The 144,179-nt window shown below is 42.0% G+C and overlaps 4 protein-coding genes and 3 long non-coding RNA genes across 10 annotated transcripts; 5 read left to right on the forward strand and 2 right to left on the reverse strand.

Moving 5' to 3' along the window:
* The first annotated feature begins 7,826 nt into the window (after window positions 1–7,826).
* LOC307037728 lies at window positions 7,827–10,296 on the forward strand. Of its 2 annotated transcripts, none has more exons than XR_013807774.1 (7): window positions 7,827–7,893; window positions 8,678–8,738; window positions 8,819–8,868; window positions 9,378–9,422; window positions 9,540–9,590; window positions 9,699–9,756; window positions 9,843–10,296. It is a non-coding gene; the product is annotated as an uncharacterized lncRNA (long non-coding RNA). The 2 variants fall into 2 exon arrangements; XR_013807775.1 differs by lacking the exon at window positions 7,827–7,893 and adding an exon at window positions 8,131–8,299.
* A 21,143-nt stretch (window positions 10,297–31,439) lies between these two features.
* On the forward strand, window positions 31,440–67,334 carry LOC307035772. The gene is made up of 2 exons (XR_013807179.1): window positions 31,440–32,627; window positions 65,901–67,334. It is a non-coding gene; the product is annotated as an uncharacterized lncRNA (long non-coding RNA).
* A 3,239-nt stretch (window positions 67,335–70,573) lies between these two features.
* Window positions 70,574–72,542, forward strand: LOC307038325 (E3 SUMO-protein ligase ZBED1-like). The gene is made up of 2 exons (XM_079679707.1): window positions 70,574–70,966; window positions 71,112–72,542. The coding sequence occupies exons 1-2, from the start codon at window positions 70,829–70,831 to the stop codon at window positions 72,237–72,239; spliced, it is 1,266 nt and encodes a 421-aa protein (XP_079535833.1). The 5' UTR covers window positions 70,574–70,828; the 3' UTR covers window positions 72,240–72,542.
* A 935-nt stretch (window positions 72,543–73,477) lies between these two features.
* LOC307038280 (uncharacterized protein) lies at window positions 73,478–74,627 on the forward strand (the record flags this gene model as incomplete). The annotated part of the gene is made up of 2 exons (XM_079679665.1): window positions 73,478–73,607; window positions 73,925–74,627. 2 exons carry the CDS (start codon window positions 73,478–73,480, stop codon window positions 74,527–74,529), a joined length of 735 nt encoding a protein of 244 aa, XP_079535791.1. The 3' UTR covers window positions 74,530–74,627.
* A 137-nt stretch (window positions 74,628–74,764) lies between these two features.
* On the reverse strand, window positions 74,765–76,594 carry LOC307038279 (uncharacterized protein). Its single transcript, XM_079679664.1, has 2 exons — window positions 76,136–76,594; window positions 74,765–75,880 (listed from the first exon to the last, which is right to left on the reverse strand). The coding sequence occupies exons 1-2, from the start codon at window positions 76,429–76,431 to the stop codon at window positions 74,965–74,967; spliced, it is 1,212 nt and encodes a 403-aa protein (XP_079535790.1). The 5' UTR covers window positions 76,432–76,594; the 3' UTR covers window positions 74,765–74,964.
* Window positions 76,595–98,713: 22,119 nt separating this feature from the next.
* On the forward strand, window positions 98,714–100,484 carry LOC307037243. The gene is made up of 2 exons (XR_013807635.1): window positions 98,714–100,116; window positions 100,337–100,484. It is a non-coding gene; the product is annotated as an uncharacterized lncRNA (long non-coding RNA).
* A 37,554-nt stretch (window positions 100,485–138,038) lies between these two features.
* LOC307035533 (uncharacterized protein) lies at window positions 138,039–144,134 on the reverse strand. 3 transcript variants are annotated; one of them, XM_079675004.1, is made up of 5 exons: window positions 142,901–144,134; window positions 142,592–142,771; window positions 142,278–142,486; window positions 140,435–142,184; window positions 138,039–140,329 (listed from the first exon to the last, which is right to left on the reverse strand). In XM_079675004.1, the coding sequence occupies exons 1-5, from the start codon at window positions 143,163–143,165 to the stop codon at window positions 138,105–138,107; spliced, it is 4,629 nt and encodes a 1,542-aa protein (XP_079531130.1). In that variant the 5' UTR covers window positions 143,166–144,134; the 3' UTR covers window positions 138,039–138,104. The 3 variants fall into 3 exon arrangements, with proteins under 3 accessions (XP_079531130.1, XP_079531129.1, XP_079531128.1); XM_079675003.1 differs by having other exon boundaries at window positions 142,278–142,513; XM_079675002.1 differs by having other exon boundaries at window positions 142,278–142,771.
* Between the last annotated feature and the right edge of the window lie 45 nt (window positions 144,135–144,179).

Consider the following 144,179-nt stretch of genomic DNA (forward strand, 5'->3'; position numbering starts at 1 on the left):
TACCCACTGTTGTGAGGTCTGCATCTGTCCATGCCACATAAAGGAATTCGGCCAGTGCTTCCTTATTTTTTCCGTCAGAGAGAAACTTCTTCTACTGGGTTGGAGTTCTCTGATCTGGGCTGAAGATTGTTATTAGTTGTGACCCTGTATCAGCTCTACGGGACCGTTCTAGGCTTTTGATGCTGATGGGTGGATACCGGTCAGTGACAAAATCAATGCGTGTACACTTGTGATGCAAAGCAAGTTGGAGTATGCTCTGCAGTATGGTCTCTGCAAGCTCTCCAAATGTTGCTGGTCTGGATCGCATGGCCTGCATGACTGCCATGCCATCAAAAAGAATGGCACCACCTATTGGAACTTTGTCAACCAAGCACTCTCCACCAGTGCTTAATTTGTAAATCATAAGGTACCGGAACGCAAAGTACATATGACAGCTCAGGGATGACGAGACGCGTACAGGTCCCGGAACGTATACAGAAAAGGTGCTGAAAACAACATGAAAATGTCCACTTGCAACGCTGTGGGACTTACAAGCCTCAATTTCAAATAATATCCATGGTATAAATGTTATGACGATAATTTATAATTTTTTAGGCTAGTACGCACAACATAGGCAAATGCCCACATCACCACAGGTGGGACTTCAGTATACAGCCAGCAATTAATTTCTCAACAGGTTTAACGTGTAAAAAATATATATATTAGGCCTATTCAAAGATTGGCACGGCGGCCTATTAATAGACAGTATGTTTGCTCACCATATTTAGTTGTTTAAAACACCCCACATCACGAGCATGTCCGGATTGTCCTCTATCTCTTTTTTTCTGCTTTTACTGCGTGTGTCTGTGGCAGTTCTGTGTCCTTTGGCCACCCAGGACCTCACGTACGGGACTGGATTGAATTTAGCCAGGGGGGGTCCAACAAGATTTAGGAAGAGTAAAGATAACATGGTGGATGTGAGCAAAGAGCTACGGTTGGGAGTGCAAATCAAGTTCATTTGAGAAAATCCGCGCTCACATTCAGCACTTGCAATGGGAATGCTGTTGACAGCAACAAGTAACTCCATCAGCTCATCGGGGGTGTCTTTACCATCTGAGTCTCTGTACGTTCTGTAGGCCCGTATGACTGCGTGCGGGTTGGCAATGTTGAAGCGCTGACACAGTGACTCGACCTCAGTCTCTCCATACAGCGCACCTGCGTCCTCGGGCCAGTATTGTGCGTAAAGCACCTTCAACTCCTCAATGAACTTGTTATATCCAGTTTTATCTGGCATCCGGCCTCCTTGAGATAACATACGGTCCTCCAAGTTCTTGGCCACAGTTAGAAAAAACTGCTTGGGGTCGAGTGATCTGTCGCTTGATTTTCCTCCATTCAGCGTGATGCCATGGAAAGAGTTTTCCTCAATTCCCCTTTGGCTCAGTTCAGTGTAGCGACCTGGCCGATCCGACATGGCCTCAAGTACCCTGATTTCCCGACAAATTGACTTGTGTGCTGAAATGATGGTAACGTCTCGTTTTTGAAGCTCGACTGAGAGCTCAGATAATTCTTGCAATGCATCGCACATTATGCCTAAATTCTTCACAAACGCATGCGAAGATAAGCGCATAGCAAGCCCACTGTATGTTTGCTTTGTGACACTGTTACGGGAGGGATCTTCTGATGCAGTTTTGAAATGCTTGTAAAGTGCTGGGTAGTTCTTCCACACTGCTTCAACGGTTCTAAAACTTGATGCCACCCATCTAGTGTCTAAAATACGACCTATTTTGCATAGCTGGACATCCAAGCTCTCAGCTGACTCTCTCAGCTCCATTCGATTTTTGTTAGATGTGCTATACAGTGCATATATCTTGTCCATCAATATTTTAAAGTGATTTATAGCACCCATCTCTTTCACTACGTCTGCGACTGCAAGCTCAAGCCTGTGGGCTGAGCAGTGCCACACAGTAATGTTGGGGAACATGGCCTGGAGCCGACTCGCCACTCCGCTTTTACGCCCTAACATAACCGAAGCACCATCACAAGTTACTCCAATGAGGGTCTTAGAGAGAAAATCCTGTGTCAAATGCAGGCGCTCCAGAGCAGACAACAGTTTGTGGACAATACCTTGAGCAGTTAGATCATCTAGCTCTACGAGTTCAGTAAAAATGTTTGTAGGCTTGTCCATATCGGGCAACTGAGCCCTAAGGTATATTATCAAGCAGCTCTTTTTGCTTAAACTGGTTGACTCATCCAGCATTACACTAATTTTGGGAGTGCACTGTACTATTTTTTCAAACAGTTTTCTTTTCATTTCTTCAGAAATATATTTCTGTATGTTTACACATGCAACATTGGAATGTAAAATTCTCCCCATATCGAGTCCATTTAATTCTTGGCAATCAATCTCCTGTTCGAAGCCATATGCGGGACGGTGGCGTTTAGCCTCCTTGTACGCCGTGCGAAATACGCGAGCTGTAGTGGCCATCTGTTCAGACTGACTATTAATTATAGACTGTCCTAAAGTGTCCACTTTTGCCTTTTCAAGAATGCTTGCTGCTGCTAGGTGAGCCTTGGTACGGGCATGTTCAAATACTTTTTTTCTGACTGCGCGTTGCTGTTTTATAATATCTGAAGCAGATGAGGTTACTGTGCATAAAACCCACTCTTTTGCAAGTTTAATCCCCGACGTCTTCTCTGCCCCCAAAGTCCCCACCGCCTTACACGTTGTGCAACCCAAACCTGATTTTCCCCTAAAAAGCCAGGGATAGTAAGTCTGCTTCACTTTTAGCTGAGCTTCTGTCCAAACAGTTGTGCATCCCATCCCTGACCTGTCGCTGGACGTCCCACACTCTTCTACGCTCAATGCGCTCTCCTCTCCTACTGAATCTTCCTGCTGTAAGCCAGCTGATGTCGCGGTTCCGCTCGCCTCTTGCTCCGGCTGTTGTACCGGGCTAGTTGATGCCAGGGTACCCACCCGTTGCTGTTGGTGGTCCACCTGGCTGACGGTAGCTGGCTCCTGTTCCGGCTGGCGGTGAACCTGACCCGCTGCTGCCACGGTGCCAGCCTCCTGCCCGGGCTTGGCTAGCTGGCGGTTAGCTAGCTGGCTAGCTGTTGCGGCGCTAACCTCCTCCTGGTTTTGACCATCAACATGACCGCTGCAGCTGCCCTCGTCGCTGCTTGTGGAGGCTTTTCTGACTCGTTTTGAAGTGTCTATTACCTCTTCCTTCTTTTTGAAGAAAGACAGTACATTTAACTGTCTTTTTGACATGCTTGCATTGAATCACCGTTTCTTCCTCTCTGCGACGTGCTCCTCATGTGGCGAATTTCAAAAGTGAAAGACGTTTGTCCGTTGGTCCAGCTTTTCAGTGCGTCAACACAGATCTCCGACTCTTTCAAATCTTAATCTTAATAAACGACATGAAATTCTTGGGATTTTTTCTGTAAATTAATATCTGCATATTTTATTTCATTTTAACCATTTTTTTTTTTTTTTTTTTGTGAGAGGTACCGGATCTGCCCAAATAGGTGCCGGACCACAGGGTGGCCAAAATGAAGAGGTGCCGGATCCTGTTCCGGCAGGATCCGGCTCAAATTAACCACTGCTCTCCACCTTTGCTCTCCAATAGATCCATGAGAGCTGATTTGTTTGTTTTGGCAAGTGAACCATCAGCACTTGCTGATGGATATGACACAGTTCCCAAGGAATATGACAGAATTTCCCTCATTTCAATTTTCCTGCTCTGGCCAAGGATGAGGAGCCTGGAAAATAACTTCTTGTCACTGACACTACGCAAAATCACTTCCTTGCCTGCTGCAGATTTTTTGGGGGGCTTTTTCTGATCACTGAGAGTCTTGAGTCTTTGCGATATTATGGGGGCAAATATGTCAACTGTTTTAGATAACAGTCTCTGCTCCATAAACTCCTTCACAGCATTTTCACCCTTTTCTGAGGCAACAAGCAAATCCTTTGTGATTTCTCCTGTTGCTACTCTTCCAGAGCTAAGACACACAATGCTGTGTTGGTGTACATCAAAAGGGTTGAGCATGGAATCAATAGTGTTCAATATTCTACTCACAGCCTTTGCATCAGCAGAGATGCGTGTCTTGTCCAGGTCTTTTCTTGTCCGTAGCTCAGGAGATATCCCTGCCATTGATTCACACTGTCTTGCTATCACGGCTCTTTCATGCTGTGACAGTATCCAGCGATACACTGCAGACCGATTCTGTGTGATCCCTGTCCAGCCACCTTTGGTCTTGGCATCTCTGTTAAGTGTTTGCTCAGTAGCCTGGTCGCAAGCAATGGAGGCAAATCCATGAACACTTTGTCGCTGGACAGTCCACTGGCCTTTCACATTCATGTCACTGTGGCAAGAGGAACGTGTGACAGGCAGATTAATCATTTCCAGCCAGTATGCAGGTAAATGTCGAGCGTAATTTACTCGATAGTAGGCAAAAAAACATGGCATCATTAACCGGACGGTTGACAGGTGAAGCTGCCAGTTTGATTCTCGCTTTGCTCTCACAAACAGGAGGAGTAGCTGCATCATGTCAATGTATGAGCTCCAGAAAGCAAATGTTGCATTCTCTGTACTCCTCCTCTGCACAAGGTCTGCATATTTCGAGCACATATTATCAAACCTCTGATCTGCACTCAAAACATCCATCAATCTGTCTGGAAAGGCACATTCCATCTCAGTGATGACATCCATGCACGCAGCTCTCTCTTAGGGTGGCAAGGAGTCCATGAAGGTGATAAACCGGATGCGCTGCAGACTCTCATATAGAAGTTTATGAGCCCTCATGCTGCGATTGTAGTGATGGCCATTTAGTACCCCATTGATGGATCCTGGGGCAACAACTTCAGATTCAATGAGGATATCTTGCAGTCCTGCATCTCCAAACCTTTTGCCTAGAATACTCAGGTAGGACATGCATGTATGGAATTCACCTAGTCTAATCACTAGACGCTTTGTAAACTCAAAATCCTTCCAGCGTATTTGCTTTGCTTTGGCATATAGCCTGGTCAAACACAAAAACTATATGATCCAGTTCTAGCTGGTCAGCAATCTGGACACTTCGCTTCAGGATAGTGTTGACTGTTGACATCTCTGTTGGTGAGGCTTCAATGACTGGAAGATAATACAATGCGGACTTCTGCAGATTGTTTTCATCCTGAAGCAGTGTATGGAACCCTGTCCAGCTTGGGATTGTACAACTATCCGTACATGTGGACTTCACTAAAGCATATGCCATTTCAGCTTGTGCAGCAAAGTGGGTGTCCATTCTGCATGTCGCTGACTGCACTGGTTGACACAAGTTCTGTGGCCCTTGCCTTTTGGACTGTTGGTAAGGTTATATAGGCATTGGGGGGGGGGGGGGGGGGGGCTATGAATGAGGTAACTCCCTTTCTCAGTGGCTGTCTAATTGCTGTGGACATAGGCTCGACGGGCAAACTCTGGAGCATAATTCCATTTGTATGGTGAGTAGTTCCACGACCCGATAGTGTCTCCTCAGCAAAGTCAATGTTATCCCACACAAGTGTTGTGGGTGTCCGCTTTGAGAATCCCTTCGGTATTTTGTCTCTGCCTTCTACTAGTGTCAGTTGGGCAAGGCTAGTGTCTAGACTCAAAACTGTGTCCCATGATGCACAATGTCCCAGTCTGTTAAGCAGTGATACAATGCGTGATGATCCTCCTCGTGATGACCTCCTCATCCTCTACCAACCACCCCGGTCCCTCAGATCCACCTCAGCCGGTTTGCTCTCAATCCCCAAGGACAAACTCCGGAGCTTCGGGGACAGAGCCTTCTCTGTGGCAGCCCCGAAGCTCTGGAACTCCCTCCCCTAAGACCTCCGTGAGTCTGATTCCCTCACCCTGTTCCAGTCCCTTCTCAAAACCAACCTCTTCAACTCTGCTTATCCTTAAACCCGCCCCTCCCCCCTCTTAACCAACATCCTCCTGACTGCTTTTCTGTTTTTGTTTTGTTTTTGTTTTTGTTTGTGTTTTTGTTCTGGTTTTGTTTGTCGACCTGACTCATAATGTAAAGCGTCTTTGGGTCTAGAAAAGCGCTATATAAATCCCATTTATTATTATTATTATGATCCAGTTTAATGTCGAACAGTTAAACCCAAAGCCAAGAACTTGGGTGTCTGCTTGCGGCCCTTGGAAGCAAGGTACACAATATCTTGACAAACAGACAACACTTTCAAATGTACGCCATCATCAATGTTGACATAATGATCCAGTGTTGACTCCTCAGTGGCACCTATAATCCAGCTGACCAGATTGTACAGATGTAGCGATTCTTTTCAGACAGTTTGAAACGCGAGGGCCGTGATTGGTACGTGATCTGCCCTCACTCAAGGGAAAACCTCCAGCTTGACTTGAGACCACCCCCGTGATAGATACATTTAATTATAATGAAGCCAGCTGCAATGGAACATTAATCCACCAGGGGGTGCAGTGGGGTTCCACACTGGAGCTCATGAGAAATAAAGTCAGATACTGTACGCTGGATGTACAGCAGAACTTTGTTAAGATCCATATGTCACGGATATCATAATACTGTGCTAAATAAGAGACATGTAATCATTTACAAAACATCACCATGTTGTTATTTAACTAAATAATTTTGTTATTCGAAAAAAACGAACGGGAGGAAATGCAGCCCGGCTCTCGATTTTTAATCCTAATTTAATCATTATCTTCACCACGATCATTTATGTTTATGTTCGCCGAATTGACATGAAATCACTGACACATATGAATATACTGTATTCAACTTCATTAAAACGTTATTAACGTGCCTAAACTCAGTAATTCACCAAAAATATGTATATTTTAATGGAGCTTTGTCGGTCGATCAGGATCCCAAAGTGTAGCGGAGGGATCCTCATCTGGATGAAGGGTGTTATTTTCTCCATAAAGAACAAGTCGCTGCAAATTATCCCGCTTATTACATGGCCACATTCTCAACAAAGTAACGACATCACTCCAAATATTAATTTAAATGCTTTTGTGGATTTAGAAAATGATTTTATTGATTTAAAAAATAGTTGTATGTATTGATTTAAATTGACATGCATCCGCAGAGAAAAATAGCCCGTTGTTACTGTTTGAACTAACGTAGCAACGGCAGGAACTGCTTCGATAGCGTTTTTGAGGAGCTTTTTGATTACAGATTTGAAAACATCGTTGCTTGCTTTAAAAGTAGCACAATTCATTATGTCAAACCTTGGAATGTATCTAGATATCCCTGCCCTAATGCCAAAGTAACTGGCAACTGAATATGTGTCGCCGTCTGATGTGTATGTCTGGACCCCGGCGTAAAAAGGAGGATTTCTGCCCGTTACTTCTCCGCTGTTTTCTTGTTGCTCTTGTCTTCTCAGTTAGAAAGCAAACTGCATGCACTTTGCTTTTCAGCCAAACTGTATACAGTTAAATCGAACGGACTTCTTTGTGCAGATGTGAGCGTCCTTAACAACGGTCAATAAATCCTTGACAGCGGTCTGTCTGTTCTGGATTAACAATGTGTCACGTGTTCTGAATTGACCAATCAGAATCGAGTATTCAACAAAGCCATGTAATAATGTTTTTTTAACGGACGTTGTCTGATTATATAATCATATGCCGGGCCGCTCGTGTCTGTTGATCTCCAGATTAACAGCAGCATGAGAATAACCTGCCGAAAGTGCCGATGCTCCATGGCGGAGGCTCCGCTAGAAATTGCCGGGATTTGCGTTTTCACCCCCTTAATGTCTGACCAATGGTTGAACAGCATTTCCGAGCACATGACTTGTGTTTAAAGTTTATAGTCCGTTTGAGTTTTGCCCGTGTGAACGCAAACCAAACTTTCTGAAAAATGAAACAATGTAACAAACTGTGGTCTGGTGCACACCAGAGAGTGGACTATTAGGTGTGAATAAGATTGAACCCAAAAAACTTTTGAAAAAAAACTTTTATCAGTCTTTTGCAGTGGACATTTGTCTCGAATGACTAATTTGCGTAGTCCAATCAAATGATACTGGAGGGTTAAGCCCGGGGGAGAAATGCTAATGCTAACGCTATATTAGCATCGGCGATCTGTTCTACTTAATGCTATCTGCACAAATGGTTGACATTAAACATTAAAAAGAGCAGGCAGTTCAGAGAGAATCAAAGGAAAGCAGACAGGCAGCTTTGCATGACATTCTTCTGGACGTGTTTCATTGTGTTGATTGTGAGGGTAGCCAATCAGTTTTTTGACAGTTGATGACGCGTTGCATCCTGTTTCCGGGATAGCAGTTCTGTTCTGTTAATCATAGCGTCAGAGTACGATGGAGGTAAGTGTGATATTAACAGATACTGAGGCCACAAGCTAGGGAGATTTTCTTTCTAGATCCCCTCCATGGCACTGGCTGGAGAGATGATAGTCGCACCAAACCATTCAGGTTTTTTGGGGCACAGTTACATCACATCCGGACAGTGGTAGTTCTGTTTTAGACCACTTGTCTATCTTTTTTTAATCTATGGCTCTGTTTTATTTGAACAGAACCATAGATGCCACTTGATAGCGGGGCTGTTCTGTTTTACCCCTTAATTACTTTTTTTTGGAAGTTCAAGTTTGTTCCTGTTCCAACAGTGTTCAAAGATTTTCGAGTACTTATAAAGTTGAATTAAATTGTACTAATTCTTAACTTTCACATGCATTGTGTTCACAGAAACCTTGCTCAGATCTTGTGCCCTGGGCCTTGGGCAAGTCTTGGTGTGGATGATGTCCAGGTAAGATTTGTTAAAATTATTCTACTGAAGAGTAAGATGTATTTGTCATTTTTGACACTTTTGACTCTTCACACTACAAGGCCTACCAAGACAAGGGTTCTCGAACAACTGTGGGGTGTTTGTTTTGATGGTAAGATACTGGATATACAGTATACATATAGTAGTCCTATTTTTCTGTTTATAATAATGTATACAAATGTATAATGCTTTCAACATGCTATACACTTCATTATTGCTCATAGTTCAATCAATCAATCATTCAATGTTTATTTATATAGCCCAATATCACAAATGTTACATTTGTCTCAGTGGACTTCACAGTTTGTACAGAATATCAGTATGACAATACGACACCCTCTGTCCTTAGACCCTCACATCGTACAAGGAAAAACTTCCAGAGAAAACCCCACAGTTTAAAGGGAAAAATGGGAGAAACCTCAGGGAGAGCAACAGAGGAGGGATCCCTCTCCCAGGACGGACAGACGTGCAATAGATGCCGTGTGTAAATTGAAAAGATAATACATTTGCAACATAGGTAGTCCAAATGTAGTTTGAGACATGCTGTGATTTATTTATATCCAAAACAACATTCACACCATAGCATCACAACAACCTAATATATATACTGTTTCTTTACAGTACGCATTTTACATAGTGGCAAGAGCCCAATTTGATTTCAATGAGGTATGTATAAATAAGGGTTTAATATTTCAGTTTTTCATTGATATCACTTGTGGATACAAGACTTTTTCAGGACATGTGTTGTTGACCCATCTGGTTGTGTGCTTTTTATATTCCAAGACAAACTAGGAACTGGTTGTGCCTAGATCTCCTCAAAAACGTTCCCATGCCGTATGTTTCTTTAATTTTACAATTTACATTTGCATTCTTGAAACTATTTGTAACCAGACTATATCATTTTTAAAGAATGTTTTTAATGTTTGTCTTTCATTCACCAAGGTCTGAACAAGAGAGGTCGCAAGACTGCAAGAGGCGACTGGAGGAAAAGGCAATGCAGGTAGAAGTTGTTGAATCACAAATGATAAAGTCTTGAACCAGTGTGAGTGTTAAACATTTAACCTCTCTTTGTCAAATATATTTCAGGATGAAGAGGTTGTGAGGTTCCACAAAAGAGGCAGGCCATAATTTGAAGGACGCTGGTAATTGAGATGGGGTCATGAGTGACCGCTGCTGGGGGGGAACTGTTACAATCAGCTGTATTAGGTTCACTAATGCCTCAAAATGTATTAGTTGTCACAATCTGTCTGTGTTTTATTTTGTCCTGTCTTGTCTGTTGCTTCCTGTCTCTGTGTTCATTAAAATTGAAAGTCCTGAATTCAAAGTGTTTCTTAAGTAAAAGAGTATAAGTATTATCAGCTAAATGTACTCGAAGTATCAAAAGTAGAAGTACAGTATGCGGAATGGCTCTGTTCACAGTATTATATTACCATTGATATTATCCTGTCAATTTGTCAATACGATGGCACTTTTTTAATATATTTTTAAAATACTGGTAGGAAATACAGTAATATATGATTTAATTTATATCACATGTTTTTTATCAGTAAAAAGTGAGTAAATTTACAATATTGCCTCAGAACTGCAGTGATTATATTGAAATTAAAAAGGTGTACGTTAAAAAACAAATGAAGGCCCTTTCTTGAAGTCATAACTGAAATAGTTGATGCAATTAACATGCAAATAGACATTAAAATATTATTTGAAGGCCGTTAATGTGTTCAATTTGAGTTTTACATTTTTTTAATGCCGTTGCCATGGCGACAGATCACTCGCCATCATCACAGACCTCAAGGTATCATTATATTACCGGTATCATTATATATATATATATATATATATATATTAATAATATAAGATATAATATGTTATTTAAGCAATAGCTCACGACAGGCCGTGGTATATGCTCATTATATCACAGCTAAGGGGCGTGGTTCGGCCCGACGCAAAGGTTTGATCCTGTGACCACTAACGGTCATAATTTCTCTGCTTTGTTTCAAGACCCGCATCAGAAAGCTTTTGAATGGTGGTACTTTTCCAGTTGGTCTACCTGCTCTTCACGTAGCTCTGCATGTCGTAGTTTAGGTGCTTTTTTTTTCTGGAGATAGGCACTGCTCAATCCGCTCCTCCATACTATAGTAAGGCCCCCCCGGAGGTCAAAGTTAATCTTAAATGTTTCCATTTTATACTTTGTAAATTTGTTTCGTAACGGAAGAAATTTAAATATATTTATAAAACTGACAAGTCAAATCAAGCAATCTGATTGGTCGATAGCGTTTTTGCGGACCTCTTTGATTACAGATTTGAAAACATTGTTGCTTGCTTTAAAAGTAGCACAATTCGTTATGTTAAACCTTCAAAAGTATCTAGATATCCCTGCCCTAATGCCAAAGGAACTGCACACTGAATATGTTTTTGCCGTTTGATGTCTATGTCTGGACCGATGCGTCAAAAAGGAGGGCTTCTGCCCCCTTACTTCTCCGCTGCTTTCTTGTTCCAGTATGAAAAGCAAACTGCAGGCAGTTTGCTGTTCATCACAGACCTCAAGGTATCATTATATTACCGGTATCATTATATATATATATATTAATAATATAAGATATAATATGTTATATATATATATATATTACTAAGGTTGAGAAGGAGGGGCTCCCGCCCACAGATATGTTACTTTTGTAAGTACACAACACGGGAGTCTGGATGTCACGTGCCTGAAAGGTTGAGCAGGAGGGGCGTCGAGGCTCTGCCCATGTTGAGCTCCCGCCCACGTTGAGGTATTGTGCACTGCATTGAGGGGCTTCTCTGTTGTTGTGAGAGTCTGCGAGACCAGAGATGTAGTTCATTAACCGTTTCACACAAAAAAACGTGTTACTTCACTGTTTTACGACACTTTTTTTTTTTTTTACTTGCAAAATTATCTTTTAAATTGACAAACATCATATGTGTAATTCGTGGCACAATTCAAACGGGTTCGAAAGATAATCTTTCTCTCTCCATTGACTTCAATACATAATTTTTCAGAAAATAAGGTCCCACGGAGCTCCCCCGGAAGGGGAGGGACTTCGCCACTCTATATGGTAGTTTTTCGTAGGAGGAGGTGTGGTAAATGACCCAAGTTCTGAGTGACATGAGGTCTTAACTTTGTCTAGGTTAATTCTTTTGTTTTCTGTTTTACAGAAGTTCATTTCTGAGAGATATAAATGCTATTTTCTCCCATGAAATCTTAAAATTAAAAGTGCCTCACAAAACAATGTGTGGCTTCAGCATCCACTGCTTGGGTTGGTACCCCCAGTTGGGAATTGGTTAAGTTAGATGCATTTGACTCCAATTATGCCTTTTGACTTTGATTTGAAAATCTTAGCGGTTTTATTTTTAGATAGGCGATGTTGAACAAATCAGTCCTTTACAGACCTGAAATCCAGGGCGTCTTTCACCAGACTTATACTCTCTTTTGGAGAAATGGAGAAATCACCTTTACTCGTATCTATTTTCAGCATCACGAAAAAAAGATGCAGTGATTATTATTAGTCATTGGTTTGATCCTCACAGAAAAGACCCTGTCGCCCCCTCCAAAAGAATAAATCTATGATAATGCAATTAATGTAAAATATTAAGTTACTGTGCTGTAACCTGGGCTAAAGTTAACAACGATTTTTCTTCAGTAATGTAATTGTATCATTAAGTTAGTCAAACAAATGTTGTGACTAAAACAAATCCCGACAAATATTAAGAAATAAAATAAAAACAAAGATGCATTGGATGCATAAATAATGTGTTTATTACCCCAAACTTATTTTAATGTTAATTTTTCAATGTTATGTATCTTGGGCCAAAGTTACTAAACAAATACAAAAATATTTGTAACAATCTCATTGAAACAAACTGTTACTATTATGTTATTTTTATGTGTAATGACCTTAAAGGAGAGGTGTCATGGCCATTTCCACTGATCATAATTCCATTGTTGAGGTATACTAAAATAGAAAAATACTGTAAAGTATGTGTATTCAGCAGTACTCACTTTCTCCACTAAACGGCTCGCTGCAGCTCACCCCCCCCCCCCCCCCCCCCCATTTACCATTTCCGATAGAGGTGAATTTAGTAGCGAAAATGACATGGAGTGATGCACACCGAAACCTACTGATTTTAACACTACAACTATAGACGTAGAGATATTATTATTGCTGAATATTGAATGAAGGTACAGTTTATTTGAATAAAGTTATTATTTACAGACGTGGGTAGCATGTGACAACATCCGGAACGACCGGAAACCAAACCAGCCGTGAAGTATTTTCTGTATTTTTTAGAGTATTGATTACAGCGTTTAGAATGTGTTAAATGAAAAGTGATGAAAGAGAATATGAGGAGAAGAGGCGTGTTTAAGTATATATTGAATGTACAATGTCAAAATCCTCTGTTATGTGCGATATCGGACATTGGTGAAAGGAGGGCGGAAGATTACGCCACAGCCGCCATTGAAGAGGAGGAGCAAAATGAGATATATAGAGGAGGTCTTCAGATCCGAGACACGGGAGCAGCGGACACACGTGCTGAGACTGAGTAGACGGAGATAGGAGTGAACGTTGAAGTGAACGTTGAAGTGAACGTTGAAGTGAGTGCGAGATTGAGAGCAGCTGGTGGAATGGCTTCTTTGAGTCCTGGAGAGGAGGATATGGAAAGTGCATCTGAAGGAGGATGGAATGAAGTAAGGAAAAAGACTTCAAGAAAGAAGATAGACATGTCAAGTGACAGTCTTAGTGAATCTGATTCACAGAATGAATTGAAGAAAGTAAAGAAAAGGATTGAGAATGAAGAGTGGAAAGTGATTGTGGAGTTTGGTGAGCAATCCGCAGCTAAGCTACATCCAGTGGCCCTGACTAAAGCAATTCACAAAGAAATTGGATCGATAAAACAAGCAAGATTTCTGAGCAAAGGACGGATGTTGGTTGAGTTGATTAATGCAAGACAACAGGAAAAGTTACTGAAAATGAAGACCCTGAATGAAGTTCGAATTAAATGCCATGTTCCTGGAGCAAATCGGAAAATACTTGGAGTTATCAGTGGAGTTCCCATAGAAATAGGCATAGAAGAACTCAAGAAGGAAATTAAAGGGGGGAAAGTGACTGTAGTAAAGCATCTTCCTACTAGGTACCAAGGTAAGATAGTGGATAGTTTGTCTGTTCTTCTTCAGTTTGAAGAAACAATGCAACAGAAGATAATGATCGATTGCATGAGCTTTCCAGTAAGAGAATTCATCCCTAAACCTCTGTGGTGCTTTAAGTGCCAAAGGTTTGGGCATGTGGCAGACAAGTGCAAAGCAACTAAGCCCAGGTGTCCAACATGTGCGGGGGAACATGAATATGGTAGTTGTACTGCAGGTGCTAAGGTGAAATGTTGTAACTGTGGTGGGGAACATAGTGCTGTGTATCAGGGCTGTGAAGTGCAGAAAAAGGCCAAGGAGGTGCAGATACAAAGTGCAAAATAAAGTCTCATATGCTGAAGCAACAGAAAAGGTTTCACTAAACATAGCTAGGAAATCCCAAGCAGCAGCAAGTATGTTCTCTTCAAAAGATTTTCCCAAACTCCCACAGGCAAAGGAAAGCCCCACAAAGTGTTCACATAAGTGTGTGATAGGAGAGGATGCATTGATTGTCAATAAGTACAAGTTTGTGGCCTTTATTGGAAAAGTGGTGAATGTTGCGTTACAACAGACAAAAAAGAGGTCAAGACTGAAAACAATAGTGGAGGCAGCAGGTGAATTTTTGGGGATAAAGGATATAACCGTTGAAATGATACATGAAATGCTAGCCACCAATAATGATGATTCACAGATTGAGTAGATGAATGGTTTTTCTCATTCTGCAATGGAATGCTAGAAGCCTTATTGCAAATGGACAAGAATTCAAGACCTATATATATCAGTTAAAAGAAAAACCAGACGTTATTTGTATTCAAGAAACATGGCTGACGACTCATTTGGACTTCATAATTGGGGGATATACTGCTATAAGACAAGATAGAAATGATGGCCAGGGAGGGGGATGTGCAATCTTTATCAGAGAAGTCATGTCTTATAGTAAGCTAACTTTTAAGAACAGTCATGATTTAGAAATAGTGGGTGTAGAAGTTTGGATTAATAAAAGGAAAATTAGTGTCCTGAATTTTTATAATCCATGTAATAAACTCAGAATAGAGGAATTAGACAGTCTCTGCCAAGGAAATGAAATAATATGGTGTGGTGATTTCAATGCACATAATACAATGTGGGGAGGGAGATCAACAGATTACAACGGACAGGTGGTGGAGGATTTAATGGAGGCAAAGGAATTAGTTTGTTTAAATAATGGGCAAGGTACAAGGATCAATTTTAGAGATGGAACAGAGTCTGCGATCGACCTAACTCTTGTAACAAGTGAATTAGCTTCTGGTAGCAGTTGGGAAGTATTGACAAATAACAGTATTGGGAGTGATCATCTTCTGATTATAATCAAGTTTGATATAAATCATGTGGTTGAGCTAGACGGTATCATGAGATGGACTTTTTCTAAAGCAAATTGGGAGATGTTTGCTAAATTGTGCGATAACGAATTGGATCAGATTGATATGGCAGAAGGTATTGATGAAATAAATGAGCAATTTACTTCAAATATAATTAAAAGCGCTAATCAAACTATTGGGAATAAAACTGGGAAACTTGGTAAATGTGTTAAGATGGTACCGTGGTGGAACAAAGACTGTAATGATGCAATCCGAAACAAAATCAGGCTGTTTGGAAAGCTAAGAAAGACACATTCATTACATAATTTATTAGAATATAAAAAGGCACAGGCTCAGGTAAGGAACATTGTTAAAAGAGCAAAAAGTGAGTGTTGGAGAGGATTCTGTTCAAGTATTGGGAGAACTACACCATTAGATAAAGTATGGGGAATGATTAAGAAGATGAGGGGAATAAGACATCAGAGTAACCTGCCAGTATTAGAGATTGGAGGGGAAGTTGCCACTGGTGCTTTGGAGAAGGCAGAAATTCTAGCTGAAAATTTTGTCAAAGTTCATTATTCGGAAAATTTGACAGAAGAAGGTAAGATCAGGAGGCAGGAAGTGTTAGACGAGCATCCTAATGTATATGAAGAAAGACATTCGTCGCAGAGTGTTGTAAATATACCTTTCTCTATTCAAGAGTTGAGAAGAGCATTAAGTAAGTGTAAAATGACTGCTCCTGGGAAAGATAATGTATGTTATATAATGTTGACCAAATTAAGTGATTTTGCATTAGGAAAGCTGCTGGAGATGTACAATAAGATCTGGGAGAAAGGGAAGCTGCCAATAATATGGAAAGAGTCAAGTCATTATTCCTATTAGGAAACCTGGGAAAGATCCAACCAGTCCAGGCAGTTATAGACCTATAGCTCTGACATCACACTTGTGTAAAGTTATGGAAAGAATGATAACAGAAAGGCTAACGTACTACATTGAGAAAAATGAACTAATGACTCCTTATCAGAGTGGGTTTAGAAGAGGGCGGAGTACTTTAGATCCACTGCTGTGCCTGGAGTCTGAAGTCAGGAAAGCCCAAGCGAACAAGGAGTGTGTTGTAGCTGTATTCTTTGATGTGGAAAAAGCTTACGATATGATGTGGAAGGAAGGATTATTAATAAAACTGGACATTATGGGTCTGGGAGGTAATGTATATAATTGGATTATGGATTTTTTGTTTGGCCGTGCCATCAGAGTCCGAGTTGGCAAGTCATATTCTCGAAGGCATGAAGTTGAAAATGGAACCCCGCAGGGGAGTGTCATCAGTCCTCTTTTATTTTCTATGATGATCAATGATATATATACACAAGTAGGATCTGATATTGGTAAGTCACTTTTTGCAGATGATGGAGCTATTTGGAAAAGGGGCAGAAATGTAAAATATATTGTAGCTAAGATTCAGGAAGCCATTAGGGAAATTGAAAGCTGGTCTCTGACATGGGGGTTTAGATTGTCGGTGGAAAAAACGGAAACTTTATTTTTTACGAGGAAAAGGATAGGTGAGGAGGTTAGGTTAAAACTTTATGGACAAGATCTAAAGAAAGTGAAGACATTTAAATTTCTGGGAATATGGTTGGACGAGAGAGTCACATGGAGTACTCACATTGATAAAGTCGTAGATAAATGTAAAAAGGTTTTAAATGTTATGAGGTGCTTGGCAGGCACTAAGTGGGGGGCTGATAAAGCTGCTTTGAGGAACGTATACACGGCCTTAATAAGATCAGCCATAGAATACGGACTAATAGTGTATGGGTCAGCTGCATACTTTTCTCTTCAAAAAATTAGATAGAGTCCAGGCACAAGCACTAAGGATATGCTGTGGGGCAGTAAGATCTACATCAGTGTCGGCACTTCAGGTAGAGGTCGGAGAAGTACCTATTTCTTTGAGGAGAAAGCAGTTAATTGTAAATTACTGGGCAAATCTACAGGGTCATAAAGATAATCACCCTACTAAACAAACTTTACAAACAAGTTGGGAAAGTAACAAAATAAAAAAAGAAAGTTTTTGTTTTTGTGTTTCGGAAATATGTAAGGAATTCAAAGTTAAGGAATGGAATATTAGTCCGACGGTGTTGTTATCAGCTGTTCCACCATGGTTGCTACCTCAACCTATAGTAGATTTATCACTATTGAAACGGGTACATTCAATGAAAAACAAATTCAATGTACAGGCTTATGTGAACACTGTTCTACATGAACAATATGGGCACTTTATAAAAATATTTACTGATGGATCCAAAAATCCAGAAAATGGTCTAACGAGTTGTGCATTTTATGTTCCTGAGTTAAAAGTCAAAGTGGGAAAGCGTACAAGTGATCACATTGCAGTATATACAGTAGAGGTGATGGCTATCTCTCTAGCACTTCAGTGGGTAGAGGAAATACAGCCAATGCGAGTGGTCATTTGCTCTGACTCCAGTGCAGCTCTGGAGAGTATAAACAACTTCTCTTCAGAATGTCGTCAGGATATTTTACATGAAATTTTACAAAGCATGTTTAGGTTAGTTCATCTGGGAATTGTTGTTCAATTTGTGTGGGTTCCAGTGCATGTGGGCATTAGAGGGAATGAAGTAGTGGATCAACTGGCAAAATGTGGTTTGAAAGCAAACCAGATTGATATTATGGTACCCATCAGTAGAGCAGAAGTCAAATCTTTTACTAAAGTTGTTATCAAGCAACAATGGCAAAAACTATGGGACAGTAACACCAAAGGAAGACATTTATATCAGATACAAAGGGAAGTAGGAACAGGAAGCACTTGGGGGAGTAGTAGAAGAGAGCAGAGCATCAACAGCAGGATACAATTGGGACACTCTGGACTAAACTCATCACTGCATCTGATTGGAAAACATCCAAATGGCAATTGTGATGGTTGCCAACAACCAGAGACAATACATCATGTATTTTTTAGCTGCCCGGACTATAACAGACAAAGATTCATTCTGAAAACTGCACTGGAACAACTCAACATCAAGGACATGGATTTCAAGGCAATATTTGAAAGTAAATCAAGAAATGAAGCAAACAAGCTGATCTTCAAATTCCTCAAAAGCACTGGTCTGAGGACAAGGATTTAGTATGAACATTTAATAACTAAACAGTAGGTGGCGATATATGCTCCAAGTGGAAGCGATTCGCCATTAAAGAAAAGAAGAAGAAGATATATAGAGAGGTGACGGAGCTTTGTGGGGTCTCTTCTGCTCGGCCGACCACTAGAGAGGAAGCTGCAGCTTTTCTCTCCTCACCTGAACAATGTCCTGCTTGTAACATACCCGCGCCTTTTTTAATTAAAGTACCCAATTGAACCTTTTCAGAGACTCCATTTAGTCTCCTTTTTAAAGCTTCTCTCCTGGACGGGAGAAAAACGAACACAGTTTACAATCTGGTGACCCTGTAGACGTGATCTCCGTTGAACCGGGAGAGACTACAGCCGGCTATTGGCCGGAGCCACTGGCATCCGTTTGACACACATGGAGCTCGTATCAATTTGGTAAGAAGAAACCTGTTATATCGAATTCTTCAATAGTTTATGCAGGACAATGTTAGGTCTGTGTGTTTGACGGTGGCCAGCGGATCCTGAAAATAGCTGTGCAATTAATGTTAAAACAAGCTAAATTGATAAACATCACAACACTGTTTTGTCACAAGCAGGTGAGTTCAATTTCTTTTGTTCTATTAACCCTGCATGTTATTAATTTGTGTGTGTTTTGTATTAAGGTGTGTGTACTCAGTTTAAGGCTGATCATACTTCTCATACTTCAAGGAGGTGTCTCTTCTTACGTTTTTAGGTTTTAAGGCCTATAACGTAAATGATTTAAGGTCATTAAACAGTTTAAGGCTGTTAGAATAAAAGAGACATCGCGAGTCAGTTTAAGGCTGAGGAAATTGAAGTGAGTGTTTGTCTAGCAACAGTTTAAGGCTGTTCTAAAAAAGTCCTTGTAATAGGCCTGAGTAAAGTTGAAGGCTTTATCAGTGTTTATTCTGTTCTATTTACAACCAGACATTGCGAGTGTATTACGACGAGAAATGCGACATTCGTGCGTTAGATCGACGATATTCTCCTGACTGTGTTTGATTAGCGTCTTACTTTGTCCCATTATAGCGTGACTTAATAAAAATGGATAAAACATAGTGACTCTAAGTCAAATATTACGTAATTCGGTTTAAGGCCTATAACGTAAAGGGTTTAAGGCTCATTTTTAATTGTAAAATACAAAGAAGTGTTATAATTTTAAACTAACAGTGTTGGGTTGTGTTGTACGCTCTAGATTACAATATATCTCACCAGTGACTCCTTATGCTACAGTAAATATCACCCCGTCATTATTCAAAACTCCCCTGTGAGAGCCAAGTGGTGAGTTGGAAAATCAGTTGCCATTTTGTTTTCACCACATATTGACAAACAGACACAGGGCAATCGCCATTTCGGGAATGCAAATTCAAAGCACTCGTTTGTTTGTTCTTATGCAGCTGGTTTCACTCTAACGAGGCATTTTCCTCACCCCCATCTTGTGAAGAACGAATCATACTTCTTGCCAGAGTTGGAACAAGAAGGCTGAATCAGGTTTTGGATATTAAAGGGAAGGATTGTTGTATTTTCAACAAAAAAAAAACTCCAAACTGAGTTTGAAGTATTTCTGCTGGCAAAAGTGTATTGGCGGATTTTTGAAGTAATTCTGCTGGCAAATGTGTTTTGGCGGTTTTTGAAATATTCCTCTTTGCAAATGTGTTTTGTCAGTTATGTGCTGTGTTGTTTAACCATAGTGTAATTTTCTTCCCATTTTAAGAAGGAAAATACCATTCTTCTTGTAAAAAGAAGTCAGTTTTGCAACAGCTATTCCCGAGTGGATTGAGCTGGAAATTACAACAGCGCAATCTTCTGGTAATACAGAATTATTACACAGATAAAGGGAACACCTCTTAGGGAAAGATACATTAACATTCTGAAGTTTAATTCTAAAGTGTATAAATAAACACAGGTATCGCCAGAATAGAATTGCAAAGTGGTTTCTAATTATAAGATGAGAAACTTTACATAAATAACATAACCTAGACTGTAGAATATTCAAACACCAATTTATTGAAGCTAACACAAGTTGTGACATTAGCTTAATTGCATACACTTCGGTATGCACTGTACACAGTAGATTTAGATGTTCACCAGATTTCTATTTTCATATTTCAAAGTCAAAACCATACACTGTACAATTTTTATTTTTAACATTATATTTTAATTTACTTTAAATATTTTACAAAAAACTTTAAAAAAAAAAAAATATATATATATAACATAAAAAATATTTAAAACTAAAAAAAAAAAAAAAAAACCTTGAGCAACTAAAAAAAAAAACAACCCAGATTTAAAGTTAAGTTCTGATGACATAGGATATTATTTATCAGGAACGAAGGTGCTAGTCGGAGGATTAGTGCTTTAATCTTTGATAACCTAATAATTTCATTCGAATAGGAAGAGAACATGCCACCAAAAGAAACTAAGTTGAGACCAGACGCAGAGCCAGGCTCAACTGCAGATATCAAGAGAAGGATAAAAATCAGATCAGATGCTACAACAGTTCTAAATCTTAGACAGAAGACATGGAACCAAATTGAGAAACTGTTGGAACAGTGGCAAATGAGAGGACTGTTTCCAGCTGATGATAAGCCTGGACCAACAGAAGCCCATGTAATAGCAGTGTTTGACTGTGAACATGAAGAACACCTACAACAGCAAAGCGCATGGGTGAAAGCTGACCAAAGGAAATCAAGAGTCATAGGTCTGTTACATCATCTAAAATATGTCAGTATTGGACCGGCAGACAACATGGATGTGTTCCAAGAAGCAGACCTGCCAATGAGGGAAGACATAGCAGGAATAACAGAAGCCGCTCCAGTTATCCAAACACCAAGGCAGTATCCAAGCCTGACTGAAGACTCTCCTCCCGGCACGCCAGAGATTCAGGTGCAGAATCAACAAAGAGGGGGAGGAGGTTTCCGAGGAAGACAAGGTGGCAGAGGAGGAGGACGTTTCCAAGGACATAATCGACCAACAGGACAAGGTTTCCAAGGTGGAGGATGCTCCATATTTGGTCAGTTCTCACATTGGGCCAGATATTGTCCGCAACACAGGATGCTGCAAGTACCAGAATATCTTCCCACACAATTTCGGCAACAGCAAACACCTGCATATCCTCCTACCCAAGTATAGCCGCAAGCACAGGTATACACAATGGAGAGGAGAGCCACGATCAAGACGAAGAACAGATGAAGGCTGCTACAAATGTGGTCAGCTGACACATTGGCCCAGAGTGTCCGCAGAACATTGCACCAAACAACGGCCCTCCATGCAGTTACCCCAGGGGAGGTTTCCATGACTACGACAGAGGAGTGGGGTCCCAGGGATGTCAAAGACGAACAGGATTTCCAAACATGAACCAAATGCCACTGACAGCCTGGTATCAACCACAACAATGAGGAACCTCACAGGGCCAGACCAACAGGTGATGCATCTTCAGCACAAGGGTATTTTGAAATCCAGCTACAGTACATTGAGCCATATCTGTCACCACAGGAGGGAGAGGTTTAATGTTTAATGTAAAACAAAATCGAGAGTAGAATATTTCATTTACATATAAAGCATCCACAGAATAGAACATTTAGCAGAGTATTTTTGTAATTATGAGAAGGAAAGAGATAACGAGTGATGTTGTTCCCCCACACAGAAAACTATTGTGTCCACATAGTGAAGGTCAAGACTAGGGGTTTCCACCCAAAATATGACGACGGGAACCTAGTACTCGCCCAAGAAGGAGAATCCTTACCAAGTCCTCCTGTTTACACCGACTGCAGTTCAAGGGGTGGCGAAACACCTGACGTGGAGCTGTTGAGACCTAAAAACGGAAACACCTTTCTGCTGTGGTGAAGTCTGACTACAAAGGGAGGTGTTCCAATAGGGTCACATGTCTCAAACCAGTGAAGAAGTCAACAAGAACCCAGCAGAACTAGAGAGTGACTGTTAGCGGGAGAACAGTGACGGAGCGACAGAGACTGGCCCAACATTTTCCAGCCAGTACATAGATAGACCCCGTCAGAAGACCAGGGCTGTGTTTAAAGGGGAACTTCATTTATTGTTAGTAGAAGTTTAGTTTTTAATCAAACAATTATGTGATTTATGGAGTCAGATTACATATTTCTCAAACACAATTTATAATCGGTCTGAAGTATCGGTTTTAAGGCATGAGCTGCAGATTAAATAACATAACACTGATTGAGAGCTTGGAGCAAGAAGTTGTAGGGTTTTTACAACAGTTTCAAGAATCAGTTTTTATTTATTTATTCTTGAGTAACTTTACTGATTCATAGTGTAGTGCGTAAGGCAATATTTCATTTTGAGTGAGGAGCACCAGCCCTTCATGCAGGTCACCCTCGGTGAGAATAGTTCATATTTTCCCTCCAGTTTGGAGAAATATTATTTTATCATATGTTAGTTCAGCAGTATCAACCAATCCTCTAATCCTAGAATTATTGAGACGCATTAGCGGAACCAGGGGTATTGTTTTTCGCAGCAACGATGATGCATAATACCAGGAGAAAAGCCATTATAGAAACAAGTAAACTATTTTTTGTGCTAATGGCAGATTTTTTGTGAATATGCATTTATACCATCAGAAAGCCATACATCATACGATATTTTTGTACGCCTTGTGGGTACACGGAGAAGTTGTATTTATTTAATGCAACGTTATGGGTTTTAAATGTCCTGTTCAGAATAGGGTAATCATTGCAATATTAATTGAGCATTTTATGCTCAAAGGAGGGAGTGTCATGATTATACAGATATGTTGATTTCAACGACGTTGTAGTTAATAAATAATAACATGTAGTTAACCATAGGTCTTATAACAACAAAAGGTATGCCGAAGCTAGGGCCTTCTCCAAGGAGGGAGTGGTCCAGTTTTAGACCTTGTTGGTTGGATGGGGAGTACAATATCAAGTAAGACATAGAGCCATTAGTTCACTGATAGAGAATGCCCACATCACTAACAATACTCCAGCTGTGTTTCAGAGACTTTCACTTATCCCCAGAACCAAAAGATCAGCTGAGCAACAAGAGGAGGAGTGAGAACTACTCGGCCCCAAACCAGAGGCGGTTATAATCAAGATGATTCACCACCCTATATGCACCCACTTGTATCAAATGATGAGATGGGTTTAAGTGATCGGGATATGTAAGTGATGGGGATTTACAGATTAGGGGAATCTTAAAATATACTGGATCCATGTTTTAGTCTGTACCAGAAACACCCCCTGTTAAGTTTATGAACAAACGACCAGTGACCGATCGGAGCACAATTATTGAAAATTATTACAGTAGAAATAGGCTACTAACCCACAAGTACAGCTTTGTACGTACAAACTCTATGAACAAGATTCCCCAGCAGATAGTGGCGACATTGCAGATATGTCCAGTCACAAAAGTTACTAAGGTTCTAAATAACAGTGAGATTGAATTGGGATGGAGATAAATATGGGGACGTTCTTTTATAGTGTGTGAAATATGTGGTGCTTGAAACATGTAGGTATTTAAATGTATAGAAGAAAATGGTTTCCTGAAAGAGTTAATTGGAGTAGACATGTTACAGTGGGTGAAAACAATGTTTAGGGATATGGTAAAATTATTAGAAGACATTAACTGGACTTGGATGACATTTAACATCTAAGAAAGATAGTATGATTAGGAAAATAGAGTGGGAAAGATTGGATTTATTGTACCTCAGTGTGTTAGAATTAAATATAGGTAATGCGTCCCGAGGTCTCTCTGTCTCTCTGTCTCTCTCTCTCTCTCTCTCCCCGCCTGTCAGACCGCTACGACCCCATCTTCCAAGCAGACAAAAGACCTCACCACAGGAGACTCCTCCTTCTCCATCGAACAGACAGAGAAGCAGAGCTGAACCAACAACTCCAACACTGCATCCAGAACCATCTCCACCTGAGGCATCCAGAACCAAAACAGGTGACATAAAAAGGCACACTTTCATCGGTCCCCCACAGGACATGAAGTTCCAAGCTGAGCCACGGTATTGGGCACAAGAGCAGAGTGTGGGACATGAGAGCGGAATACGCCCTCCATGCAACAAAGTAGAGACGGTAAAGGAGGAGATGAAATGCAAAGCAGTTGGGCCACTGAAAAGAGTTACAGCGGAAGGATCAAAGAGCGGATGGACTGAGGAGAAGTCGGACGGAGGAGAAGACAGGACGGAGGAGTTGGCATGGTCCGGCAGAACGTGAGGGGGTCGTGGCTTGACAACCAGAGGGGAGAGAAGGAAAACGGGAGTCAGTGAGTGTACACATAAACACACTTATTCACCAATGAGAACCAGTAAAGACAAATATTTATTAGCCATGAATTAATAAATTGGTACATTTATATTGTAAGAAAGAGGAAACTATTAAATAATTCTAAAAACACACTGAGGGTAGAACATATTATTCAATCTTTTCATCATATAAACAAATTATTCTTTAGTAGATTCTTATTCATGTGCGAATTTGGGGAAAATTGAATTTTTTACAGTATAGACCTACAGTTTAAAGGGATGGTTTTAGTAACCACTCTATAAAAGCAGACAAATCTTTATTTGTATGGAAAATGTTAAAGGTAGAGCTAGTACCAAGCCAAAGATAGTATTCCAATCTAAAGTATTGATTTCACCATTGTAGCATAGTTATTACCACAGGATAACTGTTAAGGTGGAAATAACATTTGTTTGTCGTCCAAGATGTAGAGTTTTAAAAAGACACTGGGCAAAGAGAGATTGCACATTTTAATTTAAAAAAAAACGAATATAATTGGGAGTAATACATGCGGGGCCTTGGATCACTCATTGTGATGGTGCATATTTTTGACAATAAATATCATTCAGGGAGAAGGGGTCGCTCGACCCACTCTGCAGATGTTTTAAAATCTTACTTGCAGCTTCAGAGGGAGCGCACGGCACCAGAGTATGAGTTTTAAAAGACAAGCGCCACCAGCTCCTAAAGGTCATCCATTCACCAGATGACCTGACATTTAGAGACGTTGTTTAAAGGAGAAACATATCTGCCATAAGTGAAAATTCCTGAATTGAACTACAAACCATTAATGAAATGACTTTTGTTTTTAAAATCCTTGTTAAAGGAGGGAGTAATTATCACATGCTCGGCACCCACGGTTCCACACACTGTTAAAGGGGTTAGCATAGTTATTTAAGTAGACCAGAATTTACGATAAATTAGTATAATGAGTTATTGATATTCCACTGGTTTTCACACCATTTCAGGGACTTTATCACATCATTAGAACAGACCACCCAAAGGTACTGGAGGAGGAACTTTTAAGTGATGAAATTCTATAACTGTTTTAACTGACCAAAATCTACTCCCAGAAATGACTGTCTAGAATGCCGTACCCCAGAGTAGGGGTTTTGGTGGTATCATGGAACTAAAACCTTGTACTCAGTCTTGCCACAGGATTGGACTGGGATCTGTGCACTAGCACAGCCAGTGATGTTTTTTATGTAGTTAATCAACGTGGCAAAACACCCCAAAGCCAGTAGGGCTAAGAGACCAGTCCCAGGGGGAGTTTAGGCTCCACAGGGTACAAGGATAACATAGGGACGCCCAGGGGAGGCCTAGATGTTGCATTCCATGTCCTAACGTACCGATTGATCACGACGGCCTCTTCTAGAGAACATATTACTTTCATACCTTAATGGTATGAAAGGAGTGAGGGTAAATTTCTCATGAAGAGACAGTCACAAATGCTAGCAGAACAGGACGACCCACCCCAATATACAGATGTTGATGACAATGATGAGTTAGTTTACGTGATATGGATGTTCAGAGATGAGATTATTCAATGAATGTTCAGCTGATGTGATTCTTTAAATGATATCATGTTAAGAAGTGAGCAAATTAAAATGGGAGTGAATCCATTTCTATTTACTTTGCACTATTCCAAGATAGTATATTTTATTTTTCAATTTACTTTACACCATCCAAGATATTTTATTTTATTCTTTATTATTTTATACTAGTCTAATATGGTAGATTTCATGCTTTATAAATCATTACTATTCTATAATGGTTTGTTTCTTTTCACTTTGTAAAAACAAGTGCCTTAACACTGAGCCTGGTATGAGAACGGTTTCTGTGAAAGGAGGGTGAAAGAAATGTTCTAATACCAAGCCATTGCTACTATTTCTGAAGAATGATATTGAATGTAAACACTAGAAGTTATGCACAAGAGAAAACGTTTATGTTTGAGCACAGTCAAAGTATTTTTTTTGTATTTTTGTAAAGTTAGAGCTATTGAACCATTCCATTTTGATTGTATGTTTGTAATATGAGTTATGTACTATGCAAAGTTCAGATGAAGAACTCATTGATTTCAGTATTAGATACACACCTTTTAGGTGTGTAAGGAGGGACTGTTAGAAATTAAAATCAATGTTTTGATGATATAATGTAGCTTAAACATGCCGTCAGTTTAAATGCTGTTTTATACTGAAAAAAAAGAAATTCTTGTGCACAACCAGTTGTTAAGCTCTCATTCTGAAAATCCTTCATCTCCAGTTAGCATTTAGCATGTGGCTAATTTACCATTTCCTATAGAGGTGAATTTAGTAGCGAAATGACATGGAGTGATGCACACCGAAACCTACTGATTTTAACACTACAACTATAGACGTAGAGATATTACTATTGCTGAATATTGAATGAAAGCACAGTTTATTTGAATAAAGTTATTATTTACAGACGTGGGTAGCATGTGACAACATCCGGAACGACCGGAAACCAAACCAGCCGTGAAGTATTTCTGTATTTTTTAGAGTATTGGTTACAGCGTTTAGAATGTGTTAAATGAAAAGTGATGAAAGAGAATATGAGGAGAAGAGGCGTGTTTAAGTATATATTGAATGTACAATGTCAAAATCCTCTGTTGTGTGCGATATCGGACATTGGTGAAAGGAGGGCGGAAGATTACGCCACAGCCGCCATTGAAGAGGAGGAGCAAAATGAGATATATAGAGGTGACGGAGCTTTTTGGGATCTCTTCTGCTCGGCCGACCACTAGAGAGGAAGCTGCAGCTTTTCTCTCCTCACCTGAACAATGTCCTGCTTGTAACATACCGTGCCTTTTTTAATTAAAGTACCCAATTGAACCTTTTCAGAGACTCCATTTAGTCTCCTTTTTAAAGCTTCTCTCCTGGACAGAAGAAAAACGAACACAGTTTACAGTACTTTAAAGAGCAACTTGCAGCTTTTTTTTTTACTACATTTATGCTTAACCTTGCCTGAAAATTACAATTAAAAATGTTAATGCAGGATTTGATATGTTTTACAAGACATAAGGCAGGGCTCGACATTAAGGACTGCCCGATGGCCCGGGGCCATCTAGTATTTAGCTCGGGCAATGAAGCCTCACCTACTGGTTGCCCGATCGGGCAATCTATTATGCCAGTATCATGCAGCTCGCGGATCCAGTAATGAGTGACCCAACAGTAAAACTAACCATATCTATAACTAGTTTAGGTAGTTTGAGAGGTAATTAAAACAGCTACGAGTGATATTCTAACCTGAAGTGTGTGTTTTGTCCGCTCACCGCTGCATGTGATCATGCAGAGCTGCGTGTCGACTCGTCAGCAGCAGCAGCTGATCTCTCTCTCCCGTCAGACGGTCAGATTAGACTTCACTCGCGTTTATGTCCATATCGATCAGATCCAGCTAGTTCTAGCTAATGATATGACTACCTGCCTATTAAAAGACACCTAAACAATAAGTGTCGCTATGCAACCGGGTGAGGCCACAAAGTATAGCGCAGCATTATGCATTTGTTTACATGCCCACCGGAGCCCCGAGGCATTACCAACAGATCAACGCACAATCAACCCAGACAGGACATCTCTTTCTCCACATTACGTGTTAGACATTAGAATTGATTATTATTGTCTGTCACATACTCTTTTTGTCTGTCACATAAGTGGCGCAACTGAAGCGGTATTGCGCTAAAGGGAAATTATTTTGACCGAAGAGATTTAGATTTGCCGGCTAACGGGAACTCCGACGTCACCATGTTGTGTGCTTCGCGGATGCGCTCGGCTCCTCTCGACTGCTGCTCGGTCAGCTTCCGGATGAGGAAGCATTCATTTGACCAATTTACAGTAGATAACATTACAAACATTTTTAACAGGGGCCATAATAGTGTAAATAATGTTTGTTTTGGCAGTTATAACTGAATGTAATGTTTTCTACTTTTTTACATCTGGGAAGGCATTTGCCTTCATCAGATGGAAAGTGTCTTGACCAACAACTTAAGTATTTGTTATAGCTATGCAGGGCATGCAAGCGAGTAAACAAACAAGTGAAATGAAGAATACAATTGAAATTGTACAATATAATATTGTGGTGGTTCATCTTATAATTCAGTCTAGAGAATGCACCAGACAGCATCTACAGTAAGACCTGGAAAAATCTAAATGTTCTAGGGGGAGGCCCCCCAAACCCTTCGTGCCATTTCGTCCACGCGCATTTTTCAGGGCAATCTCTATTGGGCTCAGGGCCATCTGTAAATTAGCTTAGATGGCCCACAGGGCCATCCCCCAAAATCCTTAATGTCATGCACTGCATAAGGGCAGGAATTCAGAGGAGAAGGAGCCATTTTGAGCTCTGATACTAAAAAACACTTTTTTTTAACGTCATACGTCAAACGCGTCATATTACGTCACATGGGGGAGTTAACTTAACCCAATCCGCGGTAGTAGTTTGTAGTTGGTTTGAGCGGTTGTGATTTAGTGAGCTGGTATTTTTTCGGTAATTTTACATTGCATTTCACCACTTGTAATCATGGTGAGCTTGTGTTTGTGCAGGTTGCACAAACTCAAGCCTGTCAGGGCATCGAGTCCAGTTTCTCTCACGTTCCTGGGTGCGTTGTCCACCTCCCTGCAGCACATACTCCGTCTCCACAGCTTTATCAAGAAACCGTATTACAATCTCTCTCCCCCCCTTCGCTGCTCTCTCTCTCTCCCCTTCGCTGCTCTCTTTCCCCTCCGGTACACGGTACTGTAAGACGTAGTGTGGCGTTACATTAGGTAACGCTGTGGTGGCTGTACTGCTCCAGCCGTCTCCTTTGTGTTTGTTTGTTTCCCCCTGTCTGTGTTGTTTGTTTGTTTCCCCCTGTCTGTGTTGTTTGTGTGGGCGTGGTGGCTGTCACTCCTGGCTCCCGGCTCAACCTCCACTCACCTGCTGCAATCAGCTGTGCACCCGCCCCGATTACACGCCTGCTTTCCATCAAACCATTTACAACGGCATATCAACGGAGGCTCCACAACCTTTCTCTGCCAGATCGTCAAGTATCAGCCGTATCTCGCGTCTCCCCTCCGGTCAGCACCGTAGTGTGGAGTTGCATTAGGTACCGCGACATACGGCTGATACTTGCGCATTAGTTTCTGTTATGGTTCAGTATCAACAGTCCTGCCAGTAACGTTACTATATTATCAATACTACTTTAGTTATAGCCTGATATATGATTGCTAACTTTACAATGTTCTGATGTGACTGACGTTATAGCTAACATGCTAACGCCGGTCACTCACCAAGACAGCTGCTCTGTTCTCCACTGGTTCTCCACACACCAAAGCTCCATTTCTCTCCGATGGCCGTTATTTTTTCTAATCCTTGGCTGCTTCTGGTCTATTGGACGCCTAGCAGGCTCATCATTATAATCATATGCATTTGATAAATATATTTTCAACCTCTTCTGTGTCAAAATTAGCATTGTGATCCATGTTTATTCATACGTTAGACCGGCCGCTCTCCCCCTTGTTTCCCCCATGTTACGTCACACGCGGGAGGTCACGTGCGGAGGCTTTTTTATGCGGAAGTGAAAATGTCTTACTAAAACGACGCCAGATGTCACTGTAGTGTATATTTCTGTATATTTTTGGGAAAATCTAGTGTATTCATCATTTTCCAAACATTTATTCACTGGTGTCTCTAACCTGCAAGTTGCTCTTCAAGGGTTTTGACTCTGCACATGTTTACATGCAGAAAAACCTTCATACTGTAACACACAAGGGGACGGGTAATAACCGGAAAAGCATGACATGCACCTTTAAACTAAAAATGATCAAATCTCCTCCTTCATGCATTAAATGCCCCCCCCCCCCAGTAAAATTAGTATAGAACTGCCACTGTTCTGGATCTATTTTGTCCTGTGACAGTGTTCCGCATTAACCTCTTAAATGGACAATTGCATATAAATAATATATGTAACATTGAACCATTTGTATTTTCTACATAATACCAATATTACACTGTAGTTACAGCCATATTAAACATTAAAACACCACTATTTCAGACAAGTGACACTGTAATTACAAGCCGTATTTCGCCCACATAACACCTATACACACATATGACACCCATTTTACACCTATATTACACCCCTTTTACTCTGTTATTACACCCATGTTACACCACTCTTATACCCATATTATGCTGATGTTACACGCATGTAACACCAATATTACAATTTTATTATACCCACTTCACACATAGACACTGCCTGTCAAATGACTGTATCCCCAAGGATACAGAAACCACGTCAGGGTTAAAATTGCTAACACACATGAATATCCTACTATTTACTAATTGAAGACTTTTCCGGCCATACATATGACATTTTTTATTTTATTTATAAAGAACTACTGCTTGGCTCCATATGGCAGTAGCCACATTTTGACATTCACAATTGACGCCTATGCCAGAAACATACATCAAAATTCAAATATAGGAGCGATGTTAAAGAGCTGAGCCAAGGAAAAACAAGCTGGCTGAGGGAGAGGGTGCAGACAGACTGTAAGTACAGTAGATTAAGTATCCTAGGCAAATAGGACAGTAATGTGACACACCCAGTGCTGGCAATAGAAAGAAAATAGATGCATGAGAAAGAAGAGTAAATCAAGCTCAGACCAGAATAGTCAATTGGAGAGAATGATTAAAAGTGACAGGATCACCATCCCCAACCTTTCTTGACACCCGCCCCACCTCCGATTCCTCCACCCTGTCCCTCTCACTCTCCCACTCTTCCGCTTTTACCCAGACAGCCCCCAGCAGCACTTGGGAGGCTATTTTTTGCCACGCTTCACTAAATAAGGCCGTGGAGCATGGCTATGGTGGCGTGCTGGTGTGGGTGTGGGCGTCCCTGCTTCGTACCTTGGTATAAAAACCCTGGGACGGGGGGGGTTTCCTCTGATCATGCTGAACCTCTCGCTCCCCTCTTTCAGTGTTCTAATTTGCCTCCTATTTTTGAAAAAGCCAATGCACAAACACTGTGAGCGGTATCAGTTGACCTTTTATCCCAGAACCTTTTTTAATGCGAACAACTTGATTTCTAATTTCTATTTTTTTTTCGAAGTCCTTCATTCTCTTTATGGAGGAATTGTTTTTGCCGACCGCTGGACAGCAAAACGGGAAAGTGACTGAGTGGAATATGGAGGCTTAAGGACGAGAAAGACAGGAAAGAATAAGAGATAATTGAAATAACTGTTAACAGATCCCCGTTGAAACGCCCCTTTTTACCCACCTTTCTTCCATTTTCTTGTTTTTATCCCACCTTTCCGACACCTAAACTTTGCACTTCCCTTCCTTCCGCCCATCATGCTTTTCCTTTCCTGTTTCCTTCCTTGCTTTCAGCACTCCTCCATTCCTCCTTTCCTTTCTTTTATTCTTCTATAAATTGAATCTGCTTTTTCCTTCTCAATTTTGTATTTCTCCGGTTTTCTCCACCCTCTTTACTCACTTCTTCCTTCCCTCCCTCCCTCCTTCCCTGTGTCCCTCTTCCCGATTTGTCCTTCACCTCTGTCAGCACTCAATATCTCACTCCATCTCCTTCTCGGGCGGTCCGATCAGCTGTCCTAACTTTACATGGCCTGGTGTGGTGCGGGGGGGGGCAGCCTGACGCATTTCAATGCCCCATCATCACTTCAAACTGCAACCTCTCACACAAAGCGCTGTGCCTTTTAAACTGCCCAATACTTTTGCTTTCCTTTCTACCTGCACAGGGATTTTTTCTTGTTTTTCTTCCCCGCCTCCTTTTTTTTACCCTATCCAGTAAGAGAGAGAGAGGCAAGTCCTGTGACCCTCTTCTCCTCTCTTTCACTCCTCCTCCTCTCCTCCTCTCCTCCTCTCCGCAACCTTAAACACTCCATCGCTGATTCAGCTCTCGGGAGGAGGGAGCCTGCAGCGCTGCTCACTCTGCGGGCCGCCGTCCCTCTGTGGACCACTACCTCCTCTACGGTAGGTGTCTCTGTGTGGGTTTAGATATTTGTAGAATTATTTCTGTGTGTGCTTACTCGCTGAATATGTGTGTGTCAGTGTCCCATTCACAAACTGCACAGTTTTTATTTTCCACCAGCTGCTTTGTTGGAAGTTACGGAGCTGGAGAGAGTCTTTTTATTTATTCATCACTGCACACACATTGTAAGAAATGTTGTAGCCAATGTTGGAACTGAAGCATCCCCACGCTATCGCATGAGGTTAAAGGTCAAGGGTTAACTCCGGAGACTTTCCTAATCAGCTGCTTTTGGCTGTACTGATATACACTGGAATTAATTTAGGATAATCATTTTAAGTATTTTATTATCTTTAAAACAATATGATAAAGGTTACATCTAATTAGTTTGCCAATTATTTTAATATTAAATGTGCATGTTGAATTTATTTAAATTTATAAATGAATGAAAATATAGTTGACGGAAAAAAAATGGTGTTTTAAAGTAATATATATTTCCCATTAACGAAGCATTTTTCTCACAAGTATTTCTGATGCAGCATACGGTCCGCAACACAAAAATATGGCAGCAGCAGAAATGCGTGGTGTTTAAGCATTACTATATTTGCCTCCAGGACAGCTGAGATTCATCAGCGGAAACACCATGAGCATGTTGTAATGTGCACCAGCGTTAAGCTCCCCGGGACCTGGGCTCTATCTTTAGACGGGACACACTCGAGATGTTCAAAGTAGAAGCCCGGATCTAAAAGTGTTGCGCACATGCTGCCATCCCTCTGTCTCTCTCCTGCTGCCTGGCTAGTTATACCCAGTTAGCAGATAACAGGGAGATCAGCGGCGCTCAGCTGCCCGTCAAGCGTCCCGAGCCTGACAGGAGTTGGGGGGTGTCTGGTGTCACGGCCCTGCAGGAGATAGTTGTCGCGGTTAAAGTAGACACGCAGCTGTTAGAAGGTGATATGTCTTTCTGTCTAGCAAGCAGTCCCACAGGGTGTGAGACTATGCTTTATATGGAGTTAACTTAACTCAATGAATGTTGAGAGTATGGAACAAGGTTTACGGGGCAAGAGGATTTATATTGTTATCTGTTTCTGACTGGTTTATTGGGATAAAAAATGCCTTTTGATACTGCACCCCATTGTCAGGATTACAGAAGTCATGGCAGATGTTGGTGAATTCCATCCACTTCCTGCGTCTATGGGCACATATATAACACACCGCCCTATCTGCAGATCTACAGCAGTGTCCCTGGAGAATTGTAATTCCTGCCCAGTGCCCGGAATATTGGGACGCTGGTGGCGCAGAGGCCGGACTGGATAGGCAGCTTAATTCTTTGAAATGTGTGTCGTGCCGGAATGAGTCTGCGTGTTGGTGGGGGGGCACGTGGCTGGTGATTTACAAAACCTTCCTTCCACCACTGGGAGAGAAAAGAGAGGAGGAATGAGGGAGAGGACAAGTGTGATTTATGGAAGAGACTTTTAGTTTAATTACTAGGCGGGCAGGCTGATGTGCACAGCCCCCATGGCACTACTTATTCTGTGGTAGGAACACAAATGGCTTCTGGGGGGTTACACAGAATGACATATTCATGTAGGGGTGCAGATGATACACTTGGGCAGATTGAGTGTTCAAAGTGCAGGACCAGGCACAAGAGCTGGGTTCTGTCGTGAGGAAAAGTGGAAATAATGTTCACATTCAGCTGCTTTTACAAATATACATTTTACACCTCACTGTGAAGACACACTACATTACACACTACACTACATACAACTATATCTCTTCATATTTACATTCCTTTTACTATATGTGTATATTTCGTGACTGCTGTCCACGCTTCTACGTTGCTCTAACTATTTTTATGTTATGTCAAAACACCATAGCAATTACTTTGGCGCAGTAACTAACATCGCAAAAAAAGGTGTCTGAAAATCAAGTATTGAGAATGTTGTGCTGTGTCAGCCTCTCTCATAGAGATTTGATTAGTCGTGATTGTCATTCAAGGTGAAAGGTTGAGCGCCAAAGACGAGACAAAGACTTCCTGATATTGCAGTTTGGCAACGCTTCCTGAAGCGGTGCATGCTGGGGCGTCTCCCACCCTATTCTTTTGCCACAAATCTCAGTTTATACGTCTCAAATGGCATCATCTTTGTGCCACCACACACTTGAAGGGATTTGGAAATTGGGACACAGTCTCGGCTGTTCAAACATAACTCACACTAACACACACACACACATCTGCACAAAGGCACACACACTCCCGATAACCCCGATGTGCTTCCTGCTGCACCCCCACAGGTTTCCTTAGATGCCTGACGTTAGCAATGGTTCAATTCATTAAAAGCGCGACTCAGCCTTTGTGCATTTGCCTATAAATTGGTATTGATCCGTGAGAGGACAGGGAGGACAGGGAAGGGGGGGGGACAGCTGAGGAGGGAGGTGTGTGTACGGGTGCTTGTCGATCAGGGACTGAGGCTAATGGGTGGGGGCAGGGGGTCTCAGGTGAATGGGGTTCACTCAAGCAACAAGGGCAATTGAACACACACACACACACACTGCACGCTGACATGCATTTACAGATTGTCAGATATGCACAGCAGCTTCACACATTGACATTCCTTCAGTGTGCTCTCCCTTTAAACCTGTCCCCGTGCTACGCGACATATGCTGTTCTACCCCCCCACCCTGCTCAGTGTGGGACTGTAAGTGTAGTTTGAGTGGAGGAAACGGAGGAGGAGAGAGAGGGAGTGTGTGAGCACAAGAGAGAGAGAGACAATGAGAGCACATACTATAAAGAGAGGAGTGGGCAGTCGGGGGAGACTGCATACAGGCATGGTAGCCTATAGACTGCATGGGACAGTGAGTGAGGGGGGGGGGGGTGAATGGTACAGAAAGAGGGAGATAGAGGGATGGCTCTCAGCGCGGAGGACGAGCTGCTGCACGCCGGAACAAAAGTTTTCAGTGTGAGGAAGGGGGGGGGAGGATGTAAGAGAGAGAGAGAGACTGCAGAGGGGGACACGCACTGAGGGAAGAGAGAGAAGCACTTCCTCATCCTCCTCTTCTTCTTCTTCTTTTACCTCTCCTTTTTCCCATTCTCTGTTTCTTCTCCGCTCTCTCCTTTCTCTTTGGTGCATCGGCCCAGCTGAAGCAGGGTAAGAGAGAGGGGGTGGGGGGGGGGGGTGCTTCTACGCAACATCTGCCTGTAGGTAAGTGCAACATCTCCCTCATTTCCCTTCAGCCCACCCCCCCCTCTCTTCACGCCACCACTGCAGCTGAACCTCTAGGTGTGACACTCAAGGGGAAATAAGTTTGTGTGTGTGTGTGTGTGTGTGTGTGTGTGTGTGTGTGTGTGTGTGTGTGTGTGTGTGTGTGTGTGTGTGTGTGTGTGTGTGTGTGTGTGTGTGTGTGTGTGTGTGTGTGTGTGTGTGTGTTTGTGTGTGAGTGAAACTGCTTCATAGTGTACAGTATGTCAATGAAAAGCGGACAGATGGGGGGGCACTGTATTTGTGATGTAGTGTTGCAGTATTTTAAACTATGTGTTCTTTTAGGAACATTTAATATAAATATAATACAATATTCTACATTTTTACAAGTGTCTTTGCTTCCTTTGTTTTTGATAGAGTGGTGAATAAATAACTCCTTGTGATATTTTGTATGTCTGATTTTGCGACATGATATGAGTTTCTGCGTATAAAATGGTTAGTTGTGTTTTTCTCAGTGGTGCAAACTGCTTAAATTGTGTGCTAGTCACAATCAAATCAGTGTTAAGAAAAGTCGTTTTAGCGTGATAACCATTTAAGTGTGTATTTGTGTACGCATAGTATGTGTTCATTACCCTATCTGAGTCAGTGGAGTCCGGGGGGGCCCAGGGGTGCCACGATCTGGGGGGGGGGGGGGCGTTCAGGGATCTGTGTGGATCCTGATTCAACATTTGTTACTCCCCGTTGAGTGGGTGTGGGGGAGAGGAGGAGCAGGAGGGAGGGGGAGGGGGGGGGGGCTGATGCGCCACCAAGGACAGTGGCCTGCTTGGGGGACATACTTCTTTATATGCCCATATGAACAAGAGCAACTATGGAATGTAAAGAAGTATGTATCCCAGGTTGGGAAAAAATACAGCGCTGCATCTGAACAAAACCAAACCATTTCCCACAGACTGAGACCTCCGCACAGGAAGTGATAAGAGAACATGTTCTGTGTGCTTCATTCTCCAGGAAGGATCCTGGGTATTCTATATTCACACACTGAAAAAACTGAACCATTCACTTTAATTAAATGTATTATGTTACTTGTTAGTTGAAAGCAATAATATGACGTTTAAATAATTAGTTTTAGGTTCAATTTAATAATATTGCTTTCAACGAACCTAATTCAATTCTGTGTTATTTGTTGACATAATACATTAAAGTCAACGTTTCAGTTTTTCAGTGCAGCCCGAGGGCATGCATGTACTTTTCAGGCCCTTCGTGGCCCAGTTGAGTTCGTTCCACTCGCTGCTGCAGAAGGATGCGTTCAGGGGAAAACTGAAGCTGTAGCTGCAACTCAGCAGTTTCCACCCGCCTGCCTCTTCTTATGCGTTTTATTGCGGGAAGGCAGTCGTGTTTCCCATACTATAACAGCGATAGTTTCAAGAAGAATTTCTGCTTACTTTGGAGCTCTTTTTTGTCATGCTTTTGAATTTGAATACTCAAATACACACCGAACAGATGGACAGCAGTTTCCAGTAAATGGTGCAGTGATTAAATGCTCGCTAATGGATAGTATGGTCCAAGAAAGAGTGGTCAGAAAGAGGAAGAGGCTGCCTGCAGGACTCTAACAGTGTGTTCTCACACACACACAGTGTGGATCTGAATGCTCCATATTTAAATAGTGGTTTTGTAAAGAAATTATATTTTGTATTATTAAGGATATCAAGTACAGTGGGAATATTGCTGTCTTTTGGGATTTACGAGATAGCTCAAAGTGACAGGAAAACTGAGGTGAAGGAAAGGAAATAACTTATGATGACGGTTCTGGTTCAAAGCCACAAATTCAGGCTACATGCTGAGCTGGCATATCATAGGTGCCATTTTTTCCATCAGTCCCGTGTGATAGTTTTTTTACCTCGGATCATGCATGTCAGTGTGCAGGAACAGTTACTAATCCAGTAGGCTTTGGGAGCGGGGACAACAACCGTGTGAGGTTTTACTCTATGTATTTTGGCCTACTTTGTATATAAATACTGTATGTGGCCTAGTTATGGTATACCTGTCCCTGTTTAGGTGATATTTGGGCTAGTCTCGGTGCAGTGATTTGGACCTGATCAGGTGCTCACCCTGCCTGTGCGGTACTGTCGGGCTAACGGGCTGCATGTGGATTACACCTCCTGACCATCTTCATTTACAAAGAGAAAGAAAATATGAACAGGGTATCGTGTAAAAGACCTATTACTGTTGTAAGAAAAACTGTTTAACATGAAACTACATGTGGCCAGTCATTGTTTCAAAGCTAATTAAGCATCAATATGACTCACAGTTCTAATCTTAGTTGTAGACCAGCGACCTAAACTGGATCAAAAAATGCACGCTTCAGCGTTGAACATATTCACAAAGCCCCCCCTAAAAAAAACGTGTTTGAGACTAAGTAGGCCTACGTGTGTGTGTGTGTGTGTGTGTGTGTGTGTGTGTGTGTGTGTGTGTGTGTGTGTGTGTGTGTGTGTGTGTGTGTGTGTGTGTGTGTGTGTGTGTGTGTGTGTGTGTGTGTGTGTTTTATGTTGGATGGATTTATTGCAGTGATTTGTAGGAACCAGAGGGAAAGGTTGTTGTACTGTGGGAGAATTCAAGAATTCAAAGATAGAAGGGCACAGTGCTGAGGGTGAGAAGGGGGGGGGGGGGCGAATGACAAAAGGGAAACGAGAGAGCAGCGCAGACCGAAGTGGGATCGGAGCGGAGGGAGTTGTGGCGAGTGAGCGTGTGAGATGAGGCGAGGCAAAAGAGGCAGAGAGAGAGGCTGGATTGATGATGGTGTTCAGGGCTGGTGTGTGTTTGGGGGGGGGGGGGGGGGGGGGGAACTGGGTGGATATTGTTTTGTCACTTTGCCTGTGTCAGCAGGTGGAAGCTCTCATCAGGACATGAAATATGCAACAATGCTGACTGCGGCACCATGCTGAGACAGAGTCGGACTACTGCGGGGCCCGCTAAAAGTAAACCCGCGCTAAACAGCCACACCCACACACACACACACACACACACACACACACACACACACACACACACACACACACACACACACACACACACACACACACACACACACACACACACACACACACACACACACACACACACACACACACACACACACACACACACACACACACACACACACACACACACACACACACACACACACACACACACACACACACACACACACACACACACACACACACACACACACACACACACACACCTCCAGATTCTTCGAAGGGCTGCCCTGACCCTGGGAGCTGGCGTTAAGGCAGAGCGGCTGGCTGCTTGACTTGTTCCCCATCTGAAAGCCCACACAAGGGCAAAACTAGTAATCCACAGCCCAGGGTGGGATTAGCAGTAGTTACATACAGATCCGCCATGTGGAACCCTGAACCAGAAAAAAAAATCTGAATGTGGAATTTAATGCAAACTCCACAGAACAGCTGACTGAAAGTGTGTGAGATTGAATGTTTGATTTACCACTCTGTCAACTACTGATAAAGGACAAGAGTCAGGATCAGGTTGGTGATTATTTGTGTTGCAAACATCTGTTGCAATGTGGACTCCGGCTTCTGTTTTATAGAGCTGAAACATTGTGGAAGCCGTATTTCCACTCCATCAGTGACCAACCTGAATCCTGCTTTAAAGTAAAGAAGCTTTATTCATTTCAATGGAACTGGTGTTTTGACGCAGAGCTAGATCCTACGCACTCCAACAAAACAACGCAAGGTCGTCCGCATAAAAATACAACCTGCCTCAATTTTGCTGCAACTCAATGTGACGTGATCTAGCAAGGTGCAGCCAATCTGATCAAACACATTCTAGGGCACGTTCCTGTTAGTCCAATCATCCCGACCTGAAATACGGTCTGAGTTTCACAATAGTGCAGGTTTTTTAGTCTTTACATTTTCTAAGCAACCTGCACTTTCAGGGTCATTTTCTCTATCTATCTATCAATACCATGACAGCCCAAAGACACGTTTTATTGCAGAGCTGATTCTCCAGTTAGCCGTAGATGGATGTGGGAATAACCCTAATACTCAGTTTGCATTTCACCTTTAATTAGACCTGGTTGTCAATTAGAAGAGGAAAGAAAAAGACACAAACATTTCTGTTTTTTTTTGTTATGTACTTTAGTCTAAACCCCGGAGCACCGTATGTGCGTCCAGCCACTCACATGTTAATATCTCCTGTATCTATAGTAGGGGTGTAACGGTATTCGTACCGAAATTATTCGGTATGGGCCCTTCGGTTCGGTATACGTGTGTACCGAAGTGTACCGAACGAATATAACATTACACGTAAAAAATAGAAAACGTGAACAACTTTTGGGAAGTAATCTCAGGTGCTGCGTCGCAGCATTCAGAGTAATTTGCTCACATTGGGTTCAACCATAGACTGTATATATTAATGGATGTAGTGTCCGTGACGTCACCCATAGGATTCTGCAGAGTTGCCGAGAAGCCCTGAGGCGGAGTCGGCCACTAACGGCTTGACAGCGACGTCAGAGTCTAATCCCGCCTGCTCCAAATAAGGGCAAAGAGGCGGAGCCGAGGCGGGACCTGCTGCCTCCGAACTGGAAGTAAACAGAGCTAGCTCAGGCTAAGACGCTAAACTAACATGAAATACATGCATACCAAGTTACTGCTAATAGTGTAGTTCCCCTATATCAGGGGTGGGGAACCTTTTTCCTCTCAAGGGCCATTTCAATTTTTTCAACATCCTCCGAGGGCCGTACAAATGATTGACCTCTGCTTAAAAATACTAAAATCACAGCCCATTCATTTAGCCTTTCTTTCATGCTGTGCAAAGAAAAAGCAACCTCTTAATCCAGATATTTTACCATGACTCGTGCATGCATGCATGTGCACGGTTGTGGCATTACCACCAAAACAGAAAGATATGGACACAAGATGTGTGCAAATGTATTTAGTTTCATGTGGACATGATTTAAGTGATGGGGGGACCCAATCTCCTCTAGGGGGGGGGTCCATTCTCCCCCGGGAAGATTTTTTTTAAATGTTGAAGTTAAAAGCATCAATCTGGTGCACTTTGAGAGCAACATTAAGAGATCTATGGATACACCTCTCAACACCCAGATGAAACACAACTGTAAGCAGATTTTCTTTTTCTTTATGAATATTTTACAAATCACTCCCCTTTTAAACTGTATTCTTGTTTATTAATAACAACTTTTCTTTACTGTCATATAGTATTTTATACCTGTTTACTTTATTCTCTTATTTTTTTATAACTATAATGATCATATAAAGATGTGCTTTTACCTCACTGGTTGTAGAAAAAGCTTATTATATTCGTTAGCATAGCTAGCTAACCAGATGCTCATAACAACAAAGTTATTGACTGCATGATCAGTATGACAGATGAACAGATCGCCACTGGGCTTTCAACTAAGACACAGCCACGCAAAAACTGCGGCATGTGTACGGCTCCTTATGGGTACTGCAATTTCTAGGGGTGGGCGGATCGATCCCAAAATATCGATACTTCCGATATTACGTTACGTTTCAAAATATCGATACTAGAGCAATAGGATCGATACTTTTATACTTTTTTTCCCCGTCTCCTCTACTCGTCAATTTCTTCAAAAAACTATGTGCAGACGAACACAAGTATATATGCTCTTTTCTTCTCTCTCCACTGCTGTCCTCCTCTCCTGGAGGCTCGCGCACGCGCAGCGCGCTCCCTGCCTGAACGCCGATTATCAAGCTGACTGACAGCAGCCAGCAGGGCAGGACAGCAGCAGCCAGCGACTCGCGAGTGCAACACACACACGCGCATGATGGCTGAGAGAAAGAGGACCGTTGTGTGGAGCAATTTCACAACTGGCAATTCAAATTTAGTGAACTGTGATGTGTGCAAGAAGACAGTTCACTACTCTGGCCACTTTGTATTGTTATTTTTCATGTTTGCACTTTAAATGTGCAAAAGTAAAACGTTTATTTGTCTATAAAAACTGTCCTGTCTTTATTCATGAAAATGAATTCAGATTTAGTCTATTTATGATTATTTCAGCTCAAAAATCATGTCATGCAGCTCTCCCCTATATGAAAGTACATAAGACGCGTTTCATTAGAAAAAAGTATCGGTATCGGTATCGGCGATACTGGCCCTGAAATACTTGGTATCGGATCGAATCCAGATTTTGTGATATCGCCCACCCCTAGCAATTTCTGAAGTGCCGGAGTGACTTCTGGTGCTCTCCGTCAGACGAGACATATACCATCTGCAAGAGAATTAGCTATATTTTGTTATTCTTAATGCTTGTCATTCACACGTTCAAAAAAGACGGACTCCACCGCCCGGACCTAACGGAGCCGCAGTGGCAGTGGCGGGCCGTGCATTTCACACCTAGGCCTTCAGTGATGTCCTACACAGTCCTACCTGAATTATTCCACCTCTTAATACCATCATTATGACGCCATGGCTCTAGAAACTATACATTTAGACAGAAACGCAGTATAACCGGGCGTTGCATCACCTTAACATAGTCAAGTACAACAGAGTTATATTAATATTTCCGAAGCATTTATAATCAATATATCCGCATTTACAATTAAGAGTGTTAAACTACCAGCTTTAAGATCGCTTGGATACGGTCAAAACTTAAAAATAAAAGGGGCTTTTAAGGCATTAGTCTACAAAGTTGTATTAAGTCCACCAAACCAAGTTTGTTCACTAAACAGCGCATTGTCGCACCCAAAGCAGTTTCATTTAAGAAACGTGACGATAAAGACACAAACTATTCACTGAAAATAAAAGAAAACAAACAAATAATTTGCATTTGTTCATGAGGATATATTTGCGACAGTGGTGAAAGTGTATTCCTAGAACTGAATGTCCACTTTGATAAAGGTTAAACCAAAACAATTCAACAAGTCTCCTTGAGTACTTTTACTGCACAGCTGAGCCAGTGCGCCACACACATCTCTATATCTCTTGCAGAAGCATCAAACATTTATTTTTTATATATTTGTCATTTTAATTACATATATATTAATTCGTTAATATTGATTTAATATTAACGACATAAAATGACAAAAATATATTAAAATAAAATAAAAAATAAAATGCTTTGTACTCACCAAAACAACTGATTATTTGAATACAAAATCCATCCTCCTTTCTTTCCTCAAGAAGACTTCAATGACTCTGTTGTACAGTTTATCTGTGCGTTTCAGTTCCACCAATAAGTCATTTTCTATAGACATGAAGGCTAATGATGAAAGCCTAGTCTGTCCAGTAGAATTTCTGGCATAAGTTTTAATTCGCTTTAAGGCCGAGAATGACCGCTCGACAGAAGCAGTGGACACAGGGATATTCACTGCCACACATGCCAATGTGTAAAGCTGCCCCATGCTCTCACTCAGATTTTTCTGCTTAAGGAAATCAAGGAGATCAGTGGGACTTTTCCCTTCAAAATCAGTCATGGCATACATTACAGTCAGTTCTGTTTTTAGCCGGGACAGATCGAACAGTGTTCCGTGACTCTGTTTTAATTTGGCTAAGGCTGTATGCGGGAATTTTTTCCGGTAGGTCTGAAAGTGCTGGGGGTCCAGGAGGGAGAGAAACATTAATTTTTCGTGGTCTTGAAACCTACTCCGTATCTGGCAAAGAATGTTGTCCAGAATATTGCTGTGGAGTTGTTGGTAGTATGCGCGAAGGTCTCCTTGTGCTGTACGTGGGCCTCTGCGTGCGCTCGGACCACTTGAGATGCGCGCTGTGTCCTCGTAGATCTGACGAAACTGGCACCTCTCTCGCTCAATTGTGTCACAAAACTCGTTCACCCTTGTCAGACAGAATTGTACATCCAATGTTTGTTTCTGTAGTATTCCAAAGAGCACATCTGAATGCTTAAAAATCCCATTGAATTTTTCAAGCAAAAAACAAAACTCAAAATCATCCAGACGTGCATTAAATCCATCAGCGCTAAGCATAGTATCCCCATCATACTCCTCATGATGTTCCAGTATGTGGTCAAACACCTCCTTTAGGGAAACTCTCTTCTCAAAGACTGCATTGACCAATCTCGATGTATATTGCCACCGCGTTGGTGCAACATTAGGAAGACGACGCTTGCAAATGTCATCCAGCAGTTGCGTGCGCTTAGGGGATCTGGAGAAAAATGCTGCAAGGCCATTGAGGCTGGCAAAAAAGACCTTGCATTCTTTAAGCTTTGAGGCCCCTTGAGTCAGTACTAAATTTAGTCGATGTGCATAGCAGTGAATGAATAAGGCCATAGGTGCCCTCTCCTTAACTTTAGCCTGCACCCCGTTTAGTCCAGATGCCATGACCGCTGCGCCATCATAACACTGTGCCACAACTTTATCCAGACTACATTCATATTCCTCCATGAAACGGAAAATAAGAGCGGCAATGTCATCAGCTCGCTTGCCGCTTGTAACATCTTCAAATCTGACAAACCGCTCCTTGACACCTGTGTCCGTCACATAACGCAGGACAAGTGCCAGTTGTGCTACATTACCCACGTCTGTCGTTTCGTCCACCATAACAGCGACAAAGGGTGCTTTTTTAATCTCCATTTTGATCTCTTCTCCCATCACTTCAGCAATAGCATAAATCAGGTCGTTTTGTATTTTGCCTGACGTCCCAGTAAACACTTTGTTTGTGGACAGGTGGTAATGCAAGTCTGTGTTGTTCTCAGCAAGCAAAGAAAGAAGCTCCACGTAGTTTCCTCTGTTTCTGGACTCGGCGCTTTCATCGTGTCCCCTAAATGAAAGTTCCTGTTTACCAAAAAACAGGACACAATCAATCAGTCTTTTCAATATTTCCCTATTTTTGTTCACCCTTTCGTTGTGGAGCTCCGTTTCCCGGCGCACTTGTTCGTTGAGCTGTAGATCCACTCGGGTGTCCCCAAAGGTTTTCAAAAGCACCATTGCTTGTAAGTGCCCAGCCGTGCTTTGGTGTCTCGTTGCTGCCTTGGTTAGACAACTCAAGTTTGCAAATCCAGTGTGGCTCCAAACACCAAATCGATCAGTTGCAAATAGCAGGCATTCCCAGTTCAATTTGCAGTGCCTCTCGGAGGCTGTGAGCCAGGGGTACCGCTCGTAGTTAGTGATTTGAAAGTGGCGGACAAACCCTTTCCCCCGCTGTGATAGGCTCGCTAGCGTCGGGGTTGGCCGTTCTCTTCTCACGATGTCTAGCTTTTCTTGAAAAGTTCGTCTTGAAAATGGCGTTGTAATATCTGCGACCAAATCGATCTCTTCTCCTCCTTCAGCCATTGTGGGTTGAAAAAAAACAGCTTGTAGAAATCTACACAAATTAGCTCGTTCAAATTCAAGTTCAGTTTGCTAGCTCTACATAGCTCTGCCTCTCAATAGTGCGTATCCAATCAAAAGACGTGCACGTGCTAACGTCATCGTACGCCTGCTAGCTGGCCCGTTGTCGCCAACTCAAAATCTGATTGGTTAACGCCACAGTTTTGTTTCCGTTCACTTTAATCTACAGGCGCCCGCACTGTTGATTCTGAAGGCCTAAGGGCAGATTTCTTGGACCCTGGCAACACATTATGGCTGAAATATGATTGGATAAAAGCTCTAACATAAAGGCCAACCCTCCAAATCTCGTTCTGAGGCTGGAAGCAGCGCAACCAAGAGGAAAGCTATGAAATGAAGAGAATAGACTACAGGGAATAATTTAATACATATTTGTGGAAAAAATATATCAACATTTAATTTATATTCTGATGATGTTTAGGCCAGCAGAGAAGGCCTTGCTGGCCCTGACGGCCCACCACTGTGCAGTGGGCTAGCTCCGGGACGCCGGCTGGAGCTAGCCCCCTGCGGCTCCGTTAGCTCCGGCGGCCACCACTGGGATAATTGGGTCCCCTATTAACATTTGCTCCCGTTTAGCATTATGGGCGTCATAGCCATAGACTATAAAAGTCTTACCCAAGGCTGAATCATAAACTAAAATGTATATGTATGTATAAAGGGTTACGTCCTTAGCTGGCTAATAAGTAACAAGCTAAGCTACCAAGCATACAAAACACCTGTGAACGGTACATGTATAATATTATCATTTTAGACTTCTTGGAAGTTCTGTTAGTATATTCAAGCGCACAGCACAACATTTTAATTGTCTGGTATTTGTCACAATATTCCCTAAAAGGAACAATCACCACGAACACGGCTAAAGCTAAAGGGTCAAGTACAGTAACTACAACTAACTAACGTTGTAGCCTCTATGGTTGTAGCCTAGCAGAGTGGACAAGCTGCTGTTAGCTGACAGTGAGGCTTTTACATGTCCATCAAAGTGACCACGCCCTAATTTATGCAAAAGCTTTAAGGCTTAATATTAATTAAACAGATGAGTTGAAAAAAAATTCACCCCCCCAATCCATATTCATGAAGGGGGGATCTAACTATACAGAGAATATCGTTTTTTGAACCACGATGTAAACATGTTTAATTCTGCTCTAAAGTTGGGCATTTTAACATTGGGGTCTATGGAAATTGCTCCCTTCTGCAGACTGCCCCTACTGGCCACTAGATGAACTGCAGTTTGAGGCACTTCCGCATTGGCGTCCCGGCTCTTCCCCAGAGTTTGCCGCTTGGGTTCAACGCGTCATAGAGCGAGCAAGTCATTTCATTGGACAAGAGTACTATGAGAGCTGGTCACAGGGATGCGTTCAAATTTAGTCAGTCATTTGAGGAACTGTCGAAATGGCGAATGCAGATAAAGTTGAGCTCGTTTGGGAACATTTTGGTTTCGCAGTTACATACAAGGATGATGGACAAAGACAGGTGGACCGAACCAAAGCTGTTTGTCAGCATTGTTAAGCTAAAATTGATTACGCGGCTGGCAATACATCAAACTTGCACACTCATTTGAAAAGGCATCACCTGAATGTGAATATCACCGGTACCAAAAGAAAAATGACTGAAGTGCAAACCCAACTCCCGCTAGCCTTTAAGCCTCAACCCAGGGGCGCCGTAAGGGGGTGAAACGTTAGGATGATTCTAAGGGCCCGTGACTGACAGGGGCCCCAAAAAATGTTAGAACATTAAAAAAAAATGTTTAAGTAACCTTTCATCAATCATCAATAATTAACATTAATATAACGTCATATTGATAATGTACTCACTAAACTTATGATTCATTTAACTTATTTTCTTCCAAAAAGTTAATTATCCAAAGCATCGAACATCCCCCTCTATTTACATGTAATGGTTTGGTCCTGCCTCCAAACGCTGTGCTGCAACGGCCCTTTCTAGCAGAGAGAGAGACTAGTGAGAGCATGTGAGGAGGGATGCTAGTACTTACGTGTGTACGATGTCTCAACGACTAACAAAGTCAGGCTTTCAAGAAAGAAAAGAAAGGAGAGAAAGACAAGAGAGAGGGACTAAAGGGCGACAGTGAGTCACCCAGTTTTTCAAAAGAAAAGGTGGGTGTGGTCCATGAGTGGTGGAAATTAGTCTGTTAGCTAAGCGTAGTCCATTGTAAATAATAATTGTAATGTTTTGCATTAAAAAAAAAATCCATAAAAAAATATCATCTGTGGAAGCCGTGACGCTGTAAAAAGCATGACCAATAATTTTAGCCGGCCCGGCTAAAATAACTGGATGGCCTACCTGCCTGTCAGCCTTCCATCTGTGCACAAACTTATCTCGTGCCCTCATTGGTCATGTGTGCGTTTGTGTGTGTTGGAGGAGGGGCTCTGTGAGGAAGTGGAAGATGTTTTCCGGTTGCAAATTATAGCGCACTCGAGCTTTCTCCAAAATGACCTAGCCCACCTTTAAGTACTGTTAATATCTTCACAGAAAATTCAGAGGTTTTTAATATTACTCCTCTTTTAGCTGACATTTCATAAATGCAGGTATATTTTTAGCAGCTATTCATATAAATCAGTTGTCCCTCCCCCTTGTGCCAGGACCAACATATCCATCTTTAGGCTCCGCAGCCCTGTCCCCCCATAAGGCTTTGCAGCCTTGCCATGCTGTCCATTGAAAGCCAGTTGGCTAGAAAGCTGGACTTCAAGGACTTGATCAGTGACTTTGCCTGTAAGAAGGCTAGGCGCTGGGCTCTTGGTGAGTAAGGCTGAGCCAGGGCTCGTAATAACTGTTAAAGGGCAAGGCTATGGTAACGATATTGGATCACTACACACAAGATGCATGATGAGAAAAAGACTGAGAACAGGTAATAGGCTCTGATTTAGCACCACCATCAGGCATTTCCGTTTTGTTGTCCATTTACACTTTAATACCCGCTTATTTTGTAGTAATAATAATAAAAAAATCTGCTGCTTATGTTATTTTTTTTGTTATAGCATTTTATCAATGATAATATTGGTGTTAATGTTCACTTTATTTTAATTAAAGAGGTCATGTATATTTAAGTTATATTTATTTTGATTTATGAATGTTCCATTAAAAAATGTTATTAAAAAGGCATGTACACCATAAAAGATGACTATTGAGGTCTATTGTCAGGAATGTTAGTGTTATATCAAATAGTGAATTCTACTGCAGCAGAATGTTGCACGTCTGCACAGTTTTATATGTTCACCGCTCAGTGTCAGTAAATATTGTGTAGTTAGTATTGGACTACAAGATAGATGCAAGCCTGTACAGGTAGTTATTTAAAGCATAAATGAGTCGGTTCGGTTCTGGAGGTGTGGTTAGCATTGTGCTTGGTTGGCGTGGCCTGGGTCTGTTGGTGGGGCCCAATGTGACATCTTTTCATGGGGCCCAAAATCCCTGGCGGCGCCGCTGCCACCATCACTCGCAAAATGTTCAGACCGAGCCAAAGCTATTACAAACGCCAAATATCCTTATGTTGCCATGTTAGCAAAGCGCTACCTGGCTGTATCTGCTACCTCTGTCCCGAGCGAGAGGGTGTTCTCCACAGCAGGAGACATTGTTAGTGCCAGCAGATCTGCCCTTTCTGCAAGCAATGTGGACAAGTTCATTGTTCTTAAAAAAAACATGAAAATACAATGACAAGCAAGTCATTATGTCAAACTGGCTGCTTAGGTATTAGTACAGTACAGTTCAAATACAGATTATTTCAGTTCATCAAAATGCTGCACCTTAATGTTTATTTTATTATATTTTGAATTTATTTGAGTGAATACATTATTCACAGTTTAATAATAATTAAAACCCCCCAAAAAATATTATATGTTTTGTGATAATCTTTTCTGCTCTACCGAAAACGTACCGAACCGTGACCTAAAAACCGAGGTACGTACCGAACAAAAATGTTTGTGAACCGTTACACCCCTAATCTATAGTCTTCACATGAACCATGCAGAAAATGTTTGCAATGGGAATGTCAGGGTAGAAACAGGGATGTAAAGATTTAATATGGAATTGGCTAAATATTATTTATTTGTTCAATATAGAAACTGCAAAAAGTTATGGTGTTATTTCTATGGCAGGACAAACACAAGGAACGAGATACAAAATAATTGTATCAGTGGGGGGTTCTGAGGCTTTATGGAGCTAATTTTTAGTAATGGAAAAACGATTTGGTTGAAAATTAGGCTTTAAGCTTTTCAACGGCTTTTGATTGTAGCATTGTGTGTGTAAGAGTGTGTGCAAATACATCAGTTTCTGTGAATGTGTATCAATGACAGCACACTTGCACTGTATGCATGATAGAAGAAAGAATGAGGAGGTGACTGTAAAGTCAGTTTAATATAAAGTGTCAGAGTTTATTGCCAGAATTTTTCTTACTCTTTTATAATCATGTTTATAGTAAGTGTGCTTCGGCAGCAGTCCACGGAATATAATAGAAGTAGAGAGTAATGGAAGTTGAAACAGATGCGGTAGAGTGGTAATGTATGTGTCGCCTCACCCTGATACAAGGACACAGACACAGCCTATTATATCCCCCTGTGTTCATGTCTCTAAAGTGAATCTCAGGAGGAATGTACATCTGAACCAAGTCATTCCTCAAACAATAGGCACACTGAACACAGACACATGTGTAATGTCAATTAAACGTATATATGGACACACAAACACTCCAAGTTGCAATAGAACCTAGACTGTTTATATACAGTATAACTATATAGAAATATACATATTGTATGTAGAGTATATCTAGCATACATTTGGTCAAACAAGTGAACTTTATACAAAAAGGAAAACTCCAGGTTTACTGATTGAAAAACTAATTTGGGAGTGTAACTTGTAACAAAGAGAAGCACTTACTCAATATTTTATTACAAGAGAAACAAAATACATGTTTTTTATTAGTCATTTCAATAAAACATCCTTGGGTATCCTTGATAATGTAACTGTTTTCTTATTTAAAAATGTTTTAATGTTATTTTGGCTAATTAGTATTATGTTTTTATTTAGTTGCATGTATTACTTCCCAACCCTGTGTGTCAATAATAACACCAACAATCCCTATGTTGGTTGTGATCTATCCATCTGTTTATGATTTACTTTCTAATATGTTCACATTAAATGGATATCATGTATCAGCAGCGATTCACTCTCAAACTGTAGAAGCAGCTTTTGTTTATAGTCTCAGTGCTGGGCTAAAGCCAAGAAAACGTGTCATTTCCCAGTTTGCATTGGCACTCAGTCATTACAGAGACGTGTTTCCATGTGCCGGCTTGTTAGAGACAGAACACGTGCTGTTCAGTGAATGTGTCACTGAAATCATGGCAGACAAATTACTTTGGAGAAAAAGAAAAAGACAGATGACAACAGATGAAAGAAAGAAGACAAAGCTCTGATAATTTATGATTTCATAAACCTAATGAATTAGTCATAATTATGAGCCTTCAATGTCAATTAGTTAATTAATTGGCACAGCGTTTTAATGTGAGAATGATGGCACGTCAGTAAAAAAGGAAAATGCCAATCGATTAATACAACACACCGTGTGAGAAACCAAATTACGATGGATCATTTAGCGATTACGTCATACATCCTCTGTGAGTGGGTCAGAGCCCAGAGGGCATCCCCCTGCCCTCCGCACATAGACCAACACACACGCAGTGCGCCTCGAAAAAGCCGATCAGTCCCTATGCCGGGAAAGGGATCAATGTTGAGGTAATTTGTTTCGATCAATTAAACAGACATCTGCTTGAATTAGACTCCAATAGACTGCAAACGGCCCATCACCTTCCCATCCACCTGCGTGTGTGTGTGTGTGTGTGTGTGTGTGTGTGTGTGTGTGTGTGTGTGTGTGTGTGTGTGTGTGTGTGTGTGTGTGTGTGTGTGTGTGTGTGTGTGTGTGTGTGTGTGTGTGTGTGTGTGTGTGTGTGTGTGTGTGTGTGTGTGTTACAGGCAGTTTTAAACATACCTCCATGTTTGGGTCAAATCTGACCGATGTACTACTTTCATCAATGATGTGTTTTACATTTGATTGTTTCAAGGCATCATGATATCCTCCAGAGTAGGCCTTTGAACATATAAAATTGCTGATCACCACGATCATTTAATTTTGAGGTTTAGTCACCTTTGCCACCGTCATAGGAAATGAATGGGTAACCCTAGATTAGGTTCATCCATCAGATAGTACACAACCATAAAATCGCCAAAATGTTTATTTCGGAATACATTTTCAGAAATGTCATTTTCTAGAGAGGCTGCAACAAAGAGATGGATAATCCAACATTACAGCTTTGAATCATTGATTAGAACAGCTGTAAGACACCAGCTGGACTTGTAAATTATTAGAACACTTTGCAGTTTATCTCCTCATTCCACACACCTTTAGCTCCCAAGATGCAATGCATTGAGGAAAAACCTCACATCTGGAATGCTACGGGCAACATCAGCGCATGTTTATTGTTTATGGTGCAGGGAAGGGAAAAAGAGGTAAAGACAGTTGTATTAGCCCGAGTGTAATTGAATGGCCCCAACTAGTGTTCTCTGTACATCAAGCGATGTTGCTGACACCGTAGCCTGTGTCCATTACTGTCTGATATGAGGAGCGAGGGTCTGCTCCCTTCAAATAAACACGCAGGATAATTGTTATGCAGTGAAGCTGTGAAGCAGACGGAAGTAATTAAAGGAACAAGGCCACTGCGGGGGGGGGGGGGGGGGAGGGTTCCTCTTTGGCCCCAGCGCTACTGTTTCCCCCTGCACGCTGGAGATTACACACACACACACAGGTTCCCCTTATATTGACACCCTCATAATTACCGCCAGGGTTTAGTCATCTAAATATTCTAATTACACCCTGTCTGTGTTTATAAGGTCATAACGTTTACAATTTTACATGTCAGTTATCCAAAAAATGATCAAAAGGCATATCCCGCACTAATTGTTTTCTATAGATTAAAACACATAGTGTATGCTACTGCTCGCTCAGAATAAACACTCCCATTTTTTAATTAGTTCAAAACATTTTTATTGTTGAACACACAGTATGTGTCCAAGTGCCTTTCATAACGCAGCAGCCCTCATCTCACGTGCATCTCCTGCAGTATTTCAAACATATATTGCCTGGAGAGGCATCTCAGGGAAAATATAAAGCTGAGTTTCAGTGATATATCGTATCATTTGGGATATAATGCATTCCTAGGCACACTGTTATTCCCATTTCAGGTTATTATGAGTGTAAAAAGACTTCTGAGAGGGTGCTTTTATGTGCTGTGTTTTTGGGAGTACTTACAGAAAGCAGAAAAGAATACTGTAATTAATCAAATATTCATTAGGAATGTTAGGCAGACGTTAATCAGATGTAATTGATAGCAGAACTCACCTGATTTGTATTCAAATGTTATTAATATCTGATTAGTACTTAATAGAAATCCATAACATCCCAACAGGGGGAAGGCAATTCCATATTGTTGGAGCCAACATGCTAACATTCACATCCCAGCTTTGTTTAGAGCCTGACTGATGGATATTTGAGGTCAGTGGTCAGGAGGTCTGAGTAAACTTGGTGCAGTCTTGGGAAGTTGGGTCAGAGATATAAGAAAGTGCCCTTACCTTGAAGGCTTTACAGTGATCAGAATTATTTTAAACTGAATGTTGTGTAGCACACAGGAAGCTGTTGGCAGTAGAGCCTCACAGAGCAGCTTGGCTGTGGACTCTCATTCGTGTTGCTGACTTATACTTTAGTCGTCTGGTACCTGATTCATTTTATGTTGAGTGCTTATTAAACAGATTGTTCCAAGTCTAGTTTTCTGCTCCAACATTTAAACTAGCGAAAGACTGCATGATGAATGGTCAAGAATTTAAAATCTAAGTAATATTAATTTTTAAGAAAGCACATGTAACTGCCTGGGTTCAGGCCTTTGAATGCGCCCATTCGTCTGGCATTATAACATAGAACACAGATCTTACGGGTGAATAAGCGGATAAACAAATGATCAACGGACCCCTTCATTAGCAACTTGACTCTACATAGACGCCATGTTTTCGCACATTACCTTATATCGTACTTTGTCTTAACTTCACTCTTAAAACCCAGCAAAATCTGTATGTTGGTATGACTACATTCAGGCGGATGAGTTGGTCTCCAGTGATTGGTTGGGTAAAAAAGAATCCTCCTTTCCTACAGAAAGCGGTTAAAGTGGAGGCAATTTCAGACTGAGGTTACAAAAGGTCTGTCTGATATCAGGAAAGTCATTGAAGGAAACACTTGCTAGATATTTGTATATAGCCTAAATAAAATGATTCCTTCTGATCTGCAGTACGAGCATCCAAGTTGTACATCAGCGCGTTTGACTCCGGCAAATGCAGCCAGGCAGTCAGGGAATCTGTCATTCAAACTGAAGGCAGGGAGTCAGGCAGGGTAGGCTATGATGACCCCCCCCCCCCCATAAGTGCACATATATATCTCAGAGGAGGAGAGTGCAGCGTCAGGACAAGGCTAGTTAGCATTCTGCTGTCATCACCGTGCTGCTCAAAACCTAGTTTAATGAAGAGCAAAAAGGGAAAAAGGAAAGTGTGTTGGCACATTAGAACTCCAAAATGTGTTTTAAAAGAAAGGCAGAACAAAATAGAAAGGGTGGGATCAGTAAGAACATGAATGACACAGAAACAGGAGCCAACTGCTCAAAGTAAATCTCCCAAACCCATAAAGAGTTATGCGTTGTGATCTGTTCCACAGATCGTTGTGTGCTTTCAGATAATTGCTTCCATTTTGTTGCACAGAGACTATTACAGTGTATGATAGCTGGATTACCATCTGTAACAGTGGGCTTTACACAGCAGCAGCAGCAGCAGCAGCAGCAGGCTCCTGTAGAAACTATAGGTTTAGTTAACAGTGTGTACTGCCCTCAGGCTTTGTAGTAGTTATAGTCTCCTTTTGTAGAATTCTATCCTCAGAGACATCACCTTGATGGGATGAGGTCTCATTGAAGGTCTGATTAGTGCCGGCAGTTTCCCCTTTCCTTTGTGTTTTCAAAATTAGAAATAATTTTACCGTTATTGTTATTTCAGACAATCACAGAAAGTCTCAGGATTTGATCTCAAGTCAGAAAGGTCACACATGTTGAAGAAGTATATTCTAAAACCAAACAGGTGTAAGTCCGTCCCTCATAATGTCCTTTAGCCAAACAATACTGTACAAGCATGCTGCAATCAACACTGACACTTTCAATTAAGTGAAAAGTCAAAAACATATATATCATTTGTAACAATTACTTGAAGCAAAAACCTTTAATCTCACATGGCATTACTTTAACTTGATATTACGGATCTTAAAGGAACTAAGAAATAGGATAGAAAAACGAGAGAAAGATAGAGCTGCTAACATGAAACACAGGCTGTGTTATTTGTGGTCCAATCACACTAATTCCTCCCGTCAACCCAGAAGTGTGTGTCATTTAGTAGGAACCATGTCCATGCTACATTATGGTGGTGAGTCTGTCAGATCTCAGTTGTTTACTGTGTCTCCAGTGGTCAGTCTGTGGCCGGACACACAGCTGGGTGAGAGGGAGGGGCAGACAGAGATGGAAAGATAAAGAGAGGATGAAGACCCTGGTGGTCTGTTATGGGAACAATAAAGCATTCAGGCCCAGCCACAAGGTTCCTACAGGAGGAGAGCAGAAAGTGGAATGAAACAAGATTTGAGAAAGAATGAGTCAACTATGTCATTGGTAAGGAAAGAGTATTGAAATCTTGTACTGCACAAGTGAACTAAAGCATTTCCTCTGGTGACGATTCTCTGTGGATTTGTCACTTCGAGCAACCCTTTCCACACAAAACCAACCCTGTCTCCTACAGAATTACATTCCAATAACATTAAACCACAGTTGTAATTAAGTTTTGAGGAAACACACTTTCTTCTAGATTACAGTCGCTGAAAATGGCTTTGCTTTGTTAGGGTAAGGGTCATTTAAGCTCCGGACGTAACTAGAAATTAGTTTGTTCAGATGTTTGGTTTCACACAGCCCAAAAGTGACCTTCTGGGTCAAAGTCATATTTGTTTGACCCATAACTCCCCCCCGCCCACACACGAACTAACCAAGGACAACATATTTCTTCTTTGAAAGATAAATGCAGTTCTGCTGTTTTTATATACCCATTGTCTTTCAGTTCTGCTATAGGTGTTTAACTTCATAGCTATAGTATTAATCCATCAGTACAAAGTCTAATCTGTACTTTAGTCTCCGTCCAACAGTAAAGTGTATTTTGCCTTTAGGCCAGACTCTTTGTTGACTCACTTTAACCACACTTCCCCATCCTGACACATTCATCTTTGCTCAGGACACAAGGCGCTGATCTGCCACAGATTCTAATCTCCAGCTCTAACTAGCTGCAGCCTCTTTCCATCCCCATTGTCCCGAGTTGAAACAGAGCCGTCGTAATGAAGCCTTTCACTCTCTGTGCACCATTCAGGCTCAGAAAGAGCTGGGGCCCCACTCCCTCTCAACAGAAAGCGTGTCAGCGGGGGCCATCTGTACCCCCAAGCTCCTTTCTGACTTAAACTGCTTTGGATTTTTTGTTTGACGACAGTGCGTATATCAAGCTGACTTTGTGGCTCTGCTGCCGCCCGTAATGAATGCATGGCTAAAATACCTAAGTGGTGGCGGTGGTTCGTTAAGGGAGTGGATGGAAGGAGGGGCAAGAGATGGTGGAGGGGGGGGGGGGTTGTCGGAGCGTGCTCGGAGTGAGAATCAGCCTGCATAGAGAGAGAGGGAGGAGAGAGGTGAAGACAGAAGGCTGCGGTTTGGCAGCACATGGATCATGACATCATCCCCGACCTAACCAGATCACATCTCCTCCTCTTTAATATTGTTCAGCCTCAGAGGAAAGTCCAAAAAATAGTTATTTTAAGGCTCTGCACGTGTTCAATTGTTTCATTTAACTTCCGCCGCGCCCTTCATACTCTGAATCCGGTCTTCCCCATCATTTCTTTCTATCCGAGCCGTTTATTTCCCTTTGTTCTTCTTTGATGAGCAGTTTAGTAGACAGCCTTGTGTGTAAGAGTTTACAAATGGCTTTCTTTTAATATCCTTATGTTAGTCTATGAGCAGATTATTACCAATATTGGCTGACCCAAGCATCCTCAGACACCACTTCTTTGTAACTTTTGAGGCTATATCTCAGCGGTTTCTTACACATAAAAGCACATACAGCACCGTTTGGCTGAAGTCTCCCCTGTGATTGTTTTTTTTTATCGCATTACAGTTATTGATGGTGTGTTACTGTGTGAAGGACAAGTCCCATGGGCTGTTAGAGCTGGTTAGAAGACTCATACACATGATCTGTAAGGAGGTTTGCTAATCAGCAATACAGCTTAAAGACTCTCTGGATATGTGTTTGGTGAAATTACTGAATAAAGTGGTTCATTAAGAACAATAACAGTGTCATTCTTTTTACACTAATGCCAAGGATCTCACCCCTGAAAAGGTTAAAAAAAAAGAGAGGTGATATAAATGGAGGATACAGACCCTGGTCCTTTTTTAAAAAGAGAAAAAAAAAGGCTGCAAACCTGTTTATATGTTGAGGTGAGGCGGGAAGGGAGAGAGCGTGGGTGCAGGAGAGGAAATAATTAAATATATCATCTAAATAGGTATTGATCGTCTTAAGGGTGTTGCCGTTAGATTAAAAGGTTAAGGAATAAAACAGCTCTGAGGATTACATCACTGAGAGGTAAAAACAAGAGCAGATAAGATAAACTCAACAATAATCATAAGGTATGAGCACTTAATGATGTCCTGTATTGAGACATTAAAGATCCCCTAAAGATGCATTTAAGGACAAAACTGTTCATCCACGGGAACGGGTTTGGACTTTAGGTGTAAGATATGAACACAAGGTCAAGCAGGCAGGAGATAATGTCAAAGTTGCTGCATATTATGAAGTACATAGTGGACGAAGCTAGAAGATACTTTCATCACAGGCCGAGGTACATTTGAGAGGGCTGCGTGCGATAAAAGAACATTTTCCCGTCGTACGGTAACCGCAGAGCGACATATGAGCCGAGCCGCCACAAGGTCAGGAAGCGTTTCATCTGACAGACGTGTTTTATCTCCAGGAAAGAGTACGGCAGCGAGGAAGTGGCTGAGCGGACGATAAAGACTCCTGTTACACTGCTGTCTCCTTCTCTGATCAACCAATCATGCGTGGGAATAGTGCTGAGTTAGCCGATAGTTGCTGCTCACGTCCGAATGCGGGGGGGGAGGGGTCGGCGCTTGAAGTGGATCCAGCCGGTGTCTGCAGTGGACCTAGCAGCATTAGCACGCTAACCTCAGGTCGAGCCTCATCTCCACTGATAGACATCAGGAGATATTACATCCATCCCCAACGTCCGCACTTTGATATATACATCCCACTTTTCCCTGTGCCTCTATTCAGCAGGTAATTAGCGGGAATAAATACGGCCAGCCACAGAAGATAAAGTTTACAGCCTGACCACAGGTCGACTTGTTTCATTACTATAGTGCGCCTTGCATTAGGCTAATTACCAACTGGCAAACATCTTCATCAGACATGCACATTACGACGGTTTGTCTAAATCCGCTTCATTTAGGAGCTGCATTACAGGAGATTATTGCCGTTTTAAGTGGATTTTAATGATTATTTAGTAACAGCAGCCTCACCACTGTCAGGGGTTTCTGTCACCAGGAGCAAGCGAAAACCTCGGGGATTGAGAAGTGACGCCGATGCAGAAGTTCCTCAAACCCCTGCACTCTTTATAACCACAGGGGGCGACTGTACTGCAATATTCACTGGCTGCGGAAAAAAATCTGATTGCATAGAAGTCTATAAGAAAATGAACTTAATTAAATACCTCTTTATTCTCTCTTCTATCTGTTAAGTTTGCAAGAATCAAAACCAAGATGGCAGCAGGTACACTTTATACACAAAACATCAGTGGCTCAGTCAGTAGGGGCTTGGACTTTGAGCCGTAGGGTCGCCGGTTCAAGTCCCAGAACAGACTTAAAATATGGAGTGTGGACTGCTACTTGGAGAGGTCCCAGTTCACCTTCTGCGCCTTGCCGTGGTGCCCTTGAGCCAGGCACCGGACAACCCCCCTCCCCACTCCCGGGCGCTAATAGCTGCCCACTGCTCCTAGTGCTAAGATGGGTTAAATGCAGAGAACAAATGTCACTGTGTGTGCTCTTCATGTGTGACCATTAAAGAGGGTTTCATCCCTCCAATTCTATCTAATTTTTTCCTGCAGGGAGAAACATTTATTTGACCTGCCCCTGTCAAAACAAAATTCTACCATCAGCAAAACAGGTTACTGGACATCTTCATACTGTTTAATTATTCTTTCTTTATACATTTTCTTAAACCTAAAGATGTTCCTAGCTCCACAGTTGAACCACAGAGATACTCATCTGCTTTAAAGTAGTCCGTGCAAACTGATGCTAAAACGTAAATTTCCTCCTTTGTTGCTCATCCTCTGAATTTATAACCAATTTGTATATTTTCTACAATTTTCAAAAATGCCAGACTAGAGGATTTAAAACCGCATACACGAACAGCAATTCAAAATATAGTGAGTTTCATGGCATTGACAATGAAGTGATCTAAGACGCTGCTTCAATACGCTGAGACTGAATGGATGCGTAACCTGACGGACAGTCAGTCACTGAGAGCCACTTGTCCTGATAAGGAGAGAGAGAGCAGGCTGAGACAGAGAGCATGTTAGAGGCCTGTGAGTGATGGGGGGGGGAGGCGGGTTGTATTAGTGCAGCCCCCAGAGTCAGGACATATATCTGCAATAAAAATATCAGTGTGAGCAAGAGAGACAGAACCAGAGCTGCTCTGTTCCACCACCTGTCACTGGGGCTGGCCCACCGAGCTGTGAAGGGAACAGCCCCCCCAGACATCCAGGCCTTGGTGAAACTATACACTCCAGCATCTGCTCTACACTCTGAATCAGCCAGTCGGCTTGCTGCTCCATCTCTGCGAGTGGGACCCAGGTACCCTTATAAAACATGCCTGTCACGCCGTTGACATCAGGACAGCAGAAACTCTGCATATCTTCATCGCAAACTGAAGACTCACCTGTTTGGATTGTAACTTGGCATTTAAATAATAAAAACTAAAAATAAGCACTATGAAAGGTTAATTTACACCCTGTACCTAAGTCACCAGCACTTCCTGTTGAGGACTATATTTACCCAGTTCATCACTCTACTATCGTCAGCGTTCAGGCACGCGACCTCGGGGAGCCACTCTCACTCTTTATGAATAGTTTTGTCTAGAACTAGATAAAGACTTGGGATTTGTGAGGGATCTTCACAACTTTCTCTGGTTCAGAGTTTTAATCTTTATGGTTTTGCACTTACTGTAAGTCGCTTTGGATAAAAGCGTCAGCTAAATGTAATGTAGCCTGTGCTGGGTATGTCTCCCTGGGGAGTCCTCACTGACCTTCCCCATATTACTCCCTGATTGCCTTCACCACTACGTCTCCACCTCCCTCTCTACCGGCGTACAGCTGTCCCTCACCCCCTCCCTAGTCTCCAATATAAGGGCAGGAATGCAGCGGGCAGCACAGTCCCAGAATAGACGCCTATCTACAGTCCCCCTGACAGAGGGCACCTCCAGCAGCACTCCTGCAGGAGAGCACACCATGCAGCAAACCGACCCACATCATCCCAGAGCTCTGGTTCTCAGTTTATGAATGCACCTTCACTTATTGTAGTTTTGATGTTGCCGGAGCAGCCTGGCAATTTAATGCTGAAAGGAGCAGTCAGCAGGCTGCTGAGCGAGGTTAATGATAAAACGCTACGGGTGTAATGATTGTGTCTGATGTGGGATCTGAGTGAAGGTGCGCGGGTCGGAGGAGGGTGGCCCGTTTGATGAGTGTGTGGGCCACAGAGCACACGGCGTGGCAAAGGGATTCTACCCCTAATCTACTGAAAATCCTGCTTTGGAAAGGATTTCATTCTTCTCTGAAGTTGATATTCGCGCTTGAACACACAGAAGCTTGCTGAGCAATACACAGAACACACACTCGCTCTTACTGTGTGTGAGATGTGGACATGCATACATCAGTGTGCGCACAAATGCTACGCTCACATCCACCCCCAACAGTCAAACATAAGATAAGATATATTTTATTTATCCCAAATTGGGATATTTTTGCTGTACAGCAGCATGTTTAAAGAAAGGCATTGCACATTATTTGAAAAATAAAACTAAACTAAAAGTAAAAATACAAGTTGACCATGACAGATACAAATCTGTAGACTGTCTGACAGTGAAGGGCCAATTTAAAAGTAGGATATTATTTACATTTCATATGCAAGGAATGGCATATCAATGAAATATAAATGTAAAATGTACAGTATAAGTTACAAGTCCAGTTAACAAAAGACAATTTATGGAGCATCCATCATTTTGTAGTCTTAGCAGTGCAATACACACACACACACACACACACACACACACACACACACACACACACACACACACACACACACACACACACACACACACACACACACACACACACACACACACACACACACACACACACACACACACACACACACACACACACACACACACACACACACACACACACACACACACACACACACTGCAGTACTGCAGAGGTAGCAGCTCTGGGACAGGAGAATCCAGGCCATTCCGGCATGTTCTCTCCTTCTCCGTGTGCTACTTCCTACGTTCCTCACCCTCTGCTCTCCTCTCCTTCTCTTCTTTCCCTCTCAGTTTTTTTTTTCTCAGTCAAGAATGCACCCCCCTCATCAATTTGTGTGCAGTGAGGCTGATGTATTTGTTATCTGAGAGGGTGGACAGCATTAGGCGCTTTCACACCGCAGTACTTTTCCCACAAAGGTTCATCAGAACTTAGTTCATGAGAACTCTTTAGTTCTGCGCTGGGCTAATGCTAATAATGATAATAAAATGGCGGCTTCACAAACGTTTTTGGGAGTTTGACGGGGCGTGGTTTGCATTCCGCCCACCCAATCAGACACAGGAACCTTTTCCTCCAACGAAAGTCCCTGCTCTCTAGCAGGGACTGAAAAGGGGGTAAAAAAGGTTCTGATGAACTAATTTTTGTTCCGGCTCTTTTTGGTGTGAACGCGACATTTCGGAACTATATCAGAACTAAAGTGGGAAAAGTACTGCGGTGTGAAAGCGCCTTTTGATGCAGGACTGACAGTGTAATCTCTCTCTCTCACTTGCACACACACTTTTCAGTGCCAAAGCCCAGTACAGCTGTGACTGTTTTATACTGATTTAAATACTGTGGAGCATGCCCCCGGACCCCCCTAGAGGAGGTGAGGTCCCCCCCCACTTAAATCATGTTCACATGGATAGGAAATGAAATACATTTGCACACATCTTGTGTTCATATCTTTCTGTTTTGGTGTTCATGCCACAACCGTGCACGTGCATGCATGCGGATTAAGAGGTTGCTTTTTCTTTGCACAGCATGAAAGAAAGGCCAAATGAATGGGCTGTGATTTTAGTATTTTTAAGCAGAGGTCAATAATTTCTACGGCCCTCGGAGGATGTTAAAACAATTGAAATGGCCCTTGAGAGGAAAAAGGTTCCCCACCCCTGCTCTAGATGTTAACAAATGTTACAAACAGTGAAATATATTGCTTTTGTTATGGACTATTTCCTGCAGCGAATTAATCCACATTTGGTGATTGAGTGAATATGATTGGGCAGCCAGAGGATGTTTTTGAACTTGAGTCCGTGCGGTTAACAATCATTCTTTTCGATAAATAATTTAGTCTCTAAAATATCAGAAAAAAGTGAAAAATGTCCAAGACAAAGGCAAATGTATTTATTATCACATTTAAACACAAGTTCAAAGTAAACATATAAGTATGAATTAATATAAAATAAATCATTAAGAGCATTAAGATACAGTGAAACGCTAAGACATTCAAAAATGTCATTTGAATACATTCAAACACAGTCATTAGAAAGCCAAGAGAATCCAATTAAACTAGAACAAACTAAAATAAAAAACGGAAGAAAAAAAACTCTGGGCGGGAGTGCTAGTGGAGTACTTCAGGAAAGACGACGGGGGGGCTAGTGGAGTACTTCGTGACCACAGAGCATGAACGTTGTGATCAGCTGTTTTAGCGCAGTTCTCCAGTGAAGGGGGGAGTCTCCCTCCTCAGCCGGTTGGCGTAGTTTTGGCACAATTCCGTTGTAAAGACCGACGTTAACAGCAGCCCTGTCTGTGCACACGGACACCGACTCTGTCGTCCGGTGATCTAACCGCCTTCTGGAGTACGGACCCCCCTAGAGGAGGTTAGGTCCCCCCCACTTAAATCATGTCCACATGGATAGGAAACTCAATTGAAAACATCTTGTGTCCATATCTTTCTGTTGTGGTGGTCATGCCACACCGTGCACGTGCATGCATACGCGAGTCATGGTGAGATATATCTGGATTAAGAGGTTGCTTTTTCTTTGCACAGCATGAAATGAATGGGCTGTGATTTTAGTATTTTTAGCAGAGGTCAATAATTTGTACGGCCCTCTGAGGATATTGTAAAAATTGAAATGGCCCTTGAAAGGAAAAAGGTTCCCCACCCCTGCTCTAAGATGTCAGTTGCTATGTATCTCTGTAGAGCGGAGCCGGACTGCAGAATTGATTGAGTGTTCATTTTTGCTGTGGTTTTTTTTAAAGAAAAAAATTCCAGACACAAATATCAATAGCTTAGATTCCAGGGACAAGACTCTGCATAAAGCGTTTATTTCCCATTGATTGAATGATTAGCCTGGCTAATTGAAGCAGGAAATGAGTGAGTTCCAGCGAGGGCGAGCAGGAAGACTGCTGACTACTTCCTCAGGAACACCGGGCCCAAAGAAAGCCCAAATATAACGGAGAACAGAACATGAGGAGAGGATGAGAGTGTGGCTGAAACAATGTGTGAGCGTTGTGTGTGTGTGTATGTGTGAGTGAGAGAGAGAGAGAGAGAGAGGTCAATGAGAGTTAATTTTCCTGCTGTCTCTCCGCTGGCTTCATTAGCAGTATTGGCAGCTGGGTGATGAATTCATTGTTTTCTCAAATTTGTCTGCAACCATCGTTTATACGCACTCCTTTTATCTTTTAGGGCCCTGCTCCCTGTTTTTCTCATCTCTTTTTCATCACCCACAATACTCTACTTTATTTCTCCTTCTCTCTCTCTCTTCTGGGGCCTCATTTATAACGCCGTGCGTAGGGTTGATGTGGGAAGGTTGCTTACTTAGTAGAAATCCAAAAAATAGGTACAGAAATGTTCCGACATTTTCCGATTCACCAAACAGTGCGTACCGGCGAGGAAAGTGCGTATGGCACTTCCTACGCCGGTTTCCCTTTATAAATCACGATCGACTCGAAAGGCGGTGCAGCTATTGCGGGCTTCACGTAACGCCCATGTTTGCCTATAGTCAAAGAAACGCCCTTTCATTCATTCATTTTGACTGACTGCATGGAGAAGATCGCAGGAAATGACGACAGAACAGCTACAAAAAACATCTCACACCGTGTCAGATTTTGGTTATTTTGGGGAGGTCGAGATAAATCATATTGTTTGGTGGATGCAGTTTGAACAGAGTAGCAGCATGGAGGTCGGATCATCACAAAAATAAATAAATAAGTGGTCCGAAAAAGATTAATGACAAAAAAAATACACATAGCCTTCCTCAGGCAGTGTGTTTTTACCGGGGACAGGAGACCCCCCCTTGATGAGAAACTGTTAGAAATGATCGGAAAATCCCTCCGGAGTGGAGTCATGACGACTGGATCTGAATTATTTTTTTGTATTTGGTGGATTGTGTTCCAGCTTTCGATCAGCTGTACGCAGTATCTCCACTGCAGCCTGTGCATCTCACCCCCCTCCCCCCCGCAGCAACTCTATATCCACCGGTTAAAGGAAGTACAACTAATGTGTTGCTTTATATTAGCTGTACAATTTACCATATGGTCTTCTTAGTTTCCATACCTCCTGTGTTTTACGAGCGACTTATCAAGTCTTGGCAAACGGCATAAAACACGATTAAACGTGATAGTATATAAAACCATGCTCGTGTCTACAACCTATAGAAATGCAAAACGGCGTCAGTTTAGACGTAATTCTGTCCTCCTGCTTACCGCATCATTTATGAGAAAACATTTCATAACATTAACACAAGATATTCTATGTTGTTTTAAATAACATATCCGTATTTATTTATTTTTCCAAGTTATGTTTGTGTGTGCACTGAGGAGTCTCAGACAGGCGTTTGTTAAATCATTTTAAGATTGGCTTTAATCAATTTGTGAAAATGAATTCTTCATACTGTATATCAGGGATGGGCAAATGGCGGCCCCCACCTCCTCTTTTTGCGGCCCTCAGATTAATTAATAAACAACGTAATTAAAAAACTTGTAGTAGGCCTACTGATATCGTCCACTAGACTCCTAGTTACGTCGCGAGCTGCGTACATGATTTCAAATACTGCAAAATAATCTGTGACGCATTTGTGTGTATTGTGTTTGTTTCCCGGGGAAACCCTCACAAGAAACACCGGCTGTTGTTATGCCTGCTGTGACGTTAAGTTGTAATTATGCCTTTACAAGCTTAAAAGTTGTATTTATCATCTGAATTTGGCGAAACAAGTTTAATATTCTTAAAACCAAGACTTTGTTTATTTGAAATCAGATGAAAACAAACTTTCACGGACCCTGCCGTGTTATCTTACTACGCTTTTCATTCATAATTTCAGCGGGAGGGAGGGGGAGTGTTGCTGAGGAACAGCAGAGTCCGGGCTGACAGGTGTCTGTGTTGACATTCCCCTTTTTGTGGAATAAGGGGAATGCAGAGAAGTGTTTTAGGTTCAAGTTAGACAACTAATGTCTGGGTTAGTGCTCATGACTTCATGTGTATGTCATCTTAATGGTTAATCCCAATACACACACATTTTCCGTGCTTTCCAATAGTTTAAAATAGTTTTATTAAACTGTTTAATAACCTGTTCAATACAAACATGCCACTTGTAAAAATGAAATAACATTTCTGTGAACTGATATTTGTTTAGTGAGCTTATTAGAGGATGTTCCCTGAAAGATTGTAAAATGTCAATGAAGATGTCAGACTTAGTATATTTGTTAATAATTACATACAACACATGGAATTTTTGTGTGTGTGTGTTCCAAATTAATCTGCGGCCCCCTGGTGGCCAGTACATCAATGATGTGGCCCCCACCACCATCAAAGTTGCCCATCCCTGCTGTATATGATAAATGAGAGGTGACATTTTATTTATGGTATTATTTCCACATATTTCTCTCCATTCTTCCTTCTGCCAACGGTGTCGCAGTTTCTCGTCTCTCCCGTTTTTGTGCTTAGTGCGTACGCAGTTTGCGTGGAGGACCGCACGTTTTCCCGTCAAGTTAGTATTTTATAAATCGCAAACATTGCGTAGAAACTGGCGTACGCCATTTTTTGAGCGTATGTCCATTTATAAATGAGGCCCCTAGTCATCTCGTCCTTTTCTGTACATGTTTGCTTCTTCTACGCAGAAGCGTCACTTTCAAGGGCAACATCTTCTCCAATAACCAATGTTTGCTTACTATCCGTATGCATGTCTTTTGTGCATGTACAATGAGTTCTTTGATCCTGCTTGTGTATGGACAAGCCCTCCTCTTATCGTCTCCTTCTCGCTCTGCTTCTTCCAGGTCCCAGATTTGTCAATTCCCTTCTTTTTCCTCCTCCTCCACCCAGTCCCCTCACCAGGCTCGCCCCCTCAAATGCTTTGCTAAAGCTGGTAAAATGGAACCAAATCAACCGTTCAATGGATTTGGTCCCCTTCAACCAGCTGTAGCTGTGCATTGATCACTGCGAGCTCACAACCACAGACAGAGAAATGAACAGTGGACAGACTCGATGACTGGAAAACATCGGGAAATGTAAAGTGAAGATGTGTTAACTGTAAAATAAAAACTGAAATGTTGACATAATACATTTGATTAAAGTCAATGTTTCAGTTTGTTCAGTGTAGTTTGTATAATACACAGCATGCAGCATTACTCTAAAGACACTGAAGTAATTTTGTAATTCTGAAAAAAAACAGGTAAGTAATCATACTGAACATTGGAGGATTTGTATTATATTGTACTGCTGTAATTGCATCATCCTTTGGAGACTCTTGTATTGTTCTTCAACATTCCTGTTGTCCTCGGGTCAAATGTCGGGTTAAAGGTTTGTGCTTTGATAGAAAATGTAATTGTGTTCCTGTATACTATGTTCTCCGTGAAATAGGAATTATGATCACTTCCATTGGGTTTTGGGTTTCAAATGTATAGCATCTGCATTCTTCTTGGGTCAAATTGTTCGATATTCTTTTGCCTTTTTTCAATCAGAAATGGTCTTTTACTTTGTTTAGGTCTATTAACCATACATTTAAAAAAGATGAGTAAAACTTGTAATAAGTCAGAATAAGGTTTGCTTAAAATGTGTAACAGATTATTTACACTATGTAGGACAAAAACGGCACACTTGATCGGAAAACAGCACAATGGGTAAAGATTCTTGAAAGTGTGTTGGTTTATGTGTGTGTGAGAGATTGGTTCCATCGATTGTAACAACAGATGCTATGTTACTTGCACATATTTGTGTGTGTGTGTGTGTGTGTGTGTGTGTGTGTGTGTGTGTGTGTGTGTGTGTGTGTGTGTGTGTGTGTGTGTGTGTGTGTGTGTGTGTGTGTGTGTGTGTGTGTGTGTTTGACTCCTCCTGAGGGGGTAAAAAATATGAAGTGGTTGAAAGGAAGGTAGTACACATTACAAATCACAGGGTTATAAATGTTGGGTGGATATAGAATTGATTATTGGGTAGACTTTATGGGTGGTGTTGGCCCAGTGTTAGTGTAGCGCTGTGGTCCCTGAGGGCAAATTAAGCTTGTATATTTCTGTTGGGTTATACTTCTATCATTGATGTGATCCTGTGTTAGACCCCAAGGTTCATGTATAAAACTTAAGTTTGATGTTAAATTGTACATGTGTCCACCCGCTCTCCTCAAAAGGAAGTGGAGTCAGTCTCAGAGGTCGTTGCTCAAACACAGGAGGCTGCTGTTCATTTACAACGTGAAATTAAAAGTCATTTGTTTTAATTCATTAATTGTGTTTTTTGGATTCTTTCATTTCCCAATCTCCACTCTTTGTTTAAAGAAAAAAAATCTCCTGAAACAGTATTGAAATGTAGATTTTAGAGAATGTGAATTTGGTTTTCAAAATGTATTGTTCTCCAAAACGATGTTATTCAAAATGCATTTTTTTGAACAATGTTTAATAGAGCTACAGTACATCAGAACACATTGAAAGCATATTGTACCATATTTAGTTTGGGAAATCCATCCATCCAAGACGAAGTGTAGTGTGAAATATGAGAGGATAGAGAAAGGGATGGAGGAAAACAAAGTGAGAAATTATTAATAAAGGTTAAAAGAGGGACATGAAATGTGAGCACCCTCACATCAATTACTGATTGATTCCAACTCTTTTATTTGATTTCCACACCCAACTTCCTGTCTTTACTCTTCCCTCCCTCTCCTCACCTCCTGTCCCCGTCCCCATGGCTCTGGAGGTGTGACAGATTTTTTAAAGCGGCTGCGATTCCTTATCACCACTCAGCCGAAAACTCAATTTCCCTTGGTCTCTGTGATAGATGGAGGCCGGGCTGAGCAGAGACGCTATGCTAACCAATGGGAGAGGAGTGGGGGACACCATGAAGATGACACACACTGCTGGAAATGGTAGATGTGGTCATTTTCTGTTTTTCATGTGCCGGGTGTGATGAGCAAGTGAGTAATTACAGGCAGAGAGGGTGCGTATGCAATTACGGTGGGATGAAACAGTGCTTGTCTGGACTGGGAGCGGAAACGGAGAAATCAAGCAGAACATACTTGTTATAAATAAACTCGCAAATAAACAAACAAACCGACAGCGATTTTGATTAAAAGTCCTCGTGTTCACAAGCCATTAAATCTGTTTAGATGTTTCAAAGTAAGCGAGGAGAACGAAAACAATAAACATGCAGAAATGATCCATCAAGGCATCAAAGCTTTACCTGTGGACAGAGGCGCTGAAGAAACACTACGGCACAACAACACACTCTCACTCCATAATCGTCCAGGAGTGACGTTTGGTCAGGGTCCCGTGGCGTGCAGTTGTGACGCTCCTAGGCTACTTCAGCTTCATAAAAGGGACGCAAATAGCTTTCAACTGATTGCAATGTATTCCCATCTGCGGCGGGATTTGACGCTCACTGAAGCACGGCATTCGTTTGTGTCGGCTGCCCTTAAAGGCAATGTGAGCGTCCATCCCCATTGGATAACGGAGAATTGTACACCCGGAAGTAAGTATTCCCCTTACTGTCGATTGATTTTACAGTGATATCTGCACTACTCATCGACTAAAAAACACCAAATTATCCTTGATAATTACACAACATTGATTGGTTTAAATTGTGTGCAATGCTTTTGTATTTTTCCCCTTCGATTCGGAGAAACAAATATTTTTTCGGAATAAAGGATGGCAGAAAACACTACACTACCCAGAATCCCCAGCTATCGTTTAGGACTACACCATGTGCTCTGTTTGACAAACCCAGTGATTAGTTCTCAAGCTCTGTGATTGGTTGACCTCCAACTGCATTCCATATGAAAAAAACGTTTCGTAAAAGATAAAATCATACTTTATTCAGCAGTGCTTGCTTTACTCTTTGAAAGTCATCACATGAATGCATTGTAATAAATGGTTCGGCTGCATTAAATATATTCCACATCTGTCGTATAGTTCTTTATTTTTATTTATCTACAGAGATCGGGCTCAGAATAGACCGGAAACTATTCTTTTACCATTCAGTTTGAATTTCACAATAAAGTTAGTAGTAATATTTTGTTTTGATATTATTGTTTTTTATTAACTAGACCGCTGGGTCATGTTAAGACCATCTTTTCTGTGTTGCTGTGGGTTTTTTCCATCGTTTTTGTGTTACAAATATTAAAACAATAACTAAATATATCCGTCGTAAACTAAACCAGAAACAGCAGTATATTTTATTTTGTTAACACTGTAAACTTGACAGCTTTTTAACCCAAACCACCTACTGGTTAAAGCACATTATTACACGTTTAGAGTACGGCCCGTCTACACTACACTGCAGGCATCAAAAAATCTTGAAGCTGGGCGTGTCTGAAGCTTGGCGATTTTATGCGAGCAACGCGACCAACAACCAATCACATGAATCTCCCACCCCTGACATACAAAGCAATAGCAATGTTAAAACGAAGTAAACTGGATATAAACTCTCCAAACAGACGAAAAACCTACCAGTTTCACCCACTGTCTCTGCCACCTTCCTCCATGCCTGGTTCCTCCGGTTTGTATCCCGGTAAATAGTTCTGGTCGTAAAGAACCGGGTGATTTGCTACCGTAATATCTCGTTTGGAATATGAGGAAATGAACTGCGGTCTGGCTCTCCCAGCTTGCACGCGGTTTGATTGGCTGCGCTTGCACTGGCGGGATTTGCATAAACGGGATTTGATTGGCTGATTCCAAGCATCGAGCCTTCCGATAGATGCTCGTGATGCTTGCAAAGCCATGCCATGCTCTCCACAATGCAGTCCGTCGAAGATTAAAAATCTTCTACGTCACCCCATTCAAGTGAATGGGCGAAGCGTTGAAAGCATTTTTCGATGCCTGTAGTGTAGACGGGCCGTAATGCAATGCAGGTAGATTGTGTTGCTTTTTAATGACTGTTTAAAATGCCTTTTTCTTAATGTCTTTTATTATTATTAACTACTTGTTACTTGTTGCTAGGGACGCTGCTATCGATATTGTGTTTCGCAACATGTTCTCTATCTATGGCACCTCTCGAATGGGAGTTGTAGTTTTAAAAGACGTTTTCGTATTTCCCATAATAAGAAGTTGCCAGTATTAAACTGTGTACATCCCTGGAGGTTTAGGGGATAGGAAACACTCATATTTAAAACATATAATAAATAAATGGGTGAAAATTGCTTGTGCCCATAATGGGCAGCATTAATATATATACCCACATGCCAGCTAAGGTCAGAAGAGCTTTATTTAACAGCTTGTATTATGTTTGTGACCCCTCCTGTTGTTAATTGATTACATTACATTACATTACATTAATTGATAAGCCTAAAACATGCACTTGTCAAGGTTCAGAGGCACATTTTGCAAATATGGCAGTAGCCATCGATCATCTTAAGATAAGATATACCTTATTGATCCCAAGTTGGAAACATTTGCGTTACATCAGCATGTGTAACAGTTGTAAATATGCAGTGGTGTTTATTTGTAAATCATTTAGTATAATCACACAAATTCTGTGTTTTATATTGAATAATTCTGTGTTCTTTATTTATTGATTGTTCAATACCTGACAAGGCCGGAGATGAAATATCGAGGGCTGCCCCCCAATTAGTCGACCAAAGGTTAGTCGGCCAAAGAGTCTTTGGTCGGTCAAGATTTAATTGGTCGTTGGTCGCCGCAAAAAAAAAAAAAAAAAAAAAAAAAACACGGAAACAGGAGGTGACAGTCAGTCACTTGTTTTCACGTCAGATAAGCTGATAGTTTTAACCATGTCAGGCGTAAAATCAAGAGCTTGGGAGCATTTCGAAAAAGTAACAGACAACCCGAAGAAGGTGATATGCAAACTTTGCAAGCAAATATTCTCCTATCATTCATCAACTACAAACATGACTTATCACCTGAAACATGTAAATAGTACCGTTCAAGCCATTAAAAGATGGACGCTCTGCGGCTCTAGCCTTAATAAAAAGCCTGTTAGATCAAATGTATTGTCATATTATGGGCTATTAGGCTTAGTGTAAAACTTAAATTAATGTGCATTTCTCTCAATAGGCTCATCCACTATACGTTGATAGGGCCACCGCATCTACCTCAACTTCATCTTCGCAGCCGCCATTGAAACTCTCACAGACAACACTCGTTTTGAAGCCCCCTCTTTCCGAGAAAAGGAAGAGAGACATCACCGACACAATTGCAGATTTTGTGGCACTGGACATGAGACCTGTAAACATTGTCGAGGGGGAAGGGTTCAAACAGATGATGAAATTCATCGAACCGGGTTACACTGTACCCAAACGTGACACCGTAATGCACGCCATTAAAAACAAATATAACACGGCCAAAAAGGTACTTTTGGAGAAACTTAAAGCCTGCACAGCAGTCAGCTTCACTACTGACACATGGACCTCCAACCAAATGGATGGTTACATGACTGTGGCGGCACACTTTATTTCCCAAAAATGGCAATTACATTCATTCGTGTTGGAGACTATAGTGCTGGAGGTGAGCCACACAGCTGCCAACATAGCAGAGCAACTCAGCGAAGTGATGGAGGAGTTTGGGATTCCGCCAGAAAAGAGGGTCGCTGTGGTACACGATAATGCCGCTAATATGGTGTTGTGCGCTAAACAGCTATCTCAAAACCCATCCTGGGGTAATTTCCAGGGAATTCGTTGTGCGGGGCACACCTTGCAGTTGTGCATAAACGCGGCTGTTAAATTAGATCCCATCTGCCGAGTGATTGCTACTGCCAGATGCCTTGTGGGACACTTCAAAAAAAGTGCCAAGGCAACTGCAGCTCTCACTTTGAAACAGAAGCAACAGAATGTGGCTGAACACAAACTGATACAAGATGTGTCCACACGATGGAACTCCACTTATTCGATGCTGGAGCGTCTTCTGGAACAGAGATGTCCGGTTACAGCTGTGCTTTCAGAACCCGGGACCACCCACCGGTCTGACCGAGATCTGGATCTCACAACTGCCCAATGGAGGACAGCGGAGGATATTGTCTCCGTGCTGAGGCCCATGATCACCCTCACCGAGCTGCTCTCACAAGATATAAACGCATCTCTGTCTGCTACGCTGCCGATGCTCGTCAACATGAAGAGGCGCCACTTGTTGAGTCGTGATGATGACAGCACGACCGTGAAGGCAGTTAAGAAAAAAATCCCAGAGTAAATCGACAAAAGGTGGGAGCTCACAGGGAGTCTGGAGGGCAGCATATATACAGATGTAGCACTGAATTTCAGACTCCAGCTTACAGCTTCCTGCCTACGACCTGCCAAAGACCAGTATAGAGGAATGTTAAGCACTCCCACTATTTTCCAAGAGGGCGTTGCCAGATTTTCAATTTCAGGTTTTAACCAGGAGATGGCGCTTCATTCACAAATACAGAAAGACAAGTTTCATGGACTTTCAGTTGTGTTTTGAAGAGCATTTGAACACATCAATATTTTAGATCAACTAAAGTATATCTAATCTTGTAATTCAATAATATATAGTCTTTATATATTAAATAATCATCATTATAATGTAAATGTTTACATTACACTTCTTTATTTGTTATGCTCATACTTTTACCTTTACAATCGTTTGCTTTAATATGCAGTATATTTTTTGTATATTTTTGTGTGTGCTTCCTCCTGCTCCCTTTCGGACACATACTGTATGATTTATTATTATCATTAATATGAAGATATTATTAAGATAAGATAAGATGTTACTTTATTGATTGAACATTTTAGTTTAGAATGTGCTGTCCCACGGTAATTCAGAAGGCTCACAGGTCACATTCCGACCATTATTTAAAACAATAGGTGCTTTCACACCGTCTAGAGTTTCATTTGTATAGAGGGAGCTCTGTCAGTTTTTGAATTACCCATTTGCTTTCGGGGAGCCCTATTTTTCAGAGCACATCCTGCTACTAAATATGTCACACGCACGCTCTGTTGACTGGCGCAGCAGCGCGGATGCGATCAATTGCTATAAAAACACTCTTTTACTAATACAGACGGTGTCACTATGCCGGCGGATGTGGCCGTTGTTGAAGCCTCTTCAGGCTCCGCATCGGCGGGCCTCTCCCTCGGTTTGGAGCTGTCAAGCTCGACCCTAACGGTACATCTACACTACAGGCATCAAAAAATGCTTTCAACGCTTCGCCCATTCACTTGAATGGGGTGACGTAGGAGATTTTGAATCTTCGCCGAACTGCATTGTGGGGAGCATGGCATGGCTTTGCAAGCATCACGAGCATCTATCGGCATCAAAAGTTGAACATTGTTCAACTTTTGAGGCTTGATGCTTGGCATCAGCCAATCAAATCCCGTTTATGCAATTCCCGCCAGTACAAGCGCAAGCCAATCAAACCGCGTGTATGCTGATACCGCAGGTCTTGACTATTTTCCATATGTCATAAAATGGAGGATAAATTAATCATTGCCGTGGCAAGTGTCCCAGTACTGTATGACTGTACTCTGTTCACATACCGGGACCTAAACCGGAGGAACCAGGCATGGCGGGAGGTGGCAGAGACAGTTGGTGAAACTGGTAGGTTTTCAACTCTTTGGGGAGTTTATATCCAGTTTACTTCTTTTTAACATTGAATGGACAGCTAGTAATGTAGCATAACATATAATATATATTAATATAATAATAAAATAATAATATATATAATATATATATAATATAATAAGTATAAGCAAAATATATAACATAACGTATAATACATGCACAGCTATCAAGCATAGACAGTATATTTAGCCAGCATGTAGCATAAAAATAGCATTCATTATTGGAGGAATAATTTAGTAAATTCAAGAAATTAACTTATTTATTAACTTTATTATTTTATTTCATTTTATTAGAGGATGTGTGCAAAAAGAGATGGAAGACTCTGAGGGACAGGTTCCGCAAGGAGAAGAATATGGAGAAGGAGGCAAAAAGAAGCGGGGCAGGGTCTGCAGGGTGGTACAAACCCTGGCGTTTCATGGCAGTGATGGGGTTTTTAACCCCATTCATCATAGACCGTGCGACGTCCAGCAATGTCCCCCGGCAGACCCTGCCTCCATCCACCCTGGTGGAAGAGGAAGAGAGCCAGGTAGAGAGTGAGCCAGCCAGCCAGTCCACCAGCCAGTCCACCAGCCAGTCCACCAGCCAGTCCACCAGCCAGTCCACCAGTCAGCCCACCAGTCAGCCAGCAGCAGCCAGCCAGGAGGAGAATGCTGAGGTCCGGGGCAAAAAACGGGGGAGGGAGAGGGAGATGTCCTCGTTTGAACGAAGTCTGCTGTCTGCTGTCAGCAATTACCCAGCAATTGCCCAGCCAACCCCACCAGTGGTGGAGGAGGACGAGGACTTGCAGTTCTTTAAGAGCCTCTTGCCCACCATGAGGCTGATGACAAGGGGACAGAGGGCAAGAGTCCGCCTCGGGATACACCAGCTAATTTTTGAGGTGGATCAGGACAATTTATAATTAAAAATTTTTTTCACACATACTGATCCACATTACATTTTTTTACACTCATCACACACACTTCACTCACAACATTACCAAATAAAACATTAAAGTATGTTATGACTATACTGTTTCTTCACTTGTTCATGTGGTTTGTCAGTTGCAACATACCAGAAGCTTCATGTATGTCGGTATATATATGTATATATATATATATGTGCTTTCTTCTGTAATTTTTCTTGTGAAAACCTATTGAAATTATGAGTGGTTTATCAGTAAAAACAGGGCTGAAAGAAAAAGGTTGTTAGTCATCTCATAATATAATAATATCAATTCAAGAAACATGTTTATTAGGAATGTTTGATTTTAAAATGGCTCATTTGGAATATTTGCTCTTTAAAGAAAATGGGTAGCTCTTAAAAGAGCTTTTGGTTTGGAGGAGCCATGGTGACCCTACACAACTTTATGCTGCCATGACACTACACCCTCCTCATTCAAATAGGAGCAGAAGGTCTCCCGCAGTTGGATGGATCGGCGTGTGGCGTTGTTTGAGCCCATCCTAGGTGCATCGCGCAGGGTTGGAGCGTCATCACTCGACTCTGCGACTACAGGGACGACAGGTGTGCGTGATGGCTTTCCTATTGTCTTCCTGCGGAGGAAGTTGTGCAACACACAGGTGGCCTTCACACACAACTCTGTTACCTCCGGGCTGGTGTTGATGACACGCCGGAACATTCTCCACTGTGATGCAAGGACGCCAAACGCACATTCAACAACCAACCTGGCCCGGCTGAGGCGGTAATTGAACAGCCTCCTTTCACGCGTGAGCTGACGTCCAGGGAATGGACGCAGCAGGTTGTCCAGCAGCGGAAAAGCCTCATCCCCAACAAACACATGGGGAAGAAGGCCCAGCCGCTCTGCTCCTGGGATGACGCTGTCAGCTGGTAGCTGCAGACTGCCATCTCGGAGGCCCTCTCCAAAAGCGGAATTTCGCAGGCTCCCACCGTCGCTGCTCCTTCCAAAACCTCCGACATCCACTACCGTGAAGAGGTACTGGGCATCCACGACAGCCAGCAGTACCAAGGAGTGGGAGGACTTGTAGTTGAAGTAGAGGGACCCAGAATTTGCCGGAGCCTGGATCACCACGTGCTTCCCATCAATGGCACCAACGCAATTCGGAAAGTTCCAGCGCTCCTGGAACCCAGCAGCGATGGCTCTCCAGTCCTCCGTCTGTGGTACTGGCATGGTCTCCTCAACCAGCGCGGTCCAGATGGCACTCGCAACCTCCTTCACGATGACAGCCACTGTTGCATGCCCGACCCGATAGCTGAATGCTATGGTCCTGTACGAGTCACCGGTTGCCAGGTACCTGAGAAAAAAGTAATATACATGATTAAAAAAAAAAAATGTCACACACACACACACACACACACACACACACACACACACACACACACACACACACACACACACACACACACAATACTGTGTTTACCTAGCTATCTTAATTAATGTCATTCATCTGAACTAAATCACAGACTTCATTCATAATTCATCCATTGCATGCATTCTCTCTCTTTATATACAGAGTCATATTAAAGAAGTAGAAATACACAAAACGTACCGTAGGCAGATGGCGAGTCGCTCGGCGGGTCGGATTGACAAACGCATACGGGTGTCTGCCTTTGCAATCAGTGGACCCACTTTCCCGAGCAACTCGTTGAACACGTCTTTGCTCATCCTGAAGTACTGCTGAAACAGTACACCATCCAGGCGGAGCTCTTGGACAAGAACGTGGTATTCCCCCCGTTGCAGACGTTTTCTGAGTATCGGATGTACCCAACAGCGACGCACAATACGTGGCCTCCTGCGAGACATTGCAGAAACCAACGCTACCCTTCCTACAAAACCGGCATCCATTTTGGCAATAGTGGAGAAGAAGAGGGCTTTTTTTTCGCTTTGTATGCCGGGGGCGGGCGGGAGATTCCTGATTGGCTGTTGGTCGCTTTGGGCGCGAGAAATCGCCAAGCTTCAGACACGCCCAGCTTCAAGATTTTTTGATGCCTGTAGTGTAGATGTACCGTAACGCCGCTTACAGCCGGCCAACTAAAAGTTGTTTTCCGTTCACGTTGTCATTTTTAGACTCCTTCGCTTCTTTGCTTGTGAATCCAAAAGCTGTGACGCTTGGCTGTTTTCGTTTTGCCATATTTTTTATTACAAAGCCAGAGTTAAAAAAATATCAATATGAACATTTCAAATACCGCGCTGGCATCACCGCCATAACCATTGCAACGTAAGTAAGAATGCAGCGCCGCCACGTACAGATGGCAACACCCAGACATATTCACAAATATAAAACAAATATTCAGAAACTGTAATGAACAATAACTATTATTTATTTCAAGAACTGTTATTTACAGAAACTCAACATTTCTAATCTGTGTGACACAAATATGCACGATTGTTTTGGGCTCCCCCTATTTATCTCAAAGTCAGCCTCCAGGGGAGCTCCCTCCCTCTTCGGGGGAGCAAAGCTCCCCCTAGCTCCCCCCCATTTCGAACAGTGTCTGTGGCTGAATGGCCAGCGATTAGGTGCAGCGCATTTATCATAGGTGATCAGAGCTAACTGCCTGCCGTCAGATTTCATTTAAAAAACAGATCTGGTTTAAAGACTATTTCTGCGCTCATAAAGAATGATAAGAATAAGAATAATGCATATTGAACTGGTTTCATTAATTAGTGAGTTTATTTAACACTAGAACCGCCAATCGGGTCAATTTGTGTGATGTGTGTTGTGTGTGTGCAATGTAACTTTTTTTCAATAAAATATTAAAGTCTCCCAGTCCGTGACTTTTCCTGAAAGTGTGTTATGTAGCACACCCTATGTTGTTAAAAATTGCATTCTAATAGCGGGATTTGACGGGTTTAGGTAGGCCTATACAAAAACCTCTGGCGGTTCTAGTGTTAAGGTAATTAGGTACAGTAGAAGCCCTTTTTTATCAGTTACGAATTTAGCAGTTGAACATAAAAGTCAACTAACTGAGGGTCACTTGCAATGACAGTGTTGTGTCTAATTGTAAGCTTGTCACTCAGAGTAACCTACAATTAATTTAGCTGCTGGAGAAGAAAGATCAAGGGGGGAGGGGGGGAGAGAGCTCTGGTTGATGGGCCATTAGTTGTGTAAATACAAAGCTGAGAGCTGCCGTTTCATTCAGACTGTTTAAAAAACGGTAACAACGGACTATTTTTCTTAGCGGATGCATGTCAATTTAAATCAATACAACTATTTTTTAAATCAATACATACAACTATTTTTTAAATCAATAAAAACATTTTCTAAATCCATAAAAGCATTTAAATTAATATTGGGAGTCATGTCGTTACTTTGTTGAGAATGTGGCCGTGTAATAAGCGGGATAATTTGCAGCGACTTGTTCCTTATGGGGAAAATAACAACCGTCATGTGTGTGTAGAGGTGTGTGTGGTTAAAATACTTTCATGAAGTGAAGGAATTTCCTTCTATAAAACAGCTGTGGGCAGCAGTGAGTGTCACGGACATGAATTCATAGATCAAGGCAGACTGGTGCACACACTCTCCTGTCCTGCCAGGCGACACGCCCGTTCTAAGCCGTGTCCCTCACTCCTCACATCCCCAAAAAGTGTATTATGTTGTTACATCGTTTCAGATGTTATGTTTCAGTTGTGCTCTGTCTATGTTCAGTGATGCAAACTTGTCACCTTTCGGCGAAATTCGCCGTTTTGAATCCAAAATAAGTCGTTTGTGTGATTCATGTAGATCTGCAATAAAAATATTTTTGGGGTATGGGGGGGTCTGGGACCCGGAGTAATCCGCGGCAGTGAGTTGTTATGTGCCATCATGAAAAGCATGGTGTTCTTTTTTTATATATTATAATGAAGTAGGAGCTGTGTGCTCGAGTCTTCCTGCCTGTCGGCTCTGCTCATGGATGTATAATAAGGCTCTGCTGCTCCGAGATGATGGTCTAGCTTCAGCAGCTACATTACCTACGGGTGCGTTCGTTAATATTAACTGTGCGTCCGGAGTCACTGTGGCACAGACTGGACCGCTGGTGAACAGCTGTTAGAACGGGCCGTTCAGGTGTTCAGAGCAGAGCTCCCTGTTGGAGCGGCAGAGCGTGATGTGAACTGAAAAGTTTTTCTGTGGCAATATTATTTAAGGAATCGTTGAGCTAGCTAGCTAGCATACATTGTCATTATCTGCTAACGTTAGCTTTAGCCTTCTATTTCTAATAGTTTTTGTCATAGGCTATAAACAGAGGTGGTATAAGTATATATATATTGTACTTGAATAAAAGTAGAAGTACTCAGATCTTGTACTTGAGTAAAAGTAGAAGTACTCAGGTCTTGTACTTGAGTAAAAGTAGAAGCACACAGATCTTGTACCAGAGTAAAAGTAGAAGTAGCCTACTCAAATCTTGTACTTGAGTAAAAGTAGAAGCACTCAGGTCTTGTACTTGAGTAAAAGTAGAAACACACAGATCTTGTACTAGAGTAAAAGTAGAAGTACTCAGGTCTTGTACTTTAGTAAAAGTAATAGTCCCAGAGTGTAGGAATACGCTGTTACAGTAAAAGTCCTGCATTCAAAATGTTCCTCAAGTAAAAGTAGAAAAGTATTATCATCAAAATATAGTGAAAGTAGCAACAGTAAAAGTAGTCATTGTGCAGATTGGTCCATTTCAGAATAATAGATATGATATGTTTTATAATGATTGATCATGAAAGTGTTCTCAAAGCTGGTAAAGGTGCAGCTAGTTTGAATGACTTTGTATACTGCAGGGTAGCTTGTGGATTTACTCCAGGTGGAACTAAAGTCTGATTTAACACTTGATTATATTTCACATCATTCATCCAGATCTGTGAAGTAACTAAAGGTATTAAATACATGTAGTGGAGGAAAAGTACAGCATGTACCTCTGAACTGTAGTGGAGTAGAAGAACAAAGTAGCAAAACATTGAAATACTTAAATAAAGTACAAGTATCTCAAAATTGTGCCCAAGTTAAGTATAGTAGGCTACTTGTTGAGTTTATGAACCTAGTTACTTTACACCATGTGGCTATAAAGATGGAAAGACTAAGCCTTGCACAGAGGCATGAAAATACATTTTCAAAATGCTCAACAGTGTTGCCAAAATTATAAACTGACTGCTACACAATTTAAAATAAATGCTTTTATATATTTCTATTAGATGTGACTCTTTGGCGTTTCTGTTATTATTAACACTGCTGCTTTAGTTGTTCTGACTGCTAAAATCCTCTGTTATTCCATGGGGTGGGGGAGCCAGGGGCTCGGATCCTTGTCATCTTTTTCATACCTGATGAGTTTGCATCCCTGTATGTTAAAAAGCCTCAGTCACCTTAATTCATGTAATAAAAACATCTCAGGTCAGTAACACTCAAAGCTAAATGTGCAATACCATGTTCAGTTATGTTACTATTTATAATGTTATTGTTGTTACATCAGAAGATGTACATATTGGAATGATTTCTTAACTTACAGTAGGCTATTTTTTACAATGTGTGTTGGAAGGATTTATTAAATTACTATGAATATTGTCATTGTTGAAGGCTTTTAGAGAAGGATGAACTATAAGCCTGAATTACATAACATTGTATACCTAAAAACATAAAAGCCACAATAAATGAATCACAATTATTCTAGTTATGTTTACCTCCCGTATTGCTTTCAACCCACCAGCTTTTATGGTGTTGTTACGTCACTAACTGTAAGCTTGTCACATACAGTCTATGGTCACTCAGAGTAACCTACTGTTAATTTAGCTGCTGGAGAAGAAAGATCAGGGGGAGAGGTGGGGGGAGAGAGCTGTGGTTGATGGGCCATTAGTTGTGTAAATACACAGCTGAGAGCTGCCGTTTCATTCAGACTGTTTAAAAAACGGTAACAACGGACTATTTTTCTTAGCGGATGCATGTCAATTTAAATCAATACATACAACTATTTTTTAAATCAATAAAAACATTTTATAAATCCATAAAAGCATTTCAATTAATACTGGGAGTCATGTCGTTACTTTGTTGAGAATGTGGCCGTGTAATAAGCGGGATAATTTGCAGCGACTTGTTCCTTATGGGGAAAATAGCACCCGTCATGCAGATCAGGATCCCTCCGCCACGCTTTGGGATTCTGATCTGCCGACGAGGCCCCATTAAAATATAAATATTTTTAGTGAATTACTGAGTTTAGGCACGTTAATAACGTTTTAATGAAGTTGAATACAGTATATTCATATGTGTCAGTGATTTCATGTCAATTCGGCGAACATAAACATAAATGATCGTGGTGAAGATGATGATTAAATTAGGATTAAAAATCGAGAGCCGGGCTGCATTTCCTCCTGTTCATTTTTTTCGACTAAACAACATTATTTTGTTAAATAACAACATGGTGATGTTTTGTAAATGATTACATGTCTCTTATTTAGCACAGAGTATGATATCCGTGACATATGGATCTTAACAAAGTTCCGCTGTACATCCAGCGTACTGTATCTGACTTTATTTCACATGAGCTCCAGTGTGGAACCCCACTGCACCCCCTGGTGGATCAATGATCCATTGAAGCTGGCTTCATTATAATTACATTTATCTATCACGGGGGCGGTCTCAAGTCAAACTGGAGGTTTTCCCTTGAGCGAGGGCAGATCACGTACCAATCACGGCCCTCGCGTTTCAAACTGTCTGAAATGAATCGCTACATCTGTATTCAAGCTGCAGTCCTTGACCCACGGTTCAAGAGCTTGTCATTCCTCGGTGCAGAGAAACGGGACGATGCATACACAACGGTGTCGGATCTGACTGAGAGTTTATCTCCAGCAGAAAAAGCTACTGCTCAGAGAGAGGACAGCAGCGGTGCAGAGGAAAGTGAGACCACACCAAAGAGGCAAAGGGAAAAGCAGCAGGACATATCAATGCTGATGGCCTTTGATGAAGATCAACAGACGGAAGAAGAGAAAAATGAAATGAAGATATACTTGGAGGCAAGGGCGCCGGAAGCGGGGGGGCCAGGGGGCCATTGGCCCCCCCACTTTTCAGCCCTGCCCCACATTTTCGCAGCAGCAGATGCCGCGTAAAACTGTACAAATCCCGTTTCAATAATTCCCCTCTACTCTAAAGTCGCATCTAAAACGCGATCTGATTTAGCTGTGTATATTTTGTCTGACCTCCTTCTCCCCTCTCTCTCCAAGTGAGGGTCTTACCCTCATTACCTCTGCCCGTCCTACCATCTGTCCTCTGGACCCTATCCCCTCAAACCTCCTTCAGACTATCGCTCCTGATATTCTACCGTTTCTCATTTCATCAACACTTCTCTAACTTCTGGTCACTTTCCAAACAGTCTCAAGCATGGGCGCGGGAAGGGGGGTGCTGAGGGCGCTGCAGCACCCCCTAGCGGCAGGCAGGGGGTGCGGAGCTCCCCTGTCTGAATTATTATGTGACGGTTATTGCTGCTCCCGCTGTGCATAATCTGTGTAATATGGAGCCAATACATTCCACATTGTTGGTAAAATAATATTTTGGCCTGCCCCGAATGTTTTTTCTGTAGCCCCGGACAATTCTACCTCAATAATATAATACATTAACCGTGCTTTACGTGAACCTCATCAAGACACTAGAAAGGACGGCAGGACTTTAATGTCCGGTGTTCAGTGAATGCAACAGAGGCAAGACACCAGACCAATCAGAGAGTTGCATGGAAATAAAAGTGTGCTTGTGTCATTCAAGCTCGCGGCTCTGTGTGTGTGCGGAAATAGCGCATTTAGTGTGTGTGAGAGAGGGGGAGAGAGAGAGAGAGAGAGAGAGAGAGAGAGAGAGAGAGAGAGAGAGAGAGAGAGAGAGGGACCGGTGCCAGCAGCAGGGACCGTGTTGTTAGCATCTGGTTAGCTAGCTGCACTAACGGACATACGGAGCTGTTTGTTCCACAACAAGCTGGAGGAGAGCTCTCCTCTCAGACTGAGAGGCTCAGGTGAGCTAAAGGACTCTCTGAGTGTTTAGATAGTTCACTTTAGTCTAAGTTATCTCAGTGGGTCTCAAACGGTTTGGTTACAAATTATTCAAAAGATTATTTCCGCGGCACACCTTCATATGATCATTATAGTTATAAAAAAAATAATAGAATAAAGGAAAAACAGTTATGAAATACTATATGGCAGTAAAACAAGAATACAGTTTGAAAGGGGAGTGATTTGTAAAATATCCATAAAGAAAAAGAACATCTGCTTAAAGTTGTGTTTCATCTGGGTGTTGAGAGATGTATCCATAGATCTCTTAATGTTGCTCTCAAAGTGCACCAGATTGATGCTTTTAACTTCAATATTTAAAAAAAATCTTCCCGGGGGAGCATCCCCCGGACCCCCCTAGAGGAGGTGAGGACCCCCCTAGAGGAGGTGAGGTCCGCTCCCCACTCGTAAAAAATAGCACTTTACCTCTGCCTATATGCCGTGAGCTGATTATTGATCCTTCATTGTAACAGTCGCGGGTTTACTGTGTGTTTGCGTGTGGGGAGTTTTTTTGTGCGTGCTCAGTCCAGCACCTCAGCACCCCCACTCAAAATACCTTCCCGCGCCTCTGGTCTCAAGGAGGCAAGAGTAAACCCTCTCCTAAAGAAACCCACTCTCAACCCGTCAGATGTTAGAAACTACAGGCCTGTCTCTCTCCTCCCGTTCCTGTCTAAAACACTTGAACTGTCTTTCAACAACTCTCCTGTTATCTCCATCAGAACAACCTCCTGGATCCACACCAGTCTGGTTTCAAGGCAGGTCACTCCACAGAAACTGCTCTCCTTGCTGTCTCTGAGGAACTGCACACGGCTAAAGCAGCCTCCCTCTCCTCTGTCATCATCCTTCTGGACCTGTCTGCTGCATTCGACACGGTGAACCATCAGATCCTCCTTCGCACTTTCCAAGAACTTGGAGTTTCAGGCTCTGCACTTTCCCTCCTCACCTCATACCTCAAAGACCTACAGGGTAACTTGGAGAGGGTCCGAGTCCGACCCTTGTCAATTAACTACAGGGGTCCCTCAGGGCTCTGTTTTTGGTCCCCTCCTCTTCTCCTTGTACACAAACTCGCTCGGATCAGTCATTAGCCCGCATGGTTTTTCATACCACTGCTACGCTGACGACACCCAACTGATTCTGTCCTTTCCCCGCTCAGAGACCCAGGTCGTCGCACGCATCTCTGCTTGTCTAGCTGACATCTCTCGGTGGATGTCTGCTCACCACCTCAAGCTCAACCTTAACAAGACTGAACTGCTTTTCCTTCCGGGAAAAGATTGTCCCACTCTTGACCTAACAATCAACATCGGCACCTCTATTGTTTCCCCGACTCAGACTGCAAGGAATCTGGGTGTGACCCTAGATAACAAACTGTCCTTCACTGCAAACATCTCTGCTACAACCCGCTGCTGCAGACACACTATCAGGAGGATACGTCCCCAGCTGACCCAGAAAGAGACGCAGGTTCTGGTCCAGGCTCTCGTCATCTCACGCCTAGACTACTGCAACTCCCTCCTGGCTGGTCTACCTGCATGTGCCATCTGACCTCTGCAGCTCATCCAGAATGCAGCGGCTCGTCTGGTCTTCAACCTTCCTGAATGTTCCCACACCACGCCGCTCCTCCGCTCCCTTCACTGGCTTCCAGTAACTGCTAGAATCCACTTCAAGACACTGGTACTTGCGTACCATGCTGTGAATGGATCTGGCCCTTCCTACATCCAGGACATGGTTAAACCGTACACCCCAGCACGTGCACTCCGCTCTGCATCAGCCAAACAGCTCGCTGCCCCCGCACTGCGAGGGGGACCCAAGTTCCCATCAGCAGAAACACGTGGGTTTGCTATCCTGGCTCCAAAATGGTGGAATGAGCTCCCCATTGAAATCAGGACAGCAGAAAGCTTACACATCTTCTTCAGACTGAAAACTCATCTCTTTGGACTCCACTTCCAGAGATAGAATTACTAACAAAGCACTTATATACTAATAAAGGGCTGGCTTATCTAAAGCCAGTTGAGTAGCTCTTGAAATGTTTGGCTCTATGAAACCTGATGAACTTATATGATTCTGTTTTCTTCAAGGTTGTATTTTGTTGGTCGAACGCACTTATTGTAAGTCTCTCTGGATAAAAGCCTCAGCTACATGAAATGTAATCTAAAGGTAAAATAAAGCAGGCAGACATAACAGGAAGAATATGTACATTTCAACCCAATCAAATAGGACATTGTCACACCATTCATTTAAATTACAACCAATAAAAAAGCTTAGATTTGTTTATTTGTTACATTGTTTACTTTATTTGTTACGTTGTTCTGTGTGTGTCAGCCGTTAACCTAGATAGAAAGAATATATACACTTGCAAACATGTCAGAAGAACCAGCGCAGAAGAAAACTAAATACAGTCAATCTAAACTTAAATGTAACAACTGGAAGGTCACATCCCTGACATCCACATCTCCGGAGCCTGGACCTCCTTCAAACAGCGCAGCCAGATGAACCCGGCAGCAGCTCTGCGGCCGCAGAAACTGTCAAAACAGCCGCCGCCCCCACCGCCGTCCCCACCGCCGCCGTGTTGAACAGAAACAGGCTGGTTCCGACTGCATGGAGGTTTGCTGTCGGGACATTGAGGCGGGTAAAGCTGTACAGCTAACCATCGGAGAAGAGAAGGTACTTCAACGCAGAACGGTACAAAAACAGAGAGTGGTTCATTATTTGCAAAACCACTAAACGATAAACTGCGATGTTAACGAGCTCATGATAACCTCATATGTTTTAACTTAGGATCATACCTGTGTGATTAGTCTAGAAAAAGGTAAATGTGTGCATTTTATTATAAAATTGTGTATATTTACAGACTGTTGCAAAAACTAAGAGGCTTATAAACATCAGGTTTAAAAGTAAAAGAGCTTTTCTAAAAAGTAACACAATGAAAGATGTTTGGAGTTTTATTTGAGTTATTCATTTACATTTTTTGTCAAAGAGAAGCTGATTTGAAACCGTTGTAGCCGTTACGGCATTTCCTGTTTCTGCCGGAGAGAGGGGAGTTGGTCCCAAAGCTAGTGCTGTATTTACTCCCTCCATCTGACAGGAGGAGCCTCATGTGTCACTCCACGGAGTTCACTCCGTCACGGAGGGGGAGGGTGCAGGGGTAGGGTGTAGGGGTAGGGTGTAGGGCGTGGTTTGGGATTGGGCCATACACACGCACTTTTTTTGGCCCCCCCAATTCTAAAATGAATCCGGCGCGCCTGCTTGGAGGACCGAACCAAGGTTGACAAGGGACCACTGATTTGGTGGAAAATGAATGAGGAACGCTATCCCAAGCTTGCCAGAGCAGCTAAGCGCATCCACTCCATCCCTTCCACATCCACGCCATCGGAGCGCATATTTTCCAAAGCCGGCTTCATTGTGAGCAAGACACGGAGCTCACTTCTCCCGGACAACACAGACAAACTCGTGTTCTTGTCTCATAATATGAGAAGACTAAGATCGGAGGGAAACCCTGAAAATCAGGTAGTGGCCTAGCCTAATATAACACCATAGTTTTTTAGTTTATAGTTTTCGTTCTTCGTTCGTTCAACTGAAGTGTTTAAGTTAAGTTTTGCAGTATATTTATAATTTTTGTTTGCATTCCGACCTCTGAAACTGAAAGTTTTATTTTCATGTTGAGAATACTTCTCCGTAGGCCTGTTTACTTTTGCACTGATATTTAAATATTTAAGTTGGCGTGAGCCTATATTTATTTATTTGTTTGTTTATATAATTTATATTTATTTTAAATGTTTAAAAGAAACGAAAAATATAGTTTAAATGTAGTTTTTTAACAGAAGACTGTTTTTGTTTGTTTTATAAAGTTATTGTGTTGGTTTTAAAAGTTCATAAGTTGTGTGATGTTTTTATATGGTGTGTTGTGTTGAAATAAATTAACAACATGTTAAGACAGTCTCCTTGTTGATTTTTCCAACACATTCAGAATTATAATTTAATTACTTGCCAGTTGCGCGAAAAAGGCGGTTTGTCTCTGCGTGCGCTTTCATTCGCGCCACTGGTCGATCAGTGATCGACCAGTGGCCTTACCTGACGACCAGTGGTCGACAAGGAAAATCTTTGGTCGGGGGCAGCCCTAGAAATATCTATATACATCCTATAAGAGTATAATACATAATAATATCAGTTAAAATAAGTGCTTCAACATAGTTAACATTGCTTGACGTATGCACAAATATTGATAGATGTCTTGTAATGTACTATTGAGGAACCTGCGACCCACGTTTTTCATTCATTGCATAACTACACCGTTTGTGAATATGATATGTCAATAAACCTTAGAAAATCTTGAAATCTTGAAAGGGATGTGCAAAAGAGTTATTATATACAGTCTTTAATTAACTATTAGTAGAGAATAACGAGTAATAAATATATACTTTATAGGAATCCTATTAATATCTAATAATAAAATAATGAAATTCAATAACATGCTTTAACCACCAGGTGTCCCTTTCTATCAGCTGTGCACCTTTATGGTGTAAATACAGCCTATCTACCAATTGGATCAAACATAAAATTCAGCCGAATTAGTGTTGATCCTGCAAAGAGACGTATTGTGTGAAAAGAAATGTAAGATGTTGTTTAATTGCTGATATATTTATGATCCACGTCACGTTTTCAGTGTTGGCGGCAGTTCCTCATGTTTGTCTAGAAGTCTTCTCATCAGGGCTCTATAAATAGAGAACTACGGCAGATATGTAATATTTAATGCAGCCGAACCATGTATTACAATGCCGTTATGTGATGACTTTCAAAGAGAAAAGCAAGCACACTCGGAATAAAGTATTATTTTTATTTTTTTTAAATGTTTTTGGTCTATTTGTTGATGACGATGTAATGTGAGATGTGAGACTGGAATTGCACAGGAGAAAATAACGTATCTTTAGATGTGGATTTTGTTAAACTAATACGTTTGCGCTGTGGACCAACCAACCCCATATTGACGGGGAAGGGGGTAGCAATAAAGATAACACGATTAAACAGTTATTAACATAACAGAAATAATATCGATAGCAGCGTCCCTAGCAACCACCTTGGTAACAATGAAAACGTTCTATGGACGCAATTTCCTGAAGTAATCTTCGTAATAACTAGCAAACTAAAGATCATGTACAGCCCACATAATCTGAAATAACAACTCATATTTCTCGCATCAAATGACATCAAAACGCATTTTAATGGCCAAACTAACTTTAAAATAGGCATTTTCCACCGAGAATAAAATGAAGTTCGGCCATGTTTTATTTTTCTGCAGGGAGACATTTGAAGATCACGTGACATAGACGCCAGCCATTGGAATGAATGGTGAAAAAAAAGAGCACAACGTGTAGTCCTAAACGATAGCTGGGGATTCTGGGTAGTGTCTTCTGCCATCCTTTACTCCAAAAGAATATTTGTTTCTCCGAATCGAAGGGGAAAAATACAAAAGCATTGCACACAATTTAAACCAATCAATGTTGTGTAATTAACAAGGATAATCTGGTGTTTTTTAGTCGGTGAGTAGTGCAGATATCACTGTAAAATCAATCGACAGTAAGGGGAATACTTACTTCCGGGTGTACAATTCTCCGTTATCCAATGGGAATGGACGCTCACATTGCCTTTAAGGGCAGCCGACACAAACGAATGCCGTGCTTCCATGAGCGTCAAATCCCGCCGCAGATGGGAATACATTCCAATCAGTTGAAAGCTATTTGCGTCCCTTTATGAAGCTGAAGGAGCCTAGGAGCGTCACAACTGCACGCCACGGGACCCTGACCAAACGTCGCTCATGGACAATTATGGATTGAGAGTGTGTTGGGCACAAGGACACACCCTCTGTATGATTTTAGAACACTTTGTGTGATACCATACACGTTCTTGTCCTCGTAAGGACATTTGTTTTGGACTCCATCCTGCAGTTCAATAAAAAAAAAGACAACAGCATATTCACACTAAATTACACTCCATGTAGACAGTTTGCATATACACATTTGTTTGTTGAGAAGTTAATAGACATTGGCAGGAATGTGGGTCTGTAACGATGAGCTGCACTGTGAGGTTACCAGGCTGTGATACCATACCTGATAATGTTCTCTATAACTGCGTTGTAGAATGAAAAAAAAAAATTCTGCACAAAAAATATAGTATAGTCCACATGGACCCTCCAGCTTAGTGCACTATCCATGTGAACTCAGGGTCACATGAATCCTGCAAAATACATTCACGGCTTCAAAGATAATTAATTGTCATTTTGCAACACAGGGCTGCACACCGAGATGTATTTCTAGCTTAGTCCATTACACACAACAAAACATGAAAGGTCACAACAGACCAAAAATAACAGTGGTAACAGTGAATTCCTGAAGTGCTTGGAATATATAAAATTAAGAATGTAAACAAATAAAACCATTGGTGAATTTTCTGGGCACATAATATGACCGACATCTTTAACAGTTACAAAAAGTTGATATCGGTGAAACATTGTCCATCCACTGTGAGGTTTGAGCACCAAGCATCGATGAAACTGCACTCTGTCCTGGTTCCATCCGTCAGGAGGACAGGTTGACTCAGGATGCAGCGACGGGGTCTGGAAGATTCCTTGAGTAGCGATCGTCTCAAGGTCCACTGCCACAAACCCCATTACCACGCTCTCTTTTCCAGTGTCAGAGTGTGCCTCTGTCATAAGCCATACTTGCTTCAGTAAAAAACATTCATGATTATTAAAGAAATAATCATTAAGCCGAAATGTAATGCAACGTGTTTAAGTCAATACATGCTGAATATTCGTTTTAGAAAATAACAAATGTTTTTTTCTGAAGGCTGAAGGTCGTATCTGCCGACATGTCACATGACTCACATGCAGAATGTGAGCAGGTGAGCTATACCCTGTGTTTTTGTATGGAAATCTGTTGAGGCAGAGCACTTCGGCATCATGGCGTGTGATAACGCTGCACTTTACTGTATATCCGTTTATTTATTTATCGCGCTGACATTGGAGAGCAAGGAGCAATGTGCCAAGTCACATAAAACAGTAGGAGACATTTCAATATAGAAATTGAAATGTAGGTTAGGGATCAAAACAGGAGGGATACTTCTGCAAAGTGCTGTGTGAGTGCCTATTACTGTGTGTGTGTGTGTGTGTGTGTGTGTGTGTGTGTGTGTGTGTGTGTGTGTGTGTGTGTGTGTGTGTGTGTGTGTGTGTGTGTGTGTGTGTGTGTGTGTGTGGTGCCAGGATGCATCATTCACACTGTATTGATGTTTGACCACATTCATCAGCAGTGGCTGACACGGGGGGGGGGCACTTGTCTCAACTTTCAGACTTGTCTCTCTCTCTCTCTCCCGTTGACTCCCCCCATCCTCCGGTCCTCCAATGACTCTCAGATTTATTCCTCCTCCCTCTCTCCTCCCTCCACACAGTGGGTGTTTCTCAATGTCGAGGAAGGCTGCTCTAGAGCCGCTATTTCAAGCATACGTTATCGAGTGCCGCCGAAGGACTGTTCCAATGTCCAGCATACTTGTAATTCTACCGGCGTACTTCGTAGCGAGACATTTTGAGGCTGCACATGTGTAGACTCCGCAGTCTTAAAATCCCCACAATGCTTTGCGCACGGACCAATTTCCAAATATTTGGCGGAAATCGCGCTCCATTTAAGGTGGGGCCGGTGACGCACACCTGCACACCTGTTAGCCTGTTCCACCATTCTTCATTTTCCGAGGCTAGGAAGGATTCTTGCCTTGACTCGGAGGTACATGTGCTACCAAGCAAGCCTCCTCGACATTGATAAACACCCAGGCTGCGTTTCACTTCTCTTATTTTTCATTTCCTCGCTCCTCGGTCTCAGCGGAAGTTGATTGGTCTGCGCCATCTTGAGTAGCGTCCCAGTGGCCTTATTTTTGCCGGAGGACCGAGGATGGAGGAGTGATAATGGAGGAACCACCAGACCATCCTCCGGTGAAATCCTAAGACACTCGTCCAGCCCCCTTACTGTGTATCGCTCACTGATCTGATGCTTCTTGACATGAGAGCAGTTTCCCAGCGGAGTGAAGAAAATACATGAACCTCACTTATTTTGTGCACTCTAATCAATATTAATCAAACTATTGTTCGTTTATACATTTTAAGAATGGCGTTTATCTTTTTTGAGAATGAGTTCTTATTTTTTATTTTTTTATTTGGGTCTACAACAGATGATACAAATGTTTATGTCAGTAAAGGTGTACTAACAGGTGCGGGGGTGTTTGTGAAAATAACGGGGACAGAGCTGCTGTCAGACGATCAGCTTGTTGTGTATTAGTAAGAAGACATTAATGAAGCAAGGGACAGAGCATACGGGTACTAAGCTCTTTACTGTTGTTCCTTGCTTCATTAATGTATTTTTACTAATACACAACAAAGTGGCGATGAGGATGGGATTTGTGGACCGTTATCTGTCACCACAGACACAGGGTTCCCTTTTTGGCTGAACACTGATCTCATGAAGGTGATCACTGTTGCAGTAGTGCATCTTGGGGCAAAACACACTTCTGGCCATTTTGAATAGTAGTCAGTCATAGTAATAGCAAACTTACAGTCCACCGGACCAGTCTCAAATGGGCCCACGATGTTGAGTGCAAGCTTTTGCCATGGCCCCTGAGGCGGAGGGACTGGTGTCATAGGTGCAGGGTTAGTTTTAGCTGTCTTATCATTCATCTGGCAGGACACACAGGCGGCGATAACCGATTGTACCAGTGCATCCATTTTAGGCCACCAATACAAGTCTCTGAGTCTCTGTTTTTTGCGTACAATGCCTTGGTGGCTCTCGTGTGCTAAGGATACCATGTGTGAGTGTAGCTTTACTGGAACAACTAACCTGTGAGTCCCTCTCAGAATGAGTTGTTGATGTAAAGAAAGTTCATTTCTCACCTGGTAGTACGGCAACATGTTAGCAGGCAGGCCTTTGGATGAAGCTGGTCGCCCGTCTGTCATGTAGTTGCGTAGCTGCCGTAACTCTGGACAGGAAGTGCAGGCCTCTGTGAAGTCAGACGAGGGAACAGCAGTCAGCAAGGCAGAGACAGCAGCAACAGTCTCTGGTTCCGTGTCTGAGGTGCAGTCCTGTCCGTGTGGCAGGCGGGAAAGGCAATCTACTGCATGGTTCTGAGCACCGGGTCTGTAGACAATATTATAGTTGAAGCAGAGTAGCCTGGCAGACCAGCGTGCTACTCTCATACCAGCTCTCCCCATGCCTTTTGTAGCCAAGAGCGTGGTCAAAGCTTGGTGATCAGTCCTTAAGGTGAACTTTGTTCCCCACAAGTAGGTTCTCCAACGCTCTGCAGCCCACACACAAAGCTTATTTTTCTACCACAGTACTTTCTCTCTGCAGCACTAAGAGAGCGGGAAGCAAATCCCACTGTTCTTTCAGTATTGTCAGGATGTATCTGTGTCCAACACACTCTCACTCCATAATCGTCCAGGAGCGACGTTTGGTCAGGGTCCCGTGGCGTCCAGTTGTGACGCTCCCAGGCTCCTTCAGCTTCATAAAGGGACGCAAATAGCTTTCAACTGATTGTAATGTATTCCCATCTGCGGCGGGATTTGACGCTCATGGAAGCACGGCATTCGTTTGTGTCGGCTGCTCTTAAAGGCAATGTGAGCGTCCATTCCCATTGGATAACGGAGAATTGTACACCCGGAAGTAAGTATTCCCCTTACTGTCGATTGATTTTACAGTGATATCTGCACTACTCATCGACTAAAAAACACCAGATTATCCTTGTTAATTACACAACATTGATTGGTTTAAATTGTGTGCAATGCTTTTGTATTTTTCCCCTTCGATTCGGAGAAACAAATATTTTTTCGGAGTAAAGGATGGTAGAAGACACTACACTACCCAGAATCCCCAGCTATCGTTTAGGACTACACCATGTGCTCTGTTTGAGAAGCCCCGTGATAAGTTCTCAAGCTCTGTGATTGGTTGACCTCCAACTGCATTCCATTCATTCCAATGGCTGGCGTCTATCAGCACCATATAGACTGAGAGTTACGTCATCTCCGTTCACTCCAATGGACCACTTTTTTACAGCAATGGCGGACCGTGGAGCCTCTCAGTCGTTCCCCGGAAGTTAGCGCCAAGGCTAGCAGAGCTGTAGAGTTGCAGCATAATAGCCCGTTCGTGACGGACTTTTAAAGGTAAGAAGAAGTTTAAAGATTTATATTGCGGATATTATCAGTACATCTGATTCAAATTAACATGTGTATTAAAGGATGTCAGTGGATTATCCCTCATTAGTAGATTTAGGGAACGTTTACAGATAACAGATTAAGCTAGGATACCATACCATCGTACCATACACTATACCATAGTGGTTGAATACACAGTATTAGGAAACACTTTATACTTATTGGACATGTTATACTCATTACATACTGTATATAAAATATGACCAAGAATGTGAGACAACTTTATAGAAATTCATATCACATCTGTTACTGATGCCATTTGTCATACTTTGTTAAACTCACAAATAATAACGTTCCATAACTTCAGTTGGGAACAAAGACCACACCTTATCTCCCCAAGGCAATTTCCCATCCAATAGGTGTGCTATATAGGTGTGTATAACCCTTTCTCCTGTCTGTTACTCCCTCTTTCAGCACAAGAACCAGAGGGGGATTCAATGGAGCCTGAATAACTGCACTGAGACCCTCACCCTGCACCCTGAGTCTCAACTCTGTGTTTTTCAAGCCTTTCCCTGTTTTTTTGTATTAAACAAAACATTAAGCTTTCCCAATGGTGTGGTTTTCGTTTTGTGAAAAAGTGCAAATGCAGTGTTTGTATATAATAACCTCACATATTGTTTTGCTGTTGGTGATGAAATTGCTCCTGCTGACTTGAGCCAGCCATTTTTTCCTCCGCTCTGTGTCAGTGGGGAAGCCGTACATTCATACTCCTTTCTCGGAGCGATTTGAGCATCCCCAGGCAGCACAGCAAACCATGGTGGCGACTAGGAGGAAGCACAGCAAACCAGGACAACACGGAGGAAAAGGCACAGACAAACTGCATGATATGCTATTCAATGTTTATTGAATTCCATGTATTTGCAATGGATGTTCCTAAAACAACACATTTAACATCATCATCATCATGCTGCTGATGCTGCTAGTCCTTTGATAGTCACCTGTCGGTCTCCTGTTGTAAACTGTGTTCGTTATTCTCCCGTCCAGGAGAGAAGCTTTAAAAGGAGACTAAATGGAGTCTCTGTGAAAGTTCAATTGGGTACTTTAATTAAAAAAGGCGCGGGTTGGTCACAAGCATGATATTGTTCAGTCAGACAAACAGCTGTGATCCGCTCCTCGTTAGGGAAGAGAAGAGGCCGATCTCTCCTCCGGTGCTGTTATATATCCTCTGCTGGCTCCTCCCCGCCTGCCGGCTCGCCTCGTCTCCAATGTCCGTTGTTGCATTTAAACAGAGGATTGGTTCTTTTCACATTCAATATGCTTAACACGCCTTTTCTCCTCATATTCTCTTTCATCACTTTTCATTTAACACATTCTAAACGCTGTAATCAATACTCTAAAAAATACTTCTCGGCTCGTTTGGTTTCCGGTCATTCCAGATGTTGTCACATGCTACTCTCGTCTGTAAACAATAATGTATTCAAATAAACTGTACCTTCATTTAATATTCAGCATGGTAGTATCTCGACATCTATAGTTGTAGTGTTAAATCAGTAGGCTTCGGTTTGTACCACTCCATATCATTTCGCTACTAAATTCACCTCTTTAGGAAATCGTATATTAGCCACATGCTAAATGCTAACCGTAGATGAAGGATTTTCAGAATAAAAGCTTAACTGCTTGTGCACAAGAATTTCTGGTTTTTCAGTATAAAAGAGCATTAAAACTGACGGCATGTTTAAACTTCATTTCCCCATTAAAACATTGATTTTAATTTCTAACAGTCCCTCCTTACACACCTAAAAGGTGTGTATAATACTGAAATCAATGAGTTCTTCATCTGAACTTTGCATATTACATATCTCATATTAACAAACATACAATCAAATGGAATGGTTTTACAGCCGGCTTTACAAAAATACAAAATAAATTCTTGTCTGTGTTCAAACATAAAAGTTTTCCCTTGTGCATAACTTCTAGTGTTTACATTCAACATCATTCTTCAAAATAGCAGCAATGGCTTGGTATCAGAACATTTCTTCGTCCCTCCTTTCACAGAAACCGTTCTCATACCACGCTCAGTGTTAAGGCACTTGTTTTTACAAAGTGAAAAGAAACAAACCATTTTAGAATAGCAATGATTTTTACAACATGAGATCCACCATATTAGAATAGTATAAAGTAATAAAGAATAAAATAAAATATCTTGGATTGGCAAAGTAAATAAAAAAATAAAAATAAACTATCTTGGAATAGTGTAAAGTAAATTGAAATGGATTCACTCCATTTTAGCATTTTATTTTTGCTCACTTCTTCACATGATTTCATAATGTAAAGAATCACATCAGCTGGACATTCATTGATCAATCTCATCTCCGAACATCCATATCATTTAAACTAATCTCATCATTGTCATCAACATCTGTATACGGGGGTTGGTCGTCTTGTTCTGCTAGCATTTGTAACTTTCTCCTCATGAGAAATGTACCCTCCCTCCTTTCATACCATTTAAGGTATGAAAGTAATATGTTCTCTAGAAGGGGCCGTCGTGATCAATCGGTACGTTCTACTCTGGGGTACGGCATTCTAGACAGTCATTTCTGGGAGAAGATTTTGGTCAGTTACAACAGTTGTAGAGTTTCATCACTTAAAAGTTCCTACTCATTACCTTTGGGTGGTCTGTTCTAATGCAGTGATAAAGTCCCTGAAATGGTGAGAAAAGCAGTGGAATATCAATAACTCATTATACTAATTTATTTTCAATTCTTGTCTACTTAAATAGCTATGCTAACCCCTTTAACAGTGTGTGGAACCTTAGGTGCCCGAGCATGTGATAATTACTCCCTCCTTTAACAAGGACTTTAAAACAGAAGTCATTTCATTAATGGTTTGTAGTTCAATTCAGGAATTTACACTTATGGCAGATATGTTTCTCCTTTAAATAACATCTCTAAATGTCAGCTCATCACTGATTGAATGGTGTCTTTTAAAACTCATATTCTGGTGCCGTGCGCTCCCTCTGAAGCTGCAAGTAAGATTTAAAACATCTGTAGGGTGGGTCGAGCGACCCCTTCTCCCTGAACGATATTTGTTGTAAAATATGCACCATCACAATGAGTGATCCAAGGCCCCGCATGTATTACTCCCAATTATATTTATTTTTTATTTTTTTTATTAAAATGTGCAATCTCACTTTGCCCAGTGTTTTTTTAAAACTCTACATCTTGGACGAAAAACAAATGTTATTTCCACCTTAATCTTTCCCCCTGAGGTAATAACCATGCTACAATGGAGAAATCAATACTCTAGATTGGAATACTATCTTTGGCTTGGTACTAGCTCTACCTTTAACATTTTCCATACAAATAAAGATTTGTCTGCTTTTATAGAGTGGTTACTAAAACCATCCCTTTAAACTGTAGGTCTATACTGTAACAAATTAAATCTTACCCAAATTCACACATGAATAAAAAAAACTCTTAAAGAATAATTTGTTCATATGATGAAAAGATTGAATAATATGTTCTACCCCTCAGTGTGTTTTTAGGGTTATTTAATAGTTTCCTCTTTCTTTCTTTATAAATTAACCAATTTATTAATTCATGGCTAATAAATCTTTTTATTTACGTATTTCTCGTTGGTGAACAAGTGTGTATTCAAATAAACTGTACCTTCATTTAATATTCAGCATGGTAGTATCTCGACATCTATAGTTGTAGTGTTAAATCAGTAGGCTTCGGTTTGCACCACTCCATATCATTTCGCTACTAAATTCACCTCTTTAGGAAATCGTATATTAGCCACATGCTAAATGCTAACCGTAGATGAAGGATTTTCAGAATAAAAGCTTAACTGCTTGTGCACAAGAATTTCAGTTTTTTCAGTATAAAAGAGCATTAAAACTGACGGCATGTTTAAACTACATTTCCCCATTAAAACATTGATTTTAATTTCTAACACTGTCCTTTCTGAAAGCCATAAAGATGACATTAGTCATTTAGATAACTTGTGTCCTCAATTACCATGGGATTACTGAAACTACCATGAATTTAAGAAAATGGTAGAAATGAATCTAACCTGAATTTGGAAGCATTCCTTTAGATCCCCTCCCTCTAAATATATCAAACATTAGAAAGTGATGCTCCTGACTACCATACAAGAATTAAGAAGATAATATTGTTTTTAAAGAATTCAAAGCTATAAATAAACAGCAACAGGCTCTTTAACCAAGGCACTGTTAGCCTAACATGCAAACTATTTGTTCACACTAATCCTAATATTATCAATTAATATTAGCAAATTCTATTCTATTTTTTAAAAACATATTGATGTAAATACATACACATATCGATTTGTTGTATAAATATTGCAAATCAAAACCTTTATTCACTAATAATTACCAAAAATCGTAGTTCTATCTCCTGTTATCAATGCATTCACATTGCCCGCCATGAACTTCCGGGGAACGATCCTCGTCTACATGAACCACGTGACGATAACCGTTTTTGGACTTCCGCTGTCGTAACTCTTCTATCTATATGGCGCTGGCGTCTATGTCACGTGATCTTCAAATTTCTCCCTGCAGAAAAAAAAAACATGGCCGAACTTCGTTTTATTCTCTGTGGAAAATGCCTATTTTAAAGTTAGTTTGGCCATTAAAATGCGTTTTGATGTCATTTGATGTGAGAAATATGAGTTGTTATTACAGATTATGTGTGCAGTGGATGTACATGATCTTTAGTTTGCTAGTTATTACGAAGATTACTTCAGGAAATTGCGTCCATAGAACGTTTTCATTGTTACCAAGGTGGTTGCTAGGGAAGCTGCTATCAATATTATTTGTGTTATGTTGTGTAACTGTTTAATGGTGTTATCTTTATTGCTACCCCCTTCCCCGTGAATGTATAGTGTTGGTCCACAGCGCAAACGTATTAGTTTAACAAAATCTGCATCTAAAGATATGTTATTTTCCCCTGTGCAATTCCAGTCTCACATCTCACATCACATTAACAAATACCGGAAACAGACCGAAAACATTTAAAAAAAATAAAAATAATACTTTATTCTGAGTGTGCTTGCTTTTCTCTTTGAAAGTCATCACATAACAGCATTGTAATACACGGTTCGGCTGCATTAAATATTACATATCTGCCGTAGTTGTCTATTTATAGAGCCCTGATGAGAAGACTTCTAGACAAACATGAGGAACTGCCGCCAACCCTGAAAACGTGACGTGGATCATAAATATATCAGCAATTAAACAACATCTTGCATTTCTTTCCACACAATACGTCTCTTTGCAAGATCAAAACTAATTCGGCTGACTTTTATATTTGATCCAATTGGTAGAAAGGCTGTATTTACACCATAAAGGTGCACAGCTGATAGAAAGGGACACCTGGTGGTTAAAGCATGTTATTGAATTTCATTATTTTTATTATTAGATATTAATGGGATCCCTATAAAGTATATTCATTACTTGTTATTTTCTACTAATAGTTCATTAAAGACTGTATATAATGACTATTTTGCACGTCCCTTTCAAGATTTTCTAAGGTTTATTGACATATCATATTCACAAACGGTGTAGTTATGCAATGAATGAAAAACTTGGGTCGCAGCTTCCTTAATAGTGCATTACAAGACATCTATCAATTTTTGTGCATACCTCCAGCAATGTTAAATGTTGAAGCACTTATTTTAACTGATATTATACATATGTATTATAGTCTTATAAGATGTATGTAGATATTTCATCTCCGGCCTTGTCAGGTATTGAACAATCAATAAATAAAGAACACAGAATTTGTGTGATTATATTAAATGATTTACAAATAAACACCACTGCATATTTACAACTGTTACACATGCTGATGTAACGCAAATGTTTCCAACTTGGGATCAATAAAGTATATCTTATCTTAAGATGATCGATGGCTACTGCCATATTTGCAAAATTTGCCTCTGAACCTTGACAAGTACATGTTTCAGGCTTATCAATTAATGTAATGTAATGTAATGTTATCAATTAACAACAGGAGGGGTCACAAACATAATAACAGCTGTTAAATAAAGCTCTTCTGACCTTAGCTGGCATGTGGGTATATATATTAATGCTGCCCATTATGGGCACAAGCAATTTTCACCCATTTATTAATTATATGTTTTACATTTGAGTGTTTCCTATCCCCTAAACCTCCAGGGATGTACACAGTTTAATACTGGCAACTTCTTATTATGGGAAATATGAAAACGCATTTTAAAACTACAACTCCCAGTAGAGACGTGCCATAGATAGAGAACATGTTGCGAAACACAATAGAGAGGCGAAGTCACGCCCATCTACTTCCGGTCCATGGGACCCCGGAAGCGAAAAATTATACATTGAATTCAATGGAGAGAGAAAACGTATCTTTTGATCCCGTTTGAATTCTGCCACGAACTACACATATGATGTTTGTCAATCTTAAACAATCATTTCCATGTCAAAAAAGTCACATTTTGTCGTAAAACTGTTGAAATATAAGACTATGAAAAATACGCGACTACAAAGACTACAAATCCCAAATCCCATTCTGGGTCGCGCATGTGATGTCACAGGCGATAATGCTCCAAGTGGTTGCGACTCGTAATTAAAGCGAAGAAGAAGATTTCATAACTGATTTATTCCCTCCAATAAATATAAGAGATTGCTCCAATAAATTTACTTTTACAAGATGCCTGTGTGCTTTGTACCATGTTGTAATCACAAAAGTGATCATACCACTTGCTCGTTCTATCGCTTCCCCTCTTATGAAAGGACCAGGAGTCGCTGGATCAGACATATCAGGTAATATCATAGGTAATATACATGTTGTGCATGGAACATAGTCAAGTTAGCTACCTAGCTAGTAGCGACGAGTAGCGAGCACGTTAGTTAGCATTACATTACTTAGCCTTGTCATTTTTAGTAGCCTTACCATTAAGTTATTATTTTATTACATGAAGTACACCAAAATGTTAAACAGTAAGAGTAGTCATCATGGTAAGTATTTCGTGAAACATTTGAAGAGTGGCCTACTGCGCCCTCCACCGGGTGCTAAGGAAGCAGTTCAGGGAGAGTCGAAGGAAGGCAGGCAGGCAGGGAGCTTTGCATGACATTCTTCTGGACGTGTTTCATTGTGATGACAGTGAGGGTGAGTCAATCTGTTGGTTGGAAAGACAGTAGTTGAGTGATTACTGAGAGAAAATTATTAAAAGAGATAATTATTCAGTGTTGTTACTTTAAAGTGTTGTTACTGACCTTTTTCTCTTTTATTTTCTTTACCTCACCTGTAACTGCTGAGACCCTGAGGAACATGCACACTGGACTGACCTGCTCTGGCAACCTGATTTCCACTGTACGTAATAGTATTTGGTTATGGTATATTATTTATATACATCAAAGGCACAATGCACCCCCCAGAGAGACACATGTATTGATTGTGATATTTTGCATAGGTCATGTGAAATCATCTTTACATACTAGAAAACTGTAGGAGCGGCAACTTGTTTTGAAATTGAATTTTTAATATCCGATAATAAAGTTGATCTGTTTTCTTTATTCTTCTCTCTTCCCAGCTCCATCCATCACCGTTCTCTGTTCCTGCAGGTCCTGCTTGCTAATAAATGCTTTATTTTTTTACACAGTTACAAATAAAGTCAATGTATTGTATGACATGAAGTTGTGCTTCATTCTGAGTCAATAATAAATTCATTCTGCCTTCAACTGCAAAATGATTGTGGACTGCACCGACATCCATGTAGCTGCCCCCCAGTAAGATGAACCAAGCAAAGCTGACACTCAACATACAGCTGTGCTCTTAAGTTGACATGAAGAATTTGTGAAATATTGGTAATTATTTGGAAAAAATGACTGACGATGCAGAAAACTTTTTTTATTTAGGAACAGTGGTCAGGTGAAGCATTTATCACTACATATGTGTCACACTTAAAAGGCCAAACACACTGGCCAAACACACCTCGTTTACAACTCCCCAGTTGACAGCCATGACTCCGTCTAAATTGTACCCCCCAAGCACCCTCTTCATGAGGAACGCGCATGGAGTGGATGAAAGTCCCGACCTCAGCACAGCACCAAAATTGCTGGCTGTCAACCTGCCCTGCCTGTGTAACTGCCACTGAGGATTTGTCCGCTGTCCTACGGTGGCTGTCTGGATGGCAGCTTGCTGGTCTCTGCTCAGTCGCATTGAGGCAAGAATTGCCTCAAGCCCCCGACCCCCACGCTCCTTCACCAGCTCCGGCACGTTGAAAATGGCCTGATGTTGAGGCTTCAGCTCTGGCTCAGGTGACAAAAGCCATGCCATGCCATGCTGCGCCCCTCAGTGCAGACCTGAACAAGTCTACTTCCTCAGTGGCGATGTCTCTGGCCAGTGGGTTGTATGTCTCCTCTTGCTGTTGGTAGAGTTGAGACACCGGCTGGACTACTTTTGAAGTGCCAGGCTTCCTCCACTGGCACTCAACTTCTGTGGAGCTGATCTGCCACATGGCAAATATTGGCAATGCTGCAGCGTGGCTGCATTTGTACATCCCCCGTGCACAACCACAGACGGCGCTCTGCATCACGCCATCCTCTCCCATGTAGATCTGTACAAATAAAGTAAGTACCATGTTTGTTAACATGCTATAATAGATTGAATGAGCAATACAAGGATGGTCCAGATCTGGGGGTGGGAGGGTTTATTTTTCCATAGTTTTGTCCTCTTGTCTGATTGTTGTTTGTTTTTTCTGAATTTTTTGTAATTTGTGTTGTATTGGTTGTGATTGTACATTGTATTTTTTTAAATGTGTATTACATTTTTGAAAAACATTTGATCAACAAAAAAGGATTTGGTCAGGGTCTAGACTCAGTGTGTAGTTTATGAATTAATCAATGCTCTCTACATTAGGAAAACATACCAGTGTACCAGAGGGAGTCACACACAGCTGTGCCTAGATAACCAAACAAATTGACAAGATAACCAAAATCCTTGAATCTACACACAGCAAATAAACTCAAATTACACAACGAGATGTAAAAAGGAGATCACACATATAGTCGATATAAAACTGGCCGCTTCAATCTGAAGAGCAAATAAAACAAAACACGGGAGTGTACCTTGTTCTTGTGAACACTAATGTTATCCACAGCATACACACCCGTATACAGTACACCCGTTCTAGGTTCTGATTGGCTCTCAAGGTTGGCATTCTAGCTTCTGACTGGCTGTCCAGGTTGTCAATCACAGCCGTGGTTCATATTATGCTAGTCGACTCGTAACATCGCTAAACTTTTTTTCTTGACGGTTTTCTCAGTCAACTAATGCTATTGATAACAGTAACATAAATTAAAACAGCCCTGCACACTGCAGTCATTATATGCCGGGTCTGTGGTTCATCATCTTTTTTTTCATTCTCCTCCTTATTGACTGACATTAACCTTAAACATTGCACTCATATTACTCACCGAAACCTTGTAAAGCCGGTCCCGCATGCTGGCTCTTACAGAACCGACTAACTCCCCTTTCGTGTATGTACAGCTCTCAACGTGCCCAGACTTGTAGTGATTTTCACCTCGTTTTATACTTTTATTCTCATTCTGAAAGAATGAGGTGAAATGTGCCAATGTGACGGTCATCTTTGTGTTGGTGACGCGTATTGTGCGGGACCAGAGACATGTAGTTCACTGAGCGGCTTAACACAAAAAAATGTGTTACTTCACAGTTTTACGACACATTTTAATTTTTTTGACTTGCAAAATGTTCTTTTAAATTGACAAACATCATATGTGTCATTCGTGGCACAATTCAAACGGGATCAAAAGATACGTTTTCTCTCTCCATTGAATTCAATGTATAATTTTCCGCTTCCGGGGTCCCATGAAGGCTCCCGGAAGGGGAGGGACTTCGCCTCTCTATAGCCAGCATGTGTAGTTCTGGGGACGGGGTGGGGGAGGGGGGGACGCGGTGGACCCGTTCAAATCCAGTTTTGGACAGTCTGCCGTGGTTCCATCCCATTTCAAGTGCTGTTCGACGCTCGGCGAAACCCTCGGAGCACACTCTCCAATCACAGAGCTTAAGGACTATCACAGGGTTTGTCAAGCGAAGCGGAGAGAATACTTACTTCCGGGTGTAATATTGTCTAAAGCAAATGAGCTGCTCCGACCCTCGGTCCTGACGGACTCCAACTTGTGTTTATTAATCAAACAAATAAATAAACACAAGTATAATTATGTGTTATTGTTGAGTAAATGGAGAATTGCATCGGGGAAAATAACGTAGGCTATTTATGCCACAATTTTAGATGCAGATTTTGTTAAACTAATACGTTTGCGCTGTGGACCAACACTATACATTGACGGGGAAGGGGGTAGCAATAAAGATAACACCATTAAACAGTTACACAACATAACAGAAATAATATCGATAGCAGCGTCCCTAGCAACAAGTAACAAGTAGTTAATAATAATAAAAGACATTAAGAAAAAGGCATTTTAAACAGTCATTAAAAAGCAACACAATCTACCTACATTGCATTACTCTAAACGTGTAATAACGTGCTTTAACCAGTAGGTGGTTTGGGTTAAAAAGCTGTCAAGTTTACAGTGTTAACAAAATAAAATATACTGCTGTTTCTGGTTTAGTTTACGACGGATATATTTAGTTATTGTTTTGATATTTGTAACACAAAAGCGATGGAAAAAGCTCACAGCAACACAGAAAAGATGGTCTTAACATGACCCAGCGGTCTAGGAGTTAATAAAAAACAATAATATAAAAACAAAATATTATTACTAACTTTATTGTGAAATTCAAACTGAACGGTAAAAGAATAGTTTCTGGTCTATTCTGAGCCCGATCTCTGTAGATAAATAAAAATAAAGAACTATACGACAGATGTGGAATATATTTAATGCAGCCGAACCATTTATTACAATGCATTCATGTGATGACTTTCAAAGAGTAAAGCAAGCACTGCTGAATAAAGTATGATTTTATCTTTTACGAAACGTTTTTTTTCATATGGAATGCAGTTGGAGGTTAACCAATCACAGAGCTTGAGAACTAATCACTGGGTTTGTCAAACAGAGCCCATGGTGTAGTCCTAAACGATAGCTGGGGATTCTGGGTAGTGTAGTGTCTTCTGCCATCCTTTACTCCGAAAAAATATTTGTTTCTCCGAATCGAAGGGGAAAAATACAAAGGCATTGCACACAATTTAAACCAATAAATGTTGTGTAATTAACAAGGATAATCCGGTGTTTTTTAGTCGATGAGTAGTGCAGATATCACTGTAAAATCAATCGACAGTAAGGGGAATACTTACTTCCGGGTATACAATTCTTCGTTATCCAATGGGAATGGATATATTGCCTTTAAGGGCAGCCGACACAAACGAATGCCGTGCTTCCATGAGTGTTAAATCCTGCAGCAGATGGGAATACATTGCAATCAGTTGAAAGCTATTTGCGTCCCTTTATGAAGCTAAAGGAGCCTAGGAGCGTCACAACTGCACGCCACGGGACCCTGACCAAACGTCTCTCCTGGACGATTATGGAGTGAGAGTGTGTTGCTGTGTCAGCACCCCACCTATGCCATAGTCTGAGGCATCTGTAGACACTATGGTGGGCAGTGACGGGTCAAAAAGAGCAAGTGATGAACTGTCTGTGATGAGTAGTTTAACCTGCTGAAAACTACTCTGTGCCTCATCAGTCCATGTGAATGTAGCTCTGCGTAGCACATGTCTCATTGGTTCCACCACAGTTGCATAGTTCTGTATGAACTTGGAGTACCACGATGTTAGGCCAAGAAAAGACCTGAGAGTCACTGGATCACTGGGTGATGGAGCATACCGAATAGCTGCAATGTGGTCATCGTTTGGCAGCAGACCTTCCTGGCTTATGCTGTGTCCTATACGTTAGTTTGTCCTGGTAGAATTTGCATTTATCTGTGTTAAGACTTAGTCCAGCTTCCTGCAGTCGGTACAGTACTGCTTTCAGGCGGGTTTCATGCTCAGCACGGCATGTAGGCAGTAAATGATGATATCATCCAGATATGCCTGCACTCCAGGTAAATCATTCAGCACCATGGACATCATCTTCTGAAATGCTGAGGGTGCTGATGCTAGCCCATAGCAAACTCGCTTGTACCTGAAGAGTCCCTCGTGAGTAATGAATCAAATCAAATCAAGTTTTATTTATATAACACATTTATAAACACTTTTTGGTCGAGCCAAAGTGCTGTACATATAATAAAAATAGCCTACAGTAGACTTTACAGCTAAGACAACAGCACAGATTGTTCAGAATATCAGTATGAGAAAAAATGACACCCTCTATCCTTAAACCCTCACATCGTACAAGGAAACACTTCCAGAGAAAACCCCACAGTTTAAAGGGAAAAAATGGGAGAAACCTCAGGGAGAGCAAGAGAGGAGGGATCCCTCTCCAGGACGGACAGACGTGCAATAGATGCCGTGTGTAAATCGAAGAGATAATACATTTTACAGCATAGGTAGACCAAATGTTAGGAAATGCATGTGTCTGTAATAAGAAGATGAAGCTACGAAGATGTCAACAACAATCCTGTGGGAGCCTTCAAGGAGGCAGCATGACGAGACCCAGGCAGGACCGCAGAGACAGGTTTAGACCCGAAGTCCACGACTTAATCCAGAACTCAGGATATAGCAGTGTTTCTCAAACTTTTTCATACCAAGGACCACTTAACCAATACAAAAACACTGGCGGACCACCTAACTCTACAAATATCAAAAACACATAGTTTTTCTAGAACAGATTACAAATCGCCTGAAATGTGATGAAGGTGTTGCGCTGGGCTATATCATGCAATTGAAAGTAAAACTTAACCTCGCTCCATTGCGGAGATATTCCCGCGAGAGTGCGGAAAACTTAAATTAATGTATCTATTTAATATGTGACATTTTACCAATATAATCACGGACCACTAGGGGGCGCTCACGGACCACCAGTGGTCCGCGGACCACACTTTGAGAAGCACTGGGATAGAGGATCCAGGACACAGGACCACAGCAAGAAGATCAGCCTCAACTCCGGGTCCCAGCATAGATATAGACACAAAACAAGAACAAATGTGGCTGGGTTAATCGGAACAAGAGAATACACAGACAGACAGATGGAAGAACAAGCACTCCCTTAGAATAGGTTGAGGGCAAAGGGTAGCAAGTAAGAGAGTAAGAAACATAGGTGGAGAGGCACACTCAGGGAACAAGGTCCCCACTGGAGCCTTAGTTGGAAAATGATGAGAGATAGGGAGGTACGCTGTGTCTACGAATCGTAACACTCCCCGTCCTGTCTAAGCCACTCTACAAACCTTTTCCCTCTAATAAAATCTCGAGAGGTTAGAAAGGGAAAAGGTCTTGGATAGAAGTTATTCTTGATAAGAGAATCCTAGAAGGCCAGAGAGAAAAAGTGAGTTTTAAGTGTTGATTTAAAAAACCCCAGGGTCTGGGCCGACCTCACATGGAGGGGCAGAGTGTTCCAGAGCCTAGGGCCAGCTGCTGCGAATGCTCGATGCCCTCTGGTTTTAAGCCTGGTCTTGGGCACTACCAGCAGCAGCTGGTCAGCCAACCTTAAGGCTCTGACTGGGGTGTAGCGATGGAGGAGTTTGGCTACATAGGCCGGAGCCAGCCCATTTAGGGCTTTGAAAACAAATAAAAGGATTTTAAAATCTATTCTGAACCAAACTGGAAGCCAGTGCAATGAGGCCAGAATTGGGGTGATGTGGTCACGCTTTTTGTGGCCAGTCAGAAGATGTGCAGCTGCGTTCTGCACTAGCTGCAGGCGTCTAATTGAGGCCTGGTCCATACCCACATACAGAGCATTGCAGTAATCCAGTCTCGAGGTAACAAAGGCTTTAATAACCCTTTGTACGTCTTTAAAAGATAAAAACGACTTTGTCTTAGCCAATAGTCGTATTTAAAAAAAGCAGGTCTTGACTACGGTGCTGACCTGCTTATCAAATTGAAAAGCGCTATTGAAGGTCACTCCAAGGTTCATGACAGAGGGGAGGATATTTTTATTGAGGGAGCCCAGAATATCAACCGGAGAGGCTGGAGGTCGGGGTCCAAAAAAGATGACCTCGGTCTTGCTCTCGTTGAGTGTGAGGAAGTTTTGGCTCGGCCAGGATTTAATCTCTGTGAAGCAGTCCATCAGCTGCTGTAGTGAGCTGGCATTTTGATTTAGAGGCAGATAGATATGTACATCATCAGCGTAACAATGGAATGAAAGCAGTCAGATCTCTGCTGTCCTCATGCAGTGGAAGCTGGTAGTATGCATTAGCCAGGTCGAGGGTTGAGAATATGGTAGCTCCTCTGAGTTCTGAGAAGAGCTCCTTCTTGTGTGGAATGTGGTAGCAATCCATTATGACGGCCTTGTAAGGCTCCCTGAGGTCTGTATACATCCTTATTTTAGATGAGTTCTTTCGTTGAATCACAACGATCGGTGATACCCAGGGAGAGGCATCTATTTTTTCAATGATGTCAGCATCAAGAAGGCGCTTTAACTCTGCAGAAACAGCATCTCTGACTGAGAACGGAAGCCTTCTCAATTTCTGCTGCACAGGCTTCACATCATCTTTCACTTTTACTTTGTGTACAACGTTCCTAACACAGCCCATAGGTAAAGCTGTATTAACAGGTGCAGATGCAGTAGGTGTCGGTGTAGGAGGAGTTGCAGGTGGGGTTGTTATCTCTCTGACTGTCTGCTCTGACTTCAGTACCACTCTGTTTCTCATGATGACCATTTCCAGTGCCTCAAACAGGTCCAGGCCCAGCAGTATGGAACCTGACTTCACAATGAAAAGGGTAGCTGAGGCAGGATTTCCGTCATGGAATGCACGTAAATGCAGTTTCCCTAGTACTGGGATTCTCTGTCTTGAGTAGGGATGGGTACCGAGAACCGGTACTAATTCAATACCGGTACCTGATTGGACGGTATCGGTATACCGTTAAGCCACTGGACAAACGGTGCTGCTATCGGTATATCTGTTACGTCTACTTCCTTAGTTTAACTTTAAACCATTCTGGTTGGTTGGGAACCCTCATCCCGTTTGATGTATCCGGTTTGAGACCCCTCTGATTGGCCACTGTAAATGCCACTCCTCATCTCTCTCAACAGCGCTCTTATTATTGTTGAGAGACTCCCGCATGCATGGCGGACAGAGCGAAGCGATCCAAGGTCTGGGTGCACTTTTAAAAAATGTAGTGGCGATAGTGCAAGGTGCAATCTATGTACTCAATTAGTTGCTTGTAAAGGGGGTGACACAAGCAACTTAATGAAGCATTTGCAACCGAGACACTCATTGAATCTAAAACGGTGCTAGCAATACTGCTAGTGCTAATAGTGCTAATATTGCTAGCAGGCTTCAGCCTCGCCGTGTGTAAATCTGACCTGAGCGAAGGCTCGCAGGCAGGTTAGCTGCTGCGCACGGGTAATATGTTTTGTTTACCTGGGTGCAGTCTTGCAGGCACATCGCCTTGTCTTTTTTTAGTTTATGAACACCAAATTATTGAAAAGTATCGATAAGAGTATCGAAAAATACCGATACCGATAAGCAGTACCGGTACCGGTATCGATAAAATCCTAACGATACCCATCCCTAGTCTTGAGTATGTGACTAAAGGAACCTTTGTAGTTCTGGAATAACGACCTCCCTCACTTCACGTTTTTGTTCTGACACACTTTGGCAAAATGACCAGTTTTTCCACAGGATTTGCATATTTATTTTGGAGCAGGGCATTTCTCTCACCTTTCCTTTGTTTACTTGCAGCGGGAAGTTTTTGTTCCCATTTTGGCACCCTGATCTCTCTCACAGGCACTTCACTGTTGGAGAACTTGGCCACGTTGCGCGCCGCTGTTTCCACCTGATTTGCAATCTGAATGGCTTTATCCAGTGTCAGTTTGTCCTCAAGTAGCAAGCGTTCACGTATGCGTCCACTGTAGGCTTTTTCCATAATCTGATCACGCAGCATATCTTGTTTTGCATTTCCAAATTCACACAAAACAATAATTTCACGTAGCGCAGAGACGTACTGTGCAATTATTTCATCGTGTCTCTGGGCTCGTTGGCGGAACTTGTGTCTCTCCAGAATTACGTTTACCTTCGGCACGAAATGTGCCCGTAGTGCAGTCACGGCATGGTTGTATGTAGTTCCCGTTTCAGTCAATGTGTAGAAAATCCTCTGTGCTTCGGTTCCGACGCTGTGTAGCAGCGTAGCAGCGTAGCACGTATATCCGGCCACTTGGCTCCTTCCACGTCGATCACTAGCAGATAGTTTTCGAACATATTTAGCCATGTTCCAAATGGCATAGTAGGTTTTCCCGGACACTGAAGAAAGGTGGGAGATAAAGGAGTAGAAGCCACGGCCATCCTCATCGCCAATTTGTTGTGTATTTGTAAAAATACATTAATGAAGCAAGAGACAGAGGACACGGGTACTAAGCTCTTTACTGTTGTTCATGCTTCACCGCCACAGCATCAACTCCCGGGCATACACTTTTTCTCTCAACATTGTATGTTACTCTGGTTACACTGCGCCCCCTATTGACAGGAGTATATCAGAACACAACACAGCTCTGCAGCGTTATCACAAACGGACGTCGCTTCACGTGACGCTCCGGAGGAAAGGATGTCCCATTGCTCTTAAAACTAATTTCCCTGCTTCTCGTGGTTTCCTTGCGTCTCTCCATGCTTCCCTGGTGGGAGGGACTAGTCGCAGCGAAACGACGCAAGTGAGGGACGCAAGGAATCAATTTAACCAAAGTGAAACGCAGCCCCAGTGTGCTATATCCTTATGTATCCTGGCCCCTCCCCCTCTAAAGGCCTATCCCCTCTACAGGCACTACAATCAGGTTATTCAGTGGTGCCTGTTTGAATTTGAAGTGTTGTGTGTTGATGACACACATTCACACATTTACATTAAATGAAGCATTTTCTTATTCTGCCATCATTTTGGTCATTAGATGATGCCAGGAACACGAATACTGCTTAACATTGTTAAAATTCAAAAGTCTTTCAATTTCATAGGGAATTTTGGATATGTCTTTCAATCACTCTCTAAATCAAACCTACAAAAATATTTATTTTATTCGTGTTTGAGAAAAAAAAAGCTCTATAAATATGGCTGTGAGTGAAGATGTGAACAAACCCCTGTAGAAGCTTTTCAGAATATGTGTATGTAAGAATGAAACTGGAGCGTCTAGATTTCTGCTTTGGAGAATAAATAAACTATTTTGAAGAAAATTGTATAAAATGATCTAATGCTATGTTACATTTAGCAAAACTATAGACACAAATAGACAAAGTAAAGAAAATAAACATCTAAATCTGTCTTTTGGATGTCTTTCCACTTACAGAATAGATACAATCGGAGCGATGAAAACCTCTTTAACCTCTTAAGCACGGCGGTCCCCCCAGTGGACCCCCCCCCACCGTTTTTTTTCGAGACTGTGTCTCAGGGCTTCTTAACATTTATGAAACTATTAATGTGTAGCACCAGATTAAGAATCTCAGCTAACTGAAGATATGAACCATTTTTACCAAAACAAAACACAAGGGTAATACCAAGCATGGGCGTCGCCTAAAGCCCCGGACAAATTCTCCCTCAATAATATAATACATTAACCGTACTTTACCTAGAGGATGGCAGAATTGTAATTTCCCGTGTTTAGTGAATGCAACAGAGGCAAGACACCACCAGACCAATCAGAGAGTTGCATGGAAATAAACATGTTTTATTGGCTGACAGGTACGTAACTCTCCTCTTTGACAGTGTTTAAACTTTAAACTGTCAGCCGCAGACGCGGAGTTTCTGAAGATGGACAATAGACATTTTTTTTTTTAAAAAGACGGCAATTCTCAAGTGGTGGCTCACACAACAACCCCAGAGCCACCACCTGAGCCAGGTGAACAAGGTATGTAAATGTCAGTAAACTTACAAGTTATGCGAACATGTAAGCAAAGCATAAATTATAGCTACGTTGACGTTACTTTTGAATAAACACTCATATCATATAATCTAAATGTTGTGTTTTTTAGCGTTACCTGGGGCCTCATTTATAAAGGGATATATGCTAAAAAAATGGCGTACACCAGTCTCTACGCAATGTTTGCGATTTATAAAATACTAACTTGACGGGAAAATGTACGGTCCACCACGCAAACTCTAACCCATGCGTACGCACCAAGCACAAAAACGGGAGAGACAAAAACTGCGACACCGTTGGCAGAAGGAAGAATGGAGAGAAATATGTGGAAATAATACCATAAATAGAATGGTACCTCATTTATCATATCTGAAGAATTAATTTTCGCAAATTGATTAAACCCAATCTTAAAATGATTTAACAAACGCCTGTTTGAGACTCCTCGATGCACACAAAATCTTGGAGAAATAAATAAATACGGAAATGTTATTGCTCACCCCTCGATTATGTTCTCTTGTTAAGAAATGTATTTTCATAAATGATGCGGTAAACAGAAGGACAGAATTACTTTAAACTGACGCCGTTTTGCATTTCTATAGGTTGTATAGATACGAGCATGTTTTATATAGCCTACTATCATGTTTAATCATGTTTTATGCCGTTCGATAGCCTACTTGATAAGTCACTCGTAAAACACATAAGATATGGAAACTAAGAACACCATACAGATGTAGCACTTTATTTCAGACTCCAGTTTACAGCTTCCTGCCTACGACCTGCCTAAAACCAGTATAGAGGAATGTTAAGCCCTCCCACTATTTTCCAAGAGGGCGTTGCCAGATTTTCAATTTCAGGTTTTAACCAGGAGATGGCGCTTCATTCACAAATACAGAAATGATGTTGCCTTTCGTAGTTGACAGAAACTGCTTTGAAGAGCATTTGAAAATATAGTCTTTATATATTAAATAATCATAATAATAATGTAAATGTTTACATTACATTAAACCATGCATTTTGTAATGTCAGCATTTCATTTAGAAGAAAAGTAGTGATATTTGATATTTATACTTTATTCTAACAGATTAAACCATTTTCCCACTGTAGGCCGATGCATGAAATTCTTACATTTTTGCCAATTATATTATGGAGCCGCTGTAAAAAAGGATTTAATCATTAACTTATTGAAACTTTTGTCTTTAATTTACTTTCACTTAACATATCAATTTATGCAATTTCTACTTAATTTCATAAGTTGTTATTATTTCAACTCAGCTCTGTAAACCAGTTCAATGAGCTCTACATTCTATGAAGTCAATTTGACTGAACAGTGAGTTGTGATGTGTAATAACGTTCTGAAACTTTCCATGGCCTCTTAACATGGCAGTAGAGTAGTAATGTTCATCCCGCTTCCATCACATTAGTATGCATAGAAAGTGACAGGTGCTGTGACAGGTCACACCTCTCCCTACTTATGCTAATGAGCTAAGTCCCGCCTCCCCTTTGTTCGAGGTGTGAGATCTCAGGTGTGATATCCCAAGTAGGTGTGAGATCCGTCGATAGGAGGGGGGCGACGTGTATTCACAGGTGTGAAAAGCCCCCACTGTTGCGCCTTATGGTGTATAATAAAAAATGTTTCAATCACATTAGTATGCATAAAAAGTGACAGGTGGGCCCGCCCGCAAGTCTATTAAAACAAAATGCCGCTTCCATCACATTAGTAGGCCTATGCATAAAAGTGACAGAAGGGCCCGCCCCAATTATGTGATGTCAGAAGACCGAAGGGGTGGAGTGAGATAAAAAAAAAAGAATCCCGTGCAGATAAAAAGCCAGTCATTTCCAATCATCAAGTCATCTTTCCAAAAACAAAAAATGGCCAAGAGACGCCTCGATATGGGTTTAATCAGCGAGACGCCTGTGACAACTTACCGCCATCCGTCCGGAGCGCCAATCAAGAAACGGATGCAGTATCTATGCCGGGTTCAAACACCTCCGGTCGAAGATCTTGAAGAGAAATGGCTTCTGGAAAATGAACATGTTTGGGGATACGTATTCAACTATATGGCGAATGAACTGCATTTCTACAATCTGAAGAATGGAGAAACGTATGGACCCCACAGTGTTAAAGCAACGTTGATCTCAACAGATTGGGCTGTGTTAACTCTGGTGTCTTCCAGAGATCTCCACGCAACCATTGTATCCGAAGAAGTAGTGCATCAAGAAAACACTGTGGAACCAGCGGTGTACAAGATATGTGCAACAAAAAGCAAAGAAACGCAAACAAAAAGCGAGATCAAAGAAGAGTTTTCACCGTTACCCCTCAATGTGGAGGAAGAAGAAGGAAATATCCCCCCGCCGCCAGAAGTGAAAAGAGTCCTGACAAGCACCGTCTGGGAAACTAAAAGCGGACCATCTAGACCAGGCATCCTCAAAGTCCGGACTCCGGTCCGGATCCGGACCGAACCACAACTGTCTCTGGACTCTGAGCAAATTATACTTTTCATATGCGAGACATCGCCACAACGCAACGAGTCAAAATGTTCCGCTGTGTCCAACAACAAACAGCGCTCTGCATGTCCGACTGTTCCACTGTCTGTGTGTGTCTGTCAACACATTGGTCCAATCCCATTCAGCATCCGTGCAGAGTTGTTTTCCCCCACCAACAGTCTGCGAATCAGAGGCACAGTAGGGCGGGTCTTCGCGGAATGCGGGTGGGAAAAATGCGTGTGTTTAAAAAAAAAAAGTCAGAGAGTTAACAGCTCATCTAGTTGCATCTGTACTGTAGAGCTCTAGTAGCCTACTTTCACCTACTGGGGTGGCATGGGGGGGCAACTGCTACCCTCAAAATAGGCCTTGCCACCCCAGCTGCCACCCCAGTTGGCAGCTTTGTTTTGAAAGAAAAGTTGTGGCTCATCGGAGAGAAAATCTCTAATGTCCGAGTACAAGTGAATGCAGCACAAGACGCACGCCTTGTAACCCCTCCCCCGGCCCTGGCGCGAGCTTGGAAATATGATAGGCGGCGATTTCATTTGAACGGTACGGCGCAAAACGAGAAGCATTCGGACCCAAGTACTGAAGGAATGAGGTATTTGTGGTCTGCAATGACAGAGAAGAGCCTGTCAGGTTGGCTGTACTCAGCATTGAATCAAAACGCACTAAAGCTGTTGATCTTAATCAGTGTGTGAGGCGTTTTGCTGAACAAGATGGTAATCGCCGCATTCAGCTGTAAAAGACATGTCAACTTAATGCTCTGCTCACGGATGAGCATACAAAACTGTTAAGATGATGACCTTACGTGTGTAAATATATGTTTTTCTTTGTGGGGGTCTGCCCCCAAAAAACAGTTTCAAGTCCTGAGAAAGTCAAATAAGACGGTGTGTAAAACTACACTGCCCAGCCAAAAGAAAGTAACCACTTTGATTGAACTAGGCCAGTAGGTAAGGGCTTTCCACTGGATCATAACTGAAGTATAAAATAATGCATGACTGAAGTGATGGAGACCATGTGTGAAGGCAAACTAAAAGAGACAAGGCAACCAGAAGAACATAAATACTGGCTGGTGATTTGATGAATCAGCTTTGTGATGGAATACAAAAAGCACAGTGCATTTCCTTAGCTGTGGATGAGTCCACTGACAATGCTCAGTTGCTGGTGTTTGTGAGTTTTTATGATGAGGCAAAGGGGGGGTTTGTTGAAGATGTTGGGCCTGATGAACCTCAGTGGACACACAAGGGGGCAAGACATTTATAAAGCAATAATGGGAATGCTGAATGAAAGAAGGTGCGGCTGCCTTTATTCATAACTGCAGCTCTTACACTGCGACCCTGAGGGATCGAGCACAGACACAATAACAAGGAAAACTGCTGCATACAGATTATTTTTGTTTTTGCAACCTCGTGTTAAGAATCTTGTTGTAATTGTTTAAAAGTTTGAATGACCGTAATAAACGGACCTTTGTCTTGTTGAAAAAAAAATGTTGGACCTTTAAGATTTGTATTTGAGTACCCCTGATCTAGACGATGGTATTACCGCGCAAGCCGTTTGCTGACGCAGGGGGGAGGGGTTCTCTCTAAAACACAGTGTCCTGCCATCTCTCTCTGTTTCTGCTGATGTGTAAAATATACAAAATAACGTTTTATACTTACTCTCTTGTTAAAAGGTGATGAAGTTTGTAGCGTAAGCCAGCCATCAGTGTTCTAGTTTTAAGGATCGAAGGATCCAATGTATTTTTAAATGGAGCAGAAATAGAACTAGCCTCCCAGTGCAAGTATCTTGAACAGGGAGTGTCATATTGGAACTCGCACTTTACTTTTTAAGAAACATATCCAGAAAGTATCCAATACCATTAAATTCAACTTGCAACATTTTAAACAAATTAGACCTTTTTCTTAACTGTCAATGCTGCAAAGTCATACCTCCACTGTATGATTCTATCCCACATTGAATACTGTTTTACAAACTGGTCGTTTGCTTGTGCCACACACCTGAAACCCCTAGAACAGCTGTTCAATAGAGCTATCCAGGTATTTGACAGAAAGCCACAGTCATACCACCACTGTACCATCCTTGAAAATCACAATTTCTTGAGTTTTTGAAATTTTTATGTCTTTTAAAAGTATGTGTTTTTAAAAAAATAATATTTACATGGGCTGGCCCCCCTCCCCTTGGGGGAATTCATCCACAGAAAACACACTGGACGCAGCACTAGGTCAGAAACCAGAGGAGACTGTGAAGTCCACCACAGACGGACCACCTTTGGACAAAATGTCCTCTCCATTAAAGGCAGCTCATTGTGGAATAGCCCCCCAACTGAGATACGGGATTGTCCCACTCTCAATAGTTTTAAAGGTCAACTTAAAGAATGGTTGAGCAACAAACAGACGTGTAATCACCGCTAAATAAATGCACTTTAACACAGGGGTATCTCCTCTTGCACTTTATGTAGCGCTTTTATCTTATCTTGCACTTTATATATCATAGCTGCTACATTGTACTGCCATATGGTAAATGCTTGTATGCTGCTCATGCTCTTTCTGCATATCATGTATTTTATTTTTGCTGTATATATATATATAAATGTCATGTTCTTATATGCTGTATGTGACGGGACTACAGATGGAAATTAGCTCAAAGCTAAAATCCGGCTCATTTACACTTGTAAGCATTATTTTTGTTTTAAAGTGTTCATCAATGTGCACTACGGTAGCCCTGAAGAAAATTAAACATTAAAATATGTTATCGATGTCCCCATTCCCAGTTTGTTTTGGGAATAATTGCGATGTTTACTATGTTTTGGTAGCTCTTAACAAAACAGAATTTTTGTAAAAGACTGCGACTCTAAAAGGCAAGTTTGTGATTTTAACACTGTTTCGATGAAACAATACATTATACAATATTACGACTTTTTGCCATATTTTTAACACAATATACTTGTACCTTTTTTTTTTTTTGTGGTTGTAGGGCTTCAAGATTTTTTGCATGTAATGCATAAACACGGTGTCCTCTTTTCCTTGAAACTGACGTGCTGCCCGTTTTACAAAACAAGTTATTTTTCTGCTTCTTCATCCTCTGAATTTTCCTCCCCCGTCCCTCTTCCTTCAGCCAGCACAACAAGAATCAAGGTGGATCTGTGAAATGAAACACCTCTTCCCAAAGCGTGACTTCCCTCTTGAGAGCATGCGTCTAGGGCAGTAGGGTCTAAACCAATTGGTCAGATAAACTAACATGCAGAACGTACGGTATGTTTGAAGACTAACCATTTATCCAGTTCAAGCTGTCTTTAAGATGTGACATTGCGCTCTGACTATTTCCCGTAAAATGGTGACAAACTATTACTTATTCTTACATTTGACCTCTTGCTGCTTGGTTGAAAATGATAGTTGAAAAATAACTTTAAAAAAAAAAGACTCAAACAGCGAGGGACATTATACTGGTGAAAAAAACTCTCAATTCTACAGATGACTCCCCCTCCACTCAACGCAATAAGTCCCTCCCTCCACTCAGCAAAGCATCTAAAACTAAGGACCCCACTAAGACGACAGTTTGAAAACTAGCTATGGATCTGAGAAAAACCAAGTCTCCCCCCGTGAGTTGCAGCCAGGAACAAACTCCTGGACTACCATCATCACCACCATTCTGGACACCCGAATCTTGCAATACTACTGCTGCTTATCTTGCTCCTTGGGCCAAGACGTCTCTGTTTATGGACACAGTGAAATCAGTGTTGGTTGATATTGTGTCGGTACAGAGAAGAAATATGCAACGGATGCCGAGTCAGTCACCCCGGCCAGAGGCAACACGATTGTCTGAATGACATGCCCGATTACAACCCGTTAATGAAAAGACTCTGGCTCACCGACTTCATTACTGAGATCGACCAGACTCTTATTGATAAAGTAATGTTCACGGATGATTGGAGGATCCAAGGCGCTTCGGAGGCTTTTCTGCACAATCTCAAAAATTGTAGACGCCTCAAGGAGAGACTTGAAAAGATCCATGCCGAGTTGGATGGAGAAGAAGAAGACTAATAACCTGCGGTTGGTTGAAGCCAGGGATTTTTTCTTTTTCGATACATTGACTTTTTCTTTAAAGTAAAATAAAAATGGGGAACTACTATGCAAAACGCTCGGTATATATTGATCAGAATGTAGTCAATACCCTTTTAATAAGTGTGGTGATGAGGACGATTGAAGCAGAGTGAATAGTGATCCCCGTGTAAACAGAATGGCGGAGGTTTGTAAACTAGAAGACATTTTGGATATCGTTCGTTCTGGCAGTACTATTCCTGGTCATTGGGAAACGATTGTAAACTAAACATTTAAAGTGGTCCTGGAATCTTCATTTTCCGAAACATTCTGTAACATTACCGAAGAAATGAAACAAACATCAAAAGTGTATCATGTGCTCTCATTGTATGCTCTGTTTGTAGATGTAATGCATCTTTGTGTCAAAAACAGCATACACATGAATATTTTGACTGAAGTGAAAAAACTCCATCATGATATTTCCAGTAATCTGGGGAATTCTAAGATGGAGACGGTCCTGGGGATGTTACAATCAGTATAACTATTGATTTTGTGTGTGAAAATGTTTAAATGTAAATAGGACATTTAAAAAAAATTTTTTAAAAAGTGTTTTTTACATTTTAAAAACGGTTGTCTTCATTATAGCAAGGGGAGCGTGTCTGATACATGTGTATTACAGTCCTTCACATGCACTGTTGTCTTCATTATAACAAGGGGAGGGTAACAGTGAAGATGTATGATACATGTGTATTGAAACGTGCGTATTATACCCCCACAGAAACACAGAAACACAGAAACACAGAAACATGGAAACACAGAAACACAGAAAACACTGAAACCACTGAAACACTGAAAAAAAACAGAAACACTGAAACACCGACACACAGAAACATTGAAACACAGAGACACAGAACTACAGAAACACAGAAACACAGAAACACAGAACCACAGAGACACAGAAACACAGAAACACAGAAACATGGAAACACAGAAACACAGAAAACACAGAAACACAGAAACACAAAAACACAAAAACACTGAAACACCGACACATCGAGACACAGAACCACAGAACCACAGAAACACAGAAATACAAAAACACAGAAACACAGAAACACAAAAACACAGACACAAAGAAAACACAGAAACGCAAAAACACAGAAACACCGACACACAGAAACACAGAAAACACAGAAACACAGAACCACAGAAACACAAAAAAACACAGAAACACAAAAACACAGAAACACAGAAAACACAGAAACACAGAAACACTGAAACACCGACACACAGAAACACCGAAAACACTGAAAACACCAAAAACAGGCTTGTGTGCTAGTATGGTTTTTGAATAAACACATCAGTATTTTAAAAAGTCGATGGGAGGCTGATACTATTTGACTTTTTAAAATAATGATGTGTTTATTCAAAAACCATACTAGCACACAAGCCTGTTTTTTGTGTTTTCAGTGTTTTCGGTGTTTCTGTGTGTCGGTGTTTCAGTGTTTCTGTGTTTCTGTGTTTTCTGTGTTTCTGTGTTTTTGTGTTTCTGTGTTTTCTGTGTTTCTGTGGTTCTGTGTTTCTGTGTTTTCTGTGTTTCTGTGTGTCGGTGTTTCTGTGTTTTTGTGTTTCTGTGTTTCTGTGTTTTCTTTGTGTCTGTGTTTTTGTGTTTCTGTGTTTTTGTGTTTCTGTGTTTCTGTGGTTCTGTGGTTCTGTGTCTCGGTGTGTCGGTGTTTCAGTGTTTTTGTGTTTTTGTGTTTTGTGTTTCTGTGTTTTCTGTGTTTCTGTGTTTCCATGTTTCTGTGTTTCTGTGTTTCTGTGTCTCTGTGGTTCTGTGTTTCTGTGTTTCTGTAGTTCTGTGTCTCTGTGTTTCGGTGTTTCTGTGTGTCGGTGTTTCAGTGTTTCTGTGTTTTTTCAGTGTTTCAGTGGTTTCAGTGTTTCTGTGTTTCTGTGGGGGTATAATACGCACGTTTCAATACACGTGTATCATACATCTTCACTGTTACCCTCCCCTTGTTATAATGAAGACAACAGTGCATGTGAAGGACTGTAATACACATGTATCAGACACGCTCCCCTTGCTATAATGAAGACAACAGTTTTTAAAATGTAAAAAACACTTTTTTAAATTTAAAAAAAAAAATGTCCTATTTACATTTAAACATTTTCACGCACAAAATCAATAGTTATACTGATTGTAACATCCCCAGGACCGTCTCCAGCTTAGAATTCCCCAGATTACTGGAAATATCATGATGGAGTTTTTTCACTTCAGTCAAAATATTCATGTGTATGCTGTTTTTGACACAAAGATGCATTACATCTACAAACAGAGCATACAATGAGAGCACATGATACACTTTTGATGTTTGTTTCATTTCTTCGGTAATGTTACAGAATGTTTCGGAAAATGAAGATTCCAGGACCACTTTAAATGTTTAGTTTACAATCGTTTCCCAATGACCAGGAATAGTACTGCCAGAACGAACGATATCCAAAATGTCTTCTAGTTTACAAACTTCCGCCATTCTGTTTACACGGGGATCACTATTCACTCTGTTTTCAATCGTCCTCATCACCACACTTATTAAAAGGGTATTGACTACATTCTGATCAATATATACCGAGCGTTTTGCATAGTAGTTCCCCATTTTTATTTTACTTTAAAGAAAAAGTCAATGTATCGAAAAAGAAAAAATCCCTGGCTTCAACCAACCGCAGGTTATTAGTCTTCTTCTTCTCCATCCAACTCGGCATGGATCTTTTCAAGTCTCTCCTTGTCGCGTTTACAATTTTTGAGATTGTGCAGAAAAGCCTCCGAAGCGCCTTGGATCCTCCAATTATCCGTGAAAATTTCTTTATCAATAAGAGTCTGGTTGATCTCAGTAATGAAGTCGGTGAGCCAGAGTCTTTTCATTAACGGGTTGTAATCGGGCATGTCATTCAGACAATCGTGTTGCCTCTGGCCGGGGTGACTGACTCGGCATCCGTTGCATATTTCTTCTCTGTACCGATGTATCACCCCCTCCACAATATCAACCAACACTGATTTCACTGTGTCCATAAACAGAGACGTCTTGGCCCAAGGAGCAAAATAAGCAGCAGTAGTATTGCAAGATTCGGGTGTCCAGAATGGTGGTGATGATGGTAGTCCAGGAGTTTGTTCCTGGCTGCAACTCACGGGGGGAGACTTGGTTTTTCTCAGATCCATAGCTAGTTTTCAAACTGTCGTCTTAGTGGGGTCCTTAGTTTTAGATGCTTTGCTGAGTGGAGGGAGGGACTTATTGCGTTGAGTGGAGGGGGAGTCATCTGTAGAATTGAGAGTTTTTTTCACCAGTATAATGTCCCTAGCTGTTTGAGTCTTTTTCTTTTAAAGTTATTTTTCAACTATCATTTTCAACCAAGCAGCAAGAGGTCAAATGTAAGAATAAGTAATAGTTTGTCACCATTTTACGGGAAATAGTCAGAGCGCAATGTCACATCTTAAAGACAGCTTGAACTGGATAAATGGTTAGTCTTCAAACATACCGTACGTTCTGCATGTTAGTTTATCTGGCCAATTGGTAGACCCTACTGCCCTAGACGCATGCTCTCAATAGGGAAGTCACGCTTTGGGAAGAGGTGTTTCATTTCACAGATCCACCTTGATTCTTGTTGTGCTGGCTGAAGGAAGAGGGACGGGGGAGGAAAATTCAGAGGATGAAGAAGCAGTCTTTTACAAAAATTCTGTTTTGTTAAGAGCTACCAGAACATAGTAAACATCGCAATTATTCCCAAAACAAACTGGGAATGGGGACATCGATAACATATTTTAATGTTTAATTTTCTTCAGGGCTACCGTAGTGCACATTGATGAACACTTTAAAACAAAAATAATGCTTACAAGTGTAAATGAGCCGGATTTTAGCTTTGAGCTAATTTCCATCTGTAGTCCCGTCACATACAGCATATAAGAACATGACATTTATATATATATATACATCAAAAATAAAATACATGAATATGCAGAAAGAGCATGAGCAGCATACACGCATTTACCACATGGCAGCACAATGTAGCAGCTATGATATATAAAGTGCAAGATAAGATAAAAGCAAGAGGAGATACCCCTGTGTTAAAGTGCATTTATTTAGCGGTGATTACACGTCTGTTTGTTGCTCAACCATTCTTTAAGTTGACCTTTAAAACTATTGAGAGTGGGACAATCCCGTATCTCAGTTGGGGGGCTATTCCACAATGAGCTGCCTTTAATGGAGAGGACATTTTGTCCAAAGGTGGTCCGTCTGTGGTGGACTTCACAGTCTCTTCTGGTTTCTGACCTAGTGCTGCATCCAGTGTGTTTTCTGTGGATAAATTCCCCCAAGGGGAGGGGGGCCAGCCCATGTAAATATTATTTTTAAAAAAATACATACTTTTAAAAGACATAAAAATGTCAAAAACTCAAGAAATTGTGATTTTTCAAGGATGGTACAGTGGTGGTATGACTGTGGCTCTCTGTCAAACACCTGGATAGCTCTCTTGAACAGCTGTTCTAGGGGTTTCAGGTGTGTGGCACAAGCAAACGACCAGTTTGTAAAACAGTATTCAATGTGGGATAGAATCATACAGTGGAGGTATGACTTTGCAGCATTGACAGTTAAGAAAAAGGTCTAATTTGTTTAAAATGTTGCAAATTGAATTTAATGGTATTGGATACTTTCTGGATATGTTTCTTAAAAAGTAAAGTGCGAGTTCCAATATGACACTCCCTGTTCAAGATACTTGCACTGGGAGGCTAGTTCTATTTCTGCTCCATTTAAAAATACATTGGATCCTTTGATTTTGATTGATCGTTTACTGAACATCGTCGTTGAGAGTTTTTTCACCAGTATAATGTCCCAAGCTGTTTGAGTCTTTTTTTTTTTTAAGTTATTTTTTCATCTATCATTTTCAACCAAGCAGCAAGAGGTTAAATTTAAGAATAAGTAATAGTTTGTCACGATTTTACGGGGGATAGTCAGAGCGCAATGTCACATCTTAAAGACAGCTTGAACTGGATAAATGGTTAGTCTTCAAACATACCATACGTTCTGCATGTTAGTATATCTGGCCAATTGGTTTAGACCCTACCCTAGACGCATGCTCTCAATAGGGAAGTCACGCTTTGGGAAGAGGTGTTTCATTTCACAGATCCACCTTGATTCTTGTTGTGCTGGCTGAAGGAAAAGGGACGGGGGAGGAAAATTCAGAGGATGAAGAAGCAGAAAAATAACTTGTTTTGTAAAACGGGCAGCACGTCAGTTTCAAGGAAAAAGATGACACCGTATTTATGCATGACATGCAAAATATCTTGAAGCCCTACAACCAAAAAAAAAAAAGATTGTGTTAAAAATATGGCAAAAAGTCGTAATATTGTATAATGTATTGTTTCATCGAAACAGTGTTAAAATCACAAACTTGCCTTTTAGAGTCGCAGTCTTTTACAAAAATTCTGTTTTGTTAAGAGCTACCAATAAACATAGTAAACATCGCAATTATTCCCAAAACAAACTGGGAATGGGGACATCGATAACATATTTTAATGTTTAATTTTCTTCAGGGCTACCGTAGTGCACATTGATGAACACTTTAAAACAAAAATAATGCTTACAAGTGTAAATGAGCCGGATTTTAGCTCTGAGCTAATTTCCATCTATAGTCCCGTCACATACAGCATATAACAACATGACATTTTTATATATATATATACATACAGCAAAAATAAATACATGATATGCAGAAAGAGCATGAGCAGCATATTCAAGGATGGTACAGTGGTGGTATGACTGTGGCTTTCTGTCAAACACCTGGATAGCTCTCTTGAACAGCTGTTCTATGGGTTTCAGGTGTGTGGCAAAAGCAAATGACCAGTTTGTAAAACAGTATTCAATGTGGGATAGAATCATACAGTGGAGGTATGACTTTGCAGCATTGACAGTTAAGAAAAAGGTCTAATTTATTTAAAATGTTGCAAGTTGAATATAATGGTATTGGATACTTTCTGGATATGTTTCTTAAAAAGTCAAGTGCGAGTCCAATATGACACTCTCTGTTCAAGATACTTGCACTGGGAGGCTAGTTCTATTTCTGCTCCATTTAAAAATACATTGGATCCTTCGATCCTTAAAACTAGAACACTGATGGCTGGCTTACGCTACAAACTTCATCACCTTTTAACAAGAGAGTAAGTATATAAAACGTTATTTTGTATATTTTACACATCAGCAGAAACAGAGAGAGATGGCAGGACACTTTGTTTTAGAGAGAACCCCTCCCCCCTGCGTCAGCAACCGGCTTGCACGGTAATACCATCGCCCAGATGGTCCGCTTTTAGTTTCCCAGACGGTGCTTGTCAGGACTCTTTTCACTTCTGGCGGCGGGGGGATATTTCCTTCTTCTTCCTCCACATTGAGGGGTAACGGTGAAAACTCTTCTTTGATCTCGCTTTTTGTTTGCGTTTCTTTGCTTTTTGTTGCACATATCTTGTACACCGCTGGTTCCACAGTGTTTTCTTGATGCACTACTTCTTCGGATACAATGGTTGCGTGGAGATCTCTGGAAGACACCAGAGTTAACACAGCCCAATCTGTTGAGGTCAACGTTGCTTTAACACTGTGGGGTCCATACGTTTCTCCATTCTTCAGATTGTAGAAATGCAGTTCATTCGCCATATAGTTGAATACGTATCCCCAAACATGTTCATTTTCCAGAAGCCATTTCTCTTCAAGATCTTCGACCGGAGGTGTTTGAACCCGGCACAGATACTGCATCCGTTTCTTGATTGGCGCTCCGGACGGATGGCGGTAAGTTGTCACAGGCGTCTTGCTGATTAAACCCATATCGAGGCGTCTCTTGGCCATTTTTTCTTTTTGGAAAGATAACTTGATGATTGGAAATGACTGGCTTTTTATCTGCACGGGGTTCTTTTTTTTTTTATCTCACTCCACCCCTTCGGTCTTCTGACATCACATAATTGGGGCGGGCCCTTCTGTCACTTTTATGCATACTAATGGGATGGAAGCGGCATTTTGTTTTAATAGACTTGGGGGCGGGCCCACCTGTCACTTTTTATGCATACTAATGTGATTGAATTTTTTTTTATTATACACCATAAGGCGCAACAGTGGGGGCTTTTCACACCTGTGAATACACATCACCCCCCTCCTATCGACGGATCTCACACCTACTTGGGATATCACACCTACTTGAGATCTCACACCTCGAACAAAGGGGAGGCGGGACTTAGCTCATTAGCATAAGTAGGGAGAGGTGTGACCTGTCACAGCACCTGTCACTTTCTATGCATACTAATGTGATGGAAGCGGGATGAATATTACTACTCAGTAGTGTTGACATATTCCTGCCCGGTGAAAATAGTCCCGGTCTCATAGTTGTTTTCATTAATTGAATGCATTTAACAGGGACATGAGTTTTTTATTTTTTTACGATATACAGCAAGTGAACCACAGAGTTTGATTCCCCATTATCAAAAGAAGAACTTCCACCGGACAGATTGATGACTTCGTAAAGCTAAGCGGCGGATTAATACATTTTTGTGAAGCGATAAGACAGTGATGTCGGCTGATGAACCACTGACGGACAGGCAAAGTCAGGTGAGTGGTTGCATATTTAATGGATTCAGGCAAAACGAAAAGTAGCTAAATGGAGTTAAATCCACACCTAACTGGTGTTTGAATGTTTATAAAAGAGATTTTATTTCAGGGCAGTGTTATGAAAATGTCGGTTAACCAAGCAGGATTATGATTATCTAAACTTTTATTAATTAAATAAGTTTCAAGTATTCTTACTCTTATGTATGACGCTTATGAATTTTTAAAAGGTTTAAATGGTAACTGCCTATATTTGTAGCTTAATTTAGAGAGGTTTTGTTTGTTTGTCCCAGTAATTAGCCGTGTCCCGGCTCTGTTCGGCTAAATATTTAAGCTAAATTAACATGTTTCGGTGAGGTTGTGTGTGTTCCTGCCAGTAATTAGCCGTGTCCCGGCTCTCTGTTCGGCTAAGAATTGTAGCTTGTTAGCCCCCGCCATGGCTTTGAAATGGATGTCATTTGTGGATAAGTATAGGGGACTTGAAGATTGTTTTTTGTTAAGGCCGAGCAAGTGTTAAAGTGATTCTATCCTTGCAACGTTTTTCTGGTTCAGCTCACGCTAAACCTGCCCAGATACAGAGGGGGTGCCTCGCGCCATTGAACGAGTAAAATGCTAACTGTGTTCAGAAATAGCATTTATATTGTGTACAAATGCTATGTTCCACTCTTGAAACGGAGACAAATGTGTATTTCTGCTTTTTAGAAAATATTTTAGAGAAAAGAAAGGAATATATTTAGTTTATTTTATTGAACTATGGTGCCCATAAACTACATGTCCCACAATGCATTTCGTTCTGTGACTTGCGCACTGAAGTGTCTTAATATCAGCCGTTTCTAGCAGCGGGAACAGTCGGTGCTCAAGGCACTTAAAAATGTTGATCTTTGATTGATGAAATTATTGTTATTTAATCTAATAAATTAATGGGATGTATGTAATTATAACACAGGGAAAGGTTACTGTTCACCCACAATAATAAATAAGATGTGCAATGGTTGTAATTGTTAGATATTTATATTATAATAAAATAAATAATATTTATACATGAACAATAATTGTTCATAAACTTCTGCTTTCAGAGGTAGTCAAGTTATTACTAAAAAAACAATAATAATCCACTGAGTAGTCTATGGAAAATAACTGCAAGCAAATAATCAACAATTACAACCATTGTACAATTTCTTTTAAGTTTGGTTAAAACAAATAATAGTTTTTTCATTGATATATTTGGCATGCACGTAGACACAAAAATGCTCTATGTGGATGCACACTAACCTTTCCATGTTATTATTACATGCATCCCATGAATTTATTAGATTGAATATGCCTCATCAATCAAAGATGAACATTTCAAGTTGTTTATTTATTTAAATTAAGTACTGTTTAAGTCTTTATCATATGAATTCAGGGATAATATTGTAATTGTGAAAGCCAAGGCTTGTAGTTTATGGGCAACGTGACTGTTGTAATTGTGTGCATCTTATTCTTTGTCATGTTCTCAGTTCTTATTACTTTATTAAGGCCTGCTTCATAATGTACCTAAATGTGTGTTCTCTATTACAGACAGATTTTCAAAGATTTCCGTTTTGCTGCAACTGGATGAAGTGGACTTGTAAGTTGTGCAGGTTTTCCAGTTACAATGAGAAGGCAACATGCACAGTTGCAGACTGTTGGTAGAATATTTTCTATATGTCTTTGTCTCCTCAGATTCAGGCAGAGTTCCAGAGAATTGTCACTACGGACCTGCTTTCATCGTTTCTGGATGGACTTGATGGCCTGGCATTGCTGGAGGTCTACAAAGGTGCATCCAGGACTGGAAAGAAGCTCGCACTAAAAGGCCTTTTGGACTGCCTTGAGAAAGATGTAAGTGGAGATGCTGATGACCATAATTTAGCCACCATTTATTTGCTACAAATGTTTATATCCCACTCAGGGGCGGATCTAGACAAATATTCATGGGGTGGCAAGAGGGTGGCAGGAGAATTTCAGGGGTGGCATCCCCTGGCAGAAGTATATGCTGATTTAATCGCAGTCATATCAATCAATGTTAACTTGGAAAGCCACAATATTTATATTTTAACTCAATAACATTAGGTGACATTATTGTGGCACATCAGTAAAGCCTTAAATAGAAATATATTAAGGTGGCACACGTAATTTAATGCAGACTGCTGCAATAAATACATTAATTAACTGTCTCATCGATGTGTGTCTGTATGAATATGATAATATTAACAATCATATTATTCCTATCAGCTGTCAATCACTGTTATGATTCACATATTCAGTGTTATTATTAAATAAACTATATTTTTGGGAGGAGTTAATGATGAACATTCCTCAAGATGCTTGCTCACCCTCCTTCAAATTTGAAAGACCAGTAATTACTATCATAATTCAAAAGAATCAAAGGAACAGTTCAGCGCCGCACAACTTCATTGCAAACAGTTACAACCTTGACTTTACATCATAAAGAACAAACATTAAAGAAATGACTAACTGCATCAGTTAGGGTTAAAAAACGTGTATTCAGCTAAAACATAAACATCGCTGAAGTTATTATCCAGTGGAAAGCCCATACTGGCCTAGTTAAATCAAAGTAGTTACTTTTTTTTGGCTGGGCAGTGTGTGGTGGCTGTCCATTTCCAGCCGCCTCCTTGGGGATGTTTTCCCTTTGCCTGTTGTGTGGGCGTGGTGGCTGTCACTCTGGCTCCCGGCTCACCTGCTGCAATCAGCTGTTCACCCTCACACCTGATTCTCATCAGCCATCTACAACGGCATATCAGCAGAGGCTCCACAACCTGTCGGCGCCAGATCGTTGTTAAACCACAGTGGTAAACCTCCAGGCTACTCAGCATTATCAGCTACCTTATTTCTGGATGTTCTGACGCTAACGTGTTTTCTTCCTGTGCTCCAGGATCATTCTCTGACCGCCGTGTTGTCGTCACCAGTCTCCACTTCCTCGCCACTCCTGCCGGATTATCCTTCCCGCACCTTTTGTTCACTAATAAACCCTTTTTGAACACTCTGCCGTGTCCTGCGTTTGGGTCCTCTCAGATATCGTAACAGAACAATCTGGCCAGCATGGACCCAGCGGACACAGGCCACCAGTCCAAGACTGCGGAAAAACTCAGCCAAGCCCTGGCCAGTCAAGGCGCTCTCGTGGGGCATCACGCTGTGGTTCTCCGTGAGGTAGTGGAGACTCTCCGGAACCTCTCCGCTAACGTGCAAAGGATCGGCACGCAAGTAGAACTGCTCACCACACAGTATTCTCCTCCGCAGCCCGCTGCACAGCCGGCAGCCCCTCCTCCCGCTCCTGCCGCACCTCTCTATCAGCTACGAGAGGCCGTCATTCCCACACCGGAGCGATACGCTGGAAATTTGGGGATTTGTAGAGCCTTTTTGTTCCAGTGTACGTTAGTTTTTGAGCAGCAGCCCAGTACTTATCATACAGATGGGGCTAGGGTAGCATACGTAATGAGTCTGTTGAAGGGGAGTGCTTTAGATTGGGCTACAGCTGTTAGGGAGAGCCAGCCACACATTTGCTTATCATTTGATACTTTCATTTCCGAAATGAAAAAAGTTTTTGATCACCCGGTACGAGGGAGGGACGCTTCCAGGCGCCTTCTTTCTCTCCGGCAGGGCTCCCGTAGTGTAGCCGAATTTTCAGTTGAGTTTAGAACAGTTGCTGCAGACTCAGGCTGGAATAACGAGTCATTGCAGGATATTTTTCTTCAGGGGCTGAACGAAGCAATTAAAGACGAGCTAGCTGCTAGGGATGATCCAGTTAGCTTGGATAATTTAATTGCCACAGCTATCAAGATTGATAATCGCCTCAGAGAGAGACGTAGGGATAGGAATAGCCGTCACCCCAATCCCAGCTACTCCTCACCTGATCCCCAAATTGGGACTGCCACTGCCCCAATCTCCAGATCCTTCCCGATTCCTTACACGGCCTCACCCCCAGAAGACGAGCCCATGCAAGTGGGAAGGGCCCGCCTCTCACCATCTGAGCGTGCTAGAAGGATCCAGGCTGGGGAATGTGTTTATTGCAGCCAAACCAGCCATCTCGTTTCCTCCTGTCCTAATCTGCCAAAAGGTCAGGCTCGTCAGTAGGTGTGAAGATTCTGGCGAGCCCTTCCTCCTCTCTCAACCCCCGACCCAGAACGCAGCTAGAAGCCGTGCTTTGCTGCAACCAACAGTTCCTACCTCTGCTCGCTTTAGTGGACTCGGGGGCGGACGAGAATCTTTTGGACATTAATATTGCAGTTCTGGCAGGAATTCCCTCCGAAGTGTTAGATTCACCTCTTAATGCTAATGCTCTTAATGGTAAATTCCTGGCCCAAGTCACTCACCGCACCTTGCCAGTAAACCTCATTCTGTCTGGAAACCATCGTGAGGTTATTCAGTTTCACCTAATTTCCTCACCTCATGCCCCCATAGTGTTGGGCCATCCCTGGTTAAGAACACACAACCCCCAGATTAATTGGGTAACTGGCAAAATCCTTAGTTGGAGTTGTTTTTGTCTATCCTCATGCCTGCAGTCTGCCCTACCGCCTGCAGAGACCGCCACTCCACCACCCAAGATCGAGCCGCCTGACATGTCATCTGTCCCCACTGAATATCATGACCTGGGAGAAGTGTTCAGTAAACAGCGAGCTCTTTCTCTTCCCCCTCATCGACCCTACGACTGTCCCATTGACCTTCTTCCCGGGGCCCCTCTGCCTTCCTCCCGTCTGTTCAACCTGTCTCGCCCTGAGAGGAAATCCATGGAGAGTTACATCCATGACTCCCTGGCTGCCGGTGTCATCCGCCCATCCTCCTCCCCGGTCGGAGCTGGTTTTTTCTTCGTGTCCAAGAAGGACCGCTCACTGCGGCCCTGCATTGATTACAGGGGTCTTAATACCATCACTGTAAAAAACAGATATCCATTACCCCTCATCAACTCTGCCTTTGAACCCCTCCAGGAAGCCACAATTTTTTCCAAACTGGATCTCCGCAATGCCTACCACCTCGTCAGAATCCGAGAAGGGGACGAGTGGAAGACGGCCTTTAACACACCACTCGGTCACTTCGAGTATCTGGTAATGCCTTTTGGACTGATGAATGCCCCAGCAGTTTTCCAGTCGATGGTTAACGATGTGCTCCGTGACCTCCTCAACCGATCAGTTTTCGTCTACTTGGATGACATCCTTATATTCTCTCGTAACCAGGAGGAACACATTATCCATGTCAGGCAGGTGCTGCAGAGACTCCTGGAAAACAGACTCTTTGTGAAGGTGGAGAAATGCGCATTCCATGTCAACACAGTCTCATTCCTGGGCTACATCGTTGAGGGAGGAAAGATTAGGGCCGACCCTGAGAAGATCCAAGCAGTGGCAGGGTGGCCAAAACCAACCTCAGTGAAACAGCTTCAACAGTTTCTTGGTTTCGCCAATTTCTATCGGCGCTTCATCAGAGACTACAGCAGAGTGGCGGGCCCTTTAACCAGACTCACTTCCCCTACAACTGGCTTTTCCTGGACCCCAGAGTGCGATGCAGCCTTCTCGGAGCTAAAGAGACTCTTCACCACTGCCCCTGTGCTCATCCACCCTGATTCCTCTCGCCAGTTCGTTGTGGAGGTTGATGCCTCCAACACCGGGGTAGGCGCAGTTCTTTCCCAGCGCTCGGAAAGAGACCAAAAATTACACCCTTGTGCATTTTTCTCCCGCCGCCTCACTCCAGCTGAGAAAAACTATGACGTGGGTAACAGAGAGCTGCTGGCTGTCAAACTTGCCCTAGAGGAGTGGAGACACTGGCTGGAGGGAGCTGAGCTCCCTTTTATTGTATGGACAGACCACAAAAACCTGGCTTACATCCAAACTGCCAAGCGCCTTAACTCCCGTCAGGCTCGATGGGCTCTGTATTTCGGTCGCTTCTCTTTCACCCTTACCTACCGCCCAGGGTCACGGAACCTCAAGCCGGACGCTCTCTCTCGCCAGTTTGCTTCCGAAGAACCAGCTGCCGGTCCAGACACCATCCTGCCTGCCTCCTGCGTGGTAGCGGCTGTTACTTGGGAGATTGAGTCACTTGTTAAGGAGGCTCAGCGGGCGCAGCCTAACCCAGGTAACTGCCCAGCTAATAATCTCTTTGTGCCTATCTCTGTCCGCTCCAAGGTCCTGCAGTGGGCACACGCCTCCCGTCTCTCGTGTCATCCTGGTGTCCATCGCACACTGTTTATCCTCAGACAGCGGTTCTGGTGGCCTTCCATGGCTCAAGACACCAGGGTCTTTGTTGCTGCCTGTACAGTATGTGCCCGCGCCAAGTCCTCCCACCAACCTCCCTCTGGTCTGCTTCGCCCGCTGCCAGTACCTAGTCGCCCTTGGTCGCATGTGGCCTTGGATTTTGTTACTGGACTTCCACTCTCACAAGGTAATACCATCATCCTAACTATTGTGGACCGATTTTCCAAGATGGTACACTTTGTTGCTCTCCCCAAGCTTCCCACAGCCCGAGAGACTGCAGATCTTCTGGTCAACCACGTTGTTCGACTACATGGAATCCCCACCGACATCGTTTCTGACCGGGTTCCCCAGTTCATTTCCCACGTTTGGAAAGTCTTCTGTCGGGCTCTGGGAGCATCGGTGAGCCTGTCGTCGGGTTATCATCCTCAAACAAACGGGCAAACGGAACGGGCCAACCAGGACCTGGGAGCGGCTCTCCGCTGTGTGGCTTTCAGGAACCCCTCTTCATGGTGCCCACATCTGCCATGGATCGAATATGCGCACAACTCCCTGTCAAATGCAGCCACAGGTATTTCACCTTTTCATTGTGCCATGGGTTTTCAACCACCCCTGTTTCCAGCACAGGAAGAGGAAGTTGCTGTTCCTTCCATTCAGACCCACCTTCGACGCTGTCGTAAGGTGTGGAAGGACACCCGAGCCGCCCTGCTCCGTTCCGCTGCCCGCAACCGCCTCATCGCAGACCGTCACAGGACCCCGGCCCCCAACTACTTACCAGGTCAGAGTGTTTGGCTTTCCTCCAAAGACCTCCCACTCAAGACAGAGTCTAAAAAACTCACGCCACGTTATGTCGGCCCCTTCATCATCGACTCTGTTGTTAACCCATCTGCAGTCAAGCTCAAGCTTCCCCCACACATGAAGGTTCACCCTACTTTTCATGTTTCTCTGCTAAAACCTGTTGCCAGCAGCCCCTTGTCTCCTCCATTGACTCTTCCCCCACCCCCCCGCATCATCGATGGTCACCCAACCTACACCGTCAGGCGATTGTTGGACGTTCGTCGCCGTGGAAGGGGATTCCAATATCTCGTGGATTGGGAGGGCTATGGCCTGGAGGAGAGGTCTTGGGTTCCCCGGCGAAACATCGACGACGCGTCCCTGGTACGGGACTTCCACCGGGATAACCCTGGTAGACCTGGTAGACCAGGTAGGCCGCCTGGAGGCGTCCCTTAAGGGGGGGGTACTGTGATGGCTGTCCATTTCCAGCCGCCTCCTTGGGGATGTTTTCCCTTTGCCTGTTGTGTGGGCGTGGTGGCTGTCACTCTGGCTCCCGGCTCACCTGCTGCAATCAGCTGTTCACCCTCACACCTGATTCTCATCAGCCATCTACAACGGCATATCAGCAGAGGCTCCACAACCTGTCGGCGCCAGATCGTTGTTAAACCACAGTGGTAAACCTCCAAGCTACTCAGCATTATCAGCTACCTTATTTCTGGATGTTCTGACGCTAACGTGTTTTCTTCCTGTGCTCCAGGATCATTCTCTGACCGCCGTGTTGTCGTCACCAGCCTCCACTTCCTCGCCACTCCTGCCGGATTATCCTTCCCGCACCTTTTGTTCACTAATAAACCCTTTTTGAACACTCTGCCGTGTCCTGCGTTTGGGTCCTCTCAGATATTGTAACACAGTGAAGTTTTACACACCGTCTTATTTGACTTTCTCAGGACTTGAAACTGTTTTTTGGGGGCAGACTCCCACAAAGAAGAAACATGTATTTACACATGTAAGGTCATCTTCTTCAACAGTTTATTATTCTCATCGACTCATCCGTGAGCAGAGCATCAAGTTGGCATGCCTATAACAGCTGAATGTGGCGATTACCATCTTGATCAGCAAAACGCCTCACAAACTTATTAAGATTTAAAGCTATGGTGCGTTTTGATTCAATGCTGAGTACAGCCAAACTTGACAGGCTCTTCTCTGTCATAGTAGACCGCAAACAGTTGCCGCTCCAGAGTATTTGTGTTGGGTAATCTATGGTAGGGCTAACCCATACAGTGGTGGGGCTCAAGTCAGTATTTGCAATGTAATTACATACACGCTCCCCTTGACAGTGAAACGCTACGCGTGAGGTCCCTGTCTCAATCCAAATTGAACTGTATGAAATAAAAAGGCACATTTGTCTTGTAGTAAATAAAAAGGGCGACCTGGAGCCAATCCTGCAATTTCTCCACAGGTGAAAGAGTTGAAAACCAAACCCCTGCAAGGGGTTCTGGGGGGATTCTCCCCCAGGAGATTTTTTGAAATACTAACATCAAATACACATTCTGGTGCTCTCTTGAGAAGAAAAATAAATACATATATATTACTACACAACGTATTTAAAAAAATGAATGCCATTTTAGTTTTTTGTTACTTTGTTCTGAAAGCTGAACCTGCTGTTCCTCACAGAGAGGAGAGGGAAGAGGCTGTGTGAATTACTTTACATTGTGGATAAGGGTGGATAGCCCCCATTGTTCTGTGTATCAAAATGAAAGACAGCTCACACACCTATCAATCATCAAACCGTGGGGTCTTATAGTTGTACCGATGTATATAGAGATGTACTACAGCAAAAGTATTCTCCGTCGGGACTTCCTGCAACAACACCACGCCGTTATCGTGATTCTGATTGGCCAGAAGACATTATCAAAGATGTTCTATTGAGAAGACGATCACTACGTGACAAAAGTATTCAAAACCGTTTCTAGTCTTCGGTATTTCCAGACAAGTGGCTACTGAAATCAATCTTACTAACTGCTGTCTGTGCAATTTACTCCGCGCGAGTTGGCAGACTTTGTTTTGCTTACTTTAACATCATTTTTCATGGTGGGGATAAGCCATTTATTGGTATGGCTGTAGCCTACCCCAGTCATACCCTGACCGCAAATACCTCATTCCTTCTGTCCAGTGCTGTAGTGGGGATTTTTTTACTGGGTGGACGGGGTGGTGGGTGGACGGGAGACACTCGCGCTCATTAACTGTCAACGGGGGGGGGGGGGGGGGGGGGGGCTTGGGGGACCTCTGTGTAACTTACATGATGCTGTCAGCGAACCGATCCGGCCTTTCTGCGCGATATCACTCAAATGCGGGACATAGTCTCAATGTGTGGAACGCGGGACAAATAATAAAAATGCTGTGTGTGCAGTACCGAACAGTGCGGGACACCTGGTCACCCTACACACACGGTTCTGCCCCTCACACACACACGCTTCAAATCAAGTTGCATAAATGCTTGAGCTACGTTTTTATTATAATTACTGTGAAATCTGCCTATTATTTTTTCGTCATTAATACAACAAACACACACTTGCAACTGATAACACTGGCAATGATTTTAGATGTATTAGACTATTAAAAAAAGAAATCATGCTTCAAATAAGTGTGGGTACGGCGTACCTCCGCGTCTAACGCCCACTACACCACTGCTTCTGTCTACTTGTATCCGAAATGCTTCTCGTTTTGCGCTGTCCTCCCGTTCAAATGAAATCGCCGCCAATCATATTTCCAAGCTCGCGCCAGGGGGGGGGGGAGGGGTTACATGGCTCGCGTCTTGTGCTGCATTCACTTGCACTCGGACATTAGAGATTTTCTCTCATAAATGTCCGATGAGCCACAACTTTTCTTTCAAAACAAAGCTGCCAAATGGGGTGGCAGCTGGGGTGGCAAGGCATTTTTCTGAGGTGGTAGCTGCCACCCCGTGCCACCCCATAGAACCGCCACTGCCACTGCATTTGTTGTCCTGCAGGACACAAATGATAGGAGGAGGACTGCTGCTCTCTTGGGACTATCATACTACATGTCTGGTGAAAATCAGGACAATGTCATCAGGATGTGTGATGTAAGATCATAACTGTCTTGAATTACTTTATGTAATTGTACATTTTAACATAAATCAACCCAAATCACCCTGTGCCCAAAGTTTCCTTCAAAAGTAATGTTTAGAATTACCTTAATTTAATTAAAATAATTGCAATAAAGAATGATACATTTAATATAAACAAAAACCGCAAGAAAACGTAACTATTAAATAATATAAATAAATATAAAGCTCAAACTGTGAAAAGAGAGGCAGTTGAAAGGATGTTCCATCACATTGCACTTTTACACTGTGAACTGTAGATTTTAGCTTCTATGTTTATAGCAGAAGCCTCTTAATTAGCTTTGTAGAGAAAAAGTACTTGTAGTACACTGAGCTCACTTTTATTTCTCCTTTTTTAAGGCTCATGGAGACACTCTCGAGGAAGCCATGAAGGTGATGCAAGTTGGTCTACTCATAGGCTACGAACGTGAATGGGATGCCTTTCCTCAGCAGATCTTCAATGTGGCAGTTGTGGTCGAGGAGACAATTGTGCTCCACAACCTGAAAGATGTGGCTTTGCGATGCTTCTTGGACTAATATATTGCTTCAATCTTCAGTATACTCTGGAAATGAAATATTAATTTGAGTTTATCCAGAGGGTTGTTATGAAGATACAGCCAGACCAAGCCTCTGCCAAAAATACATGGACTAAAAAACAAACTAGGTAGGAGGTAGATCATCAAAGAGTGTAGAAACTGAGCTCAATTTGGTGTTGATCAATTGTATGTTCAAGTATTTTGTGTCTCTACAGTGACATGTTTTTAAAAAAAATAAATGTTTTAGGTTAGTGAGAATTCCATTTATGTTGGAAGTGTCACGAAGAAACTTGCATTTTAAGAGGACATTTAATGTTCATTTCAGTATTTACCAGTGTCTTGAAAGAGTCCTCTCCTGCTGATGTTCAGAAAGCTCTCTATTTGTTTCGTACTGTTTGTGCTGCACCCTCTGTCCTATTTGTAAAATGAATAACATAAATGTGATGTTATAATTTGTATGCATGTATATCTGTTGTATACTGTATGTTTATACTTGAAAAATAAAAATATTTCAGCCTCTGAGGTAACTTCAAGCCTTATAGGTGATCACAGCTAACTGCCTGCCGTCAGATTTCATTTAAAAACAGGTCTGATTTTAAACTTGTATCTTCAGTAGACTTGACTACTGCAATGGTGTCTTCACAGGCCTCACTGCTTTCACACCGTCTACAGTTTGATTTGCATAGAGGGAGCTCTGTGGCTGAATAGCCAGCGATTAGGTGTGGCCCATTTATCATAGGTGATCAGAGCTACGTGTGATTCACATGGGGGGATGGGCACATAAGGCACACACACCTGTGACTGTCTGCCGTCTGATTTTAAGACTTTCTGCGCTCATAAAGAATGATAAGAATAATGCGTATTGAACTGGTTTAATTAATTAGTGAGTTTATTTAACACTAGAACCGCCAATCGGGTCAATTTGTGTGATGTGGTGTGTGTGCAATGTAACTTTTTTCAATAAAATATTAAAGTCTCCCAGTCCGTGACTTTTCGTGAAAGTGTGTTATGTAGCACCCTATGTTTTAAAAAAATTGCATTCTAATAGCGGGATATTTTCATGGCCATGTTGCCATTTGAAACCTATGAGAACATGGTCAGAATCACAAACTGGAGCGGGAGCAAATGGGAAATGCCCCTTCCCCTCAATGTGAGGCAGACACTTGAGTCCAGTGTCTCCCGTCGGTTCCCAGGCCTGACCACGGACCAGTGGCATAAAATTAGCGAAGAAGCATGGTTGTCATGGTTACCCTTCTGTTTATTCTCCACGGTGGGGGTCGAGCAAGCCCCCAGGAAGTGCGCCGGACTCTGAGTAGAATATTTGTCGTGGCCAAACGGCGGTACTACACTTCCTTTAGGTTGCTGGGCCCGGAAACACTTTTCCCCATTTTTCCCATGGGGAAAGAATGGTCTGTAAATCGTTGGATAATTTTTTTTAAACTAAATAAACCACCCAGTATGAACACTTGTATAGCCCTAATAAAAAACATTTGTTCCTCAAGTTGTAAAAATGTGCTAATAACGTTATTCTGAGAGTTATATCCCTCTGCATTATGAACGCGCATCTAACCCACGGTACCCCGCCGGCCGGTGTCGGTACCAGATGTGTTCGGGGTACCATATGTGTTCGGGGGCCGTCTCTTACCAATGACGTCACGCATTGTACGCATTGTGATTGGCTGTACGGTAATTTACCCAGGGGTGCTCGGGGGCAAATCACATCTACAGATCATGACGAACCGAATTGAATTATTCCTATGCTCCTAGCGTGTGAAAATGTTTGTGAAAAACATGTTAAAAAAACATGAAAACGGAGCAATGGCTGTACGCCATTGGCTGTACGGCAACTCAAGAGGACCATCATACACGGTCAAATTCCGAACATTTAAACATAGCCTACACTTCATTCTTTACTTTGTCCGTTATTATATGTAGAAGATGAACTACCTCTCTGAAAGGTCCCAATGTGTTCATTTTGATGGGCTGTCTTCTGAGTGGTTAAACATCACTAAAGATTTTCTGACTTCTGACTGCTTTGGATATATAATTACACCACAATAAGGTTTTACTATCACAGTGCACTGAGATTTGTGACAAACTGTAAAGCACTTACGCATCACTGTACACTGTAAACCAAGGCGGTTTTGCCATCACTTACTTTACTGAGGCTCAGTCACTGGTACATTTTCATTTAGAAAAGCCATGTTGGATAAAGTACCATTAGTTAGGGAAAGTTAGGTATTTTTTTAGCCATATCGTGAAATAATTTATTACCAATAGCTTTTTTTACCATATGTTCCTATAGGTGTCTAGTAACACCTCCCGATTTATCCACAGCCAAATCCTCTGGGAATTGCCTTGAGAGCCAATCAAAGTTAGGGTGCCCATAGGGCGTGGGTAAAAATAGTGAAAAAAATGTTTCTACCAAAAGTGACTTTTGAGATGTCTAACTAGGGGTTTTTAGGGGTGCTGAATCTGTCCCAGTCATTGGTTTTGAGTAAAAATGACTCCAACTCCATAAACAATCCATAAAAAGTGGTTTTATTGAACAATTGCAAATCAAAACTAGCGTTATTAGTTGACATTTTAACAAACCTCATCAAACTCCCCTGCATCTCCCTCACTATTATTATCATCTGGCTGGTTGATGTTCTGGCAAGAGTTACCATGACAGTTCCCACAAGCAGAAATACATTTGACTCCTTGCTTTTTACAGCAGCACCTGAGAGTGCCACAGTCACCTGCGCAGTTGCAGCAGACTAACTTCAGAAGGTAATCTGGTGCCATGGGATCTGTTGTAGGGACTGGTTCATAACCATGTTTTCCTTGTTTCCATCCATACTCAAGGACATCCAAAGATGGACTTTGTAGCATTAGCCAATCTCTGGTCTGGATATATGCCCGCAGTGAGTGCTGTGCTGCAGCTCCTGTAGTTGGAGGCAGTTTCTCAGGCTTGATGCTCCCAGCTGCCGCCCGCTTGCTGAAGATATCAAATCTTAAATCTTCCAAATCTCCAGATGGATTACCACGGAATATGTTCTTGAACAGTTCGCAGCCAGCTTCGATGATGTCACTTTTCTTGGCTCTGATGTCACAGAACACATCCATGGCCCGCTCTGATTTGTCAGTCTGGCAGAGCTTGCTGAGCAACGTTGGTTTGCTAAACCCAGAAATTGCTGATACAGTATCACAGCCAGAGAAGCTATGTAGGAATATAAGGTATTTACGGTACCTCTCCGGGAGTGCCTCTCGAATCTTTCTGACATCATAAGATGTATCTTTAGCTGTCGTGAGGAAGACCGGGTGGTTTGCCCTATGATGGACCAGCATAACCAGGACGTCTGTGTCCTCAGCCCTCACCTCAACAGAAGACTCTATTGCCTCATTTAGTGCTGCAGACACGATGGAGGTGTCAGCATCATCAGAGCATAGTTGAACACTGATCCTAGCTCTTTGGAAGGTCTCAGCAAGGAGCAGAATGAGCTGAGCCTTGTTGTTCTTGTTGTCAAGAAACCTTTCCCGCGGAATGATGTTTTTTAAGTCTGGACGAATCTGAATGTCACAGCATGCATTCTTGGTTCGTCTCAGGTGGTCATGGTCCTTGGTGGAGCTACCATATCCATCAAAGACCACAGTGATCCGGACGTGCTGGCTACCCATGGACATCACAAACCGGAGGTAGCTCTCAGTGATGTCCTTCCACGTGAGGTTAGCCTCCCATTTGACGCTGTGCAGGAGCCAACCGCCATCAACCACCAGGCTTGTGCAGGTTAGTTTTTCAACAGGCTCCACAAAAGCCTTCAGGAACTTTGCTAGGGCAGCCTTGTCTGGCTTTCGCAACTTCTGATTCTTGTCAAATAGAGACATTGGTGTTGGCGTCAACTCAAAGCGCAAAGCTTCTTTGGTCTTGACTTCACGCTCACTAATGATGATGAGGCGGTTGAAGAGCTTGAGTGAGTCAGTGATTAGCTTCTCTCCATTGATTTTAGGAGCAGATCTGAGGCTTGCCAATGACTTGACCTTGTGCTTGGTTTCCATTGCATCCAGAACAGTTTTCCCATCCATCTTGGCCTGTATGGCTCTGCCAACCTCCTCTGCCTGATCAGCATTGACTGAGTCCCCAGGAGTGCTGCTGAACCCCGTCGAGAAAGATACCAGGGTCTTACTGTCCCGTATGGAATCAAAGGGGTTGACTTCCTCCAACCATCCAACTATGGCATTAACAGAGTCATTGTCTTTCTCCATCTGGGCTTTTGTGATGTCTGTGTGGATAGGTACCCTACGTTTGTTCATTACTCCTTCAAGCTCCTGGTGAATGAATGAGAAGTGGTTGAGAGTCTGAACCCAACACTTGTGAGCAGATTTGTTCCGGAACCGCCCTCTGCTTAAACCACCTGAGGATTTGGCCTCACGCATGAGTGTGGTTTCTATTGTGATGTCAGTCCATGTGCCTGACCACTCATGGTCTGAGAACCGGACTACATGGTTGCCATACACAGTAAACTTGGACAGAGTTTCCTGGAACATGGGACAGTCCTGTCGCTGCTGCATTAGTTGTACATAGAGCCTTGCTCCCTTTGCGTACTGATGGTGCCCTGCTGCTGCAAAGGTGTTCAGCATTCCAATGATGCAGCTGAGGTGACCTGTGTGGTCTGGGACACGCTCACTCCTGATAAATACCTTGATTAGATCGATTCTGCCATAGTACCAGACCCAGAGTGCAGGTGTTCTTCCAGCCTTAGACAAAGTCTTCAACCTCTCCTCCATCCTCTCCTTGAACACAGTGACTATCCTTGGTGTGTCCATGGAACCTGTTAGAGATAGACAGTTTTAATTGTATTACTACATAATGAGAAAATATAATTCGGCATACTCCGAGATAGTTTGAGACACAGATTAGGGAAAGGTCAAATTACCTCTTTTCATTTCTTTTGCAGTCCTGATGAAGTTCTCCATGTCTTCATAGTCCTGCTCGCTGAACGCAACATCTTTCAGCAAAAACTTGGTAATTGCCGCTGATGCAAGAAGGTGGAACCGGATGGCCTTAGCATAAGCCCTGCCTGAGAGAATGTGTTCTGCAGTGTTGCTGCCTGGGTAAACTAGCTGTATCAGCTCTTGCAGCCCTGAGTCTGCCATAATAACCCCAATAGAGCCCAGGAAGCTTTTCAGGAGATGAAACCCTCCTAGTCTAGTGATGATGGGCAAGTCAGACTGGAGAACTATCTGAGTTGCTTTCAGCCATATTGGCATGTCAAATGTGATGACAGCAGGAGACTGACCGCTGCGTAGGCACTCCATTAGAGTAGTGTAGATGGTTCTGTACTCGTTTGGGTCACCCTCAATGATTGGAAGAAACTCAATGAGGGACTTTTTCCTGCATTCAGTTTGATGTATGGATTTCATGAAGCCATTCCAGTTCGGATGTTCAAATGTGGCGTTGTAATTCTTGATAGCCCATCCTGCCATCCAACCAATGTCCCCTGACTTCAAAACCGGAGGGTCTTGGTGGAGATCAGCTATGGGAACCAAACGGATGTCTGCCAATCCTGCTTTGTTTTTTGGTACAAAGGACAGTATTTTCACCTCTGTTGCTTTGAGAGTTGCTACCTTTTCCTCAACTGCCATGTTCCTCCTTGGTATGGTTGTGTGAAGCTCATGTTGTCTTGTTGCTGGAGCAGGAGAAGTTACTCTGATCATGCCCATTGCATGGAATGCTGTGTTTCCTTGTAGTGAGGCAATGTTGAGATCTATATTATCACCAACACATTGATGAACAGTGCTATCGGCAGGAACAAAGAGGGCAAATGTTTGCTGATTCTCTTCATGCATTCCAGAACCACTCTCCTCTTGCTCCTCTGGCTGTTCTGCAGATAGGACTGCATCGACCTCTGCTTCCTCATGCTCCACAACATCTATACCATCTTCATCTGTGATTATGGTATCCTGGTCCATGCTACCACATCCATTTTTCACGTTCAAGTAACAATACTTGTAGTGATGGAGCTCAACATATGATTCAGAGTATCCTAAGTGATGAATACGGTCAATCAACCACTTTGATCCAAACATGTGGTCAAGCTGAATTGTAAGTCCAAGTTGGGAGGGCATAACTCCTGATCGAGGGCGGTATGCTTTCAGCAGGTTCTGTCCCCACATTGCCACCTTTTCGTCAGTTTTTACAATTGCCTTCAGCAACTGCTTGAGGCTGTCAGGAATCAGAGCAAGTTGGCTCTGTGTATTGGTCATGCTGTCTACTGAGGGATACTGCTTTGTGTCGAGTGAAACTCTTGCCAAGTCTCCACAGATCAGATGAATGGCAGTGGAAATTATGAGGTCTTTAAGTGCAGAATCATCCATGGTTTGTGAGGGGTTGATGACCTGCTGATGGTAGTCTCGGAGGATTGCCTCTGTAGTGTCTTTTAGCCACACAATGAATCTTCCTCCCTCATCTAATGTGAAACAGAGAGACTCCTCATAATGTTCCTGAAGCTTTTTTTTAAGATACATTCGTCCATATGTGAGACTTTTGTCCTCCGTGGGGTCAAGTTCTTCCATCTTCATGTGGATCTCAGCGAGACTTGTTACACCATGCTCCACTTCTTCATCCATCCATTTGCACAGTTTCTCAAACAGCAACTGCCTCTCCTCATCTGTAGGCCGTCCGACCTGTGGGGGAAAAACAACTTTTAATTGAAATGATTGGCTTCAGAACCTTGTCTACAGAGTCTGGGACTTCTGGTCTTGAAAAAAATATATTACCCCAGAGTTTGTAACTGGGTTCTCGAACTGGGACCTGCACCGAAGATGATACAGTGCCTCTTCAGCTACCAAATCTATTATTCCAGACAGGCGACCAGCAACTTCAACTCCCCAGGCATCTCCTCGTCTCACAGCTGTCTCCAACAAATTCCTTTTCAGTCTGTCCTGGAAGCGATTGTCAGGTGCACGATACAACTTCCGGGCTGTGTCTGGGTTATAGCCACATATATGATTTACTAAAGAGAGTTTTAATTTGAAAAAAAAGAAAGACCTTTCAAACTCATTCATGAGAATGTAGAAGACAGGCAACTTACTAGGGTATTTTACAAGCATTTCAACATTGATGCTCTTATTGCAGAGGATACAAACATCACGGTAGACCAGGTGTGCTGATGGGGTTTGGAATGTGGAGCTACCAGCACTTGAAGTACTTGGCCCAGACAGTACGCTGCGTCTTTTCATCCTGTCTGATCGTTGGTCTTGAGCATCTTGTCCTTTGGATGGATGAAAGACAATTTCGTGAGCTTTTATTCATGCCACAAAATGTATTGGATTGAAATGATGAGTTGAACGGAATGATTGACAGAAAGTGGCAACAACATTGACATAATGAAAAAGAAAACCTGAACGTTTCGCAATGGATACACTTCTCGAACGATGGTACAACTCGGTTCTACAATCCAAATGGTACTTCAGCTTGGGGTCATCTCCATCATTCCAGTCCTCATGTAGTCTGTTGATCAGCATTGCATCATCTACGATCTCAGAATAAGATAATAGCTGCTGATAACCTTTGTGAGTGACTTTTGAGAGTTTTTGCATTTCAGTCCCAGGACCACCACAGATGAAGCACCTCAAACCATGACAATTTGTGGTATCAACTTCCATACTGTCCTAAAAAGACAAGACAGCTCGGTGAACAATTACTTTTTCTTTTTGTTTACTAGGCAAGGCAAGGCAAAGGCAAGACTTATCAAACATATCATGCAGAATGGGTCCACACAGCCACATTAATAGATTATGTGTAACTATGAACAATAATCTCACTTTGAATCATATAGTGAGCCCACTATAAAATGACACAATTTACAACACAATTAATGTTGATCAATGACACAGAGACTATTTATAATGGTTTATTTAGCTAAGGTACTAGATTTGATATTAGCCTAATGTTAGCTAACTTAAGCTGGATGCTAGCTAGCAACATTCATTTTAGGCTGTAACTAAGAGATAAAAATGATGCATGGGCCTATAAATAAATGTATAGCCAACTAAACTTTAGAAAGCAAAATTATTTACTTACCATGTCAGAAAGTAACTTTGTTGTGGGCGTGTTGGAGCAGTGGTTAGTGTCTTCGACTGGTATACGGGAGGCCTGGGTTCAATCTGCACGCTTTGAATAAAAGCAGCTGCAAAATACCTCTACCTTGATATTCTCCACGTGCAGAGAAGTAATTATACTGAGCACGTACCTAGCAGATGTCATTACTGTAGTGTCTTTTAAATTCAGAGTGGATTATTCAATGTGTAGAATACATTTTTCACCCCAAATCCATAGGTTAAATTTGACAGATCAATATTTCAGGGTTAAGGAGTCATTTTGACTCAAAACTAATGGCTGGGATAGATTCAGCACCCCTAAAAAACCATAGTTAGACATCTCAAAAGTCACTTTTGGTAGAAAAAATGTTTTCACTATTTTTACCCAGGCCCTCTGGGCACCCCAACTTTGATTGGCTCTCAAGGCGATTCCCAGAGGATTTGGCTGTGGATAAATTGGGAGATGTTACTAGACACCTATAGGGACATATGGTAAAAAAAGCTATTGGTAATAAATTATTTCACGATATGGCCAAAAAAATACCTAACTTTCCCTAACTACATCTTATATCTGCTCCC

This window comes from Notothenia rossii (assembly GCF_949606895.1).
Source record: "Notothenia rossii genome assembly, chromosome: 4".
NCBI lineage: Eukaryota > Metazoa > Chordata > Actinopteri > Perciformes > Nototheniidae > Notothenia > Notothenia rossii.

What these genes read in the sequence shown, in the direction of transcription:
- LOC307038325 (XM_079679707.1), top strand. Translation starts at nt 70,829, where the DNA reads ATGTCAGGCGTAAAATCAAGAGCTTGGGAGCATTTCGAAAAAGTAACA. An exon ending in TGACTTATCACCTGAAACAT is followed by an intron (nt 70,967 to 71,111) that starts GTAAATAGTACC and finishes TTCTCTCAATAG; the next exon opens with GCTCATCCACTATACGTTGA.
- LOC307038279 (XM_079679664.1), bottom strand. Translation starts at nt 76,431, where the DNA reads ATGGATGCCGGTTTTGTAGGAAGGGTAGCGTTGGTTTCTGCAATGTCT. An exon ending in CGACTCGCCATCTGCCTACG is followed by an intron (nt 75,881 to 76,135) that starts GTACGTTTTGTG and finishes CTTTTTTCTCAG; the next exon opens with GTACCTGGCAACCGGTGACT.
- LOC307035533 (XM_079675002.1), bottom strand. Translation starts at nt 143,165, where the DNA reads ATGGAAGTTGATACCACAAATTGTCATGGTTTGAGGTGCTTCATCTGT. An exon ending in ATCCATTGCGAAACGTTCAG is followed by an intron (nt 142,772 to 142,900) that starts GTTTTCTTTTTC and finishes ATCCATCCAAAG; the next exon opens with GACAAGATGCTCAAGACCAA. An exon ending in TGCAAAAGAAATGAAAAGAG is followed by an intron (nt 140,330 to 140,434) that starts GTAATTTGACCT and finishes TATCTCTAACAG; the next exon opens with GTTCCATGGACACACCAAGG.